General features: G+C 36.7%; 2 protein-coding genes, 1 long non-coding RNA gene and 1 other non-coding gene across 4 annotated transcripts; 3 read left to right on the top strand and 1 right to left on the bottom strand.

The window, feature by feature from the left end:
* The first annotated feature begins 4,141 nt into the window (after positions 1–4,141).
* Positions 4,142–57,399, top strand: HSPA4L (heat shock protein family A (Hsp70) member 4 like). The gene is made up of 19 exons (XM_035023094.1): positions 4,142–4,647; positions 16,820–16,877; positions 18,448–18,588; positions 20,741–20,863; positions 24,807–24,906; positions 25,274–25,407; positions 27,052–27,296; positions 27,434–27,510; positions 28,349–28,500; positions 28,946–29,052; positions 31,546–31,679; positions 33,383–33,582; positions 39,454–39,552; positions 40,941–41,078; positions 44,476–44,601; positions 45,125–45,232; positions 47,887–48,006; positions 49,061–49,222; positions 51,716–57,399. Exons 1-19 carry the CDS (start codon positions 4,541–4,543, stop codon positions 51,905–51,907), a joined length of 2,523 nt encoding a protein of 840 aa, XP_034878985.1. The 5' UTR covers positions 4,142–4,540; the 3' UTR covers positions 51,908–57,399.
* Positions 53,115–95,983, bottom strand: LOC118022340. Its single transcript, XR_004682474.1, has 3 exons — positions 95,869–95,983; positions 60,983–61,060; positions 53,115–53,199 (listed from the first exon to the last, which is right to left on the bottom strand). It is a non-coding gene; the product is annotated as an uncharacterized LOC118022340 (long non-coding RNA).
* LOC118022608 lies at positions 81,585–81,690 on the top strand. Its single transcript, XR_004682524.1, has one exon. It is a non-coding gene; the product is annotated as a U6 spliceosomal RNA (small nuclear RNA).
* Positions 95,984–96,092: 109 nt separating the features above from the next.
* On the top strand, positions 96,093–112,870 carry PLK4 (polo like kinase 4). The gene is made up of 16 exons (XM_035023090.1): positions 96,093–96,310; positions 96,967–97,062; positions 97,852–97,947; positions 98,027–98,141; positions 98,389–99,415; positions 100,381–100,481; positions 103,396–103,763; positions 104,595–104,699; positions 105,269–105,371; positions 106,351–106,500; positions 107,232–107,365; positions 107,457–107,548; positions 107,698–107,842; positions 108,884–109,024; positions 111,995–112,101; positions 112,499–112,870. The coding sequence occupies exons 1-16, from the start codon at positions 96,281–96,283 to the stop codon at positions 112,599–112,601; spliced, it is 2,913 nt and encodes a 970-aa protein (XP_034878981.1). The 5' UTR covers positions 96,093–96,280; the 3' UTR covers positions 112,602–112,870.
* The last annotated feature ends 2,869 nt before the right edge of the window (positions 112,871–115,739 follow it).

Raw genomic sequence — 115,739 nt, 5'->3', positions numbered from 1 at the left:
AGCCCTACATCGGGCTCCCTGCTCTGCTGGAGGCCAGCTTCTCCCTCTCCCACTCCCCCTACTTGTGTTCCCTCTCTCACTGTGTCTCTCTCTGTCAAATGAATAAATAAAATCTTAAAAAAATAAAATTGGTAGAGTGCTTGAGATTAAAAACATGACAAAAAGAGGCTAAGAGTCATAGAGGTTAGAATAAAGAGATCTACACATTCTAATAGGAGATCCAAAAGAAACTGGAAAGAAAGGGTGAGAAGCGATAATCAAGGGAATGTCTGAGACTACTCCAGAACCAAAAGAACACACACACACACACAAAAACCCAAAACCATTCATCCTCAGGTTAACAAAAGTCTCTGAATAAATTTTTAGAAATCCACACCTAGACACATCATAATTAAGCTACCAATATCAAAGGGAAAAAAAAAAAGACAAACTCATGACTTTTAAAGGAACAGTATTTAGTAATGGATGCCCAAAGATAAGGGAAGGTAACTCTCAAGAATTCTACACACAGCTAAATTATTAATCAAAAATTAAGGTAAGAAAAAATTTTTCAGAGAACAAAAAACCAGTTCACCATTCAGAGACCTTTATTTAAAGAATTACTAAGGGGCACCTGGATGGCTCAACTGGTTGAGGGTCTGCCTTCAGCTTGGGTCATGATCCCGGAGTCCCGGGATCAAGCCCCACAAGGGGCACCCTGCTCAGCGGGGACCCTGCTTCTCCCTCTTCCTGTGCTCTCTCTCTCAAATAAGTAAAATCTTAAAAAAAAAAAAAAAAAAAATTACTGAAAGAAAACTGAACCCAGAAAGAAGGAGTGGGATGAAATAAGCAACAAACAAATTGGTAAACCTAAATAAGCACTGGCTAGAAGACTTTGGTGGGGAAAGTGACGTAACTTGGTGAATTTGGGAATAATTTAGCCTTGGTCTCAATTATCTTGGGAGCCTACACACATTCTGGTCCATTCTTTCTTGGATTTTTACAGGGACAGGCCTCAATGTGGAACTAGGTGTTTTTTATAACTAGATAGGTAAGTCTGCCTAATTCTGGGGTTTGATAATTCCAAGCCTGTAAGACACATGCATTTCTATAATACCAGTTTTATCAGTAATAATGCTGATATTTTTATCTCCATTGCCTACTCTTCTCAGTTGTTCAAAAATTGAGATATTCAGCTAAAATGGTATCTAGAAGGAAATTTGTAGCTACAAATATACATATTAGAAAACAAGAAAGACTGAAAACTAATGATCTAAGTGTTAAACTCAGATTAGGAGAAGAACAAAGTAAACATAAAAATATAGAAGGAAATAATAAAGAGCAGATGAAATAGAAAACAAAGACGTAATAAAGAAGGCAAGAAAACCAAAAGCTGGTTCTTCTTACAAAGCAGTAGTAATAAGAACCATGAAAAAAAGGATTAAAATAATACTAAGAATGAAAAAGTGGATATATAACTACAGAAGAGAGTTTCAAAACTCAGAAGTGAATAATCAACTTTATGCCTACACATGTGAAAACTTAGATGGAATGGTAAATTGTCAATAAAAATATAAATCAATATTGATTCAAGAAATAATAGAAAACATAGAATATAACCACTAGCGAAACTTAACCAGTGGTCATCAATCTCCTAAATTCCAGGTCAAGATGTTTACAGACTTACTTTACCAAAACTTTGTCAAAGAAAAGAAAAAAGAGAGGAAACCTCTCACCTTCTATGAGGCCAGTATAATCCTGATATCAACAAGATGAGTAAAGAAAGGAAAATTTAATCTTACATATAAATGCAAACATTCTAAATAAAATAATCACAAGCCAAATCCAATATATCTAAAAATAATCAGAATGTCATGGCCTCACTAGCTTATCCCAGGAACACAAAGATATTAGAAAAATCTATTAATATTCACCTCATTAATAGATTACGGGAGAAAAAAAAGGTCATACCAATAGATAAATAACATTTGTTAAGTTCAAAATGTCCACTTATGAGAAAAATTTAGCAAACTAGGAAAAGAGGATAATTTTAGTTTCTTACATCATAAACACAAGTATTTCACGTTAGGCACAAGACAAAGATGCTCATCATTACTGCTCATATTCAACATCAGAGAGTTTAGGCAACAAAAAACGAGAAGTAGAAGGATTAAAAATGAAGAAAAAATTAGTTATTTCTCAGACCATATTGTTCTATACACAGAAAATTCAAGAAACTCTACAAATACTAGAATTTATGAGAGTACAGCACAGTTGCTGTATACATGGATCAATGTAAGTAAATCAATATAATTCCTATGTTCTAGCAACAGGCATTTTTTAAAGCATATTCAGCTCAAGTCTATGTGACCCCACAGCTTGTCATGCTTTTAGCCACTAGATTCTATGATTTCCTCCCCGTAATTATGTAAAGAATGTGGTGGTAATCCCTTGCTCCTGACCTCAACTGTTTCTTTTTACTCTAATAGTTTAAGTGTTCTTCAATGGAACAATCATTCTCACACCTTCAAATTTTAGACAGAAAGCATGGATAAATAAATGGTCCTAGGAGAGTTTCAGGATAATTCTGGAAAAAAAATCTAGATGGTGGCAGGCTCAAAAGGATGATGGCTAAAGAGGCACCTGAGGAGGAAAGCTGGAGGCCATGAGATGCCCAGTAGGACCGGGGGCCCAGGGTTCTGCTGGGGGCGGCAGTGCCCAATCCCCGCTCTGCTGACGCACTGCCTCTTGGGAGACCCCTCCACCCAGTCTAGCCACATCCAAGAGGACCACAGGGTCAGCCAGGAGCGACCCGGCTTCCTGTGTGCTCGTGGCATGGGAGAGAGATGGGATTCTTTAATATAGAAATGCTGGAGTCAAAACACCACCATACCTTCCAGTTTCCTTAGTATTACCCTTGAAAATGGACTTCATGTTACTCATAGCAACAGCAGCAGGGGCTGTAGTCACACTTGCTGCTGCAGCTGTTGCAGCATTGATAGTAGTAAAAAGTCTAAGTTCTCTTAAGAAGAGAGCAAGTAGGGACGATGAGAGGAGTAAAAAAATCTATTTCAAGACGGAAACAAATAGGAAACAGGAAACACACAAACAATTGGGTAAGAAGAAACAGGAAACACAAGAAGAATTGGGAGAGAAGGAACAGGAATCCCACGAAGAAGTGAACGAGGAGAAACAAGACAGCCAAATTTTGTAAGTGTAAAGTATAATTTGCTTAAATTTCCGCTAGACAGCAGATGACGATCAAATGAAGGCAGACAACTGGACCACACTAGGCTCCATTTCTGCGCATCAAAGGGCACAGTCTGGAAGCAATGCACTGGCTTGCCTGGTGTCATAGTGACAGAAAGACTTAAGATCAGTTTTATGTAAAACTGGTTTTCAGAGGTAAGGGTTAGTGGAGGAGACTGCATCTTTATAACGGTGTAAAGGAAGTTACATGAAGGGAAAGTTGTCAGTGTGCTCTTGTTTCCTGGCAGAAGTTTGTTTTTTGGCATTTCAGGCCCTGGTAAGGAAAAACAAAACCCTTAAATTTGTTCCGTTGGCTTTCACACAAGACTGCCGCGAGCGCAATGAAAAGGATTCCTTTCCCCGGGAGCGGCGGCGCCCCTGCAGGCAGGCGAGGCTGCCGCCATGCGGCACAATGGGCGCCACCTCACAGAGCCGGGCGCGGCGGGCAGGGGCGCGGCGGGCGCGGCGGGCGCGCGGCAGGGGCGCGGCGGGCGCGCGGCAGGACCGCGCGGTCAGACTGCGAGCGCTCCGGCTGGCGGCACATGGGCCCCTCGGGGCGGCGAGGCCGGCGGGTGGGTACTCTGGCTGCGGGCGGCCCTTCGTCGGGAAAGAGTGAGCGGTGGGCGCAGGCCAGCCTCTGCCGGCCTGCGCGTCCCACTTCGGGCAAGCCTCGGCAGTATCCAGCCGCTGTGACAGGCGTGCCTCTCGTTGCCACAAACCACCCAAAAGGGATGCTTCAAAACACGTTGGCTAAGCGCGCGGCCGGCCGGCTGCCTCTCACCTAACCCACTCGCAGTTCTCCCAGCTGCCGCGCGATGGCGAGCAAACTACCTTCGCTTTGCGTCCTCTCCTCCCTGATCCTCCCCGCTCCGCCTTCTCCCTCCCACCCTCAGCTGGCTCAGCCGCCTCCATTTTCCAGATCTTTCTCGAACCCTCAGCTTCTCGGGCAGCCGTTGCCCGAGTACTGACGGAAGGGGCCGAAGTGGAGGCGTGGAGCAGCCTCGGGCGTAGAGCGGCAGCTCGCGCACCTCCCCGGCGGCCGAGCGCGCAGGCGCAGACCTCTGTAACTGCCGGTTGGAGGCGGCCGAACCGCAGTGGCGAGAGACCGAGGCGGCGGAGCCAGCGGTGCTGGAGGCCTCTGTTTCCTCCTCTGGTCCCGGACGCGCTGCCCTAGATTTAATGCGTAGCGACTTCGGGTCATCTCTCCTTTGCTTCTCGTAGGAGTCACAGTTATTCGAGCAACAGCTCGGAAGAGGACGCGGTTCCCGCACAGGAGGCTTCAGCACCAGCGCCCCGACCATTGGGCGGCGGGATGTCCGTGGTTGGCATTGACCTGGGCTTTCTCAACTGCTACATCGCTGTAGCAAGGAGTGGCGGCATCGAGACCATCGCCAATGAGTACAGCGACAGGTGTACCCCGTAAGTGTCTTGGCTCGATCGTAACCCCGACCCTAACGAACGTTTTCTGCCGACCCTGCGTTGGTCCTGCTGGCTGGTTTCTTCTGCGCGCCGAACCTTGTGATGACAGGTGCGGTCCATCAACTGCAGTCTCTGGAGACCGCTGGTCGGCGGGCCCAGGTGGGAGTCGGACTCCGTCTCGCTGCAAAGCTGCTTTTCCTTAAGGGACGAGGGACTTCACTCTAATAGTTGGCGCATCTCCTTTCTGTGCCCACTCACGCCCACATCACCACCCCGGCCTCTGCTCCCCAGCGGGCCTGCTTTGGTTTTCGGGGGGTGGTGCAGAACCACCTCGACATCCCGAACAGATCTCTGAAAAGATGTCTGGTTACCTCTAGCACGGCTTGCGTGGGATTATCGGCCGCGGGCGGGTATCTCCCATTAGCTGAGTAAAGAATTCTTCATTCTGCCCTTCCTTCTTTCCCCCATCTCTGAGTGAGAGCTTTTCAGAAAAGTAAGAGATGAAAGCTTAGACTGCACACACCAGAAGGTGAGTTGCAGGTTCATCTGGCCCAGAAAGCCCCCCCCCTTTTTTTTTTTTGATAAGTTGTTGAGGTGTTCGAGGTTTTACCCCAGTGCCCTTGAAAATTCGAGGTAATCGGGCTGGTTTCTAGTGGCGTATATTAATGATGCATTAATAGGGAGGGAATCGGGGATGGGAGTTGTTGGCCTCCTGTATTGTATTGGTAATATATGTCCATTAATGGAAAGCAGTGCGGCTAGAACCTATCAAAAGCGAATGTCTACAGAATGAACAGAAGAACCAGAGGCGGCTGTCCTGTCTAAACAGGATTGTGGAATGATTCGTTTATGAACACTTAATGAAAGACTTAGGAGTGGCATTATGTCACGGAAACATGTTTCCACACGTTCCATTGTTTCTCTGGTCTGCGAAGTTTGTTGGCAAAGGATAATTAGACAAAGAATAATTAAGAGACAGGTCTATGAAAAACTAGGCTTTTATTGTCAGCTCCTGTTACTGGTAATTTTGTGAACAAACCAACTGTTCCTGTCTTACTTTCTGTGGAAAAGTAGCTAAACATCTTGATTTGACGCTTTAAGATGACCCAAAATATAATTATATAAATATAGATTAATTTTAAGATCAGTGTTAAGCTAAGCCTTTAAATGATAAAATTACTATGATTTTATGAATAATTTAAAAATATGTCGAGGAGATGTTGAAGAGTAGCCTACTTGAGGCAGTCTGTGCTTTGGTTTCTTTCAAAGAATATTCTGGAAGGTTTTATACCACGTTTTTCTAGATATATACATTATATTCTATTGAAATTTTTCATGTTTAAATTCTCAAATATGACCATAGATCAGTTAATCTTCATAGTACTGTTACAAGTTTTGCTTCCTTTTACGGCTTTTTCCAGCCTTTGTGCACAATGAGAGGCTGAAGCAGTAATTGTGAGCTGTTTTATGACTTTATGTCTGCAAGATCTTGTTTTAAGCCACAACAGATACGGGCTGCCAGAAAAGAACCAGTAATTCCATTGTCCTCTTTCAGCAGAATAGAGGTTAATGAGGGCAGTCTCTGGCTTCAGGGACTTAGCTTCATGGAGAAAAAGTGAGGGGTATAGGATGGACATTCCTCTAATCCTTAAAGCCTTATCCTAAAAGATCAGAAACCAAAACTGTAAGACCGATACTACATTTACGGCTCAGAAGTCTTAGTAGTGCCATGACTCTTTAAAGAACCTGGCCAGACTTACAGAGAGTTCTTTAAAAATTAGGCTGCTTATTTTCATGTTCTAGAAGTCTCTTTGCTACTATTCTTAGGCACATTGGCTAATTCTGCATGGCTGAGATTTAATATGATATTTCTGATCAGTGTGTAAGAGTCACTAATACCTAGATTTAATGAACCTAATCCAAACTAGAAAATTGCTAAGGTGGAAGTATTCTTAGCTTGCATCAGCAACTCTGCCCTTCTTTTCATGGCTGTGTACTGTTATTTACCTCAGGATCTTTTATTGTTACTGAACTAATACTTGACTGTAGTCTGTTCTTAACTCTATATTTACTCTGTGGAGCTTAAATTATTGAGTGAAAACCTAGCTTTTCCAGATCCCTGCACCTTTGTTTATTGAATACATATCTTGCAAAAAGCATAACTATTAGAGAACCTGTAAATTTTCTAATACACCACAGTATTTAATGATATAGATAAACTACCTTTCGAAAACTTTTTTCCCCTGTTCCACTCACTGCCACTAAGGTAGTAAGACATAGGTATTTCCAAATACATTGCAAAAGGACCTTGTGGAAAGAGGAAGGAAATGTTCCATTTAGTTGGTTTTGGCATTTATGCTTTTTAACATTTGTTTCATTCTTTAACATACTTGATTATGTATACATGGGAAGGTCCGGTGTATAAACCAAGGGCAGTTTAATGGAAAAGATAATTGCTTAAGTTTTGGCCTACAGTTAAGGGACCAAGAACAAGTAATTTAACTTAGTCTTCAGATTCCCCTTCTGTAAAGTTGGAGGGCTGTACTAGCTGCTCTTCTCTCATGGATAAATTGAAGAGGGAGAAGGAAATTAACATGCATAAGTTGAAGAGGAAAAAATTAATTTCAGAACATTTTCTTATTTAAAACAATTGTCACACAAAGAGTACATGTTCATTGTAGAGATGTAGGCACATTAAAAAGTGAAAGTAAAAATTTAATTCCTCCACCCAGAAATAAAACTTCCAGATGGTTTTCTCTGTGTTTCAAGGATAGATTATACTTTATAGTCTGGTAACCTCTATGTAATACATGCTTCTCTATACCGTTAGTTTCAGTGTTTGTATAATCCTTTCTTTAATCCACCCCTTTTTGGACAGTGAGGTTGTTTATATTTTTTTTATAAGCCATACTGCAATAACTATCTTTGTAACTAAATGTTTGACCCTTATAATTTTTTCAAATAAATTCTTAGAATAACTGAGTATGCACATTTTTGGATAAGTTTGTATTGTTCAATTAAGCATAGATGTGGGGATTGGAATTTCCATCCCAGGCTTAATTATATCAAAGTGATTAGTTTCATACATGGGAAAAGAAAACTGTAGCCAAGGACCTTCATTCAATATTAGACGAAAGCATGTGATCAGCTAAAACATGCTGCTTTTGTTGATAATAATGATTGCTATGTGACAGGCATTGTGCTTCTATTGTTATACATATTACATCAATTTTTTGAGTTTGATAGTACTAGCTTTTTTCATAACCTTAAAGCAAACTTAACTGTTTTGGCCAAGAACTTATAAGCAATGAAACTGATTCAGTTTCAGGCCTCTTTTACCCCCAGAACCTCAGTGTCCTTCCATTATCCATTGGCATAAGGATGGTATATCCAGGTTAATGAGGATATAACAGTCAAAGGAACAAATTATCTGGCTGAGAAGCATCTTTGCTCTAGTATCAATAAATTCATCTGTTTCTGACTAGTTTCTAAGAACTACTGTTTTAAAATGGTTTTAAGTTATTTTAAGAACATGTAGAAGATCTTATTTTGTTTGAAAAATTCATTAAAATGCGTACCAACACAAAATAGGTTGGTATATGGAGGAAAGCAATGTGGAAGACTGTAAACTACAAACTGCTTATTTCTTGTGGGTAGAATTATGGAGGGCGTGCTTTTAATACATAGTCTGTAATGTTTTGAATTTTTCTGAACATATTTTACAATAAGTAAAACTGATTATTTAAGCGAAAGTATTTCAGGAGATCTTTGTTAGGTGTATTTTATCAAAATTCTGTATGATCAGACTTAGTATTCAGTTCTCTGGTTTTCTGTCTTCCTTTTTCCCTATTTCTTTACCAGTGTATGAATAATCTGGAAATACGGGAATATATTATTTATACGTTACTTTGAGAAGTCCTCTTCAGTGCACACAGGTAGAAATCACCACTTTGGGTTATTAAAAATAAACATTTTTATACATAGGAAATGCCAGACTCCAGAGGTTAATAGTAGCTATAGTTGGGAAGGAGGAGGACTTTTCTTGGTGATAGAGTTGGGGAGGTGAGGGGAGGCTTTTACATTTTATTTAAATATTCTTTGTACCATATGAATTGGCTTTGTGTATCTTACTCTGAGCTTATGTTAACTTTGATTTAAAATATTTTAAATACAAACGAGAAAGTAAATCTCCAACCCTTCCCAACCACCCAGTAAACTTTAATATGTATGTTTTTAGTTTTATGCAAGTGTATGTGTACATAATGGGATGTTTTTCTATTTGCTTTTTCACAAAAGTAGAATTACATGGTATGTATTTTGCAACTTTTTCTCAACATATATTGTGAACATCTCAAACTTGTGTGTATAGTGCTAATTTACCTCATTTTTAAATTTATTTATTTTTAAAGATTGTATTTATTTATTCGACAGAGAGAGACACAGCGAGAGAGGGAACACAAGCAGGGGGAGTGGGAGAGGGAGAAGCAGACTTCCTGCGGAGCAGGGAGCCCGATGCGGGGCTCGATCCCAGGACCCTGGGATCATGACCTGAGCCGAAGGCAGACGCTTAACGACTGAGCCACCCAGACACCCTAAATTTTTTATTTTTTTTAAGTTTTTAATTTCGGTTAACACACAGTGTAATATTAGTTTCAGGTGTACAATTTAGTGATTCAACCTTCCATACAACACCCAGTGCTCATCACAACTGCATTCCTTAGTCCCCATCACCTATTTCACCCATCCCCCACCCACCTCCCCTCTGGTAACCATTAGTTCTCTATAGTTCAGAATCTGTTTCTTGGTTTGCCTCGCTCTTCTTTACCCTATGCTCGCTTGTTTTGTTTCTTAAATTCCACGAGTGAAATCATATGGTACATGTCTTTCTCTGACTTATTTTGCTTAGCATAATACTCTCTAGATCCTTTGGGTAAATATCTTGTAGTGCAATTGCTGGATCATAGGGTAGTTCTATTTTTGGCTTTTTGAGGAGCCTCCATACTGTTTTTTGGAGTGGCTGCACCAGTTTGCAATCCCACCAACAGTGCAAGAGGGTTCCCCTTTCCACATCCTTGCCAACATCTGTTTCTTGTGTTGTTGATTCTACCATTTTGACCTAATTTACCTTGTTTATTTAAATGGGCTGTACAGTATTCCATTGATAGATGCACTACTATTAGTGGATGTTTCAAATTATTATTTTGCTATTGACAAAAATTCAATGAGTGCCTTTTTTTTTTTTTTTAATTGTGCTAAGTGGAGTGGAAAGGCAGATGGCTCACACATTAGCATGGCCAAAGCTAGGACTATAAAATCTTTCAATATGAATATTTTCTATGATAAAACAAAATGAATCTTTAGTTACTGCCTTGAATTTGTGGGTGAGAAATTCTGAAAAGTTTCTAGAAGGCAAGGAAGGATAAGTACAAATTATATACTATCTATCGTGAGTTTAAGGTGTTTAACATGCTATGGTAGTCTTTCGTATGTGGTCACTACAATACAAATTAATCAGCATAACTGTGTTCTGATGAAGCTTTATTTACAAAAATAGGTGGCAAATGGTAATTTGCAAACCCCTTGTCTAGTCAGTCATAATCAAAAGAACTTTAAAATTATAGTGCATTGCTATTGAAATTTGACCTGTCAAATTTTAAGATGATCAGTTTTTCAAATAATGTATCTAACAGTTAAATACATCTAATTTAATATAACTAATCAGCTTTTTAAATATGTCTACCTAAGTACAGTTGACCCTTGAACAACATGGGTTTGAACTGTGCAGGTCCACTTATATGTGGACTTTTTTTTTTTTGATAAATACAATACACTACTGTGAATGTATTTTCTCATATAATTTTCTTAACATTTCTTTTTCTCTAGCTTAATATAAGAACACAGTGTATAATATATATAACAAAATATGTGTTAACTTATCAGTAAGGCTTCTGGTCAGCAGTAGGCCATTAGTAGTTATGTGGGAAGTTAAAAATTATACATGGAGGGTGCCTGGGTGGCTCAGTCGTTAAGCGTCTGCCTTTGGCTCAGGTCATGATCCTGGAGTTCCAGGTTTGAGTCCCACATCGGGCTCCCTGCCCAGCCAAGAGCCTGCTTCTCCCTCTCCCACTCCCCCTGCTTGTGTTACCTCTCTTGCTGTGTCTCTCTCTGTCAAATAAATAAAATCTTAAAAAAAAAAAAAAAAAAAGCATTTAGAAACTCTTAAATTTTTATTTTTTATATGTTAAGTTTTATCCATTATCCATACTGAAAGACTGGAAAGTTTTTGTTATTACTAAATCATATATGCCTAAAAGAAATCTTATTTTTGGGGACACCTGGGTGGCTCATTTGGTTAAGCAGCCGACTTGATTTCGGCTCAGGTCATGATCTCAGGGTCCTGGGATGGAGCCCCCTGTTGGACTCCACTCTCAGCTGGGAGTCTGCTTGAGGATTCTCTCTCTGCCCCCCCACCTCCATGCATGCATGCATGCATGCTCACACTCTCTCTCTCTCTCTCAGATCTTTTAAAAAAAAAAAAAAAAGTCATCTTATTTTTCTAAGTAGCAAGCTAGAAAGCAAATGGCAGCCATAAGTCTATTTTTTTTTATTTATTCATTTGAGACAGAGAGATAGAGCATGAGCAGGGGGAGGTGTAGAGGGAGAGGGAGAAGTAGGCTCTCCGCTGAGCAGGGAGCCGGATGTGGGACTCGATCCCAGGACCCTGGGTTCATGACCTGAGCCAAAAAGCAGAGGCTTAACCATCTGAGCAACCCAGGTGCCCCAACCCTAAGTCTTTTTGAGAATATTCCTCCCCCACTTCCTTCTAGGGCAATTTTTTTCCAGATAGTTAACCTTGAGAAGTAATAACCATATATTTTCTTTACTGCAGAACTTCTCAGGTCCGTTAATTTGTTTATAGGCATTGAAACTCCCAGGAAAGAATATTTTCCCCAACTTATTTGAACCTCCAAGGGAATTACATTCCACAGAGCAATATTTGGAAAATGGTGCTATAAGGCAGTGGTTCTCAGTTGGAAATTTTGCCCATTAGGGCACATCTGACAATTATATGAAGATACATTTTTGGTTGACACTCTGGGTGTGAGGCGTTGGGGGGAGTGCTTCTGGCATCTCAGGAGTTGACCCCCTGATTTAAACCAATTGATGGCCCTTTCATATCATCATTCATTCAGTTATTGTTTTCTTAATATGTACTTGATAACAGAAGAGGCTATAAATAGTAATTGTGATCTTATGGAAACTGGCAAGGGAAAGCTGACAATTTTTAAAATAGGGTTATTTTTAAAATGAAAGTGGTAAAATCAAAAGAGTCTTTGAATCCTTAGTGGAGACTGACAAAGTGAGCAAATTTAAAGAGTACTGACCTCGGGCGCCTGGGTGGCTCAGATGGTTAAGCGTCTGTCTTCGGCTCAGGTCATGATCCCAGGGTCCTGGGATCGAGTCCCACATTGGGCTCCTGGCTCAGCGGAGAGCCTGCTTCTCCCTCTGACCCTCTCCCCTCTCATGCTGTTTCTCGCTCGCTCGCTCTCTAAAAAATAAATAAAATCTTTAAAAAAAAAGAGTACTGTCCTCTTAGGTGAGGAATCTCATAGTCTTTGGCAGTACGTGTTTTCTCCAGTCTGGTTGTGCTTGGCCTTAATAGGCTTTATAAGACAGAAAGAAAATTAATTTTAAGTTTTAAGGGAAAATACAAATACAGCTTTTTTTTTTTTTTAAAAGATTTATCTATCTGAGATAGCGTGCATATGGAGGTGGGGGGCGGTCAGAGGTAGAGGGAGAGAGAGAATCTCAAGCAGACAGTCCACTGAGGGTGGAGCCCAACATGGTGCTTGATCTCACAACCCTGAGATTACGACCTGAGCCAAAATCAAGAGTAGGATGTTTAACAGACTGAGCCACCCAGATGCCCCAAAATACAGCTTTCTTAAATTAACACCTGACATTTGATTTTCATGCCCCTCCTCTACCAAAAGTGACATAGGACATTTAGAAGTTTTGTTTGTTTAGAATTTTGTGGCATTCTCTGAGAATCTGGGATTACCACTGTGGTGGCAATATCAGATTGGAAATTATAGATTTAAGCTGCATTGTAAACCCTTTGTTTTGTTTGTTTTTAGGTATAAGATGGAATTTCTAAAGAGCAGTTGAAATAAAGTATAGAAAGTATAATATCAATGGATTATGCAGTATACATTTGGGTAAACTGAATATCCTTTCTATAAAAACTTCTGTGTCAGCCTCTAAAGTATGGTATAATGTGTTTATTTCCCTTGGTGTTAGTAAAGTCAGGTAAAAGTTTTGAGAGATGCTAGGTATTTTGATTTTTCTGAAAATACTTAGCAAGTATTCATTTAATGGTTGTATTCCAGAATCTTTTTGAAAGAAAATTAAAGGAAGGAGTTTGAAGCACTTTTTTAGTTATGTGAGGAAGGTTTTCTGTGTATTGAAACTGGGTATTTCCAAGCTATAACACTAAATTGTGTGCAGCACGTTTCAAAGAATCTAGTACTTAATAATTGATACTTGAATCAATATTATTATTATTATTATTATTTGGCTCCTGTGTTCTAAGAGAAGTGAACTTCTAGAGAATCAACCTAAGAATAAGATTATCTATGTACTGAAGTGATGGTAGCCTAGTATTAAAAAATTAAAAGTATTCTTATGTGTGTCCAAATAATGGAGTTGAGAAAAGGACAGATTATAATAAAGTAGACTAAGAGGTCGCAAATCCATATTTTCTCTGATGAACTTTAGGATGGAATGCCAACCATCCACATAGATAACCATATTAGATATGCAAATACTCTGCTCTGGCAGGGACTATGTTGAATCAAGGAGTTACTTGGAAGAGATCATCTGCTTGGATGTCTCAAACATACCTCAGTCTCAGCATGTCCACGTTAGCACTGCGATGGTCCATCCTCAAACCTGTCCCTCTTACAGTGTTTTGTGTCTCATTAAATGACACCACTCTACCCTCTTATGCAAATGGGAAACCTAGACATTAGTCGTGATACTTGCCTCTTCCTCTTATCTATTCCAGCCCTGTTCAGTAAAAATATGTTAGCAACATGCATAAATGTTCTAGTAGTTACACCAAAAAGATAAGAAACAGGTGAAATTAATTTTATGTATTTGATTTAATTCAACATATCGAAAATCTTATTTCCATTATTTTTAAATCAGTGAGATATTTTATATTCCTTTTTAAATATTAAATTTTCAAAGTCCGGAGTATGTTTCACACTTAAAATGAATACATCTCAATTCATACTAGCCACATTTCATGTGCTTGATCATCACATATGGCTGGTGGCTACCATATTAGACAGTGAAGATCTAGTCTGTCACTAAGTCCTTTGAGTCTTACCTCCTAAATATCTCTTAATTCCTTCTTCCCCTCTCAGCTGCCATCATCCTGGTATAGATTACTGAAAACTTCTAGCCTTCCTCCCATCAGTTCTCACTGGTCAAAATGATCTCTGCCAAATCTCCTTTAATTCCACCCCCATCATCATTTACTCTTCCGTAAAATCTCATCACTTCCTCGGGTGAGCCTTTCCGGATCCTCCTCCTCTAGGTCAATTCTGTTATCTACTCATCTAGCATCAGGTATACTCTCTATTGTAGCACCTAGTTTACTTTCAGGTGTGTGAGCACTGTAAGTTCCAAGAGAGCCAAAACCATGTCTTTTTCCCCTCACTGTATCTCTAGTAACTAACAGAGTGCCAGACATAAATTACTCAACCAAAATCTGTTAACTAAATGAATTTAACTGCTTGCCCTTCCTGAAAATGCTGTGGCCCCCAGTATAAAAGTGTCTTGTTCAACCCTTAAAAAGCACTGTTCTGGGGACAGCGGGGGAGGGCTGGGGGAGGCACCTGGGTTGGCTCAGTCAGTTAAGCGTCAGACTCTTGATCTCAGCTCAGGTCTTGATCTTCAGGTTTTGAGTTCAGACCCCATGTTGGGCTCCACGTTGGGTATGGAGCCTACTAAAAAAAGGCGGGGGGGGGGGGCATTGTTCTGGGATCTTTCCTCTTCAGTTCATCTTCTATATAAGCATGAAATGTTCTCTTCTTTATCCAAAAGCCTTTAATAAGTTCCCTTTACCTACTGAAATAAATGTTAAATTTATAACCTGTCATTTGAGGCCCTGTATAATCTGACCCCAATACTATCAAAATGTCAAATGAAATTAGCCAAGTTGTATTCTTCCTACTCTCCAAATAAGCATTACGCTTAGGAGCCATCTTTCTATTCATTCAATAAGTACCTTTACTATATTACCAGATAATGATCTAGGCCAGTACTGTCCAGTAGAACTTTCTATTCTGTATATCTCTTCTGTTCTATGTATTATCTCTTCTGTTCTGTGTGTGTATATATATATTTTTTTAATTTTATTTATTTATTTGACAGAGGCGGCGAGAGAGGGAACACAAGCAGGGGGAGTGGGAGAGGGAGAAGCAGCCTTCCCGCTGAGCAGGGAGCCCAGTGTGGGCTCGATCCCAGGACCCTGGGATCATGACCTGAGCCGAAAGCAGACACTTAACAGGGACTGAGCCACCTAGGCACCCCTGTTCTGTGTATATTCTGTTCTCTGTATACTCACTGGCCACATACGGCTGTTAAGCCCTTGAAAGTTGGCTGTTGAGCACTTAAAATGTGAATAATTCTGAGGAACTGAATTTTTTATTTTGGCTAAATTTTATTAGCCACGTGTGGCTAGTGGCTACCAGATTGGGTAGTGCAGATCAAGGGAATGGAGCACACGTTATCTGCCCTCATGGAGTTCATGCCCTGGTGTGGAGATACAGTCAGTAAATAAATTGTATCAGATGGTGATACATTATGCAGGAGAATGAAATTAGGTAAACAGTAGGAGATGTATATGTTGGGAAGGAGCAGAAAATGTTTATATAAGATAGAAAAGGTGTTGATGATAAACTGACATTTGAGCAGACATGAAAAAAAAATGAGAGAGGTGTGTAAGCCATGTGGATGGATATATTTAGTAGTGTTCCAGAGATAGAGAATAGCATGTACAAAGGCCCTGAGTAAGAAGTGTGCTTGCATTATTCTAGAAATAGCAAGGAGACCAGTGTGCCTAGATTGAAGTTACAGGGTAGAGCAGCCAAGGACCAGACCACGAAGGGTTTTATTGGCTGTTGGGGAGACTTAAGCTTTTGCTTTGCTTTGTGAGACAAGACACCATTGGAGGGGGAGTTTCATGACCTTAGTCTTGAAGAGGATCACTATGGTTATCATATTGAGAATAGATATATCCCTACATACTGGCAATGTCCTTTTGAACAAAACAGATGTGTATTAAATTTTTTTCTCTTCTTTCAGATCTTAATTCAGAAATCACCTCTTCCGCTTGCTTTTCCTAAGCCTTATATAGAAGTGATTATTCTTTGTCACTAGTATTCATAATCCGTATGGTCATAGTCCTGTATGTTGATTTTTTTCTGTAGACTATAAATTCTCCAACAACAGTGATTGTAGCTAGTATACACACAGTGCTCATAGTTAGTGGTTGATATGAATGATACCTGTAGTTACAACTAAAATCATGGAAACACTTTCTTAAATTATAACATGAAATGATATTTTGATGAAAATGTTGCTCCACACTTGCTTTTATAAGCAGAATTACATCTAAATGCAGAAATTTAAAAAAAGAGCAATCATAGTGTTCAAAGCATTTACCCATATTCACTCATTTAATCCTCACACAAACCTGTGAGTAGGTACTATTATCAGCACTATCTTCCAGATGGGAAACTGAGACAAATAATGGTTAAGTAATTTCTACAAGATTACAGAACCTGGATTTAGATCCATGCAACCTGGCCTTACTGAACACAGTTAGTTTTTTTAGGAGGTCATAGACCAATAGAATTTGAAAAACAGAGCATTGCCAGCTATTAGCAACATTTATTCTAAGAATTCTAACATTCTGACCACTATTCCATTACTTATGAAACCAAAATATGGAAAGTTCTGATGTCCATTAACCTATTTTTAGAATATACCTGATTATGTTAATCCATTTAACTCATTTTTTTCATAAGGAGAGGCAGAATGATGGCATATCAATTTAAACATACCATGGGAACAAACTTTGTGTTTTTCGCTTGTTTAGGGCCTGTATATCTTTGGGATCAAGAACTCGAGCCATTGGAAATGCAGCTAAGAGCCAGGTAAATTGTTAATGTAGATGTTTTGACTTACAGGAAGAATTTAATGGAATCTTGGTAACTAAGCTCCCACTTTACATAGTTAAGAGTGAGAAAAGAGAAGGAAATTTGACAGACCCGAGTATCTTTGTATTTTAATAGATATATTTTGCTTTGGGGGTTGCAAAATATTTCTTATATTTTATTTTTTTTTAAAGTCTTTTTAGTTTTGAAGTTAGGGTGTTGCTACCATATGACACCACTTTTTCCCCTGTATGGTCACTTTTCTAAGAGGTATCCTATCTAGAATATACACTTCAACAAGTAAGCAATGTCTTTGTAAAAGAAGGTGGGAAAGATGGAAGAACTAATTTCCACAGTAACCCAGTGTAGCTACTTTACATGGAATCTGTTTAAGTATTCATATTTCTAGGCTTCTGAAGTGCTTATAAGTAGAACGTTTACTTTTAACATTCTTTGTTAGAAGTTCATTTTCCTCAGACTTTATTTCCCTGAACCAAAAGCCCTTAACAATTACTTCTTACATTTTAATGTGTACCTGAGTCTTCTTTTCCTCATAAAATAACTTTGTTTAATGGGGCTTTATTTCCCTCCTGACTTTATAAGGATAATTGACTCATTTATCTAGGAATTTTTGCTTAAGACTTTATCAAGGTTGTCTTCTAATTGGCCTATATATGAAAATGTGAGAGATCTCCTACACTTTCATATTGTACATAAACAAATGTGTTTGTGCCAAAATGACTTCTTCACTAAAGTTTACATCTCATATTCTGTGTGATCTTCTAAGCATATCATAGATAACAGAGTCTCTGAAGAAAGCAAACTAAAATTACTCCTCTTAAAGAGACCACTGTGGTAATTCAGCATCCCAGTAGCTTTCATCTCGTAATTGAAGAGCAAGATCTATTTGGCTTTAACTAAGAGGGCAGCAACTGGATCTCAGTATTATTCTATAGTGTGAACTACATGTTCTAGTTAAAGAAAAAATTACTTTGCTAAAATACAAGCCATTTGCAAATTAAGACACTTTAATTTTTGCATCATGCTACACAGAAGGAGTTTAAATTTACTAGCCTAGGAGCACTTCTCTACAGTGAGGAATTGCATTCTTGCTGCATGAGAAGTTTCCCAAAGAACTAGATATTAAGAGGAAAAAAAGGGGGGCGCAATATGGAAAAGTGTTTCAGTAAAAACACAGTAATGAATGTGGAAGGAAGAGAACTTCAACCTAATTCACTAAAGCAAAAGGTTGAGGAAAAACAAAGAGATAAGTTATAGATAGATTTTCACTGTATTACTTGAAAAGTTTTACATTTTTGTTCTTTCTTTTTTGAAAACATTAATTTTGAGTCTACATTCTTAGGATAGGAAGAGAATTTGGGGGGCAATAGATATGATGCATACATTCTTATTGTATAATTTTACTGTCAGCTGGAAGCCAGACAAATGATTGTGTCTAATTCTAAATTTAAATGTGTAGGATAAAGAGACTTGGTGGTATTAAGTATTAACATAGTGTTTATTTTGCATTCATTAAATATTGATAAATAAAAGTGTTTACTGCCAACAGATAGTCACGAATGTAAGAAATACAATTCATGGCTTCAAAAAGCTTCACGGGCGATCATTTGATGATCCCATTGTGCAAACCGAGAGGATCAGGCTTCCTTATGAACTGCAGAAGATGCCTAATGGAAGTGCAGGAGTTAAGGTAAGCTTCTCAGAGTACAAACATATTTAAATTCAAGAAACCAAATATAATATTGCCTGTTTGTAATTTAACTTTTTTCCTCTGGACGCAGTACATATGTACCAAGATTCAGTTTTTGTAGTAAGCTTTAGTGAGTGTAAAAAAATTCTAATTAGATAATTTTTAAACTCCAAACAATACTTTTATTGTCAAGGAAAAATTATTTGAAGAACTTTTAGAGGTGAACAGTTTTCAAGCAATAAAGGCAGAGCCATAAGTGATTTAGAAAAATAGACCCCATAAGTATATTAATTGCTATATTAAAGCAAACTCTACTTCCAAGTAAGAGATTGATTCTTGATTTTTAATTCTACATCCTGAGACAGTAAGTTGTAGATTAGTTAACAAAACCATGTTTGTTGATTCTTCAGAAACTAACAGAATACCTCAAAACATAGTTACCTTTTGACCCAGCAGATTCACTCTTATTTATATACACCAGAGAATTGAATGATATATGTACACAAAAACTTGTACATGATTGTTCGTAGTAACATTGTTCATAATAGCCAAAAAGTAGGAACAGTCCAGGTGTTCATTAGCTGTTAAGTGGATAAATGAAATGTGGTACCTATACAATGGAATACTATTTAGCCATAAACTGGAGTGAAGTACTGATATGTACTTCACCCGGATAAGCATGGCCACATAAATATACATATATACACTTACATGCACATATGTTGTGCTGCTTGAGAGAAGCTCTTCCGAAGTTTAGTGTTAGAGAACAAAATTATGTTCACTGAGGACACAGAAGTAAGACATAACTTTTTCTTCAGTAAATTAAATGTAATTATTATATGGGTTCCAAGGTAACTTTGTATTGCTCGTAAATTTATTGGTTATTATAATAGGGTTTGATTACTTAAAGCACACATCTTCCAGTATTCCTTTGTCAAGAAGCATTGTAAAGTTTCCTTTTGTGTGCTTAAATGCAACCTACTCTTAAACCTGTGTATAAGATGAGGTGGTTATTTGGTCTAAAAAACATAATTTTGAAATTTCATATATACATCTCTAATATTTAATTTATGATTATTCCCAGAAACCTTGGAATAATACATACTATACCTCTTTTTTTTTTTTTAAAGATTTTATTTATTTATTTGATAGAGACAGAGAGGGAACACAAGCAGGGGGAGTGGGAGAGGGAGAAGCAGGCTTCCCGCTGAGCAGGGAGCCCGACGTGGGGCTCGATCCCAGGTCCCTGGGATCATGACCTGAGCCGAAGGCAGATGCTTAACACCTGAGCCACCCAGGCGCCCTATACCTCTTTTTTTTTTAATAAGAAATTTTCTTTCCTGATGTTCGCATTTCCTTTTCCTAGAACTGTATGACTAAAGCTTTTATTTTAAACCCAGAAGAGTTCTAACTTTCAAAAGAAAGATTATTTGATCTTTTTCTCCTTCATTATGTGCCTGGAAAGTGAATGATAAAAATTGCTTTTGTGAGAGGCACCTGGGTGGCTCAGTCAGTTAAGCATCTGCCTTCAACTCAGGTCATGATCTCAGGGTCCTAGGATCGAGCCCCCATCGGCCTTCCTGCTCAGCGGGGAGCTTGCTTCTGCCCCTCTCCACCTCCTCTTCCCCCCGTTCATGTGCACGCGTGCACTCTCTCTCTTTCTTAAATAAAAATCTTTTTAAAAAATTATTGTGGGGGTGCCTGGGTGGCTCAGTCGTTAAGCGTCTGCCTTCAGCTCAGGTCGTGATCCCAGGGTCCTGGGATTGAACCCCGCATCGGGCTCCTTGCTCCGCAGGAAGCCTGCTTCTCCCTCTCCCACTCCCCTTGCTTGTGTTCCCTCTCTCACTGTGTCTCTCTCTGTCAAAAAATAAATAAAATCTTTAAAAAAAAAAAAATTACTTTTGTGAAAGGCAGAGAGCTAATGCAGGAAGACATTTTTGAGAACAATTTGGTTATATTACTATGTGTAAGGCACTTGAACTTTAGAAATGAGAGGTTGTAATACTAGAATAATCTTTTCAGAATATAACTTCTCGAGCAAAAACTTGTCTTTTTCACTGTTGTCTATCTACCATGTATAGAGTAGATCCTCACAAAATACATATTGGATGAATAAATGACTCTTAATAAATATCTCAACTTTTGGTTTTAGGTGCGGTACCTAGAAGAAGAGAGACCTTTTGCAATTGAGCAAGTAACTGGAATGCTGTTGGCTAAACTTAAAGAGACTTCAGAAAATGCTTTGAAGAAACCAGTGGCCGACTGTGTGATTTCAGTAAGTTTTACTTCAGTACTTTTAAATCACACCTTCCAGTATATTAATATTCTATTGAAATATATTTCTTCTCTTTATTCTTTCTGATCTAATTTAGTAAATAATCTAAATCCATTTTTATTTTTTTTTATTTATTTTTTTTTAAAAAACCCACCTTATTTGGTAAAGTTTAGGATTAAGTTAGTTTCCCATAAAGTCAGTTGTGATAATCCGTGAATCTTAAAAAACCAATGTATATGATTAGTGACTGCTATATGTTCCAGTTATCTAAGAATCTTTCCTGGTTGCCCTTAACTTCCCACTTATAGGGACCTTAACATTTTATGGCAAAGTTGAAAATTCCCATTTGGGAATTTGAGATTATGTATATTCATATATTCTGTATCAGAAAAAAATCTTTTTTAAAATGAAAAATTGGATATATTTAACATGTTATACTTCCAGAAATTTTGACATGCTTACACACAACTATCAATCATTATCAATATTACATATTTATCACCCTCCCAGAATCCCATTGTGCCTATTTTTTTTTTTTTAAGATTTTATTTATTTGAGAGAGAGAGAGTAAGAAACAGCATGAGAGGGGAGAGGGTCAGAGGGAGAAGCAGGCTCCCCGCTGAGCCGGGAGCCCGATGCGGGACTCGATCCCAGGACTCCAGGATCATGACCTGAGCGGAAGGGAGTCGCTTAACCAACTGAGCCACCCAGGCACCGCCCACCCATTGTGCCTCCTTTAAAGTAAAAATTGTTTACGTATAAGGTGTGCATCATGACACTTTGATATACATAGTGAAATGATAATGATTACTGCAGTTGAGCTAACTAACATATGCATCTCCTCGTGTACTTTTTTTTTTTGGTGGCAAGAACACCTGAGATCTACTTTCTTAGCAAATTTCCAATATCCAATACAGTATTACTAACTTCAGATACCATATGCTATACATTAGATTTCTAGAATTTATTCATCTTACATAACTGAAACTTTGTAATCTTTGGCCAGTATCTCCCCATTTCCCCCACCTCCTTGCCCCTGGTAACCACTACTCTACTCTCTGCTTCTATGAATTCAACTTTTGTAGATTCCACATATAAGTGAGATCATGCAGTATTTTTCAGAAAGAAAAAGTCTGTCTTTAAGGATTCTTAGAACATTCCATCATTTCCTCTATCTCTTGAGATCCCATTATATACTGATAACTTTTTGAAGTTACATGTTGTCCACTTAAATGTGAGTATATTTCTAATACTATTAAACTTCCCTAAGTTCGAGAGTCTCATGTCCTCAGAAAAATAGAATCAGATTATGAACTCCAGTGGAATTTAGTAATTAGATTTTTATAGGTATTTAGAATTTTTTAAATGAGAGAAAAGTAATAGAGCTTTAATATTTTATATTCTGACCATTTAATAATAGCAAATAATAGGGGCGCCTGGGTAGCTCAGTCGTTAAGCATCTGCCTTCGGCTCAGGTCATGATCCCAGGGTCCTGGGATTGAGCCCTGTATGGAGCTCCCTGCTCAGCGGGAAGCCTGCTTCTCCCTCTCCCCCTGCTTGTGTTCCCTCTCTTGCTGTGTCTCTCTCTGTCAAATAAAATCTTTAAAAAAAAAAAAAGCAAATAATAGAGTTTACCTTTGGCCGGGCACTGTTATAGGCATTTGATATGTACTAACTCATTTAATCCTCAGAATCACCCTATGAAGGTAGGATATTTTTAACTCCAGTTTTATAGATTAAAAAACAGACACACAGAAGTTAAATAACTTGCCCAAAATCAACAGAGCTAATAAGTTGTAAGCCAGAAATCACACCCCGTAGTTCATTCCCAAGCCTCTGCTTATAACTCTTCCATTGTACTGCCACTTGAAAGTATACATCAAATAGGGTTTGGTTTTAAAATCCATCTTAAATTCAAATCCATCCCTATTAACCATACTTGATAGTAATTTCACATCAGAAATTGTCAGAAGAGAACATTGTGAACTTCTTGGCCATTATTTACTTTGTGTAGTTAGTGTGATAGACCCATTGTGAGCTATATAGGGGAAGTATTTTCTCTGTTTTATTTTTTATTTTTATTTTTTTAAAAGATTTTAATTATTTTTGACAGCACAAGCAGGGGGAACAGCAGAGAGAGCGGGAGAAGCAGACTCCCTGCTGGAGCAGGGAGCCCGATGCGGGGCTCGATCACAGAATGCTGAGATCATGACCTGAGCCGAAGGCAGACGCTTAACCGTCTGAGCCACCCAGGCGCCCCTCTCTGTTTTATGCACTATTATATCCCTAAGTGGTTAGAAAAGTACCTGGTACATAAGTGCTCAATGAGTACTAAATAAAGTCTATATTATAATTTAGATTTTTGTCAGAAGGATAATACCAAAATCAGGATAAACAGGTTTATCAAAATTCAAGTTCTTTTCCTGTTGTTAATATCTGTTAAATGATGGGGCGCCTGAGTGGGTCGGTCGTTAGGCATCTGCTTTCGGCTCGGGTCATGGTCTCGGTCCTGGGATCGAGCCCCGCATCGGGCTCCCTGCTCCGAGGGAAGCCTGCTTCTCCCTCTCCCACTCCCCCTGCTTGTGTTCCCTCTCTCGCTGTGTCTCTCTCTGTCAAATGGATAAAATCTTAAAAAAAAAAAAAAAAAAATCTGTTAAATGAAATTTCTAGCTTCAGGGCACCTGGGTGGCTCAGTTGGTTGAGCGACTGCCTTTGGCTAGGTCATGATCCTGGAGTCCCGGGATCGAGTCCCGCATCGGGCTCCCTGCTCAGCAGGGAGTCTGCTTCTCCCTCTGACCCTCCCCCCTCTCATGCTCGCTCTCTCTCTCAAATAAATAAAATCTTTAAAAAAAAAAAAAAATTCTAGCTTCAAAAAGCAATAAAATTGGAGACAACTTACTTAAATTGGAAGAGCCCAAGTCATTTTGTACATGAATATACTTAATTAGCTTTTTTTTTAAAGATTTTATTTATTGAGAGAGCACACACGTACACAGCACACAAGGCTCACATGCAGGGGGAGGGGCACGAGTAGGGTGAGAGACAGGGGAAGAAGCTGACTCCCTGCTGAGCACAGAGCCCTCAGCAGGGCTCTATCCCAGGACCCTGAGATCATGACCTGAGCCTAAGTCAGATGCTTAACCGACTGAGCCACCCAGGCGCTCCTACTTAATTCTCTTTTCAGAAATCTGTCTGTAGACACAAATCAAAGTGCTTCTTAGTTTGACAGAATGAAGTGTATGTAAATCTTAACTATAAGTTTAAGTCTCAGTTTATCTTTTGATAAAGTCTTTAATTAACATTAATTAAACATTTAATGTTTTTTTGGTGATTTTAAAAGAAGCACAATGCTCCTCATAAGTCCTCTGCAATATAGTTCCTGCCTCGCTTTGAGATAATAGCCACTGTAAACCTTTGGGTACTATATTCTCCTGGGTAACATATACCTACACAAAAATCATGCTACACATGTCCTTTTTTCTGATGCAATATAGATACTGTTCCATGACCATTCAGATCTGCCTGATTCTAACAGCTACATAAGATTCCATTATACAAATATACCAAGATATATTTAATCTCATTTTAACAGTCTTGGGCTTTCAATTTTTCATTATCAAAGATGAACAAACATTTTTTTTCCATAGAGCAGACCCAACACAAGAAGGATTTAGATGAACATATTTTGGAAATCCTGAAATATTATTCCATCTTATTAATTGCTTTAAATTTGTGTTCATACTTAGGTCAACACTTTATGGTATAGAAATTGCCAGAAAGTAAAAAACTAGTATTTTTTTTCTTGTTTATTTTATTAGAACACCATTCTTTGCCTCAAGCCCTACATAAGTTTTAGAGCAGTTATTTTACATTTTTAATTGATGAAATGTTTAAAATATAGTACATCAAACCAATATATTTAATTACTGTTTTAAAATACCAGATTCCTAGCTTTTTCACTGATGCTGAGAGAAGATCTGTGATGGCTGCAGCCCAGGTTGCAGGTTTAAATTGTTTGAGGTTGATGAATGAAACTACTGCAGGTGAGCACTTTGCAATTTGAAAATCACTGTCAGAAAAACTGTTCTAGATTTTGGGGTTTTTTTTTCCAATTAATATAAAGCATTTATCTTTTTTTAAACTCATTATGTACTGGCTCTTGTAACCTTTGGTTTTTGTAGTACAGTATTTTGCTAGAAGTTAAACATGTCTTACATTTGCTGTAAGAATCATTTATGTTATAGATGGATAGAGAAAAAATTAAAAACAACCAAATTATAAAAAGTTATTTACTTTGAAACTAATAATTTATATTACTCTCTATTAAAGTGCAGTATCAAAATGACTTATCTTTTGTTTTCCACGTGATTGCTATCCTGATAGTAACGTGATTTCTTTGTTCTTACACAGTCGCGCTAGCATATGGAATTTATAAACAGGATCTTCCCCCATTAGATGAGAAACCAAGAAATGTAATATTTATTGATATGGGACATTCTGCTTACCAGGTCTCAGTTTGTGCTTTTAACAAAGGAAAACTTAAAGTAAGTAAATAAATGATTTGCTATATATAAGTTTAATGGTTAAGAGCATGTAAGACAATATAGAGAACTTAAGTGCTCTGCCACTTAAAAACTATGACCTTGAGCAAGTTACATAACCTCCTTAAATCTCAGGCTCCCCACTTGAAGATAATATCAGTAATTACCTCAGAATTTTTGAGGACAAATGAGTTAAGGTATATAAAATGCTTGGAATGCCTTATACTGTAATATGTATTAGCTATTTTTATTATTGTCAAGATGTTAGGTCACCTATCAGGGAACATTAAGTACATTACTATCCATAAATATACTTAGGAAACATTTTGTAAAATGATTCCCTTTGTTTTATAAACTTTCCTTATCCAGGAGTCCTAATCAGAATTTTCTATAATGTGGCATCATTTAGTTCTGTGTGCTCATCTTAATAGTTTGTATTGGATTTTATATTCATTTTTATATTGATCATCATATCCATACTTACGTTCTCTCTCTCTCTCTCTCTCTCTCTCTCTCCCCCTCTCCCCCTCCATTAGTCACATGTGTAGAAGTTACTTAGAAGATGAAATACTTTCGGTTATCCAGTGGACCTTTTAGAGCCTTTTGTCTCACAGTTTATAGTAACATCCTTGTAATCAGAAAACTCAAAGGAAATGACTCATAGTGAATATAGGGTAGTTTTTTGTAAATTGTTTTAATCTTTGCTATTTAGTCTTGAATTTTAACTTAAGAACATTTTCCTTCCTTCCTTTTTAGTAGATACCTTAGAGTAACCATATCTGTGGCCCTTCTGTCCAGAAGGATGCATGTTTGCACTAGTCACATACCAACACAATTTTGCATTTAATTTTGGGTAGTACTGGTCCTAGCAAGAAGTCGATCCATGAATTCTCCATACGAGTCTTGGGATGACATCCCATCACATTAGTTTACAGCTTTCTATAGGGCTTACTATTGTTCCATCACATATCCTTGTGAAAAAAACCTGATGAGCCACACCAACGGTGGGGTTCTATTTTTTAAGTGACTAGTGTAAGTAGTAATTTGTGCTCTCCTTGGAGAGAGACTAGATATCTTGCTCCTGCATTTTCAAGAGGTTTAGTGTTGAAGTTCTATGACTTGTCTACTCCTCTTCCGTCCATCCACTGGCTGGGGCTCATTGCTCAACAAGTTTATTATATTCTTGTCTCTCCTCTTCACTTTTTTTTTTTTAATAGTAGTCAGAAGGCCTAATTTCGGACCTGTAATCTTCGGATTGGCTTTTCTTGGTTGTTTTGTTTTGTTTACATACTTAGGACTTACTCCCTGAACTTGGTTTTTGGCCTACCTCTTCAGTGCTATTGTAGAACCAATGGATATGAGATAGTGAAGTTTTAATTGTTGTAACTCAGTTATTTCAGAAATGAATTAATTTTAATTATATATGGATCTGCATCCCAAAACAGATAATTCAGAATGGGTAAGTATGTTGGCTAAATATAAGTGATAATTGATATCAGCAATAGCAAGCTTTGACACCCCTGTGATTTTTCACAAGTTCTTTGGCTTTGACTTTAATTTTAAAAGGTTTTTTTTTTTTTTTGGTTTTTGTCTTTTTGAAAGCATTTATATTTCTGAAAATTCAGTTCTGGTTTTTTGGTTAAACAGGTCTTGGCTACCACCTTTGATCCATATTTGGGTGGCAGGAACTTTGATGAGGCTTTAGTAGACTACTTCTGTGAGGAGTTCAAGACCAAATACAAGATAAATGTGAAAGAAAATTCTCGGGCCTTGTTGCGTTTATATCAGGAATGTGAAAAACTGAAGAAGCTAATGAGTGCAAATGCATCAGATCTTCCACTGAACATTGAGTGTTTCATGAATGACCTTGATGTTTCTAGTAAAATGAACAGGTACAGTGTATGTTTTCAGTTTAAGAAGTGTTGGCTTATTTTATGTTTAGATCATGTCTGATTTTTTTCATTCTGTTTAGAAGATATACTTGAGTTTTATATCCCAAAATGATGAATTTTATTTCATTTTCCCACAGGGCCCAATTTGAACAATTATGTGCTTCCCTCTTCACCAGGGTTGAGCCACCATTAAAAGCAGTAATGGAACAAGCTAGTAAGTGTAAATTACTAGACTAACCATCAAAATTGTATCATGGCGTTAACTCACTTGAATGGGGTAGGAAATGGTAAAAGCAATAAAAACTTCTATTTGTTTTTTGAAGATTTGTACTTCTCATTTTAGAGAGGGAGATTATAATTTCATTCATAAGAGTAAGGGCACTATGAATCTGGGTTTATGAGAACAACTCCTGGCTCGTGTTATTGTTTACATTGTAAAACTAACACTAGTTATATTTGGAGGTGTTTATATGTAAGTAAAGTCTAAGATGAAAATAAAGTAGAAATGGGACATGATTGCTTTTTGTTAAGATTTTTGGTAATCATTACTTTCTATGGGTATTTGTGAGGTGAAAGTTAGAAAATTGAAGGACTCTGAAGAGCCCATGAGGTACTTGTCTGTTCTTATTGTCACTCTGTCATCTGGTCCAAGTGCAGTGCCTGACACATAGATAGTTAATATTTATTAAGTTTTGCATTTCTCCAAAATTTGTTTTTATCTTCTTTCTATTTAGTCTTGTTTTGAGCAAAAACAAAATCCATTTTTTTAAAAAAGTACTTTCCAAGGTCTTTTGTTCACATTTTTATAAAGACTATCTTATTTTTCTCAATTAAAAATATTTTGGGGGCGCCTGGGTGGCTCAGTTGGTTAAGCGACTGCCTTCGGCTCAGGTCATGATCCTGGAGTCCCGGGATCGAGTCCCACATCGGGCTCCCTGCTCAGCGGGGAGTCTGCTTCTCCCTCTGACCCTCCTCCCTCTCATGTTCTCTGTCTCTCATTCTCTCTCTCGCAAATAAATAAAATTAAAAAAAAAAAATATTTTGTTTTACAGACTTGCAACGTGAAGACATAAGTAGTATAGAAATTGTAGGGGGAGCAACTCGAATTCCTGCAGTGAAAGAACAAATCACTAAATTTTTTCTTAAAGACATAAGTACCACATTAAATGCTGATGAAGCTGTTGCACGAGGATGTGCATTACAGGTATTTTTCCTTTTTTTTTTTTTTTTTTACAGAGTATATTTTGCCAGAAAAATGGTGATAGGCCTAAAGGGACCTTTTAATATTATCTGTTCAAACCACTTGTCAATAGGCTAAAATAAATTAAAATTATTCCTGAAAGATAAGTCTTGTGTCTTTCCAATTTGTTTTTAAACTGTCATGGGACAATATGTGTGTACTGTAGGGAAAGAACATTTACTTTTATGAATTCTTGTAATTATTCCCATTTAAAATTCTTTTTTCAGATTTAAAAATATATTTTTGTAAGGTCATAAAAATACTCTTGACACTTCAGCTGTAACCAAAAACAGTAATTTTTAGGATGTAACAATTTTATTGCAAGGGCTTTATTAAGCAGTTCAATCAGGGTAACCTATAGTATGTTTTGTGTTTGTTGATTTAAATATGGTATACATCTTATTTTCAGTGTGCGATTCTCTCACCAGCATTTAAAGTGCGTGAATTTTCTATAACAGACCTTGTTCCCTATTCAATCACATTAAGATGGAAGACCTCTTTTGAAGATGGAACTGGGTAAGTTACTTTTAAAGCCTTGGTTAGAGAGCTTGTTGTAAATAACCAATTGAACCTACTTTCTGAACTAGAGGAATTTACGCTTCTAAAACTCTCAAATACTTTTAAATAAGATGTTAGAGAAAATGAACTATATTATATAATCTGTAAATCATGATGGCATATTTTTAATTAGTATTTTTTAAAATCATATTTTCAAATAAAATCGCAATATGGCAATATAAAAACTTAAAAAACCTGCATCTGCCATACCCCAACTCCTACTTAGCCCATTTTACAAAGTTAATCATTGTTAACAGGTATGTTTATATCTGTCCATTTTTTTGAATATCCAAAAATAAAAGCTGTTCTTTCTAAATTACCTGAGTGTCTCCAGTGCAACTTGCTTTTTAAAATGTCTGTCATTTTAAATATGTCACAGACAGTGACTATTTTCTCAGCAATTGTGTGTGCCATAATTAATTTAACCAGTACACTCTAAAATCCTATTTTTTTCTGATTCAAGCAGTGCTATTAGGAACATCCTTGTACACATCTTCTTGTTTAGTTGTGTTTAGGATATCTGTAAGTTAACTATATAGGACTGAAATTGACCCAAAGGATATGAGCATTATTATAATCAGTATTGCCACATTATTCACCAAAAGGATTATACTAATTTATATTCCTTTTAACATTGCTGAATTATCTGTTGTAGCTCATTTTCTTCTATGCTTTTAAAGATAACATTCTGAAAGTGCAAATAAGTACTTTGTTATTAGATTTGCATTTCTGACTATTATGAGCCACAGTCTTTTCATGCTTTTATTGACATTTACATTTCCTTTTCCATGAACTACTTAAGATTTAAATAGCTTCGCTTCCCTACCAAAATAAAAACTTGTGTTTCAAATAATGTATTTGACTACTTTTCAGAGCTTATAATTTGTACAATAAGGTAAACCTGTATTTAGGTTTTGACGTTGCTTTTAATATTTTGTTCTGTGCTCTATACATCTACACCCCCAAGAAACTAAAATTTTCGCACAAATTCTGAAAATATGGATTATCAGTCTGATCTGAATGTTTTGCAGAGCATTTAAATGGCATGTCCTAATGTCAATTTTGAGGCAAGAAATGGTGTTCTTTAAAAGAGTTAACTTCAGAGGTTAACTGGCTGGCTCAGTTGGAAGAGCATGCAACTCTTGATCTTGGGGTTGTGAGCTTGAGCCCCATGTTGGGCGTAAGAGATTAAACTTTATTTTTTTTTTAAGATTTTATTTATTAGAGAGAGAATGAGAGTGAGCATGAGCAGGGTGAGGGGCAGAGGGAGAAGCAGACTCCCCACTGAGCAAAGAGCCCAACACAGGACTTGATCCCAGGACCCTGGGATCATGACCTGAGCTGAAGACAGACACTTAACCAACTGAGCCACCCAGGTGGCCCTAAATAAATTTAAAAAGATAATTAAAGTTAATTTCAGTTAAAGATAGTGATGCAGAAAAAAATTATAAGAAGCATATGGGGAGTTACATTGAAAAGTAAACCTATCCTAGTGATTACAATAAGAAAGTAAAAGATAATGTAGGTTCTTGAAAACTAGGATAGAGGGAAAGATCCATGGATATGAGATTTGCAAACCTTGCATAATGAATAGGGTGATGGTATAGTATTATAGAGTGAGTTTCTGGGCCACTATAAACAATAGTTATAAGCCATTTCTGTTAAACTATTTAAGAGTGGGAATTGTTATGTAGGTTTTAAAACTTCCTCTACTGGAGAGGAGGAAATACTAGGACATTATTACATCAGTTGAAAAAATTGGAATATGGATTACATGTTAAAGTATCAGTGTAAATTTATAGTTGACAGCTGTACTGTGGTTATAGTAGAGAATATCGCTGTTAGGAAATACACATTGAAGTACTTAGGGGTAAAGAGCTATAATGTATGTAACAACCTCCACTGGTTCGGAAAAAGATACACATGTACACGGAGTATGCACTTAAGTGATGAAACAAATAGAATAAAATGCTGACAGTAAATCTAGGTAAAAGATATACAGGTGTTCCTTCCTTGTGCTGTTTTTATTTTTGCTCCTTTCTGTAAGTTTGAAATTAGTTTCAAATAAAAGTTTTTTTTAAGGGAGCTAGAATAAAAAGGGTTACATATGACAAGTATTTATTTTGGAAACTAAGGGGTAGGATTTGGTCCACATATGTGAACAAAAAACTAATTCCTGTATATTAGCCTCAAAATATACCTAATTGCAGTTAATTTTTCTTTCTTTCTTAAGATAGAATTGTCTGTTACGATGACAGACTTTCTAAAAACTTTGAGCCATAAACCTATCAAATTGCATGTTCATAGCAAAACCAGTAATTCTTTTTCTTTACATTTGTGGGTAGAGGTTTTTACAGTTGCTGCTTTTGAATTAGGAATGACATGGATTCTTTAATTAGATTCATAGAAAACTTTCTATTTGTTTTGAACTGTTTTCCCACTCCATTTTAGGGAATGTGAAGTATTCTGTAAGAACCATCCTGCCCCATTTTCAAAAGTCATTACTTTCCACAAGAAGGAACCATTTGAACTAGAAGCGTTTTATACTAATTTACATGAAGTGCCTTATCCTGATCCAAGAATTGGTAAGAGAACTCAAGAAAAAAATTTCACAAACTTTTGCCTTTTGTAAATTATTAATATTTGAATCAAGGAAATAAATTGATATTCGAGCTAAGCTAGCACTGAAAGCAATACATTTTTTTCTAAACATGCACTTTTAGTGCTCACAGTTTATCCTGAAGTAACAGGTTTGAGTATTTTTAATTCATTCTGACTTCTCTATTTAAAATGCTCTGTAATTTGCCTGAAAGGTTTGGGTGAGGGTCATTTTTTATGGAAAAACTCCTTAATCAGTAAGTTGAAATTGTGCTGCCAGACTGACCGTATATATCCTGACTTGAAACTTAGGTTCCCTGGCAACAACTAGAATTCATGTCATTGGATTAATACAAAAGTGAGAATTGGGGACTGTAATAACTGTTTTAGCTGAGTAATCTTTTTTAGAGATATAAAACAAAGTACGATTTTTATAACATTTAAGAGAAAGAATAATTTATAATTCTTTAAATTTCTATTTGTATTGCTTTTATTGATAGACTAAAAAGGGAACAATATGAATATCTCAAATACGTTATTTAAAGCAGTAGAAATAAGTTAAGGAAGGTGGAATTAGTTTGCCAGGGCTTCTGTAACAAAGTACCACCAACTGAGTGGCTTAAAGAGAATTTGTTGTCTCCAGTTCTAGAAGCTAAAAGTACGAAATCAAAGTGTTGACAGGATTCCTTCTGAGGGCTTTGAGGAAAGGATCTCTTCCACGCTTCTGTCCTTGGTTGGTAGATGGCCATCTTCATGTTCACATGACATTCTCCCTGTATGTGTATCTGTCTCCAAATAAGGACACCAGTCATTGGATTAGAGCCCACCCTGATAACCTCATCTTAACCTGATTACCTCTGCTAAGACTCTTCAAATAAGGTCACCTTCTGAGGTACTTGAGAGTAAGACTTCATATTAATTTGAGGGTGAGGTCTCAATTCAACCTATAACAAAGGTCAACCAAATTTTTTACTTACCAGTTTTTCTGCCTAGTATCCTCTCTCTACTATGGATATCATTATATATTATGGGTTTTTAAAAATAAAACAGCAGAGGGGCACCTGGCTGGCTCAGTTGGAAGAGTGTGTGAATCTTAATCTAGGGGTTGAGTTCAAACCCCACGTTAGGTGTAGAGATTACCTAAAAATAAGATCTTTAAAAAAAATAATAAAAATAAAATAGTTTCTTAAAGTGAGAAGTTAACATCTCTGTAGGTATTAGTAACTGAGTAACTTAGCAATTTTGTTATAGGGTGAAATTTTTTAAAAATTGCTTTATTCGTGAATTACCAAGATGGTTATGGTTTGCAAGACTTACAGCAAAAGGATAATGTCCATTTTGTTTCCAAACCCAGAAATTGGATTTTGTTATTTTGGTTTTAGGATAGCAGTATTATAAAATACTTAAAAGCTATATTGCCTTGGGTCAAATTGTCCTTTGTTGAAATTCCAATTTACCTTTGTCCTAGTATTGATGATTTGGGGCAGGCTGCTTAACCCTTCTAAATCTTAATATTAGGTTTATTAAGATATAAAAAAAAGGTGATCTAGGGTTAGTGCATTTTCCACAGTAATTATTCTGGATATAATTTATGATTATTTGCCATCATCTGAAAGATAACAGTCAAAATTATTGAATGAATAGGTTAATTGGAGGCCCATGTACTGATGGAAGCTCTTTTTTCCTTAAGGGAGCTTCACTATTCAGAATGTTTTTCCTCAGTCTGATGGTGATAGTTCCAAAGTGAAGGTTAAAGTTCGTGTTAACATCCATGGAATCTTCAGTGTGGCCAGTGCATCGGTAATTGAGAAGCAAAATGTGGAAGGGGATCACAGTGATGCTCCTATGGAGACAGAAACTTCATTCAAGAATGAAAGCAAAGATGATGTGGTATGTAGAAAACCTATTGCAAGGTTCCTTTAATAAATATTTAATTTCTTAATCATAACTGATACCTTAATAGTTGAAAATATTAATCTCTGAGATTTTATTGTAGGAATCAATATAAACTTTTTTATATGAAAGCAAAGAATGATTTTTTTAAGGATAATTTTAAATGCTGTACATCTTTCACATTTTAAACTCTTCAGAGGTTTTGCATCTTTAATAGCCTTATATGAAACTCGTGTGTGTTTGGAGTCATCTTTCCTAAATTCTTCTTTATTTCCATTAAAAACATGTATTATGGCTAGCTTTTTAGCTTACAGATAAAACCATTCAGATTGATACATTTTGAACTATACATGTACCCTTTTTTTAGATAAAGTATGTGCTTAATAAAGAATTTTTCTGGGCTAAGGGGATATCTGTGGCATTTGAACATAAGAGTGTGCTGTACAGGGCGCCTGGGTGGCTCAGTTGGTTAAGCGACTGTCTTCGGCTCAGGTCATGATCCTGGAGTCACAGGATCGAGTCCCGCATCGGGCTCCCTGCTCGGCAGGGAGTCTGCTGCTCCCTCTGACCCTCCCCCCTCTCATGCTCTCTCTCTCTCTCATTCTCTCTCTCAAATAAATAAAATCTTTAAAAAAAAAAAAGTGTGCTGTACGTTCAGTAACGTTAATACAGATTTTAGACAGTTTATTTCCTTAGGAAAGAGTTACATGACTCTAACACTGTGTTTACTCTTGGTATATTATAGATGCAGGAATCACAGGAGAACATGATATATTCCATTCCACAGAGGTTTCATCTTTTTATATGTATACCTTTTATAAGTTATTTTTAATGGCATATTAGGTTATTTTTGTTCCAATCATAATTGGAGATCTGGCCTAGATTTTTTGTGTATTCGTGTATATCAAGAATGGATTTTGGGGGTGCCTGGGTGACATGGTTTGTTGGGCATCCAACTCTTGATTTCAGCTCAGGTTGTGATCTCAGGGTTGTGAGATCAAGCCCTGTGTCGGGGAGTATGCTTGAGATTCTCTCTCTCTCTGCCCCTCCTGCTCATGTGCTCTCTCTCTCTCTCAAATAGAAGAATAAAGCTTTAAAAACAAAATGGATTTTGTTTTGTTAAAGTTCAAGACTGAAAGTTTATCTTTTTGTCTGTTTTTATTAATAATTACTCTAAAATCTTCCACAGTGATCAGAATTCTCCTGCTTTTTAAAGTACCCATTTAATGATCACAGCATTTTCTTTCATTCTTTTTCCCGTGTATTATTTTGCTATTACATCCTTCCTTGAATTGAGAAAAGAAATGTCCTAATCTGTTAGTAAAGAGTAAGAATAATAGGTGAAAAATTTTCCTTTTTTTTTTTTTTTTGAAAAGTTAGTTTTCTTAGTTGGAGTTCACAATAATTTAAGTCAGACATGTAAATTTAATCCATTAAGATTTATTTTTACTAAAATTGAGAGCACTCTGTATGCCTTTAGGATGAATTTTTCATAACCATTTCAGTTTTCTTCACCTCTTTTTCTTAAAAGTCTCTGCTGAGACCTTTAGTTTTCTCTGTATAGCGAATCCTAGGCACTAAAAACAATAATATGGCACCCATTTTTCTCCCACCTCTAGCATTTATTTGCTGCTTTTATTTTGTCTGTGGGCTTGAAAGAATGATCGGGATGTGGACTTAAAGGATTCACCTGTGAATAAAGGGTATGACATAAATAAAAGTTATGACATCTGCTTTGGCCATTCAAGAGACTTACTTGCCTACTAAGAGTGTTTTGGCTTACAGGAACATTTCCAAGTAGTTGATGTTCCCATATGAGGGATTTCTTCTAGATAAGTAAGATGTTACTAAATATTCTTTCTACAACATATATAATCAAGAGAAAAAGAAAAGTTAAAATTATGGATCATATCCTTGGCATTTTTGGCAAGCACATTTTTTTTTTTAAAGATTTTATTTATTTATTTGACAGAGAGCGAGAGCAGGAACACAAGTAGGGGGAGTGGGAGAGGGAGAAGCAGGCTTCCCGCCGAGCAGGGAGCCCGATGCGGGGCTCGATCCCAGGACCCTGGGATCATGACCTGACCCGAAGGCAGACGCTCAATGACTGAGCCACCCAGGCGCCCCATTATCTCCTTTTAAATCCCTACCATAGCTGGATATAATAGGTGTTGAATAAATTGTAGTTTATTTCCAAATCATTGCTAACAAGGGATGATGGTTGAGTATCCTGTGTAGAAAACATCCTGTATGCTGTATTTCTTAATGGTTTTCTCTAGGATTTTTTTCTTTAATTCTGTATCCAGAAGTTTAAAAGCTAAGGCTACGTACCATTATAAAGTCGTTTCTCCCTTCCTCCCAAAAAATGTGAACCAAATCAGAGTAGACTTTGGAATAATTGTTTCAATTTTAGAGGAGAAATTTAGATGGTAATAAGTTCATTTTACTCTTCCCTGCCTGCTGACACTGTTGCCTCTGACATAAACCCAGTAAGTAGCAGGAGTCTTTTTTTTTTTTTGGCTTTTGTGTGAGTCAATTTATGAAAGATTATTTTATTATGGACCTCTTTTTTTTTTTCCCAGTAAAAATTAAGATAGCTTTGATTTTCCTGAGAAAATCATAACAGATTGCTGATTTTTCTTCAATATAAAGATGTCTCAAAATTAAGTTGAATATTTCTAGGTATATATTAATATATGGTGATACTAAGAAGTTATTACAGCTTAGGCTTTATCACAAAACCAGAGGTCAGAAAGACTATATGCTATTTATTGTACTAATTTGATTTTACTGTTCCCCAATTTTTGGCCATTTTTTTCAAAATATCTGATTTCCAGGGTACCTGGGTGGTTCAGATGGTTAGGCGTCTGCCTTCAGCTCAGGTCATGATCTGAAGGTCCTGGGATCGAGCCCCACATCAGGCTCCCGGCTGGCTCAGCGGGGAGCCTGCTTCTCCCTCTGCCTCTGCCTCTCCCCCTGCTTGTGCTCTCTCTCTGTCTCTCTCTCTCAAATGAATAAAATCTTTAAAAAACAAAACAAAAAAAACCCCCCAAAATATCTGATTTCCTGTATGTACCAGGCACTGTTTTAGGCACTGAGGAAACAGTGGTAAGCAAGGAAGAAAAGGTCCCCATCTATCTGTAACTTACATTCTAATGGGAAAGGACAAGCTGAAAGCAACAAGATACCATATAAATATAAAGGAAATTAATGGGAGAGGGAGATGTGTAGTGGAAATTAACTATGTGATAGTGATGAGGAAAGCCACCTGTGAGGAAGGAATAGGTAAGCCAGCCTGAAAGATGAAAAAGCAGTTTGAAGGTAAGGTATGGGTAGGTGTCTGGGCAGAGTGAGTAACAAGTATAGAGCCACTGAGGCAGAAAGCTCTTTTTGTTGTAACAAATGCAAGGGTAGCTAATATATGAGATATAGGAGTGGAGAAGGTGGGGAGAGTGGCAAGAAAAAAAATTAAGGTAGATCAAGGGACAAATCTGGTAAAACCTTTATATAGTTCATGATAATGATTCTAGATTTTTTTTTCTTTTTTTTTTAAGATTTACTTATTTTAGAGAGCACAAGCTAGAGGGGCAGAGGGAGAGAATCTCAAGCAGACTCTGCACTGAGCATGGAGCCTGACGCGGGGTTCGATCTCATGACCCTGAGATCATGACCTGAGCTGAAAACCAAGAGTTGGATGCTTACCCAGCTGCACCACCCAGGCGCCCCAGGATTTTATTCCTAAGTGCTTTTTATTCAGCAAATAACTAGAAGCACTAGAATGTGTGTTTGGATATAGCAGGGAACAGAAAAATGATCTCAACCCTCATGCAATTTAAAATCTATTAGAGGGCGCCTGCGTGGCTCAGTCATTAAGCGTCTGCCTTCGGCTCAGGTCATGGTCCCAGGGTCCTGGGATCGAGTCCCACATCAGGCTCCCTGCTCAGCGAGAAACCTGCTTCTCCTTCTTCCTCTCCCCCTGCTTGTGTTCCCTCTCTTGCTGTGTCTCTGTCAAATAAAATCTTTAAAAAAATAAATAAATAAAATCTATTAGAGAAGCCAGAGTCTAGAAGCACTTCTTTTAATTTCCCCACTATGGATAATATTTGTATGAACTTTCTCAAATCATTTCAAAAGGTTAACATATTACTCTCAAATCAGTTGTAAGCTATACAATTTTCCACTTTTCTATTATATCTGAAATTGGGGTAGGTCTTGCAAATGATCATACTTATTGTTGCCAATGGCAATAATCCTGATACCGTTCTCATCATCTGTACATGTGTGAATTTGGTTGCTATTCCCGGTGGCATGACTAGGCAATTGCATCCCCTTGACATTTCCATCAACAAATTGTTTTAAAGACTATTCATGGAAGGAATTCAAGTCCTGGTTGTCTGAAAACAATCTACTGACTCCTTTGGGTATGATAAAGAAAACACCATCATAACTTTATCAGTGGCTTATAAGAAAATATTGAGACCTATATACTGGAACAATTTTTAAACAAATGCTGGGTTACTGATGCTTTAGATGGCACAGAGGACAATATTGTGTAGAAAACCACTTAGCTGAATTAACTAATTCAGAAGAGTTGGATTCTGAATGTGAAGTTTTAGAACTACCTTAACCACTTTATATGATTTATCTCTTAGAAATATAAATATTATACATGTTAGAAGAGCTCTTTCAGTAAGTATCAAGTAAAAATGCTAACTGATCAAGCATTTGGCCACTTAATTGGCAAGATTTTTTTCTTAGTTTTATATGAAATAGTTACGTGTATTTGTGTCTTCCTACATTACACCAACTCACCACTATATCACTTTTTTCACCTTTTTTCAGTTGGTGGGGGAAATTGTACAGTTGGAAGTTGGCTAGGGGGGTGCGGGATGGAAATATCAGAAATAATTGGCTTTTTAAAAAAATTTTTTTAAAGATTTATTTATTAGAGCACAGGGGGAGGGGCAGAGGGAGAGAGACAGCCAGAATCCGCAAGCAGACTTCCCAAATGGGACTTGATCACCAGGACCCTGAGATCATGACCTGAGCCAAAAGCAAGAGTCAGCCGCTTACTCCACTGTACCACCCAGGCGCCCCAGAGATAATTGACCTTTTAACTACAAAGAACACTGGTGTAAATGATCTTATTTTTCTCTTTGGCACCGATAAGCATTTATTCATGATAGCCTTCTGGGTATTTTACATTTGCTTAACTCCAAATGTATAAGAAGACTTAAATTATACTGATTCCTGAATTCCAAACTTTCTTTTTAGGAGGATGGTCATAAATAAGGTTAAGACCACAAAAATCTATTACTTGTGACTGTTCACCAAGTAGAGTCTATTTTTACAGTCTTATTGGTTAAAAGTTTGTCCTTTAGACATTAAAAAATCTTTGAAGTTTACATTGTAATAATTTGGAGACATCTACTTTGACAGTTTTGATGTGTTGAGTATTTTACTACATTTAAAAAATATAATGAACTTACGTAATACACATATTTTGTATCTTTCTCATTTTCCCACATTAAGTTCTTTATAAACATTTTTCAAGTCAAGTTTAATGTTCTCTTTTTTGTAAGCTTATGTTTGTGGATTTTGATTCGTGAATTTAACTTGAGAACAGTTTTCTATTTCTTTTGCAGTTATTTGACCACAGCGGAATGAAACCGCTTATTCACTGTAGCATCAAATAGAGCTTTTTCTTTTACGTATTAATCTATTTGTAGTTACTCTCATTTGAAAAACAACCTTCTACTTTACAATGTTCACATATTACAAAGCAGTTTTGAACACTAATATGGTGTTTATTAAAAAAAATAGAATAAGGAAGACACTCATGTTACCAATTATATATTTTCTATCCAGGATAAAATGCAAGTTGACCAAGAAGAAGGAGGGCATCAAAAATGTCATGCTGAACACACCCCAGAAGAGGAAATCGATCATACAGGAACCAAAACAAAGGTGTGTTTTACTATTTTTGAGGTTGTGACTCTTTAAGATTGGTATTTTGAGTAATGTACTTACTTTTTATTGCATGCTTTTAATACACTTGATATTTTAAATCTTAGTACTCTGGGAAAGTATGGAAGCATATAACCAGAATAAATACAATTCGATTAGCTATAATAGAGGATTTTTAAAAGAATGAACCCCTAACAATATAAGTAAAATTATTTCTTTGATAGGAAAAAGAAGATGCATTTTTCAGTAATCTTTTGTCTCATTAAAAACCATATAATCCCAGAAAAATAGGAAATGCAATAAGCTAAATGTAGAAAACTTAAATTGGCAGTAACATCACATCTCTGCATATCATAAAATATTTTCCTTTGTGCAAAAGTAAATATTTTTGTGGGTAAAACTTTAAAGGATAACTCTTTTATTGAAAGTCATTATTTTACTGAGACAGTCATTGCCAATAAAAGGGAGAGACCCCAACCCAGTCACCCAGATGAATGTGGCTGAGTTTTAAATACCATCTTCAACAGGTTTTCTAACCTGAACAGAATCTATATTGGTTAGTTGTATAGATTTTTTTTCAGAGGTTATAAAGATTCTGTTTGAAATCATAGGCTCTCCAATAGTTTAAAAACTGAAACCTATTGGGGCGCCTGGGTGGCTCAGTCGTTAAGTGTCTGCCTTTGGCTCAGGTCGTGATCCCAGGGTCCTGGGATCGAGCCCCGCATCGGGCTCCCTGCTCTGAGGGAGGCCTGCTTCTCCCTCTCCCACTTCCCCTGCTTGTGTTCCCTGTCTCGCTGTGTCTCTCTCTGTCAAATAAATAAATAAACCTGAAACCTATTTTTCTAGATTTTTTAATTTTACTTGATATTTTTTGCTTTAATTGTTTAACAGCTTGAGATTACATACCGTATAGTTTACATACCGTATATCCACCCATTTAAGTGTACAATTCATTGGTTTATAATACACTCACAGAGTTTTGCAACTAGTACTACAGTCATTTTTACAGCGTTTTCATCACCCAGGAACTGCCCAACTTTTTCCAGAATGGTTTCAATATTTTATAATCTTGTTAGCAATGTCTGAGGGTTCCAGTTTCTCCACATCCTTACCAATTCTTGTTATTTTCCTTTTTTTCATTATAGTTGTCCCTAGTGAGTGTGAAGTGGCATCTCATTGTGGCTTTAATTTGCATTTCCATCCTGGTATTTTTTATGTAGAAAGATTTATGTACACAGAGTATAAAATATTTTCCATATTAAAGGTAGTATTAAGTATAGTAGATGGTAAAAGTTTTTATTTTTTTTTTGTTTCATCTGAAATCACTTTTAAATCTATATTTAAGCTGGTTTAGGAGATTTATACTTCTCTCGCATTTCTCTTTGCAGTCAGCTCCCTCAGACAAACAAGATCGATTAAACCAGACTATTAAAAAAGGAAAAGTCAAGAGTATTGATCTGCCTATACAGAGTAGCCTGTGTAGACAATTGGGCCAAGATCTTCTCAACAGCTACATTGAAAATGAGGTATATAAATCTTAAGTTGGTGTTGAAATAACTGGTAGTATATGCTGAAATTTTTGTAGAAGTCAGTGATTATTATCTCCCCCCCAATTTGGGGACCTAGTCCATAACTCCTAAGGAATTAGTAAATCATTGAACTACTTTTAGACAAAATACTGAGCTATATTAATGTCATGTACAGTGTAGCTTTCATCAGAGTTATGTGAAAAACATGCCATGCGTTGTCTCCACTATAAAGAAAGACCACTCTAATACTAAGGATTCTTTTTCCACTACTCTGTCTTTAACATTAACACACGGCAGACATCATGTAGGGAAGTATTAGCAGCTCCGCTCTTCTAATGTGTTGTTCTTAAAGATAAGGCGCTTTTCAAAATGTTTTCTGACTTCCCTTTACTACTTCTTAAGATCTATTGTCATTCCTGAAATTTTCTTTACATGTCTTTGTGTCTAATTTTACAGTCTCTTGAGGAAAAGAGTTTTGTTTCTTGACTAGCAGTTGTGTAAGAAGTAATTTTATTTTTAAAACTTTTATTTAAGTAGTGGTAATTTCTACAGGCTTGGCTAGTGTTAGAGAAGGTCAGTTTTCTTTGAAGCGCCCCATACTGCCATTGGTGCACATTATTTTCGGAATTTCTTCAAGAGATTTTGACTTTACAATGCTTGCTCTTTTTAGTTCCTACCTATATTGTCTATTCACTAACTATTAAAAGCTGCATTTTAGGTCAAGCAAGCATTCCTGGAGACCATGAGTAATTCAGAATTTGTTTTGAGACAAATTAGTTTTTGCAAAGGAATAAATTGTAAGCAAGTGCTGCCGTGGCAAATTTTGTGTATACAATTTTTCTTAAAGTTTTAAATGTCTCACTATTTTAAATTCCAAATGTCAGTGCACTGTAGTCTTCTGTTTAAAATACTATATTTCTATTAAAGTGAAAATTTGGTTCAGGTATACAATCCTCAGATTCTTTCTTTGCTTTAATTATAACAGTAATCATATTTGCCTTTAATTATAACAATAATCATATTTGCTAACCTCTTAAAACACGTTGATATCGTATTTAATCCTCAAAACAAACCTGTGAAGTACTGTTAGAGATTTATGTTTTACAGATGAAGAAACAGGAACAGGTAGACTAAATCATACAAGGCCAGAGAGTAACCTTCGAGTTGGATCTGGATAGTCTGTCTCCAGAGCTCAAGATCACAACCACTATACCATATCCCCTTCCAGAGCTAACATTTGAGTTATGTGCTAGGCACTGTTCTAAAATTTTATGTGAATCATGTCAGTCTTACTAACAGCCCTAACAGACAGATAGTTGTATTCTCTCTGTTTTCGGATAAGAAAACTGAGGCTTAGAGAGGTTCAGTGACCTTCCTGTGATCTCAAAGCTAGTAAATGGGGAGCCAAGGAATTGAACCCGAGTATGTACAATGACATAGTCTTTGTGGGGTTTTCTAAATAGCTTTATTGAGATATAATTCACATACCATACAGTTCACCCATTTAAAGTGTACCATTTGGTAGCTTTTGGAATATTACACATTACTAATCTTTTAAACTGTAGTAAAATGTATATCACATAAAATTTGCCATTTTGACTAAATGTACAACTATTCAGTGGCATTGTTACATTCACAATTTTGTCAATTGTCACCACTGCCTATTTCCAAAACTTTTTCATGACCCCAGAAAGTCTGTAATCATTAATAACTCACCATTCCTTTCTTCCCCCAACCCCCAATAAACTCTAGCCACTTTCTGTCTCTGGATTTGTCTATTCTAGATAAATCATACGAATATAGGGACACCTGGGTGGCTCAGTCAGTTAAGCGTCTGCTTTCGGCTCAGGTCATGATCCCAGTGTCCTGGGATTGAGTCCCGCATCGGGCTCCCTGCTCAGCGGGGAGCCTGCTTCTCCTTCTGCCTCCTATGCCGGCTCTGCCTGCCGCTACCCCTGCTTATGCTCTCTCTCTCTGACATAAATAAATAAAATCTTTAAAAAAAAAAAAAAAATCATATGAATATAATCATACAATATTTGTCTTTTTGTGTCTGGTTTAATACACTTAGCATGTTTTCAGAGTTCATCCGTGTTGTAACATGTATCAGAACTTTATACCTTTTTATAATAGAATAATATTTCATTGGAGATATCTGTACATTTTATTTATCCATTCATTTGTTAATGGACAACTGAGTTGTTTCCACCTTTTGGCTATTGTGAATAATGCTGTAGTGGGCATACAAATACCAAATACCTGTTTTGAGTTCCTGTTTTCAGTTCCTTTGGTTCTATACTTAGGAGTGAAATTGCTGTCCTATTGTAATTCTTTGTTTAGCCTTTTGAGGAACCACCAAACTGTTTTACATAACAGCTGCAGCATTTTACATTCCCAGTAGCAATATGCAAGGGTTAAAAATTCTCCACATCCTCACCAACACTGTCCATTTCTTATAATCCATTTCTTTGATTATAGTCATTCTAGTAGGTATGAAAGGGTTTTGATTTGCATTTCCCTGATGCATATTCTTTTTTTTTTTTTAATTGAAGTCTAGTTTGTAAACAGTGTTACTTTAGTTTCAGGTATATAGCATAGTGATAAACCAGTCTATACATCATCTCTCACTATACACTATTATTATACTATTGACTGTATTCCCTGTGTTGTACCATTTAGCCCCATGACTTACTCATTCCATAACTGGAAGCCTGTATCTCCACTCCCTTTCACCCATTTTGCCCATCCCCCCCCCCACCTATCTCCCCTCTGGCAACCATCAGTTCTATTTATGGGACTGTTTCTACTTTGTTATTCATTTGTTTTGTTTTTTAGATTCCACATATAAGTGAAATAATATGGTATTTGGTTTTGTCTGACTTGTTTCACTTAGCATAGGTCCATTTATGTTGTTGCAAATAGCAAGATTTCGTCCTTTTTTAATGGCCGAGTAATACTCTATTACGCACACTCACACACAGAGCCCACACCTTCTTTATCTATTCATCTATCAATGGACACGGGCTGCTTCTGTATCTTTGTATTGTAAATAATGCTGCAATAAACAGAGGGGTGCATACATCTAATTATTTTTGTTTTCTTTGGGTAAATACCCAATAGTGGAATTACTGGATCTTATGGTACTTCTATTTTTAATTTTTTGAGGAACCTCCATACTGTTTTCCACAGTTGCTGCACCAATTTACATTCCCACCAACACTGCATGAGGATTCCTTTTTCTCCATACCTTCAGCGACACTTGTTATTTCTTGTCTTTTTGATTCTAGCCATTCTGACAGGTATTAGATGATAGATTATTGTGGTTTTGATATGCATTTCCCTGATGACTCTCCTGCATATTCTTAATAGCAACTAATCTAAACATTTTGAATAGGGGAAGATGATAATGCAAGATAAATTAGAGAAAGAAAGAAATGATGCTAAGAATGCCGTTGAAGAATATGTATATGATTTTAGAGACAAGCTGGGCACAGTCTATGAAAAATTCATCACTCAAGAAGTAAGTCTATATTTTAAAATTTTTTATTGGAACTATTTGTTTGAGGGGCACCTGGGTGTGTGGCTCAGTTGGTTAAGCATCTGACTCTTGATTTCAGCTCAGGTCATGATCTCAGGGTCGTGAGATTGAGCCTCATGTTGGGCTCCACGCTCAGTGTGGAGTCTGCTCTCTCTCTCCCCCCACCCCTCCCTCCACTTGCGCTCGCATGCGCTCTTGCTCATTCACACTTTCTCCCTAAAATAAATCTTTAAAAAAAATTATTTGTTTGACAGTGTTAATACGAATTTTGTAAATAAACATACCAAATGTGTTACTGTTGTCAATCTCCTTGAGCCATGTTTAGGAATGGTTCATAGTTATTTATCCCAATTGCAGAAGTATGGTGAAAAACATGTTTATGAATAAAAAGCCCGAGAAATCTGAAATTTAATCTTTTATACTTGAAAAACATTCTGTCCTTCTTTGATAACTTTTATTTCTGAGGAATGCATTTTCAGTCAGTGTCTTTTAAATGTATAACTAGGACTTGAATAAACTGTCTGCAATATTGGAAGACACAGAAAATTGGCTTTATGAAGAAGGAGAAGACCAACCTAAACAAATTTATGTGGATAAGCTTCAAGAACTTAAGGTAAATTTTTTAAAGTCCTTGTTAGTTTTGAATAGAACATTAAGTCTTCCTAAAAATTATGCTGTAAAACACCGTCTATTTTTAATAAATATATTAGAAAATACTAAAGCAAGATACATGTAGGAAGAAATGTTGTCTAATCTTAAAAGCATTTTTAGAGGGCAGTAATGCTACATGATAATTGAATTCAAGTAATGTATAATTATATTTGTTATGATTTTCAGGTATAAATATGTAGCAGATGATTGCAGTGTTACCACTTTTATATTAGCCATCTATTTCTGAGATGTCATTAAGATGAGATTTGTGAACCTGCTCCCTTCTTAGCCATTGGAGGATACACCCTTTCTCTGCTTCTCTCCCCCTTCACTGCCATGATTTAGAGCAGTAATATACTGCCCTTTTGTATTTTCACATTGCAACTGATGTGGACACCTGGCCAGTGAAGAAATTCGAAAATAGTGCTCCTGCTCTTGAATGTCATTCCACAAAGAAATAAGGAGATGTGGCCACCAGGTCTCCCTTTTCTAGGTCCAGTGGTATGATTTTAAGAAAAGACCACTATTACTCCTTTCTGCTTGTCTACCCTACCCTGAAAAAAAGAAATAGTTTTAAGTTCAGATTACAAGGATGATAGGAAATTTGTCTTTTCTTCCAAGTGTGGATCATAGCAATACTTTAATGTTCACATAATTACCAGGGGCTCTTACTAAATGCAGACTGTGATTCAGTATATATCTGAGGTGGTGGGCCCATGATTCTCTGTTTTTAACAAACTTCCAAGAAATTATGATGGTGCTGGTCACTGAGCCACTCTGAGTAGCAAGGGAAAAACATAGATGACATTGATAATGATTCCTAGACTATGGGAAAAGGCAGCCCTTTAGGACTGGGGAGGTGGGGAGTGTAAGAGAAGTTACTTAAAAGCAAAAGTTAATATTTTGAAAAAGTTAGAATTGTCTTCATGCCAGTAAATTACTTCCAGATAGAATAATTAGAAAGCAACTAGAAAACCTAAGCTTATGGTAGCAAAACTAGGCTTTATCACATTTTTATCTTGATGGTGGTATTACTCCCCATCTCCCTAAGAGAATGTGTATATTTTGGGTAGTAGGAGCAGCCAGGCATCTGAGGGTAGTAGAAATAACTGAAAGGCCAAGCAGCCCTCAAGAAGAATTATTTTACCCCAAATATATAAGTAACCATAGAAATGAACGTTATAGAAGTTTTCACAGGCCTTAGTATGCTTTTTTTTTTTTTTTTGAGTTGGCTGTTAAAAATACAGTACTTGGTCCTCTTTTCAAAAACATTTACAATAAGGGGCACCTGGGGGGCTCACTTGGTTAACATCTGTCTTTGGCTCAGGTCATGATCCCAGGGGTTCCCTGCTCAGTGGGGTGTCTACTTCTCCCTCTGCTCCTCCTCCTCCCCCTCCATTTGCGCTCTCTCTCTCTGCTTCTCCCCTGCTCATGCACTCTCTCACACTCGTGCATGTCCTCTCTCTCAAATAAATAAAATATTTTTCTTTAATATTTTATTTGTTTGATAGAGACACAGCGAGAAAGGGAACACAAGCAGGGGGAGTGGGAGAGGGAGAAGCAGGCCTCCCGCTGAGCAGGGAGCCTGATGAGGGGCTGGATCCCAGGACCCTGGGATCATGACCTGAGCCGAAGGCAGACGCTTAACGACTGAGCCACCCAGGTGCCCCGCAAATAAATAAAATCTTAAAAAAATTTTTTTCAATAAAAAATGTGATGTAAATAGACTAAATGCAATATGGTATCCTGGAACAGAAAATTATGAAATCCACATGAGGTCTGGAGTTCAGTTAATAGTAATGCACTAGTGTTGGTTTCTTAGTTTTAACAAGTTGTATGTTCTATGGTGGTATAAGATGTTAACATTAGAGGATAGCAATGAGAGATACTTGATGCTCTATTATTTCCTTTATAATTTATCTGAAAATCTAAAATTACTCTAAAATACATTTTAAGTGTATAAAGAATATAAAAGAAAATAGGTATTCATTCTTCTAATGCATCCCCCTTCTCAAAGTTATAAAGGCTATTATTTTAACATTTAGAAAGTCCCCATTCCAGGCACTTAGGGTAAGGGGCCAAAGGTTTGTTTTTTTTTGGTTTTGTTTTGTTTTTTTAAGTGCTATACTCATAGATCCAGAATTTCCATCAAATTAATAAACATAAATAATATTCAATAGATAATGAATATCCAGAAATTCCAGTAATCATGTTGTTTACAGAGTTATACACAGAAATACTTGAAACCAAGTTTCAAATACATGAATTCTGCATGGAGTATTGTCCTTACGGTCTTCTCATTTAACAGTTCTGTAAACTTTTAACACCTAACTTTGAAGGAATTAAAAAGTGTTGCCTTTGGATTTGAGAGGAATCAAGAGGTGATCTTAATAAATGAGAGAAAGACCTCAAACATTAGTCAAGCATGTCTGTGTAGGATTGCATAAGGACGTAGCCGCCGGAATTTACCGTCACGTAGGGAAACAGAGGAGGCATATTTTGATCTGGCCAGCTTTCTTTCCTATTCATCTGCATGTAAAGGCCCATAAAAGTTGTCTTCTGTTAAAAATTGTTTTCTGTTAATAACTTTTTTCTTTTAAAAAAATTTCTTAATAGAAATATGGCCAGCCTATTCAGATGAGGTACATGGAACATGAAGAGAGACCAAAAGCTTTAAACGACTTGGGAAAAAAGATTCAACTTGTTATGAAAGTGATAGAAGCATACAGAAACAAGGTATGAAAGCCACAAAGCCAGCAAATGATGATGCCATGTGGGGGTAGTACATGGTGGCGGTAGGGTAAATCTATTAAGTTCTCAGCTACAAAACAATCTCAATTATTGCCAACAAGTTCTGGAGACCTTGTGCACCAAACTTAAAACTTTTTTTTTTTTTATTGGAGGGGCGCCTGGGTGGCTCGGTCATTTGAGCATCCAACTCTTGATTTTGGCTCAGGTCATGATCTCAGAGTCGTAGGATCGAGCCCTGTGTTGGGCTCCACACTGAACAGGGAGACTGCTTGGGATTCTCTCTCTTTTCCCTTTCCCTCTGTCCCCAACCCCACCCCATGCATGTACTCTCTCTCAAAAAAAAAAAAAAAAAAAAAATTTGTTGGAAAATTATTGGTAAAGGGTACTTACACACTTAAAATACAGGGCAGATATGTGGCTTTAATCTCTTAAAATTCCCTAGGTGTGTATGGTTTTAAAACACAGCATCACCATTCTCCCAGCTCTTTGGCTTTGGAGTACTCTTTCATTCCATTTCCCTTTATTTTCCATGTCCAATCTATAATCCATCAGGAAATCCTCTTTATGTTGCATTGCCATTTCTTTCTGGTCTTGTGACTACCATCCTAAACCGTGATTTCTTAGATTGTTTCCTATATGTGGTTGCCTGCAGTTGTATCTTTCAGACAGAATGTTATGTAATCCTCCTTATCAACAACTTACCATGCTGTTCTGCTATATATTGAGAATTTTCTGTCTAGCTTGCGGTATGCCTTCTTCTCTTATTTCTCTTTATTCCCTAACAAATTCAATTCCGTGCATCTTCTTTCTTGGCTAAGTAGGCATTTTTTGGCAAACCTGACTTCTTCAGAAAGCCTTTCCTTTTAAAACACACTGATTTTTTTTCTTTCTCCCAGTCTCTTCAAGTCTATATAATTTGTATGTGGCTTCTTCACATGGATATGTGTGAGGTATACATTCAATAAGAATCTAAATCTTTTAAATAGAAATTATTAATTGATGCATTACTGACAATTTTACATTAAAATTTTTTTAATAGGATGAAAGATACGATCATTTGGATCCTGCCGATGTGGAAAAAGTTGAAAAATATATCAGTGAAGCCATGAGTTGGCTGAACAGTAAGATGAATGCACAGAACAAACTAAGTCTCACTCAAGATCCTGTGGTGAAAGTTTCAGAAATAGTTGCGAAGTCAAAGGTAAGTAACTATAAAATTCTCTTTTTAATGGGTTCAAGCATTAAACATTTTTTTTAAGACTTCATTTGGGGCACCTGGGTGGCTCAGTCGTTAAGCATCTTTCATGGTCCCAGGGTCCTGGGATCGAGCCCCGCATCGGGCTCCCTGCTCGGCAGGAGACCTGCTTCTCCCTCTCCCACTCCCCCTGCTTGTGTTCCCTCTCTTACTGTGTCTGTCTCTGTCAAATAAATAAATAAAATCTTTAAAAAAAAAAAAAAAGATTTTATTTATTTGACAGAGAGACAGTGAGAACAGGAACACAAGCAGGGGCAGTGGGAGAGGGAGAAGCAGGCTTCCCGCCGAGCAGGGAGCCCGATGCGGGACTCGATCCCAGGACCCTGGGATCATGACCTGAGCCGATGACCTGAGCCGAAGGTAGACAGACACTTAACGACTGAGCCACCCAGGGCACCCAAGCATTAAACATTTTTAATGGGAGCCATACTTTGAGAAATCATCAACTTGCAAAAGAACTTAGAGAAACAAATTTAAGGCTCATTTGTAATTTTGCAAAAAAGATTCTAGGTGGGACATCCCTGTTTCTTGATTTAGTCACATACACAAGGCTGTTTTTTTTTTTACATTTTAAGTGTAGTGCAGAAAGAAAGAAAGCAATATGACAACTTGCTGTTAAATACTTTAGATTTTTCGGGATTAGATAAGACTTCTAAATCTCCATTGTAAAACTTGGCAGTTTGGTCTTTGACATCATTTGAAACCTATAAAATTCTGTCGTAAAAATCTTACTTCTGAGATAAATTTCCCGGTCTAAAAAACATTACCCATGAAAATATCAGAGATTACCATAGAAAAAAACACCATGAAAAACATGGAGACAAATTTTATAATAAAGATCAGCATCGGGGCGCCTGGGTGGCTCAGTCTGCCTTCGGCTCAGGTCATGATCCCAGGGTCCTGGGATCGAGCCCCGCCTCAGGCTCCCTGCTCCACGGGAGGCCTGCTTCTCCCTCTCCCACTCTCCCTGCTTGTGTTCCCCCTCTCACTGTGTTTTTCTCTGTCAAATAAATAAATAAAATCTTAAAAAAATCAGCTAAGTAGAAAAATTAGTAAAGACATAGGATAAGCAATTGACCAAAAAAGGCATATATGTCTGATAAGTATAGGAAAAGGTGTTCATCCTCATCACGTTCTTCTCACCCATCTCTTTTCATCGGATTCATGGTTGTGTGTTTACATTCGTAAGCTTTGTCATAAGTTGTCAAGGGTGCAAAGCAACAGATGCTCTCCCTGAGCAACTTGGTTGAATTCGTTAAAACATTTTTTATCAGTATATGTATAGAAATTTAAAGGAAGTATACATACCCTTTAACCCAGAAATCACAGTTCTAGGAGTTCATCCTAAATTGATCATTGCACAGGTATAGGCACATAAATACCCTTGCTTATTAGTTAGCAAAAAATTGGAAGAAACAAATACCTAGCCGTAAGAAACTAGATAAATTGAAGCATCCACACAACACTTTGCAATCATTACATAATTTTAGATATAGAGAGATATTTAGATAGATAGATGTATACAACATATTGAATGGAAAAGGAAAGATTATAGAATCTAAATGAAGTTATTTAGCAAGCATCTTCATAGATCTGTAGCTTTGCATGTATGTGTATGCATGGACATACATCTAGAAGGATATTCACCAAAATGTTCATGTTAATCTGTAGAAGATGGAATTTCAGGTGCTTTTTTTTTTCTTTTCTAGTTGAGTATGTTTTCAAGGTTTTTGTTTTTCTGGGTTTTTTTAAACAAAAACAGGTATTTAAGCAAAATATTTTCCTTTGGAGAAAGTTTTGCGAAGAAGCCATAATAATTTACGCCTCATCAATTGAGACATAGTGTGATAAGAGCAGTTTCCCCAGGATGTTAACACTCCTTCCTATCTTTCCATCACCATCCCAATCTCTATGACACTGGTCTTGAAAGATTTTAATGGTCTTTTATTTCTGTGTTAAAAAGAAATAAGCAAAGATAGAGAAAATACATTGTACTTAAAGTTATTATATTAAGTTGCATTTACATTCATGACTTATTTTTCCTTCAGCATAGTTCTACAATTCCACTTATTAAAGCTGTTTTCATGTAAATATCAATTTATGAGATAGGTGTTATTTGACATAATTCTCAGAGCATTAGGCATAATTTAAAGGAATGAATTAAAAATTATTTCTGCCCAAGAAAACAAGAAAATTATGAGGAACCAGGTTTTAGGAAAATTAGATACAAAGAATTTATTAAAGATTGAAGAGTTCGTTGTCAACACTAACATGCACTAACCCTGAAGTAAATGCTTCATTGAAGTATTTGAAGAAACTTGGTTTTCTGACTGAGCTAACATAAATTCAGGAATGTCCTATTAATGTGGAAATTTAGAAAGTTAATGATAACTTATTCTGTAGTATTTTTAAAATAATCACTTTTCTTCATGTCTTTAGGAACTGGATAATTTCTGTAACCCCATCATTTACAAGCCCAAACCGAAAGTAGAGGTTGCTGAAGACAAAGCAAAAGCTAATAGTGAACACAATGGACCAATGGATGGACAGAGTGGGACTGAAACTAAACCAGATACAACAAAAGACAGCTCCCAGCATACTAAATCTTCTGGAGAGATGGAAGTGGACTAAGTCTTAAATTTACCTTCACATAATTCAAACAGTGCAAGCAACCACAAGGTCCATTCTTCCTTTTACATGTGGTACACACAACATATGTTCAGTTGTTCTTTAACCACTTTTTGTCATTTGTTTTTTGGAGTAGTTTTGAAAAGTGTTTTATATTGAGTGCACCTCTGTTCATTTCCATTGCTGCTTATGTGAAGCTTTAGCTGAGTATAGATTACAAGTCAGTTTTAGCTTTCCTAATACATGTTATATCAAACATGCGAGACTGATACATATTTGGCAACAATCTACCTTATTTAAAGCTTCTACTTGGATAAACCTCAGCTCCTGTATTCAGGAGAGGATATTGTATTGCACTATTGTTGCAGAAGCATAGATTTAATTGCATCATCATTTTGAAAAACATTGAAATTGATGTGGTTTAAAGCCACTGAGGCACTGACTTTTTTTCTAGTTATTGTAGTTAGAATTTAAATATGAAAACAAATAATCTCATTGGTTGTGCCATGAGAACTCCAAAGTATTGTCATCACATAAATGAAATAAATCACATGTTGAAAGGGAAAACACAATTTTTATGTTACGGTGACACCAGCAGTTTGCATCTTTTATTAGTAATGTGGATTGATGTTTTCTCAGAGTAATTCAGTGTCATTTTCACTTGAAACTTCTGATCCACTTGTCCTGAAGACCAGCTGCTGCTAAAGTAATACTAGCCTAAAGATAAGAAGCATTTTTGATGAAAATACCTTCATGTTAAGGGGGAAATGCTGTTGACCTACTCAGACATGCATCTGTGATGTTGATAGCCTTGTTTCAGTTTTAATGTTTTGGTTTTCTTAATTAATTTTGTTAATAACACAGGGTAGGGAGAAATGGCACAATGTGTATCGCATAATATACATTTATCACTGATTAATGTTAAGAAATAGATAAACACTATTAAATAAGCGGTAATACTTGAAAAGAAGTACTTCTACCGTAAGTCTTAGGAAATAATGCTTGTAATAAACTTAACTATGTTACATATCAACAGGCAAAATATAGAATGTTACATAAGTGTAATATGATATGATGTGATTAAATTATAGTTCCTGCTGTTACATTACCTGTTCAGATCTTGGCTCCAGTTTTGGTGCTTCTTACATCTATTATATGGGACAAAGGACTGTGAAATTAAGATATTTGAAGGACTTAATCTGTGCTTCATCACCAGACTTGTTCACATTGTTCAGTTCCTTCCAGAGGCTTGAAACTATTTAAGTATGGGAGCAGACTGAAATGACTTTCCAAACCTACAAGAAGCATAGACAATGCCATGGGCACTTTGTTTCATGCCAATCAACTAGATTAACCTAAGTTAAAATTTTGAAAGGCTCACTTTTCCCCAAAGCTAAACCTTTAAATTAAGAACAACTAATACTGACTTTTCTTAAGTAGTAAAAATTGAGAGTTGAATATCTTTAGGGATAGTCATTATTACTCACAAATAGTTCTCTTAAGAGAGATTTTGTTTCTACAATGTAGTCTGCCCTGAAGGGGAGAGTATGGAGCAGTGCATTTTGCAGGGATTTTTATTCATCCTTTTTGAGGGAGATGTCCCTTTTTTGCATTAAAAAATCATATAGACCCAATATATTTTTAATGTCTTCTAGTCTTTAAACTTATCCTTGTCTTAATACTCCAGAAGTGAACTAATTATATCCATTAGTAATGAAGTACTTTTTTTTTCTTTAAAGCATCAGTTACTTTTCCTTTATAGGTTGAATATATAGGTTCATTTCAGGAATAGCATCAAAGTTAGGAAGGAATATTTCAACAGTACACATTTAGGGAGTTTATAGCTTTTTCTTGAGTTAACAAGAAAATCTCCACCAACTTCATTAAGAGCTATGTAGCTCCATAACTTCTTGCAAACAGATGAGGAAATAGCCCTTTCTGCATCTGAATTGTCTAATTATACCTGACATTTCCTGTTCTTCTCTTCAGTTTATGTAGCTCTGTTTTAGTCAGATATATAACATTCCACTTCTTGCAGTTATATAACACCTGACTTAATAAGTTAAATACATCCAAAGATAATATGTATACTTTTCCTACTCATTCAACTTAAATGATATTTTCAAAAGCCCTTTAACCTTTATGATGTGGTTATTTATTGAATATGTTAATAAAGGAAAATATGTTCTCCTTAATACAGTTTTGGGTGGAAGGCATGGTTCAGTTTAATTTTAATCTGCACTGAAATATATGCAGTACTAGACAAAAATTTTTTCAAAAAGGCCACTATTTTAGAAGTTATTTTAAAAGACCTAGAAAATTATAATGTTTTCCTATAATAAGCAAATACGAACTAAGTATGTAGAAAATATCTAGGATGGTTAATCTAGATTAGCACGCTTTGGAAAAGTAGAAATTACTTGATTTCAGAATCCAACTCCTGATAGCCAATAATACTGTGATTTTAAAAACAAAGACTGCTTAAATACATAATATAAGAAAGTTTGAGATGTTTCAATTCCTTAGCAGTATACAGAATTCTTAAGTTAACAACTAGAAACAGCACACCAAAGAATTGGGCTTTTGGAATAAGCAGATCATCTCCGTTTAAAAGAATATAATTAATTAAACTTTTATTAAGAAGAAATAAAGATTTCTTAGTTTCTTGGCCAATTTTTAGTATATTTATGATTATTTCCTAGATAGAAGTCTATATTAAAGTGAATTTTGGGGCTCAATATTCAATATAATGAGTGTTAAAGCATTTTATCCAAATTAGCACATCTTGAACTGTTTGTGAGAAATCAGTATTTAAAGACAAGAGGCAAATACAGTAAACCAATTAGCTGACTTCAGTTTGACCCAAAATACATAGAACCATTCCTCCATTTTCATAAATTTGAGTTGTAATAATAAACCTATAAACCTTCCCATTAGGAATTTTTTTTAATAGCTGATATTTGGTAGTTCACAACAACTGAAACCCTGGCTTTGGTCTTACATACCATAGAAGTGAATCTTAAATGGCAAATATAACTTCACCCTTCTCACCTTTTAGAATTTCAACCAAAAACCTCAATTCTAAGGTAAATGTTATTTTGTGGTTAAACTTTGGAAGTTTTAAGTGGAATTTGGCTTTGTGATATTTGATCCTACAAAATTAATGATAGGCATAAAACTTAATTTTATCAGTATTTAAAATCTGTCGGCACTGCTTAAAGGAGCCACTTGATAACTTTTCAAATGACATAGGTAGTAGGGATGCTTATCAAGTGTGGTTCTAATATTTTATTATCCTCTTACTCTACAGTGGTTTGTGACTACCATTTAGCAAACTAATCTTTTTTAAAGCAATTTCAGAAAACAGACTTTCTGATCAAAAAAGAAAAAGCAGGTTTATAATTACCTTTTGTTTTTTGTCAAGGTCTTATTTAATCCAAGGTCTTACCATTTTAAAAGTTCCCAGGAAGCATATAATTTTTTCTTCTGATAAAAAAGTAACAAAAATTAATGCAGATCAAAAAGACCAAAACAAACAAAAAACTTCATCTGTTTTGCTTCCACATCTCTAATTTAAAAATGTACTAAAATTAATGTTCTCCCATATATTCCTGTGTTTCCTAAGAAAAACAGCTTTGGGTTTATAAATCAGATGTCTAAATTTTTTTCTTGCTAAATTCAAGGGTACTTGTTTCACACAAAAAAGGGCACCTGGAATTCTTAGAATATTAAACTGACACTGCTTAAAGGAAGAAAACTTAAATGTCTATGGCAGTGGTCAAGTACCTATTAGGTGGTAATCATTCTTTCATCTTTCAGATCCCTAAGGATACCTCTAGCATATTATTAGAGTAGGTACTAAAAGAAAAAGCACATCTATTAAAATACATTATTAAATGACTTGGAACATTCAAATCAAAGAAAAAAACTAATAATTGAATCATGATTATTTGACTCTGTCAAGCAGGTCAAAATCCATAACCATAATAAAAATCAACAGTATAATCTTTGCTTTGGAATCTATTACTGTCATGTTCTGAGTCACAGGGTGATTTATTAAAGAAGTAAAATGATAACCTAAAAATAACCCATCCTGTACAGAGATAAGTAAAATTCAGTATGTTTTACTTTTATAGTGTATAAACTTGTAGATGGAAATGATCTTATTATTTCTGGTTAATCTTGTTTTATTTATCCTGTCATCCAGTTCTAAGCTCTTAAATAATCCTATTTTTCTCAAGCATATTTTGTTGTTTTTTTTTTTTTTTTAGATTATTCTTTAGGTCTTTTATTTCATGGATTTTTAAAAATAGTTTCACTGCTGTCCTATCACTTTGATAGCTAATTTTATTGCCTTTGTCCCCTTTAAATACCAAATCTTACTGTGAAGAATATTTTGACTCTTAAATTCATACTTGAAAGCCGTGTTGTAAGTTTCCATATATAATATCTCTAAAATTTAATAATGGCTTCTAGATTTTTCATGTTTTGGCCTTTAGAATACTTTCAAGTAGAATTCTTTTAAGTAGTTCTGGACCGAAAGAGGTCAATTTTGTGAATTATTATGTATTAAGAAACCCAGCATTCCTTATTTTTAATACAAATATCAATGTGACAAAATAACAAGGTTCAGAAATTCAAAATAGTTGTTTAAGGGTTAGCCACCTTCCATTGTTTGTTGCTTTCTGATTTACGTACATGTACTGTGCATCTTCCTTGTTTTTTTTACAATTTCCTAAATTTTTTGCTTCCAAAACCTTGAGTAAAATCCTCTTGAAATCATACGGACCCATCCAGAATAAGATGTTAATATGTAATTAGAGATAGGGAAATCAAGGTAATGTTTTAAAGTGTTGTATTTTTGTCCCTGAAATAAAATTTTATGGCTTAGTGTTTTACAAGGAGACTCACGTTAAAAGTGGTTACCTTTTATACTTGGTAGGATGAAGCCATTGTTCAATACTACAGTATACAGAAGCAGTTTTTTAATGAAATTATCAAATTGTTTTAGTTCTAACAATATGGCATCCAAGTCATTTTTTCTTCAACCATTATTAAAATAATTTCTGTACATGGTGACTCTGACTCTAGTCATTAGTGTAAAATAATTTCTGGCAGTTTAGTTCCTACTAGCTAGTTTTTCTTTTTTTAAGAAAACTACATTTGATTTCTTAATTTCCCAGTTTGTTTTCTATACACAGAGTAACCAGTGCAATGCATAAAATCAACCAAGTATGACGTGTCTATGAAAAAAATAACTGATTTTTGCATGTAATAGACCTCAGCTTCAATGAACCAACATGAGAATGGTTTGAGATGTTATATTGATAACATTCTAGGAATACACAACTGGAACACAATTTTGGTTCACTACATCCTTAAAAATGTTTACATATGGCAGGATCAAAGTATATAAAACACTTTATGTATGTAAATTGACATCTTCATACTAGTGAACAAATAGCAATTGGTAATAAATGCAATTAATGTTTGGATGACAGTGCACATTGTCAAGTCATGTAATTAGAATAAATATATATCTGCTTCTTGAACCATGTTTTGTACACCTTAGGTTTAATTTTCACATATTGAACTTCACTGACTTGATGGTAGTTTGTGGACAAGTCATCAGAAACATTTACAAAAGTTTGCTTGTTGATGAGGGTCTTTAATTAAATGGACGAATTTTTCAAACCTTCAGATGCAATTGATTCTGAAAACTAAAATAGTTTGCTCATGTTGGATATGTTGTCAGAGAATAATTTAGCTTTATATACTAGAAGAGAAAATGTAGTAATAAATGAATTTGAAGACTTTAGACATTTTCAGTAGGCATAGAGGAGCTCCATGCCCCGTTAAGTCTCATAATAGCTCTTGCTTGAGAATTGCAATTTTTTTTTTTTAAAGATTTTATTTATTTATTTGACACAGAGATCACAAGGGGGTGGGGGAGAGGGAGAAGCAGGCTCCCGGCCGAGCAGGGAACCCAATGCGGAGCTCCATCCCAGGACCCTGGAATCATGACCTGAGCCAAAGGCAGACGCTTAACCGACTGAGACACCTAGGCGCCCCAGAAAATTGCTATTCTTAACAAAAATGTATCAAGTAGTTTAGGATGTTGGGATAAGAAAATGATTAAGGCCCCTGGTCTAGATTAGAGCATTTGGTGCTTAATCTTATAGGGACAGAAAAACAAAAGAATCAAAGGCTAATGGATCCTCCGTCTAGAAAAATGTTTATACCCCCATGTACTTTAGACTGTCCAATGAAATGCAAATGAATACTTAAGTCTAGAAGGCTTAACAATTGACATTTCATTCCTATTCGTCTTATGCTGAATTGGGGAGAATTGGATAGGATTTAGGTTTGTTTTGCTTGTTTGTTGAAAAACCTAAGTCACTAGTAATTAAATAGGAAAGACAGCCTTCCAGCGGTGAAGAAGGAATGTCTGTTGATTGTAAGTACCTCCCAATATTTTATCCTTAAAAATTCTCCCTTTTTAAGTGTAAAGAAAAAAAGGTGCAAGAGGTTCACATAGCCTGCAAATGCCAGAAGGCAGTGTGAACTAGTGTCCAGCAGCAGCATTGCCAAATGACTACATTTGGTTCCTATTTAAGTTCACTGTGATGGTAAAAAGCAGTGTAAACCTGGAAGGATTTGTGTACTGTTTTACAGTTCGCAAGAGTTAGGTTAAATTAAAAGTAGTATTAAGTAGGAAGGAAATAATTTGTAGTTAAGAAAACCCTGTTGAAGGCGAAGAGAAAGAACAAATCACACAAAATAGTAGAAATCCAAATGTCAGTAGTTACAGTAAATGCAAATACCATAAACTTGCCAGTTTAAAAATTATGTGGTTTTTACAAAGATAACTATTAAACACAATGATGTAATAGTTTAAATTAATGGAATAAGATGCCAATCAAATGAAATTGTGAAAATATTAATCAGATAAAATTGACTTCAAGGTGAAAAAATTAAGTGTTGGAATAAGAAGTGAGCTTTAATAATGATAAATGGAGCAATTCTCACCAGGAATAAAAAAAAAAAACTCAAGCTTTGAAATCTATAAAGCAATTGACAGTTACAAAGAGAAATTTAGGCCTAAGGTATCTGTGATAACTGATAGTAGGTGGTAAGTAATTAAAAGAATTGAATAGAATTTTAAAAGCTAGATCTAATAGACTTACATAAACTATCACTCAATTGTTAGGTAAAACTTTAAGTACACATGGAATATTTATAAAAATATCAGTAAATCACAAAGCAAATCTCAATAAACACCAAAGACCATTATACAGATTTTCAGACAACAGCACAATAAGACTAGAGGTAACCTATGAAGATAGTCCAAAAGAAATTCTTATGCCCATATGCTTGAATTGAAAAAATTAACTTCATGAAACATCAAAGCATGTTAAAAATTAGAAAATACTTCTAATGGAATGACTATAAACTTTTTATATATTAAGATTTTTTTATCTTAAATTGCAATTGCACCTCAGATTTAAGATCTATTTTTCTCATTGCAATACACAAGAATGCATGTAAGTGTTCAGCAATATTTAAATAAATAAAAGCTGCATATAAGACTTGGTAACGGGACGTCTGGGTGGCTCAGTCAGTTAAGCGTCTGCCTTCAGCTTGGATCATGATCCGAGGGTCCTGGGATCGAGCCCCGCATTGGGCTCCCTGCTCAGCGGGGAGACTGCTTCTCTCTCTGCTTACTGCTCCCCCTGCTTGTGCTCACTTGCTCGCTCTTTCTCTGACAAAATCTTAAAAAGAAAAATTGGTAACATGCAGTTAGAGAAGTTCATATGCTTCGGGGCATCTGGGTGGCTCAGTCAGTTGAGCATTTGCATATCAGTTTCAGCTCAGGTCATGATATCAGGGTTGTGAGGTGGAGCCCCAGGTCGGGCTCCACAGGGGGCGTGGAGCCTGCTTGGAATTGTCTCCCTACCCCTTGGCCCACCCCCAATATAAATAAATACAATCTTTTTTAAAAAAGTTTCTATGCTTCAATGCATATACTGGAAATGAAGATTAAAAATGTAATGACCCTAATCATCCTAGTAAAGGAGAAAGACAACAGCAAAATGAACCTAAAGAAATTAGAATGAATAGGGGGCGCCTGCGTGGCTCAGTCGTTAAGCAACTGCCTTCGGCTCAGGTCATGGTTCCAGGGTCCTGGGATCGAGTCCCACATCGGGCTCCCTGCTCCGCGGGAAGCCTGCTTCTCCCTCTCCCACTCCCCCCCGCTTGTGTTCCCTCTCTCACTGTGTCTCTCTCTGTCAAATAAATAAAAATCTTTAAAAAAAAATTAGAATGAATAGAGGAAAAATTAATAGCAAGTAGAATAAAGGATCAACAAAATCAAAACCTCTATCTGAAAATAATTTTTTTTAAAAAGCCTCTAGCAAAACTGATGAAGGAAAAAACATAATCATTAAATCAATTCTGGGTTAAAAATTTACCCATAAAAGATAAACCAAGACCAGAATGTCTTTCAAATATCCTAGAAATGAGACTAAAAGCTTAGGGTTTAAGAAAACATCCTAATTCCTTTTATAAAGCCATTCGCACAGTGTACTCTTGATATACCACACCAGAAAAGGATGGTCTGAGGAACAAAATTACTTTCCTAAACCCAGTCATGCACATAAATGCAACAAATTACAAATTTTCTAAAAACTAGCAAACTAAATTTATAAACATATTAAAAATATGCTATCAGATTAGTTTTATCCCAAGGATGCAAGAGTGGTTTAACGTTAGGAAATCTATCATTCTGCACATTGACTAAGAAAAAAATATTTTAACAGTTGCTTGAGAGTACATTTCATTGTTCGTTTATGATTTAGAAAAATAATCATCCTTCATCTTCATTATTACAGTAGTGTACTAATGGGTCTTCCTGACATTCCCAATGCAATTCAAATTTATCCTTTTAAAACTTGTATATCAGATCATAGGTCACTCTTCTGATTAAAACACTCCATAGATCTCCACAGCATTCAGTGAAACCCAAAGTCCTTACCATATCCTGCAAAGCCCTACATGATCTGTACCATTAACTTTTACCTCATGTTTTACTGCTTTCCTCCTCCATCACAGAGCTCCAACACAATGATCATCTCCTGTTTTAAGAGCACTGTAAAACTGTTGAAAGATAAAGAGAAAAATCTTTTTTTTAAAGAGAGAAATCTTAAAAGTTGCCAGAGAACAAAGACCATTCCCCCTCTAAGGAGCAACAAGACTAGTTGATGACTGACTTTCCAAGAGAAATGATAGAAATCTAGAAGACAAATTTTCAGTACTAACATAATAAAGTGAAACAAAAATCTACCAACCTAGTGAAAATATCCTTCAAAATGAAAACAAAAGATTCTTTAAAGCAAAAGCTCTTAAATCTAGACCAAAAATAATACTAATAGGGAATTCTTCAGATAGAAGGAAAACACAAGGAGAAGAAAGCATCAGAAAATATAAATCTATGGGTAAATCTAAATATTAAATGTATTTTAAAAAATACTGTCTTGGGTGCCTGGCCTGTTCAGTGGGTACAGCATGTGACTCTTGATCTCAGGGTCATGAGTTCAACTCCATATTGGGCACAGAGATTACTTAAAAAAATTCTGTCTTGGGTGTTATACGCAAACAATGAATCATGGAACACTACATTAAAAACTAATGATGTATGGTGATTAACAACATAAAAAAAAATTCTGTCTTGATCACAGTTTAAGTGTGATAATGCATGAAAAAAAATTAGTGCTCTAACACAGAATAAGAACCAGCTTCGGAGTTCTGCAAATTTTGTCTCAGATGCTCTTCTTCCTTAGCAACACAAATGAAATGCAACTGAAATAATTTATATGAGTCAGCTGTTATGTGAACTTACATACACGTGTGTGTATGTATATATATACATATATGTATCAATTCAATACCATTTCTAGATGTCACTGATGCTATATCTCCTGTAGGTACATTTTTAAAAAATCAGGTTTCTAAATTTCTAATACTTTTGTATATTTATCTTTCCTTGGTGCCAAGAGGTTTATAACATCTTTTTAATTTGTTGTGACATTATATACATCTTTCTTTATGCTGTTACTATTTTAACATTAAATTCCACTGGAGTCTAGTTCCAGGCCAAAACGTTATACGTGCTCCTTCAGGTTCAATGACAGGCAATTGCACAGGCTTTACCAAGCTGGCCTCGTGGGGGAAACCTGCCCTCCTCACAACAGACTTGCTGCATGGTCAGTGTATTGCAGTCTCTGGAAGGAGTTGCAATCAAGGACTCAGACCCTCATTCCACCCCTGAGCCAACATTGCTGATACACATTCAGCATTCCTAGCCCAACTGCCTCCATTCAGAGGCCTCCATACAGTGGAGCCTCTACCAAGACTTCTTTATCAGGGGACCTCGACTAAAACTTTTTTCCCTTCTGACTCAGTACTTTTTTACTCCTAGCCATTACCCCTTTTCCTTCTCCCAAGCCCCAAGTCCATAAAATGGTAGGAGTGTTTTGTCCAGCTCTTCAGCAGTGAAACATTTTCCACTGCCAGCACTGCCTATCATCTGACTGGCCCATGCCTGGTACCATTCCATGATAAAAAATGGAACATTGAAGAGCCAGCATTTTTCTTTGCTTCTTACCTGCAGTAGCACAGGAAAGGAATAAAGCCTTCATTATTACTTTCAGTTTGGCTCACTGTTCTATTCGACTACATTGACACTTGAAGGTTTGACAATTTTTCAATTTCCTCTTTTTTGATTTTCACTGGCCTAGTATTTTAATCTTTATTTCTTTGTATCAGTTTTTTATTTATATTGTGGTTTGTTAACATATAGTGTAATATGGTTTCAGGAGTAGAATTCGGTGGTTCATCATTTACCTATAACACCCCGTGCTCATCACAACAAGTGCCCTCCTTAATCCCCATCACCCATTTAGCCCATCCCCCTGCCCACCTTCCTACATCAACCCTCAGTTCACTCTGTATAGTTAAGAATCTCTTATTGTTTGCTTCTCTCTTATTTTTTTTTTAAATAAAGATTTTATTTATTTATTTGACAGAGAGAGACACAGCGAGAGCAGGAACAACAGGGGGAGTGGGAGAGGGAGAAGCAGGCTTCCCGCAGAGCAGGGAGCCCGATACAGGGCTAGATCCCAGGACCCTGCGATCATGACCTGAGCCGAAAGCAGACACTTGACCAACCTAGCCACCCAGAGGCCCCCTTTTTTTCCTCTTCTATATTCATCCGTTTTGTTTCTTAAATTCCATATATGAGTGAAATGATATGGTATTTGTCTTTCTCTGACTTATTTCACTTAGCATAAGGCACTCTAGCTGCATCCACGTCATTGCAAATGGCAAGATTTCATTTTTTTCTTATGGCTGAGTAATATTCCATTTTATGCCACCCCTTCTTTATCCATTCATTAGTCAATGAATATTTGGGCTCTTCCCATAATTTGGCTATTGTTGATAATACTGTTATAAACATCAGGGTGCACACATCCCTTTGAATCAATATGTTTGTACCCTTTGGGTAAATAACTAGTAGTGTAGTTGCTGGATCATAGCTTAGTTCTATTTTTACTTTTTGAGGAACCTCCATACTCTTTTCCAATTTTAGTATATGTGCTACTGAAGTGAGCACGATACTGTTTTCCAGAGTCACTACACCAATTTGCATTCCCACCAACAGTGCAAAAGGGTTCCTCTTTCTTAGCATTCTTGCCAACCTCTGTTATTTTCCTGTGTTGTTAATTTTAGGCACTCTTACAGGTGTGAGGTGGTCTCACTGTGGTTTGATTTGTATTTCCCTGATGATGATGACCTTGAGCATTTTTCATGTGTCTGTTAGCCATCTTAATGTCTTCTTTAGAAAAATGTCTATTCATGTCTTCTGCCCATTTCTTAACTGGATTGTTTTATGGGTGTTTGGTTTGATAAGTTCTTTGTATGTTTTGGACACTAACCCTCCATCAGATATGTCATTTGCAAATATCTTCTCCCATTCCGTAGGTTGCCTTCTAGGTTTGTTGATTGTTTCCTTTGCTCTGAAGCTTTGCATCTTGATGAAATCTCAATAGTTCATTTTTGCTTTTGTTTCCCTTGCTTCTGGTAACATGTCTAGTAAGAAGTTGCTACAGCCAAGGTCAAAGAGGTTACTGCCTGTGTTCTCCCCTAAGATTTTGATGGCTTCCTGTTTCATATTTAGGGCTTTCATCCATTTTGAGTTTATTTTTGTGTATGGTGTAAGAAAGTGGTCTAGGCCGCCTGGGTGGCTCAGTCATTAAGCGTCTGCCTTCCGCTCAGGTCATGATCCCAGGGTCCTGGAATCTAGACCCATGTTGGGAAGTCTGCTTCTCCCTCTCCCACTGCCCCTGCTTGTGTTTTCTTTCTCGTTATGTCTCTCTCTGTCAAATAAATAAATAAAATCTTGAAAGAAAGAAAGAAAGTGGTCTGGTTCATTCTTCTGCATGTTGCTGTCCAGTTTTCCCAACACCATCTGTTGAAGAGACTGTTATTTTCTATTGGATATTTTTTTCCCGCTTTCTTGAAGATTAGTTGACTATATAGTTTTGGGTTCATTTCTGGGTTTTCCATTCTGTTTCATTGATTTTTGTGTCTGTTTTTCTGCCAGTACCATACAGTCTTAATCACTACAGCTTTGTAATATAGCTTGAAGTCTGGAATTGTCATGCCTTCAGCTTTTCTTTTTCCAGATTGCTTTGGCTATTTAGGTTATTTTGTGTTAATGTACAAATTTTAGGATTGTTTTTTCTGGCTGTGTGAAAAATGCTGGTGGCATTTTGATAGGGATTGCATTAAATGTGTAGATTGCTTTGGGTAGTATAGACATTTTAACAATATTTGTTCTTCCAGTCATTGAGCATAGAATGTTTTTCCATTTCTTTTTGTCCTCTTCAATTTCTTTCATAAGCGTTCTATAGTTTTCAGAATTCAGATCCTTTACCTCCTTGGTTAGGTTTATTCCTAGGTATCTTATGGTTTTTGGTGCAATTATAATTGGGATCAATTCCTTGATTTCTCTCTTCTGCTTAATTATGGGTGTAGAGAAATGCAACAGATTTCTATATGTTGATTTTGTATCCTGTGACTTTACTGAATTTATATGTCAGTTCTAGCAATTTTTTGCTTTAGTCTTGGGTTTTCTACAGAGTATCAATGTTGTCTGCAAAGAGTGAAAGTTTACTTCTTTGTAGATTTGGATGCCTTTTATTTCTTTTTGTTGTCTGATTGCTGAGGCTAGGACTTCCAGTACTATGTTAAAATAACAATGATGAGTGGACATTCCTGTCTTGTTCCTGACCATAAAATAAAAGCTCTGTTTTTTACCCATTGAAGATGATATTAGCTGTGGGTATTTCGTACATGGCCTTTATGATGTTGAGTTATGTTCCCTTTATCCCTACTTTGTTGAGGGTTTTTATCAAGAATGGATGCTATACTTAATCAAGTGCTTTTTTCTGCATCTATTGAGAGGATCGTATGGCTCTTACCTTTTTTTTATTAATGTGGTGTATGACCTTGATTGATTTGTGAATATTGAGCCACCCTTGCATCCCAGAAATAAATCCCACTTGATTGTGTTGAATGATTCTTTTAATGTACTGTTGGATACTATTTGCTAGTATCTTGTTGAGAATTTTTGTATCCATGTTCATCAGAGATATTGGCCTGTAATTCCCTCCTTTAGTGGGGTCTTTGTCTGGTTTTGGAATCAAAGTAATACTGGCTTCATAAAAGCAATTTGGAAGTTTTCTTTCCATTTCTGTTCTTTGGAACAGTTTGAGGATAAGTATTAACTCTTCTTTAAATGTTTGGTAGAATTCCCCTGGGAAGCCATCTGGCCCTGGACTTTTGTTTGTTGGGAGATTTTTTATTACTGATTCAATTTCTTTGCTGGTTACGGTCTTTTAAAATTTTCTATTTCTTCCTGTTTGAGTTTTGATAGTTTACATGTTTTTAAGAATTTATCCATTTCTGGGGTGCCTGGGTGGCTCAGATGGTTAAGTGTCTGCCTTCCGGCTCGGGTCATGATCCCAGGGTCCTGGGATCAAGCCCTGCATCGTGCTCCCTGCTTGGTGGGGAGCCTGCTTCTCCCTCACCCTCTACTGTTCCCCCAGCTTGTGCTCTCTTGCTCTCTCTGTCAAACAAATAAATAAAATCTTAAAAAAAAAAAAAAAGAATTTATCCATTTCTTCCAGATTGCCCAATTTGTTGGCATATAATTGTTCATAATATTCTCTTATAATTGTTTGTATTTCTGCGGTGTTGGTTGTGATCTCTCCTCTTTCATTTGTGATTTGATTTATTTGGGTCGTTTCTTGTTTTTGATAAGTCTGGCTAGAGGTTTAACAGTTTCATTCTTTCAAAGAACCAACTCCTAGTTTCATTGGTCTGTTCTGTTTTTTCTGTTTCTGTATCACTTATTTTGGCTCTAATTTTTATTATTTCTTCTGCTGCTGGCTTTAGGCTTTATTTGCTCTTCCTTTTCTAGCTCCTTTAGGTGTAAAGTTAGGTTGTATATTTGAGACTTTTCTTGCTTCTTGAGGTAGGCCTGTATTGCTGTATACTTCCCTCTTAGGACTGCTTTTGCTGCATCCCCAAGGTTTTGGACTATCGTATTTTCATTTTCATATGCTTCTGTGTATTTTTTTAATTCTTCTTTAATTTCTTGGTTAACCCACTCATTCTTTTTTTTTTTTTAAAGATTTTATTTATTTGAAAGAGAGAGAGAGAGAGAGAGAGCACGAGCAGGGGGAGGGTCAGAGAGAGACGGAGAAGCAGACTCCCCAGTTGAGCAAGGAGCCTGACACAAAGCTAGATCCCAGGACCCTGGGATCGTGACCTAAGCTGAAGGCAGAGGCTTAATCGACTGAGTCACCCAGGTTTCCCAAACCATTCATTTTTTAGTAGGATGTTCTTTAACCTGCATGTATTTGTGGTCTTTCCAAATTTTTTCTTGCTATCAACTCCAAGTTTTATAATATTGTGGCCAGAAAATATGCATGGTATAATCTCAATCTTTTTGTATTTGTTGAGGTCTGATTTGTGACCTAGTATGTGATTTATTCTGGAGAGTGTTCCATGTGCACTCAAAAAGAATGTATTCTGCTGCTTTAGGATGAAATGTTCTTAATATATCTGTTAAGTCCTTCTGGTCCAGTGTGTCATTCAAAGCCATTGTTTCCTTGATTTTCTGCTTAGATGATCTTTCCATTGCTGTAAAGTCCCCTACTATTATTGTGTTATCAGTGAACTCCTTTATGTTTGTTATTGTTTTATAGACTTGGGTGCTCCCAAGTTGGGACCATAAATATTTACAATTGTTAGATCTTCTTGTTGGATAGATCCCTTTATTAGCTAGTTTGTCTGTTATAAGTATGGGTATGCCACCTTTTTTTTTTTTTTTAAGATTTTATTTATTTGACAGAGAGAGACACAGTGAGAGAGGCAACACAAGCAGGAGGAGTGGGAGAGGGAGAAGCAGGCTTCCCGCTGAGCAGGGAGCCCGATGCGGGGCTCGATCCCAGGACCCTGGGATCATGACCTGAGCTGAAGGCAGACGTTTAACAACTGAGCCACCCAGGCACCCCTATGCCACCTTTTTTGGTGTCCATTAGCATGATAAATTGTTCTCCATTCCCCCACTTTCAGTCTGTAGGTGTCCTTTGGTCTAAAGTGTTTTTGTTTTTGTTTGTCTGGGAAACTCTTTATCTCTCCTTCTATGCTGAATGACAGCCTTGCTGCATAAAGTATTCTTGGCTGCATGTTTTTCCCATTCAGCACACTGAAAATATATATTATGCTACTTTCTTCTGGCCTGCCAGGTTTCTGTGGACAGGTCTACTTCCAGGCTTATTTGTCTTCCCTTGTAAGTTAGGGATTTCTTTTCCCTTGCTGCTGTCAGGATTTTTTCCTTATCCCTGTATTTTGCAAATTTTACTACAATATGTCTTGGTGTTGGCCTGCTTTTTGTTGATTCTGATGGGAGTTCTCTGTGCCTCCTGGATTGACATCTGTTTTCTTCCCCAGATTAGAGAAATTTTGGCTATAATTTGCTCAAATAAACCTTCTGCCCCTTTCCCATTCTTTTCTTCTTCTGGGACTCCTATGATATGAATGTTATTACGCTTTATGGAATCACTGAGTTCCCTTAGTCTACATTCATGATCCAATATTTTTCTTTCCCTCTTCTTTTCAGCCTCATTATTTTTCCATAATTTTATCTTCTGTATCACATATTCATTTCTCTGTTTCTTCCATTCTCGTGTTTTGTTTTTTTTTTTTAAAGATTTTATTTATTTATTTGAGAGAGAGAGAATGAGAGACAGCACGAGAGGGAAGAGGGTCAGAGGGAGAAGCAGACCCCCCGCTGAGCAGGGAGCCCGATGCAGGACTCGTTGCAGGGACTCCAGGATCATGACATGAGCCGAAGGCAGTCGCTTAACCAACTGAGCCACCCAGGCGCCCCATCCTTGTGTTTTATTACCTCCAGACGGTTCCACATCTCAGTTATAGCATTTTTTATTTCAGCCTGACTAGTTTTAGGTCTTTTATCTCTGTGGTAAGAGACTCCCTGGTGTATTCCATGCCTTTCTCAAGTCCAGCTCGTATACCTATGTTTGTTGTTTTAAATTCTAGTTCAGACATGTTACTTACATCCATTTTGATTAGATCCTTGGCTGTGATATTTTCTTATTCTTTCTTTTGGGATGACTACCTCTGTCTTGGCATTTTGTCTAGATCTCTGTCTTCTGTGTGTTAGGAAAGCCTGCTATGTTTCTTTTTCCTTCTTAATGACTATATTAAGAATAGGTCATATACTGTCCAGGGCCTGACGCTTCAGGAAGTGTCTCTGTTGGATGCTGCATGCACTCTGCTGCTGTGTTTTGGCTGCTCTTTCCCTCAGGTCAGTCCTCTGCAGAGTTTCTCCTTGCCTGCGGTGGGAAGCATTTTGACCTTGGCCAGTGCATGGTGAGTTTTAACTAGGTGTGCTTTGGTCTGCTTGTTAAAAGAGGCTAGATCCTGGGACACCTGGGTGGCTCAGTCAGTTAAGCATCTGTATCTTGATTTTGGCTCAGGTCATGATCTCAGGGTTGTGGGATTGAGCTCCATGATGGGGCTCAGCTCCCTGCTGAGATTCTCTCCCTCCCACTCCCCCTCCCCCTCCCCTTAAAAAAAAGAGCTTAGATCCTGTTTCCACTAGAACTGCAGCTTTGCAGCATTCTATGGTCGGTAGAATTGGTGCATCCAGCGGGGTTTGTGCTAGTCTGCTGGGGGAAGAGCCCATTACTGCTCTGGCTTGCAGACACGCTTGCCCTAGTAAAAAGCACCTGAAGAACACAGCAGGGGCATGGCTTGGTGTAAGCAGCTTGAGCCTCCACTGTGGGTGCTGTGATGCTCACTGAAGTCTGCCCATGCTGATGGGCAGGAGTAAAAATGGCATTAACCAGTTCTCTCATCCCCAGAGAGGGAAGTTCACACCTGCTGCCATTCAGGAAATCCTCACATAAGAGTGACCAATCTCCCCTTGTGAGTGCCAGGCATTCCTCAAATCCCTGTCTTCACCTTTGTCTCTGTCTGAGTCATCTGCCCACCCAACAGCACAGCTCCTGTGTTTTATCTCAGGTGCACCTGCTGGGTTTCAAAACTCCAAATTTTAGGGACCCAGCACACGATGGACCCACGCTGTGGGTCTCGCCCCACCATGACCAGTGCTGGTTTGTCCCAGAAGGGCAGTTGCATGAACACACAGGGGCCTGGAATTTATGGTAAAGCACATCAAAAAGCCAGCATCCAGGTTAGCTGCCTCTCAGCAGGTGTCTCTGCTCCTCTGCTAATGAACAGAGCAGCTCAATGGCACTTACCAGCTCCTTTGTCCCCTAAGAAGCAGTGGACTTCTCCCAAATGCACTCGAAGAAGGGAAACTATCTCTCCCAATGTGTCTCAGGGGACCCTCAGACCACACTGTCCACTCCAGGGCCTCTGCCCTCCTTCTCCACAGCAGCAGCTCCATGCCTGCCAGGCTCTACCCCAGCGATGGCATGGACTTCTAAACCTTCCATCTTTGAGCTCCACTGCTTGTAAAAACTTGTGATAATCAGCCCCTCTCATTTACCTCGTCAGTGGTTTTAGGGAAGTGTTTTTCTTTTCTTTTTTTTAAGATTTTATTTATTTATTTATTTGACAGAGACACAGTGAGAGAGGGAACACAAGCAGGAGGAGTGGGAGAGGGAGAAGCAGGCTTCCTGCTGAGCAGGGAGCCCGATGCGGGGCTCGATCCCAGGACCCCGGGATCATGACCTGAGCTGAAGGCAGACGCTTAACGACTGAGCCACCCAGGTGCCCCTAGGGAAGTGTTTTTCTTGTGCAATCCTCTGCAAGCTGTTCTTACTCTCTCCTTTCTCTGTGATCCCCTCCACAGCACCTGTGATTCTTTTCTGCCAAATCATGTCTCTGTACCAACTACCTTCCACAATATGGCCTCTTTTCTCCCTCTAGTTGTGTAGTTTGTACTCCCAGTCCTCAGATTGATGTCTTGGGTGCTCAGAATGATTTGAAATAAAATAATCAAACAAAAGTCACAGAACTGAAGAATATAATAACCTCACTGAAAAATACACTAGTTCAACAGCAAGTTGCATGAAACAGAGAAAAGGATCAGTCCACTGTAAGGCAAGGCAGTGGAATTCATCCAATCAGAGCAGAAAAAGAAAAAAGAATGGGAAAAGGTAAAAATATCTTGAGGGGTTTATGGGTAACATCAAGTGAGCTAACACTCATAAGGGTCCCAGAAAAAGAAGAAAGGGCCAAAATCTTGTCTTGAGTAATAAAGGCTGAAAACATCCCTAACCTAGGGAAGGAAACAGACATCCAGATCTAAGATGCCCAGAGCATTTCAAAAAAGATGAATACCAAGAGACCCACACTAAGATATAGTATAATTAAAATGTCAAAATTTAAAGGCCAAAAAAATATTAAAAGCAGCAAGAGAAAAACAATTTGTTACATAAACGGGAACCCTTAACTTTTCAATTATGTAATAAATAACTCATGGGGATGAAAGCAACAGAATAAGGCATGTAGTCAATGGCATTTTAATAATGTTGTAAGGTGAGATGGTGGATACACTTGTTGTGAGCATAGCATTATGTACAGAGTTGTCACATCCCTCTGGTGTACACCTGAAACTAATGTAACATTCTATGTCAACTTTACTTCAATTAAAAAAAAAATTAAAGGAACACCAAAAGACTAACTATATTTTTTAGCAGATATTTTGTAGACTATGAGGGAATGGCACAGTATGTTTAAAGTGCTGAAGGAAAAAACCTTGCAATCCTTGGAAGATGCTGGATTAGGAGGATTCTAAATTCAGTATGTTCCATAGACAAACCTGCATAACAGCCACATAGGTACACTGAACACAGAAAACGACCCAAAGATCGGCAGAACAGACTTTCAATGGTTAACCGTAGAGAGGAGGACACATGGGAAAGGATAGGAGGGGTGGGGATGCAGTCTGGAACCAAAGTCTCAGTGAGACTAACTACAGATGGGAGGGACACCACAAGCACAGAGAAAGGAAAGGAGCACACCCCACACCAGACACCACAGACACGGGAACTGCATTGGGAAAACCAGTCCCCATAACATTTGACTTTGAAAACCAGTAGGGCTTGGGGCACCTGGGTGGTTCAGCTGGTCAAGCGACTGCCTTCAGCTCAGGTCGTGATCCTGGAGTCCCAGGATCGAGTCCCGCATCAGGCTCCCTGGTCAGCAGGGAGTCTGCTTCTCCCTCTGGTCCTCCTCCCTCTCATGTTCTCTGTCTCTCATTCTTTCTCTCTCAAATAAATAAATAAAATCTTAAAAAAAAAAAAAAAAGAAAACCAGTAGGGCTTAACATCATGAATTTTTACAATCAGTGGAGCTTAACTCTGGGTAAAATTTAGTAGATTCAGTCCTGGGAGAGCCAAAGGATGATAGGAAAAACTGAGGCCCCACCAAGATACAGCACAGAAGAAGCACTTTGTAAAGCACCTGGGGTATAAGTGAAAATTACTAATCCCTCAATGTGTGCTGAAGAAGCAGGGATCTAGGGCGCCTGGGTGGCTCAGTTGGTTAAGCGACTGCCTTCGGCTCAGGTCATGATCCTGGAGTCCCGGGATCAAGTCCCACATCGGCCTCCCTGCTCGGCAGGGGGTCTGCTTCTCCCTCTGACCTTCCTCCCTCTCATTCTCTCTCTCTCAAATAAATAAATAAAATCTTTAAAAAAAAAAAAAAAAAAGATCAACTTTAGGCAACTCTGTCTGCCCACTGGTCCTGTCCCAGTGCTATAATAAAAACAACTTTTTGCACCGAAAAAAAAAAAAAAAAAAGAAGCAGGGATCTTTAGGAGACTTCAAGAACAAAAAAACTGATGGGCACCATTTCTCCCCCACCTCCAGCCTAAATAGTGGGATGTCTGCATGAAAAAGCATGAACACCCTCCACCTACCTTTCAAATACCACATGCCCCCTCTCCCATTCTTCTGCAGATCCTCTGGATCTAAACTGCCCCACCAAGCAGGAGTCCCTCCAAAGCAACTCCTTCCACTTTCTGTCCTGAATGCAGCCCTGGCAAGGACCAGCACCACCGCAAAGTGATTCCTGCCCTGTGGAGAGGGAAAATGACCACACACACCAGGACATCTGCAGTCCCAGCAGCCACACTGGTGGTGTGGAGAGAGTGATCTCCCGATCAGTGCATGTGCAGCCCTAGCACAGGGTCTGGGGCAAACATATGGACTAACTGCAGGCCACGCCTACCAACAAAAGCCTCTCAGTGGACAAGACAAGGACTGCTGGCTGTAGTTGGTGGGATCACAGCCCAGACAAATGGGCTGAGGACAGTGCCTGGTCTGACTGCTGAGCCTGCCCAGTTACATGCCCACAATATCCCCAGACTAGCTTGTTAACAGCACAGGACCAACCCAGCCCACAAGAGGCAAAATGGGCCACTGATGAAAGCAAATGAGGCTTAGCTATATGAGTGGAGCACACAAAACCCATAGAGGAGACACCTCTGATGTGCCTGGTGAACAGGGAACATTGCACTATAGGGCACCACAGGAAATCTTACTCACAAGGCCACATTTTTCAAGATCAGGAGACATAGCTAAGTTTCCTAACACATAGAAACAAACACAGAGAGATAAAATGAGGAGATGGGAATATGTCACAAATGGAAGAACAAGAACCACAGCAAAAGGACTAAATGAAATGGAGATAAGGAATATGCCTAATAAAAAATTCAAAGTGATGGTCATAAAGATGCCTACGAGACTTGAAAAAAGAGTGGAGAATGTGAGACCTTTGACGAAGAAATAGAAAAAAGAAAAAACCAGAGAAGAAAACTAAAATTAAAAACACACTACAGGAAGTCAATCGTAGTAGATTAAAGGAAAAAGAAAAATGGATTAGAGAACTGGGAGGCAAAGTATTGGGGGGGGGGAACCAAGCTACACAGCAAAAAAAAAAAAAAAAAAAGAATAATAAAAAATGAGAATAGGTTAAGGGAACTCAGTTACATCATCCAGTGTAATAACATTCGCATTATAGGGATCCCAGAAGTAGAAGAGAGAGAACATTTATTTAAGGATATAAGAGCTGAAACTTCTATAACATGGAGGAAGGAAACAGACATCCAGTTCCAGGAAACCCAGAAAGTATCGAACAAAAACACCCAAGGAGATTAACATCAAGACACACAGTAATTAGGGCGCCCGGGTGGCTCAGTCGTTAAGCGTCTGCCTTCGGCTCAGGTCATGATGCCAGGTCCTGGGATCGAGTCCCACATCGGGCTCCCTGCTCAGCAGGAAGCCTGCTTCTCCCTCTCCCACTGCCCCTGTTTGTGTTCCTGCTCTTGCTCTCTCTCTGTCGAATAAATAAATAAAATCTTTAAAAAAAAAAAGACACAGTAATTAAATGGCATAAAAAATAGTGATAAACAGAGATTTTAAAAGCAGCAAGAGAAGTAACTGAATGGATAAAAAAAGCAAGACCCTTCTATATGCTACCTATGAGAGATTTATTTCAGACCTGAAGACATGTAGATTGAAAAGACTGAAAGTGAAGGGGTGGAAAAATGTTTACCATCCAAATGAAAGAGAAAAAAAAACAAAAAACACCTGGGGTAGCAATACGTATATCAGACAAAATAGACTTCAAAACAAAGATTGTAACAAGGGATAAAGAAGGACATATGATAAAGTGATAAAGGGAACTAATCAATAAGAGGATATACAAATGATAAATATGTAAGTACCCAACATGGGAGCACCTAAGTACATAAAACAAATATTAACAGAAATAAAGGAAGAAATTGGCAGTACAATAATAGGAGGGGACTTTAAAACCCCACTTAAATCAATGGATAAATCATCCATACAGAAAATCAACAAGAAAACCATGGCTTTGAATGACACACTGGACCAGATGGAACTAACAGGTATATTGAGACCATTCCATTCAAAAACAGTAGAAAACACAATCTTTTCAAATATACATGGATCATTCTCCAGAATAGATCACATGTAGGGCCACAAAACAAGTCTCAATAAGTTAAAAAAGATGGAAATCACATTAAGCATCTTTTCCAACCACAATGGTATAAAACTGGAAATCAATCACAAGAAAAAAATGACAAATACATGGAGGCTAAATGACATGCTACTAAACAATGGATGAAATAACCAAGAAATCAAAGAGGAAATAAAAAAATTCATGGAGACACATGAAAATGAAAAAACAACAAACCAAAATCTTTGGGAAATATCAAAAACTGTTCTTAGAGGAAAGTTTATGGCAACACAGTCTTAACTCAAGAAGAAAAATCTCAAAAAAATAACCAAACCTTACACCTAAAGGAGGTTGAAAAAGAATAAAAAAACAAAGCCCCAAACCAGTAGAAGGAAGGCAATAAGTGAAATAGAGTAAAAAACAATTGAACAGATCAGTGAAACCAGGACTTGGTTCTTTGAAAAGATTAACAAAATTGATAAACCTTTAGCCAGAATCATCAAGAAAAAGAAGAAGTTTCATTAAACAAAATCAGAAAAGAAGGAGGAGAAATAACTGATGTCATAGAAATACAAAAGATTATAAGAGTATAAAAAATTGTATACCAACACACTGGACAACCTAGAAGAAATAGAAAATTCCTAGAAACGTGTAACATCTGAAAACTGAATTAAAAAGAAATAGAAAATTTGAACAGACCAATTACTAGCAATGAAATTGAATCAGTAATCAAAAAACTCAAAACAACCCAAAAGTCCAGGACCACACAGCTTCACAGGTGAATTCTACCAAACCATCAACTTACTGAATAGGAGAAGATATTTGTAAATGATATATCCAATAAGGGGTTAATACACAAAATATATAAAAAATTTATATAACTCAACACCAAAAAAATAATCCAATTAAAATTGGGCAGAGGAGGAAAAAAATGGGCAGAGGACCGGAATAGACATATTTCCAAGGAAAACATAGATAGCCAACAGATACGTGAAAAGATGCTTAATATCTCTAATCATCAGAGGAATGCAAGTTAAAACCACAGTGAAGTATCACCTTACACCTATCAGAATGGCTAGAATCAAAAAGAGAAGAACAACAGGTGTTGGTGAGGATGTGGAGAAAAAGGAACCCTCATGCACTGTTCTTGAGAATGCAAACTTGTGCAGCCATTAGAGAAAAGAGTATGGAGGTTCCTCAAAAAATTAAAAATAGGGGTGCCTGGGTGGCTCAGATGGTTAAGCATCTGCCTTCAGCTCAGGTCATGATCCTGGAGTCCCAGGATCGAGTCCCACATCAAGTCCCACATCGGGCTCCCTGCTCAGCGGGGGGTCTGCTTCTCCCTCTGACCCTCTTCCCTCTCGTGCTCTCTGTCTCTCATTCTCTCTCTCAAATAAATAAATAAAATCTTTAAAAAAAAATGTCATCTATAGATGAATGGATAAAGAAGATGTGGAATATATATATATACAATGGAACATTACTCAGCCATAAGAAAGAATGAAATGCCATTTCAAAAACATGGGTGGACCTAGAGGGTGTATTCTTAAGTGAAATTTTCAAAATCAGTCAGAGAAAGACAAATACCATATGATTTTACTTATATGTGGAATTTAAGAAAAAAAAACAAAAGAAAGAAAAAAAGACAAAAAAAGAAACTCTTTTTTTAAGATTTTATTTATTTATTCATGAGAGACAGAGAGAGAGGCAGAGGGAGAAGTAGGCTCCCAAGGAGCAGGGAGTCCAATGTGGGACTCGATCCCAGGACTCTGAGATCATGACCTGAGCCGAAGGCAGATGCTTAACCATTTGAGCCACCCAGGCGCCCCCCCCAAAAAAGAAACTCTTAAATCCAGAAAACCAACTGAGGGTCCCCGGCGGGAGCTGGGGGAGGGGTGATAAAGGTTGTAATAAATAAAGGGGATTAAGAGTACATATATCTTTATGAGCATGAAGAAAGTAGAGGACTGTTGAGTCATTATGCTATAGTACCTGAAAATAATATAGCACTGTATGTTAATTATACTGGAATAAAAAATAAAATTAAAAAAAATTTTACCCTACCCAGTTAACAGTCAGAATTGAAGAAGAGATAGTTTTTCCATATAAGCAAAAGCTAAAGGAGTTCATCACCATTAAAACAGTCTTATGAAATGTTAAAGGGACTTCTTTAAGCTGAAAAGAAAGGGCATTAATTAGTAACAAGAAAATGGATGACAGAATAAATCTCACTGGGAAGGTAAATAAATGTCAAAATAGTGGATTAGGGGGGGCGCCTGGGTGGCTCAGTTGGTTAAGCGACTGCCTTCGGCTCAGGTCATGATCCTGGAGTCCCAGGATCGAGTCCCGCATCGGGCTCCCTGCTCAGCAGGGAGTCTGCTTCTCCCTCTGACCCTCCTCCCTCTCATGTTCTCTGTCTCTCATTCTCTCTCTCTCAAATAAATAAATAAAATCTTAAAAAAAAAAAAATAGTGGATTAGGGGTCCTGGGTGGCTCAGTCATTAAGCATCTGCCTTCAGTTCAGGTCATGAATCTAGGGTCCTGGGATCGAGCCCCGCATCAGGCTCCCTGCTCAGAGCCTGCTTCTCCCTCTCCCACTACCCCTGCTTGTGTTCCCTCTCTCACTGTGTCTCTGTCAAATAAATAAAATCTTAAAAAAAAAAAAAATAGTGGATTAATCAGTTATAAAGTGAGCATAAAGGTTAAGAGACAAAACTAGTAAAAAAAAAACACTATGGTTGCAATTAATCAGTTAAGGGATACACAAGATAAAAAGATGTAAAATGTGGGGCACCAGGCTGGCTCAGTCAGTATAGCATGTGACTCTTGATGTTTGGGTTGTGCGTTAAAGCTCCACATTGGGTATAGAGCTTACTTTAAAAAAAAAAAAAAAAAAAGATGTAAAATGTGTTATCAAAAATATAAACTATCAGTGGTAAGAGTAAAGATGGTGAGCTTCAGATGGAATCAAACTTAATTGTTATCAACTTAAAATATACTCTAAGTTTTCATACATAAGCCTCATGGTAATAACAAAGCAAAAACCTGTAACAAATACACAAAAGACAAAGAGAAAGGAATATAAGTAAACTACTAAAGGAAGTCATTAGGCCACAAGGGAAGAGAGCAAAAGAAGAAAGGAAACAGAGAGGAAGTAGAAAACCAGCCAGTAAACAATAATGAAATGGCAATAAGCACATGCTTATCAATAATTACTTTAAATACAAATGGACTAAATTCTTCAATCAAGACATAGACTGGCTGAGTGGATTAAAAAACAAAAACAAAAAACAAGACCCATCTATATGCTCCCCACAAGAATCTCACTTTAGATGTAAAGTGAAAGGATGGAAAAAGATATTCCATGCTAATGGAAACAAACAAACAGCTAGAGTAGCTATACTTATAACAGACAAAAAGACTTTAAAACAAAGTTGTAATAAGAGACAAAGATGGGACTTACATCATGATAAAGAGGTCAATACATCAAGAGGATATAACACATAAATATTTATGTACCCAATAAGAAGCACCTAAGTGGGCACCTGGGTGGCTCAGATGGTTAAGCGTCTGCCTTCGGCTTAGGTCATGATCCCAGGGTCCTGGGATCGAGTCCCACATAGTGCTCCCCGCTCAGCGGGGAGCCTGCTTCTCCCTCTGACCCTCTCCCCTCTCATGCTGTTTCTCTCTCGCTCGCTCTCTAAAAAATAAATAAAATCTTTAAAAAAAAAAAAAAAAGAAGCACCTAAGTATAGAAAGGAAAAATTAATAGGCCTAAAAGGAGAAATAGACTGCAATATAATAATAGTAGGAGGTTTTAACACCCCACTTATAGCAATGGATAGATCAAGCAGATAAAAAATCAATACAGGATCATTGGCGTAAATGATAAATTAGATCAGATGGATTTAACAGATATACATAGAACATTACATCCAAAAATAACAGAGTACATATCCTTCCAAAGCACAGATGAAACATTTTGCAGGATAGATCATATGTTAGAACAGAAAACAAATCATAATAAATTTAGGAGAAGTGAAGTCATGTCAAGCATTTTTTTCCAAGCACAATAGTATAAAATTAGAAATTAATTACAGGAAGACTCAAAAATTCAAAAATATGTGGAGACTAAACAATGTGCTACCAAACAACCAATGAGGCAAAGAAAATATCAAAAGAGAAAGAAAAAAATACCTTGAGACAAATAAAAATGGAAATCTAACATACCAAAATTTGTGTGAGGCACCCAAAGCACTTCTAAGAGCAAAGTTCACAGTGATAAATGCCTACCTCAAGAAACAAGAGATGTTTCAAATAACCTAACTTTACACCTTACAGGACAAAAAAAAAAAAAAAGTTAATAGGAGTAAGGAAATAAAAAAGATTATAGCAGAGATAAATGAAATAGAGACTAAAAAGACAATAGGATCAGTGAAACTAAGAGGTTGTCCTTTGCAAAGATAAACAAAAGTAACAAGACTTTTGCAAGAGTCATCAAGAAAAAAAAGGACTCGAATAAGTCAGAAATGAAAGAGATATTACAACTGGATACCACAGAAATTCAAAGGATCATAAAAGACTACTATGAACAAGTATATGCCAAGCACTTGGACAACCTAAAAGAAATGGATAAATTCCTATAAGCATACATTCTACCATGACTGAATCATGCTGACATAGAAAATCTGAACAAACTGATTACTGGTAAGGAGACTGAATCAGTAACCAAAAACTTCCCAATAAACAAAAGTCCAAGAACATACAGCTTCAGTGATAAATTCTACCAAGCATTCAAAGAATTAACACCAACCCTTCTCAAGCTCTTGTTAAAAACTGAAGTGGAGGGAATTCATCCAAACTCATTTTATGGGACCGGCAGTACTCTGGTATCAAAACCTGACAAAGATGCCACAAAAAAACAATGTTACAGGCCAATACCCCTGATAAACATTAAAAACCTCAACAAAATATAAGCAAGCCAAAGTCAACAATACATAAAAAGGATCATACACCATGATCAAGAGGCATTTATTCTAGGGATGCAAGGATGGTTCAACATCCACAAACCAGTAAATGTGATTCACTACGTTAGCAAAATGAAGTACAAAAATCATATGATCATCTCAATAGATGCAGAAAAGGCATTTGAAAAAAACTAACATCCATTTATGATAAAAATTCTCAACAAAGTGGGTATAGAGGGAATATGCCTCAACATAAGAAAGGCCATATATGATAAGGCCATAGCTAACATCATACTTAATGGTGAAAGACTGAAGGCTTTTCCCCTAAGACCAGGAACAAGATGAGGGTGTCCACTTTCACCACTTCTATTCAACACAATACTTGAAACTCTAACTAGAGCAATCAAGCAAGGAAATAAAAAACATCAGAATTAGAAAAAAACAGAAGTAAAATTGTCTCTATTTGCAGAAGACATGATTTAATATATAGAAAACCCTAAAGGCCCCAACAAAAAAAACTGTTATCACTAATAAACAAATTTAGTAAAGTTGCAAGATACAAAATCAATACTCAAAAATCTATTACTTTTTGGGGTGCCTGGGTGGCTCAGTCTGTTAAGTGTCCGACTATTGATTTCAGCTTTAGGTCATAATCTCAGGGTCATGAGATCGAGCTCGTGTAGAGCCTGCTTAAGATTCTCTCTTTCCATCTCCCTCTGCCCCGTCCTTCACTGCTCATGCTCTAAATAAATAAATAAATAAATATTAAAAATAATAAAAATCTGTTATGCTTCTATACATTAATAATAAACTATCAGAAAGAGAAATAAAACAACCCTGTTTACAACTGCTTCAAAAAAATACACCTGAGGGTGCCTGGGTGGCTCAGTCGTTAAGCTCCTGCCTTCAGCTCAGGTCATAATCCCAGGGTCCTGGGATTGAGTCCCTGCATCGGGCTCCCTGCTCGGTGGGAAGCCTGCTTCTCCCTCACCCACTCCCCCCTGCTGTGTCGCTGTGTCTCTCTCTGTCAAATAAATAAATAAAATCTTAAAAAAAAAAAAAATACACCTAAGAGTAAATTTAACCAAGGAGGTGAAAGACCTGTATACTAATAACTGTAAGACATTAATAAAAGACATTGAAGTCACAAACAAATGGAAAGATATTCTGTGCCAATGGGTTGGAAGACTGATTATTGCTAAAATGTCCTCACTTCCCAAATTAATGTAGAGATTCAGTGCAATTCCTATCAAAGTTCCAGTGGAATTTTTCAAAGAAACAGAACAAACAATCCTAAAATTTGTATGGAACCACAAAAAACCTTGAACAGCCAAAGCAATCTTGAGATAGAAGACCAAAGTTGGAGGCATCACACTCCCTGATTTCAAACTCCATTACAAAGTTATACTAATTAAAACAGTGTGGTAGTGGCATAAAAGCAGACATAGATCAGGGGCACAGAATAGAGAGCCCAGAAATAAACACACATTTACATGGCCAATTAATTTACAACAAAAGAGGAAAGAATATACCATGGGAAAAGGAGACTCTGTTCACTAAATGGTGTTCAGAAATCCTAACATGCAAAAGAATAAAACTAGACCAGTAAATTACACTATACACAAAGACAAATTCAAAATGGATTAAAGATGTTAATGTAAGACCTGAAACCATAAAACTCCTAGAAGAAAACATATGTGGTAAGCTCTTTGGCATAGGTCTTGTTGAGAATTTTAGAATCTGACACCAAAGCAAAAGCAACAAAAGCAAAAATAAGTAAGTGGGACTACGTAATACTAAAAAGCTTCTGCACAACAGAAGAAACCATTCACAAAATGGAAAGGCAACCTAGTGAATGGGAGAAAATACTTGAAAGTCTTATATGTAATAAAGGATTAATATCCAAAATATATGAAAAACACATATAACTCAATAGCAAAAAACAAACAATCCAATTAAAAAATGGGCAGGAGATCTCAACAGACACTTTTCCAAAGAAGACACAGAGATAGTCAAAAGACACAATAAAAGATGCTCAACTTCATTAATCATCAGGGAAATGAAATCAAAACCCCAATGAGATATCACATCACACTGTAAGAATAGCTATTATCAAAAAGCACATATACTAAAATTGGAATGATACAGAGAAGATTAGCATGGCCCCTGCACAAGGATGACACGCAAATTCATGAAGCATTCCATACTAAAAAAAAAAAAAAAAGGCAAGAGATAAGTGATGGCAAGGATATGGAGAAAAGTAAATCCTTGTACGCTGTGAGTTGAAATGTAAATTAGTGAGCCACTATAGAAAACAGTATGGAGGTTCATCAAAAACTTAAAAATAGAACTACTATATGATCCAGTAATTCCAATATTGGATATCTATACAAAGAAAACAAAAACTAATTCTAAAAGATATATACACCCTTATGTTTACTACAACATTATCTACAGTACGCAAGATACAAAACCAAACCAAGTGTCCACTGATAGGTGAAAGAATAAAGAAATTATGGTGTGTATATACAATGGAAAATTATTCACCCATAATAAAGAAGAAATCTTGCCACTTATAGCAACATGGATAGGCCTACAGGGCATTATGCTAAGTGAAATTAGTCAGAGAAATACAAGTACCATATGATCTCTATTATATGTGGAATCCCAAAATACAGAATGAACAAACAAAAACAAAACAAACAAGCTCATAGATACAGAGAACAGATTGGTGGTTGCCAGAGGCAGAGTGTGAGGGGTGGGAGAAATGGATAAAGAGGATAAAAAAGTAAAAAGAAGAAAAGAGCTTGATTTCAATGATGACAAATAAATGCCTTTTACATTTTGATTACTAAATGAACATTGTGAGTTCAAGAGGGTCAACATGTGACTATTTCCTAATATAAGTTTTAAGTGTGCAAAATTAGGTTACCCTAATATGAGGCAAGGCCTATAAAATACATTTCTTATTTCCCAGAAGTTGGATGGGTACATTTAAAATTAAATGAAATTCTATTTACAATGTTCCTTTTTTCCTATCATAAAACTAACTTCTATTTTTCAAAAATAAAACATAAAAAAACTATAGATCAATATCTCTCATGAACATAAATGTAAAAATTCTCAACAAATATTAGCAAATTGAATCAAACAAGATTTATATACCACTACCAAGTGAGATTTATCTCAGGTATGCAAGGCAGGTTCAACATTAAAATATCAATTAATGTAATCCATCACACTGATAGGCTTAAAAAGAGAAAAACCACATGATCATTTCAAAATATGCAGAGAAAGTATTTGACAAAATCCAACACCCATGATGATTAAAATTCTCAATAATCTAGGAATAGAAGGGATCTTCCTCAAATGAATAAAACATCTACAAAAAAAACCCTATACCTAATAATACTTAATGGTGAGAGACTAGTATAAGTTTTCCCACTAAGATCAGTAATAAGGCACTAGTTTTCAACACCACAGTCCAAGTATTAGCTAATGCAATAAGGCAAGGAAAGGAAATAAGAGGTATACAAATTGGAGAGAAAGATAGTAAACTGTCTTTTTTCCCAGATGACATGGTCAGCTATGTAGAAAAACCAAAAGAATTGACAAAAAAATCTCCTGTACCTCCATGATTATAATAGCAAGGCTGCAGGATACAAGGTTAAAATATAAAAGTCAATTGCTTTACTATGTACCAGCAGTGAAGAACTGAAAATAAAATTTAAAATACAGGAGATTCCCATTCAAGATGGCAACATAGGAAGACTCTGAATTCACCTCCTTCACAGAACACACCAACTTACACCTATTAACACAACAATTCCACGTGAGAAAGAACTGAAGTCTGACTGAACAACCAAAGACAAAGAGAATGGCCAGAGAACAAGAGAGACAGAGCTACAGTAACAAAGGGAATCCCCACCCCCAACACTGCAAACAGTAGTGGGGAAGGATAGTATTGAAGGACGAGGAACAGATCCCTCTGTCCTTGGGCATAGGAAAAAACCCAAAGTTTAAAAAAGCAACTAGCATATAAAAGACACACTAGAAACCTGCCAAACATCAGAGGAGCTGTGGGAAAGCTCTCCAAATCAGAGGGACTGGAGAATGACATAGTTTGGGGTTCCCATCCCACCTTAAGAGCCTAGAATGGAGCAGGGTCCAGACTATGTAACATGTGGGTCTGGTCATCTTTATGAGCTTGCAACTTCAGCGAGCCCAGGGTCTACAAGACCACACCAACCCTGCACACACTGGGACACAGGAAAAAAAGCCATGGTTAAAAAGTGCTGAGGAATTGCGGGAACACTCTCTCCCCTTCCACCTTAAAAGTCCAGACCCACTAGGGTTGGCTTACAGTGAGCCTTTGACCCCAGCAAGCCCGGGGACTACAAGCCCACACCAGCTGCCTTGAGGTGCTGAGGCACAGAAAACAAGCTGCAGTTTTTTTTTTTTTTTAAGATTTTATTTATTTATTTGAGACAGAATGAGAGAGAGAGAGAGCACATGAGAGGGGGGAGGGTCAGAGGGAGAAGCAGGCTCCCCACCGAGCAGAGAGCCCGATGCGGGACTCGATCCAGGGACTCCAGGATCATGACCCGAGCCGAAGGCAGTCGCTTAACCAACTGAGCCACCCAGGCGCCCCAACAAGCTGTAGTTTTGTGGTTTGTGTGTTTGTGTGTGTGTGTGTGTGTTTTAAATTTTAATTTAATTTAATTTTACTTTGTAAAATTTGTCTTGTTTTGTTTTTTTTTTTTTTTTGGTTTTCTTTTATTTCTTGTTCTCTTTTTAAAATTCTCTTCTTTTTGTTCTTTCTCTTTTTACTTTTTTCTTTTTGTTTTCTTTTATTTTATTATTTTCTTTTTTCTTTTATTATTCTTTTTATTGGTATTCTTTCTATAAAAAGCCATGGTATAAAAGACTAGCATATACAGCCACAACTCCAGCCTGCCAGAAAAAGTCATTAGGCACACACAGTTTGCATAGGGGATTCCACACACAACTCCTTAAACATTAGGAGAAGTAGTTCTAATCCACGGAAACAAACACAGAAAGTCACATAAATGGAAATAGAGGAATATGCTCCAAAAGAAAGAACAAGAAAAAACCTCAGAAAAAGACCTAAATGAAACAGAGATAAGCAATATGCTTGATAAAGAATTTAAAGTAATGATCATAAGATACTCACTGGGCTGGAGAAAAGATTGGACTAAGTCAATGACACTTTCAATAAAGAGATAGAAGACATTAAAAGAGCCAATCAGAGTTGAAGAATACAATAACTGAAATAAAAAACAAACTAGAGGAAATCAACAGATTAGAGGATGTGGAAGAACGTAGCAGTGATCTGGAAGACAAGGGAATAGAAAGCACACAAGCTGAATAGCAAAAAGAGAAAAGAACTGAAAAAAAATTAGGATAGATTAAGAGATTCCTTAGACAACATCAAGTGAACAAACATTTGCATTATAGGTGTCCCAGAAGAAGAGAGAGAAAGGTGTAGGAAATTTATCTGAAGATATAATAACTGAAAACTTTCCTAACCTAGGGAGGGAAATAAATATTCAAGTCAAAGAAGCAGAGAGAGTTCCAGAAAAGTTGAACCCAAGGAGGTCCACATCGCAACAGATAATAATTAAAATGCCAAGGGTTAAAGACAAAGAAAGCATCTTAAAAGAAGCAAGAGAGAAATAAAAAGTTACCTACAAAGGAAAACCTATAAGGCTCTCAGATGATTTTTCAGCAAAAACTTTGTAAGCCACATGGAGTGGCATGTTATATTCAAAGTACTGAAAGGAAAAAAACCTACAACAAGGACTGCCATACCTGGCAATGTTATCATCCAGATTTGAAAGAGAGACAGAGTCTCCCAGACAAACAAGATAAAGGATAGATAAAGATAAAGGAGTTTATCACCACTATGCCAAGCTTCCAAGAAATGTTAAAGGAACTTCTTTAAATGGAAAACAAATGGCCATAACTGGACATAAGAAATATAGGGAAAAAAAGATGTAAAATATGACAACATATACATAAAATATGGAGAAAGGAGTAGAAAAGGAAGACAAGGGGAAAACAAAAAAGAAAAAATCTTTTTCTTTTTCTGTTTTATTGTTGTTGTTGCTAAAGAATGTTTGAACTTAAATGTCCATCAAATTAATATGGACTGCTATTTACTTATAATGTTATATATGAACCTCATGGTGACCACAAATCGAATAACTATGACAGATACACAAAAAATAAAGAGAAAGCAAGCCAAACAATACTATACTCATCAATCACAAAAAAAGAGAGCAAGAGAAAAGAAAGAACTACAAAAAGAACCAGAAAATAAATTTTTTAAAAGTTTTTATTTAAATTCCAGTTAGTTGGGGCACCTGGGTGGTTCCGTAACTGAAGCATCTGCCTTTGGCTCAGGTCATGATCCTGGGGTCCTGGGATCAAGCCTGCATCAGGCTCCCTGCTCAGCAGGGAGTCTGCTGCTCCCTCTGCCTCTCCCTAGTGCTCTCTTTCTCTTTCTCAAATAAATAAATAAATAAATCTTAAAAAAAATAAAAATAAATTCCAGTTAGTTAACATACAGTGTACTATTAGTTTCAGGTGTATAATATAGTGATTCAACACTTCCACATATCAACCAATGCACATTACAAATGCACTCCTTAATCCCCATCACCTACTTAACCCATTCCCCCACCCACCTCCCTTCTGGAAATGATCAGTATGTTCTCTACAGTTAAGAGTCTGTTTCTTGGTTTGTCTCTCTTTCTTTTTTTTCCTTTGATCATTTGTTTTATTTCTTAAATTCCACACATGAGTGAAATCGTGGTATGTCTTTCTCTGACAATATTATCTACCATGAGGACTATAGTTTTGGTTTTTATTTTTTAGGTTTATGATCCATTTTTTAGTTAAATTTTGTGAAGGTTGGGGCACCTGGGTGGCTCAGTCATTAAGCATCTGCCTTCGGCTCAGGTCATGATCCCAGGACCTGGGATCGAGCCCCTCATCGGGCTCCCTGCTCAGCAGGAAGCCTGCTTCTCCCTCTCCCACTCCCTCTGCTTGTGTTTCCTCTCTTGCTGTGTCTCTCTCTGTCAAATAAATAAATAAAATGTTAAAAAAAATTTTTTGTGAAGGTCATAAGGTCTGTGTCTACTTTTTTTTTTTGCACTTGGATATCCTGCTATTCTAGCACCATTTGTTGAAGACTTATCTTTCTTCCATTGTATTGCCTTTGCTCCTTTGTCAACAATCAGGTGACTATATTTAGGTGGGTCTATTTCTGAGCTCTATATTCTTTTCCATTGACCTACTTGTCTGTTCTTTCACCAATACCTCACTGTATTGATTACTGTATCTTCATAGTAACTCTTGATATTAGGTGGTATCTAACCTCCAAATTTGTTTTTCTCTTTCAATATTGTGTTGGCTATTCTGGGGTTTTTGCCTCTCCATATAAATTTTAGAATTTTTGGTTTTAAATTTTATTTATTTTTTGAGTATAGTTCACACAATATTAGTATATTAGTATCAGGTATATAACATAGTGATTCAACAACTCTATATATTATGCTATGTTCACCAGAAGTGTAGCTGCCTCCTGTCACCATACAATGCTATTATATTATTGACATATTCCCTGTGCTATACCTTTTATTCCATGACTTCCATAATTGGAAGCCTGTATCTTCCATTCCCTTTCACCCATTTTGACATCTCCCAGCCTTCTCCCTTCTAGCTACCATCAGTTTGTTTTCTATATTTATATATCTGATTCTGCTTTTGGTTTGTTTATTCATTTTGCCTTTTAGATTCCACATTTAAGTGAAATCATATGCTATTTATCTTTCTCTGATTTCACTTAGCATAATACTTTCTATGTCTATTTATGTTATTGCAAATGGCAAGATCTCATCCCTTTTTTGACTACATAATATTCCAGTGTGCGTGCATGTGTGTGTGTGTGTGTATTCTTTATTCATCTATCGATGGACATTGGGTTGCTTTCATATCTTGGCTATTGTAAATAATGCTGTAGTAAACATAGGGGTGCATACATCTTTTCAAATTAGTGCTTTGTTTTCTTTAGGTAAATGCCCAGTAGTGGAATTACTGGATCATATACTATATCTTTTTTTTTTTTTAAGATTTATTTATTTATTTGAGAGAGAGAGTGTGCATGTTAGTGGGGGAAGGGGCAGAGGGAGAGAGAGAATCCTAAGCAGGCTCCATGCTGACACACAGCTTGATCTCATGACACTGAGATGATGATCTGAGCTGAAATCAAAAGTTGGATGTTTAATCAACTGAGCCATGCAGGCACCTCTGGATTATATGCTATTTCTATTATTAATTTTTTGAGGACCCTCTATGCTGTTCTCCACAGTTGTTGTACCAATTTACATTCCTACCAACAGGGTGCCAGTGCTTTTTCTCTTGCCAACATTTGTTAATCTTGCCAACATTTGTTATTTCTTGCCTTTTTCATTCTACCATTGTGACAGGTGTCAGTGATATCTCACTGATTTGCATATCCCTGATGATTAGTAATGTTGAGCCTCTTTTCATGTGTCTGTTGGCCATCTGGATGTCTTTTTTTTAAAATGATTTTATTTATTTATTTGAGAAAGAGAGCATGGGGGGCAGAGAGAGAAGCAGACTCCCTGCTGAGCAGGGACCCCGACATGAGGCTCGATCCCAGGACCCTGGGATAATGACCTGAGCAGATGCTTAACTGACTGAGCCACCCAGGCCACCCAGTAGACACCCTGAATGTCTTCTTTATAAAAATGTCTATTCAGGGGCGCCTGGGTGGCTCAGTTGGTTAAGCGACTGCCTTCGGCTCAGGTCATGATCCTGGAGTCCCGGGATCGAGTCCCGCATTGGGCTCCCTGCTCGGCAGGGAGTCTGCTTCTCCCTCTGACCCTCCCCACTCTCATGTGCTCTCTCTCAAATAAATAAATAAAATCTTTAAAAAAAAAAATGTCTATTTAGGTCCTCTGTCCATTTTTAATTGGATTATTTGCTTTTTTTGTGTTGAGTTGTATACGTTCCTCATATATTTTGGATATTAACCCATTATCAGATATATCATTTGCAAATATCTTCTCCCATTCAGTAGGTTCCTTTTTTGTTTTGTTGATAGTTTCCTTTGCTATGCAGAAGCTTTTTAGTTTGGTGTAGTCCCAATAGTTTATTTTTGCTTTTGTTTCCCTCGCCTCAGGAGACATATCCAGAAAAATGTTTCTATGGCTGATGTCAGAAAAATTACTGTCTATATTTTCTTCCAGGAATTTTATGGTTTCATGTCTCACATTTAGGTCTTTAATCCATTTTGAGTTTATTTTTGTGTATGGTTTGAGAAAACAGTCCAGTTTCATTCTTTTGTATGTGGCTGTCCAGTTTCCCAGCACCATTTATTGAAGACACTGTTTTCTCCCCATTGGATATTTTTTGCCTCCTTTGTCATAGATCAATTGATCATATAAATGTGGGGTTATTTCTGGGTTCCCTGTCTCTTTCATTGATGTATGTGTCTATTTTTGTGCCAGTACCATATTGTTTTGATTATGACATCTTTGTAATGTCTCTTAAATCTAGAATTGTGATGTCTGTAGCTTTTTTTTTTTCTTTCTCAGGATTGCTTTGGCTACTTGGGGTCACTGGTGGTTCCACACAAATTTTAGTATTATTTGCTCTAATTCTGTGAAAAATTCTATTGGTATTTTGGTAAGGATTGCATTGATTCTGTAGATTGCTTTGGGTATGTGGACATTTTAACAACATTAGTTTTTCCAATCTATGAGCATAGAATATCTTTCCATTTATTTGTGCCATCTTCAATTTGCTTCATCAATATTTTACAATTTTCAGAGTATAAGTCTTCCACCTCCTCCGTTAAGTTTATTCCTAGGTAATTTATTCTTTTCGGTGCAATTGTAAATGAAACTGTTTTCTTAATTTCTCTCTCTGCTACTCTGTTATTAGTGTATAGAAATGCAACTGATTTCTGGGTATTAATTTTTTACCCTGCAAATTTACTGAATTCACTTATTCTAATAGTTGTTTAGTAGTCTCTAGGGTTTTCTACATAACCTGCCATCTGCAAATAGTGGCAATTTAAATTCTTCCTTACCAATACAAATGTCTCTTCTTTTCCTTGTCTATTGCTATGGCTAGGACTTTCAGTACTATGGAGAATGAAAGTGAAGAGAATGCACATCCTTGTCTTATTCCTGATCTTAGAGGAAAATCTTTCAGTTTTTTACCATTGAGTATGATGTTACCTGTGGGTTTTTCATTTTGCTGAGAATCTTTATAATGTACAGATGTTGAATTTTGGTCAGATGCTTTTCCTGCATCTATTGAGATAACATGATTTTTTTTATCCTTCATTTTGTTAATGTGTATCACATTGATTGATTTGTAAATACTGAACCATCATTATAGCCGAGGAATAAATCCTACATGAACATTGTGACTGATCTTTTTAATGTATTGTTGAATATGGTTTGGTAACATTTTGTTGAGGATTTTTACATCTTTGTTTATCAGGGACATTGGCCTTTGGTTTTCTTTTTTTGTGGTGTTTTGTCTGGTTTTGTTATCAGGGTAATGATAGCCTCACATAATGTATTTGGAAGCTTTTCTTCCTCTTTTATTTTTTGGAATTGTTTGAGGAGAATAGGCATTGAATCTTCTTCTTTTTAAGATTTTATTTATCAGAGAGAGAGAGAGAGCACACAAGCAGAGGGAATGGCAGAGGGAGAGGGAGAAGCAGGCTCCCCACTGAGCAGAAAGCCCCATGCAGGACTCTATCCCAGGAACCTGGGATCATGACCTAAGTCTAAGGCAGACACTTAACCGACTGAACCACCCAGGCATCCTGGCATTGAGTCTTCTTTAAATGTTTGGTAGAATTCATTTGTGAATCCATCTGGTCCTGGACTTTTATTTTTTGGTAGTTTTTGATTACTACTTCAAAGTCGTTACTTGTAATTGGTCTATCCAGATTTTCTATTTCTTCCTGGTTCAGAGTTGGAAGATTGTATGTTTCTAGAAATTTATCCATTTCTCCTAAGTTGTTCAGTTTGTTGGCATATTATTTTTTATAATATTCTCTTATAATCCTTTGTATTCCTGTGGTGTCAGTTATTACTTCTTACCTCCATTTCTGATTTTATTTATTTTTGTCCTTTCTCCTTTTTTCTTGATGAGTCTGGCAATTGGTTTGTCAATTTTGTTTATCTTTTTAAAGAACTATCTTTGAGGGGTGCCTGAGTGGCTCAGTCATTAAGCATCTGCCTTTGGCTCAGGTCATGATCCCCGGTTTCTGGGATCGAGTCCTGCATCAGGCTCCCTGCTTGGCGGGAAGCCTTCTTCTCCCTCTCCCGCCCCCCCCCCCCCCCCCCCCCGCTTGTGTTCCCTCTCTTGCTGTGTCTGTCAAGTAAGTAAATAAAATTTTTTTTGAAAAAAGTTTTAGGGGCAGCTGGGTGGCTCAGTCGTTAAGCGTCTGCCTTCGGCTCAGGTTATGATCCCAGGGTCCCGGGATTGAGCCCCACATTAGGCTCTCTGCTTGGTGGGAAACCTGCTTCTCCCTCTCCCACTCCCCCGCTTGTGTTCCCTCTCTGTCTCTCTGTCAAATAAATAAATAAAATCTTAAAAAAAAAAGTTTTAAAAAAAGAACTATCTTTGGTTTCATTGTTTTTTAGTCTCTATGTAATTTATTTCTGCTCTTAAGTCTTTTTTTTTTTTAAGATTTTATTTATTTATTTGACAGACAGAGACACAGCGAGAGAGGGAACACAAGCAGGGGGAGTGGCAGAGGGAGAAGCAGGCTTCCCACAGAGCAGGGAGCCCGATGAGGGGCTCGATCCCAGAACCCTAGGATCATGACCTGAGCCGAAGGCAGACACTTAACGACTGAGCCACCCAGGCACCCGGAGCTCTGAAGTCTTTATTATTTCCTTTCTTCTACAGACCTTGAGCTTTGTTTGTTCTTTTTCTAGTTCATTTAAGTGTAAGGTTAGATTGTTTGAGTTTTATCTTGTTTCTTCTTTTTTTTTTTTTAAAGATTTTATTTATTTATTTGAGAGAGAGAGAATGAGAGACAAAGAGCATGAGAGGGAGAGGAGGGTCAGAGGGAGAAGCAGACTCCCTGCCGAGCAGGGAGCCCGATGCGGGACTCGATCCCGGGACTCCAGGATCATGACCTGAGCCGAAGGCAGTCGCTTAACCAACTGAGCCACCCAGGCGTCCCTTTTATCTTGTTTCCTGAGTTAGGTTTGTTTGCTATATACTACCCTCTTAGAACTGCTTTCTTAGAACCAGAGATTTTGGACTATTGTGTTTTCATTTTCATATTTATGTATTTTTTTATTTCTTCTTTGATTTCTTCATTGACCCATTGGTTGTTTAGTATCATGTTGTTTAGTCTGCACGTGTTTGTGTTTTTTTCCAGTTTTTTTCTTGATTCATTTTTTGTTTCATACTATTGTGGTTAGAAAAGATGCATGATATGATTTCAGTCTTCTTAAGTTTATTGAGACTTGTTTTGTGGCCTAACATGTGATCTATCCTGGAGAATGTTCCATGTGCACTTGAAAAGAATGAGTTCTTTTTGTATAGAATGTTCTTTATATGTCTGTTATGTCCATCTGGTCCAATGTGTTATTCAAAGACATTGTTTCCTTACTCATTTTCTGCCTGGATGACCTATCCATTGATGTAAATGGATTTTTAAAGTCCCCAACTATTATTGTATTACCATCAATTTCTCCCTTTATGTCATTAATATTTTCTTTATGTACTTATGTACTCCAGTGTTGGGTGCATAGATACTTACAATTGCTATATCCTTTCACTGGAATGATCATTTTAACATTATATAATGCCCTTCTTTGTGTCTTGTTACACTGTATTTTTAAAGTCTATTTTGTCTTAATATAAGTATTGTTACCCTGGCTTTTTTTGCCTTCCATTTGTGTAGTGAATGTATTTCCATCCCTTCACTTTCAGTCTCTGTATTCATCTTTAGGTCTGAGGTGAGTCTCTTGTAGGCAGAATATAGATGGGTGTTCTTTTTTATCCATTCTGCCTCTCTATGTCTTGATTGAAGCACTTTTACATTTATATTTAAAGTAATTATTGATAGTTATGTACTTACTGCCATTTTAAAAATTAATTTTCAGGAAAGAGAAAAGACCCAAATAAATAAAATCACAAATGAGAAAGGAGAAATAACAACCAATAGCACAGAAATACAATTACAAGAGAATATTATAAAAAAACTATGTGCCAAAAAATTGGACAATCTATAAGAAATGGATAAATTCCTAGAAACATGAATTACCAAAACTTACACAGGAAGAAATAGAAAATTTGAATGTGCTGATAATCAGCAAAGAAATTAAATCAGTAATTAAAAAATCCCAACAAACAGAAGTCCAGGACCAGATGGCTTCATAGGTGAATTCTTTCAAATATTTAAAGAAGAGTTAATACCTAATCTTCTCAAACTATTCCAAAAAATAGAAAAGGAAGGAAAACTTCCAAATTTATTCTAGGAGGTTCCCATCGCCCTGATACCAAGACCAGATAAAGACACCACAAAAAAAAAACAGAACTACAGGCCAATATCTCTGATGAACTTAGATGCAAAATCCTCAAGAAAATACTAGCAAACCAAATCCAACAATACATTAAAAAAATCATTCAGCACAATCAAGTGGGATTTATTCCTGGGTGCAAGGGTGGTTCAGTATTCACAAATCAATCAACATGATACATCGAATCAATAAGAGAAAGGAGAAGAGCCATTTAATCTTCTCAGTAGATGCAGAAAAAGCATTTAACAAAGTACAACAGCCATTCATAATAAAAACCCTCAACAAAGTAGGTTTAGAGGGAACATACCTCAACATAATTAACGCCATATATGAAAAACCCACAAGGTAACATCATCCTCAATGGGGAAAAACTGAGAGCCTTTCCCCTAAGGTTAGGAACAAGACAAGGATGTCCACTCTTACCACTTTTATTCAATATAGTACTTGAAGTCCTAGCCACAGCAAACAGACAACACAAAGAAATATAAGGCATCCATATTGGTAAGGAAGAAGTAAAACTTTCACTATTTGCAGATGACATGATACTATATATAGAAAACGAGAAGGACTACACCAAAAAACTGCTAGAACTGATAAAATCAGTGAAGTGTCAGGATACAAAATCAATGTACAGAAATCTGTGGCATTTCCATACACCAATAATGAAGCAGGAGAAAGAGAATTGATCCCATTTACAATTGCACCAAAAATAATAAGACACTTAAGAATGAACCTAATTAAAGAGGTGAAAGACCTGTACTCTAAAAACTATAATACACTGATGAAAGAAATTGAAGATGACACAAAGAAATGGAAAACCATTCTATGCTCATGAGTTGGAAGAACAAATCCTATTAATATGTCTATACTACCCAAACAATCTACATATTTAAAGCAAACCCTATCAAAAGACCACCAGTATTTTTCACAAAGCTAGAATAAAAAATCCTAAAATTTGTAAGGATCTACAGAAGACCCCAAATAGTGAAATGAATCTTGGAAAAAAAAAAAAAGCTAGAGGCATCACAATTCCAGACTTCAATTTATATCACAAAGCTGTAGTGATCAAAACAGTATCATACTGCCACAAATATAGACACATAGATCAATGGAACAGAATAGACAACTCAGAAATAAACGCACAATTTATGGTCAATTAATCTTTGAGAGAGCAGGAAAGAATACCCAATGGGAAAAAGTCTCTTCATCAAACGTTGGGAAAACTGGTCAACTACATGCAAAAGAATGAAACTGGACCACTTTCTTACACCATACACAAAAGTGATTTCAAAATGGATGAAAGATCTAAATATGAGACCTGAAGCCATAAAAATCCTAGAAAAGAACATACCAGTAACTTCTATGACATTGGCTGCAACAACTTCTTTCTAGATATGTTTTCTGAGGCAAGGGAAACAAAAGCAAGAATAAACTACTGGGACTACATCAAAATAAAAAGCTTCTGCACAGCAAAGGAAGCAATCAGCAAAACTAAAAGGCAACCTATGGAATAGGAGAAGGTATTTGTAAATGACATATCTGATAAAGCATTAGTATCCAAAATATATAAAGAACTGATAAATCTCAACAACCCAAAAATGAATAATCCAACTAAAAAATGGACGGAGACACGAACAGACATTTCTCTAAAGAAGCCATACAAATGGCCAACAGACACATAAAAAGGTGCTCAACATCACTTACCATCAGGGAAATGCAAATCAAAACTACAATGAGATACCATCTCACACCTGTCAGAATGGCTAAAATCAACAATATAAGAAACAATGTGTTGGCAAGAATGTGGGGGAAAAGGAACCCCCTTGCACTGTTGATGGGAACACAAGGTGGTGCAGCCAGTCTGGAGAACTGTATGGAGGTTCCTCAAAAAGTTAAAAATAGAACTACCCTATGATCTAGCAATTGCACCCCCCAAAAAAATACAAAGACACTAATTTAAAGTGATACATGCACCAGGATGTTTATAGCAGCATTATCTACAATAGCCAAACTATGGAAGGAGCCCAAGTATCCACTGATTGATGAATGGATAAACAAGCTGTGGTATATGTAGAATGGACTATTATTCAACCATAAAAAAGAATGAAATCTTGCCATTTGCAACAACATGATGGAGCTAGAGAGTATAATGCTGAACGAAGTAAGTTATATGATTTCACTCATATGTGGAGTTTCAGAAACAAAACAAATGATCAAAGGAAAAAAAGAGAGATAAGCCAAGAAACAGACTCTTAACTATAGAGAATAAACTGATGGTTACCAGAAGAGAGGAGGGTAGGGGTTATGGGTGAAATAGGTGTTGTCATGTTGAGCACTGAGCACCACCACTCCCCACTCTCTCTCTCAAATAAATAAATAAAATCTTTAAAAAAAAAAAAAAAACACAATATCTAAGTTTGTGGTGTCATTCGTTTTAAATCCTTAATAAATATCAGTTTTCTCATCTGCAAAAAGTGGATCATTCCAACCTTATAGAAGGCTCCTTTAATCAATACATTGCATAAAGTGTGTGGGATCTCTTAAATGTAAGTTGCTATATTTACCAAAATAAAGAATGGAGTTCAATTTCTTAAAGCACCATACACATTCATTACAGTTAGGAAAATCTATGGAGTAAACGCAGAGGTACAAAGGGTGTTTAAGCTAGGTAATGATTTTTTTTTTTCATTTAAACATTTGAACTTTTAAAAATCGTTTTAAAATCTTTATAGAAATGGAGATAGTTTTCCGGACAGTCAAGTGAGCAGCCTACCGGTCGTCTCATCCTTCAGTCTAGCTCTTTTACCCACAGCAAACCCGGCCGTCTGGAAGCCTGACTGCCAACACTCCCCAGCAAGGCTGCAGGGCGGCCAGAGCCTTTCCGGTTCTAGGCCCCTTCGGCCGGAGAGCCCGCCACGCATGCGCGCCCGGTGTCTTGACGTCACGGCCAGCCTGGCTGGGACGGCAACCGGCGGGAGTTTTTCAAAATGGGAGCGCGGAGGCGGCGCCCAGGTCTCGGAAGGTGCCGGGGAGGCCTTTCGGTGGCTGTGCAGCCGTCGCCCGGAGCGGCGGCCTAGAGAGCCAAGCCTGATGGGCGCCAAGACCGGCTGGCTGCTTGGAGCGCTGCCTCAAGGGGACTGCGTGAAGGAAGCTAACCTGGGGAGCACAGGCCTGAGCCTGGAAATATGGCGACTTGCATCGGGGAGAAGATCGAGGTGAAAAGTCTTGGCAGTCGTCTGCAGGGCAGGGTGGAGGCGGGGCGGGGTAGTCGGAGTGGCAGGACTCGAGACTGCGGCAGAAAGGGGACCAGGCGAATCTAACGGCTGCGGGGCGGGCGCCGAGGTGATTTGGGAGAGTCCCAACCGCCCGCCAGGCTGCCTAGGGCGGAGCGCCCCGCCCCTCCGGCTGGGGTGTTGGGGGAAAGGTGGGTCGCTCGCGGCCCCGCCCGTCCGTCTCCGGACACCAAGGCTATCCCGCCGGGTCTGCCGCGCTAGAACAGGGCAAAACTGCCACCCGCTTCTCCGAGGGGATGGCGGTTACCTCAGGCGGGAGCTGCGGCGGGCTTCCAGCGGAGCCCTCTGCTCCCAGGGGTTGGCTGGAGGTGGGAGCAAGGTGCTGAAGCTGCACTGAGGTGGAGAAAGCGGTTCATTAGCGCGCTGTATCTGAAGCCCAGCCTGGACTTCCAGGGATCCCCGCAAGGCGTCAGCATGCTTCCCACCCCAGACACCTGCTGTATGGAGGTGTAATACCTGCTTGAATTTTGAATTCATATTCCCCTCTTGATCCATTTTATCATCTTTTTCCAGTCTCTTCCTGTCTTCTTTCTTACTCCTGTGAGTCATCACACATATCTTTAATTTTAACTTTAAAGGATTTTAAAGTTGGGAATCTGCTTGGTAAAGGATCGTTTGCTGGTGTCTACAGAGCTGAGTCCATTCACACTGGTTTGGAAGTTGCAATCAAAATGGTAAGAATATATTAATCAACTTTTCACCTCTACTTTGCAAGTAATTAGAGAGGTGACTTAAATTGTAAGAAACTCTTTACCTATGAGGCTTTTTTTTAATTAAGGGTGGCGAGAACCCATTGCTTATGCAGAAGACAATAGTGCCAAGTCCAGCGATTGACCTTACAGATGTGTTAGGAGATCCTTGACTGTGCTTAAATAAGTGTTTTATTTTCATTCATGTTCAGTAGACCTAGTACTTGTTATTATGCAAACTTGTAGTAATTGATAGAAATCAAAGAACAAATAATTTGTTTATAATAATGAGTAGGACTTGTGCTACTTCTATATTACACTTGTAACACTCTAAAATACTATGTTTTGATTGTTAGGGGGTCAGTCTAATAGGGGTATCATAAACAAATTAAGAATCACTTAATCTAAACCAGGAGGGAAAGGGAGGTTTTATTTTAAAAGCTTGTCTAGTAGAAAAAGAGGAACAGATTATTTAAATCTAGCGTGGCTAGATTTTTGTTGCTTGTTATAGATATGATAGTTGTGCTCTTAAATTCTTTAAGTTGGGAAGGGATATTAGAATGCATTGGGTAAACTTTTACTGAATGTCCATTCTGCCAAGCACTCTGTTAGGTGCATGGGGAAAACAGGCAATAGAATAAATTGACCTCATAAAGAAGTAGATAAAAGGACGTAAGAATATTTTAAAGTATACTTTCTCTCCAGAGTTAACTTCTGAAAACTTCACGTTTGGAAGGTCATCATCAACATTTAAATGTCTCATGTTATTTTTAGATAGATAAGAAAGCCATGTACAAAGCTGGAATGGTGCAGAGAGTCCAGAATGAGGTGAAAATACATTGCCAGTTGAAACATCCTTCTATCTTGGAGGTAACACAAATTTTATAAAAATGACCAAGGACATTGAATTTTTGTATATTATCATTTACTATGCCCTTTTACATTTCAGCTGTATAACTATTTTGAAGATAACAATTATGTGTATCTAGTATTAGAAATGTGCCATAATGGAGAAATGAACAGGTATCTAAAGAACAGAATGAAACCATTCTCAGAAAATGAAGGTAGGTGGCTGCTCTTTTTCTTTTGTGTATTTAAATTTTACTCAACGGCCCAGTTGTCTTAAGGGGACTTAAAGGATATTATAAAATTATCATAATAGTACTTTGGTTGGTAAAACTAAGCTGCAAGCTGGTGTTCTAATGTAATACTGTGGCACATGTACTTGGGTTTCTAAAAACTGAATTCTAAGATTCTGAATACTGAATCAGATTTTCTAAATTATAAATTTTATTTTTTGCATTCCAACAGCTCGACACTTTATGCACCAGATCATCACAGGAATGTTGTATCTCCATTCTCATGGTATATTACACCGGGACCTCACACTTTCTAACCTCTTACTTACTCGTAATATGAACATCAAGATTGCTGATTTTGGGCTGGCAACTCAATTGAAAATGCCGCATGAGAAGCACTATACATTATGTGGAACTCCTAATTACATTTCACCAGAAATTGCAACTCGAAGTGCACATGGACTTGAATCTGATGTTTGGTCCTTGGGCTGTATGTTTTATACATTGCTTATTGGGAGACCACCTTTTGACACTGACACAGTCAAGAACACATTAAATAAAGTAGTATTGGCAGATTATGAAATGCCAACTTTTTTGACAAGAGAGGCCAAGGACCTTATTCACCAGTTACTTCGTAGAAATCCAGCAGATCGTTTAAGTCTGTCTTCAGTATTAGACCATCCTTTTATGTCCCGAAATTCTTCAACAAAAAGTAAAGATTTAGGAACTGTAGAAGACTCAATTGATAGTGGACATGCCACAATTTCTACTGCAATTACAGCTTCTTCCAGTACCAGTGTAAGTGGTAGTTTCTTTGACAGAAGAAGACTTTTGATTGGTCAGCCACTCCCAAATAAAGTGACGATATTTCCAAAGAATAAAAATTCAAGTGATTTTTCTTCTTCAGGAGATGGAAGCAGTCTTTATACTCAGTGGCGAAATCAAGAACAAGAAACCAGTAATAGTGGAAGGGGAAGAGTGACCCAGGATATAGAAGAAAGGCCACATTCTCGATACCTTCGTAGAGCCCATTCCTCTGATAGATCTGGCACTTCTAATAGTCAGTCTCGAGCAAAAACATTTACAATGGAACGATGTCGCTCAGCAGAAATGCTTTCAAAATCCAAAAGATCAGGAGTAGATGAAAATGAAGAAAGATACTCACCTATAAACAGCAATACCAATATTTTTCACTTCTTTAAAGAAAAGACATCCAATAGTTCTGGATCTTTTGAAAGACCTGATAATGATCAAGCACGGTAAGAAGAATTCTATCAAAAACATTTTATTTTTCTATAAATGTTATATTAGTACAAATAGGAAGCTGCATCTAACTAAGGAGGGTTAATTTTTTCTAATATTGTCAGATGTTCCTGGGGTACTTCTTAGCTATGATTTCTATTTCTTATTAGAAAGAAAATCAGAAAGAAAATCAGAATGATGATTTTTAATTGTAGTTAAGAAACTCTTTCATAGGGGCGCCTGGGTGGCTCAGTCATTGGGCATCTGCCTTCGGCTCAGGTCATGATCTCAGGGCCCTGGGATCGAGCCCCGCATCGGGCTCCCTGCTCAGCGGGGAGCCTGCTTCTCCCTCTCCCACTACCCCTGCTAGTGTTTCCTCTCCTGCTGTGTCTCTCTCTGTCAAATAAATACAATCTTTAAAAAAAAAACAAAAAACCTCTTTCATAATAAGTGTATGTGCTCATGAATGTGTTTAATACTTGAGAATTTTGTTTCATTTTTTGTTTTATAGGAAGCAGGTCTCCAGTGCAAAGTATCATATTAAACGTGTCTGATCCCTAAAGTACTCTGATAGTAACTGTTCTCTCTCTTTCTCTATCCCTCTCTCACACACACACACACTCACACACACAAGCTGAGCAAGTAATGAGTAATCATATTATTGACTGCTTCTCACATGAAGGCAATTTTTTAATGATTGTAGTGTTTATTTTTTCCTTTTTCTGATCTTTGATTTTTATGCCTAAATTACAAGATGGCAATAGCCGTGTAGAAACATTGTCACAGTACCATTGGCATTTTGATCTGGAAGTTTAGCTTCTTAGAGACCATTGAATTATGCAAATATTGGTTTCTATAGTTACTCTAAAATTTTTAGGTATTCAGATCAAAAGATAACTACCTTTTTAAATATTTTTATCTTCAAAAGTCATTACCTGATAATTTTTTTATTAGTTTATCGGAATTTTTTTTCTCTGTTTAGCTCCAGTCATCTTTGTCCAGGAAAAACTCCTTTTCCATTTCCAGACCAAACGTCTCAGACTGAAATGGTGCAACAGTGGTTTGGGAATCTGCAAATAAAGGGTGAGTTTTCTCTTTGGGTTTTCTAAAGAAAATAATACATTAAAAAATAATAATAATACATTTTCAATAAACTATATTACAATAACAGTAATAATAACTTTACTCATTTTGAGTATTTGCTATATCAGTTACTGTCCTTAATGCTTAACAAATACTAACTTATTAAATTCTCACACACAAAAAATACGAAGCTAGGGGTGCCTGGGTGGCTCAGTCGGTTGAGCGTCTGCCTTCGGCTCAGGTCACGCATGATCTCCGGATGCTGGGATGGAGCCCTGCATCGGGCTTCCTGCTCAGCGGGGAGTCTGCTTTTCTCTCTCTCCCTCTGCCCCACCCCACTGCTTGTTCTCTTTCTCTCAAATAAATAAATAAAATCTTTTAAAGAAAAATATGAAGATAATATCATTAGCCCTATCTTATTTGTGTTGCAGAGAGCTTAATTTTCCAAGCTATACCACTGCCTATAAGCAGAGGAGCCACAATTCCAATACAAGCAGTCTGGCTCATAGACTTTACTCTTTATCTCTCTGTTCTTGCAGCCTATCTGTAAGAAGCACCTCCTATCAGTGCCTATAAAATAATCAAAAGATGATTGGCCTTATTTTTAAGTAGAAGCTGAAGTGGACATCATGGTTTACCAGTGGGACCTTACATACACTAAAGTACACAGCTACTAAAACCTTAATGGGTTTTTTTTGTTTTGTTTTGTTTTGTTTTTTTAAGTGAGCTCCAGGCCAACATGGGCTTGAACTCACAAACTTGAGATCAAGAGTTACATACTTGGGGCGCCTGGGTGGCTCAGTCGGTTAAGCGTCTGCCTTTGGCTCAGGTCATGATCCCGGGGTCCCAGGATCGGGCCCTGCATCGGGCTCTGTGTTCAGCGGGAAGCCTCCTTCTCCCTCCGTCTCCCCCTGCTTGTGCTCTTTCTCTCTCTCTCTCTCTTAAATAAATAAAATCTCTAAACAAACAAACAAACAAACAAAAGTGTTACATACTCTACTGACTGAGCCAGCCAGGCACCCCAAAACCTAAACATTTTTAAACAGCTGTCATCCAGGTCATTATTTTAGATTCAGAGTTTGACAGTTCAACATTTCTTATTAATGAATATGACAGACTCACAGAAGGTGGGTTGGAAATAACCGTGGAAAAAAAGGGAGAATAAAAAAGAAAACATATGGGGAGGAGGAGATCATTTCGTACTAAGTATTATATTACTTCAAAGAGTACATAATATGACTATAATTTAAGCAGAGTTGTTATGTTACCGCAAGCATCTATTCTTTTTTTCTTTTTAAAAAATATATTATTTTCAAGAGCCCAAAAGGGAATTAATCTTTTTATGTGTACTTGATGATGATAATAATTCAAGTTTATGGTTTTTAAAGTATAAGATTGCCATGTACTTAATCTTGCACTTAACCTTCTGTTGTGTTGATAGATATTTCTATTTGGTAATACGGATATATCTGAGATGGAGAAATAAGCTTGTTTATAATCTAGTAGTGCTGCTGCAATTTTAAAGAATATTATTTGGTACAAAATATTTCTATCATATTGGAAGTAGGAGGAAGGAAAGCACTAACAAGTCATTTAGGGAAAAAAATGCAATATATATTTTTACAGTTTAGCATTTGAAAAATTGCCTTAATCAGATCTATATAGTCTAATCATTTGGGGGCTTTAAAAAAATAATATTCCCATGTGAACTCTAAAACCATATAAAATATAAATGGGTAAAATTCAACAAGAACTCTTAAAAAATGTGGGGCAAATACCCTTGTAATATTAAATATTAATCATAATATGAAAACTATTTCATATACTGTTTTTGCTTTTACTTGCATATTTTATAAGTAAAGATGATGACAGTCCTCAGCTTAAAGAGGATACATTTACATATTACATAGAATGATTACCTGGGAGCTCCTCAAATCTGTACTTGTTGGAATACTGGCAGTTACTTATTTTAGAATTAGTAAGTGACCCTGATTTTGCCTTGATTGAAAAATGAATTTCATATTAATATCTTTTTTTTCTTAGTTTGTTTTTTTTTTTTTTAAGATTTTTATTTATTTATTTGAGAGAGAGAGAATGAGAGCACATGAGGGGGGGAGGGTCAGAGGGAGAAGCAGACTCCCTGCCGAGCAGGGAGCCCGATGCGGGACTCGATCCCGGGACTCCAGGATCATGGCCTGAGCCGAAGGCAGTCGCTTAACCAACTGAGCCACCCAGGCGCCCTTTTTTCTTAGTTTTAGGAGTATAAAGGTATATCTTTGCAATCTGGATTAAAATGTTCTTTTAAAGTCATTCTTGGGGAGCCTGAGCGGCTCAGTCGTTTAAGTGTCTACCTTCTGCTCAAATCATGATCCCAGGGTCTGGGATTGAGCCCCACATTGGTCTGCCTGCTCAGTGGGGAGTCTGCTTCTCCCTCTTCCTCTGCCTCCTCCCACCTGCTTATGCTCATGCTCTATCTCTCTCTCTCTCTCAAATAAATAAATAAAATCTTTAAAGTCATTCTTGTATATGTCTTATCTTTTTTTTTTTTAATATTTTTATTTATTTATTTGAGAGAGAGAATGAGAGAGAGAGAGAGCACATGAGAGGGGAGAGGGTCAGAGGGAGAAGCAGACCCCCCGCCGAGCAGGGAGCCTGATGCGGGACTCGATCCCAGGACTCCAGGATCATGACCTGAGCCGAAGGCAGTTGCTTAACCAACTGAGCCACCCAGGCGGCCCATCATTCTTGTATATGTCTTATCTTAAAACTGCTTATTTGTTAGAAATATTATAAGCATTTTTTTTACTAGATTTCTTTTGTACCTCAAAACAAAATTATACTAGCATGACATTGTGTTGTGTAGACTTGTTTTTTTCATTTTTCACTAAATTGCTCCATTCTGTGTATAATGCAGCTCATTTAAGAGAAAATACTGAACACAACAGCATTAGCCCAAACAGAGATTTCCAAGGCCATCCAGATTGGCAGGACACATCAAGAAATGCTTGGACTGAGACGCGAGCCAAAAAGAGCCCTGATGCTTCTGATAATGTGCATCCTGCAAAACAGCTGAATACCATGAAATATATGACTGCATTTCAAAGTAAACCGGAGATAATTCAACAAGAATCTATTTTTGGCTCAGATCCTCTTTCTGAACAAAGCAAGACTAGGGGTATGGAGCCACCATTGGGTTATCAGAAACGTACACTACGAGGCATTACATCTCCTTTGACTGCTTACAGGTTAAAACCGATTAGACAGAAAACCAAAAAGGCTGTGGTATGTCTATCATTTTTCTAAATTACTATGTGGTATTTTCCTTGAGTATGTGGCTTCTTGTATCTAATATGTTTCTTTTAGTTCCTGTACTTTTGATATTTACATGAGAAACTCATTTAAAAGTAAAGAGACCGGGAGTTTATGGAAAAATAGCTAGTGTTTTCTTCTGACTACTTTAAGAATGGTGAATTGGTACTGGTAAGTTTTGAATTTTAAATTATTGATAATGGGAAACATTTAAAAATAACAGGGGCTAAATACTGTGTTAAATATTATTTTATTTACAATTGCAATTACTAAATTAATATTTAATACTGCTTTTTGCTTTTGTCTTGTTTTGGTATTTAGTCTCAAATGAAAAAGGTAAACTAAAAAACAAAAATTTTTTTTAACACCTGGAATTATTTAAAGAAAAAGTATACACAAAATCAAGTTTAAAGTTTAAATTGATGTATGAATTGGGAATAGCGATTTTAATTTTTTAATTCCATCTTCCTCCTGTTTGTACCTTGCTTTCTGTTTCACCCAATCTGCCTTTGTTTGCCTTGCTTTTGTCTTCTCAAAGTCCTTATTCTCCACCCCTACCTTCTGCTTTCGTTCTGCTCTCTGGTTATCATTTCACACTTAATTATGCCTTCTTACCTTTGCTCCTTATGTTTCACAATTGTGCTCAAATACACCTGTGGTGTAGACTGTTGCAGAGAAGCAGCCATTTGATTTTGACTTGAATTTTTGTTTCTGCTATGGTTAAGTACTTTTAAGTGTTATATATGTCAGAGCTATTATAGTAAACAAGAGAATTGTTACTAATGTTAGTTTTTTGTTTTTTAGGTCAGCATACTTGATTCAGAGGAGGTATGTGTGGAGCTTCTAAAGGAGCATACATCTCAAGAATATGTGAAAGAAGTTCTTCAGATATCTAGTGATGGAAATATGGTAATGTGGCTTTACTTTATTTTGCAACTTTAAATCATCATTAAGCATTTAGCATTCCAATTCGTTCTACAAGGATATCGTTAAAATATTTAAAAATTGGTTTTCTTAATGTGATAGTATCTCTGAAATTCAAAAACTAAAATAGCATATTACATATATTTAATTAATGTGGTTTTAAAAATAATTATAGCTTGTAGCAAATCTAAACTTTAAGCTTAAGTTTGAAAAGCAAAATAACTGGGGCGCCTGGGTGGCTCAGTCGTTAAGCGTCTCCCTTCAGCTCAGGTCGTGATGCCAGGGTTCTGGGATCTGGGAAGCTCAGGCTTCTCCCTCTCCCACTCCCCCTGCTTGTGCTCCCTCTCTCACTGTGTCTCTTTCTCTGTCAAATAAATAAATAAAATCTTAAAAAAAAAAAAAAGGCAAAATAATTACTTCTAGGGAATATTTAACATTTTCAATAAAATAATATTTAATTTTACATGTGAGCTCTTTTCATAATTTTATTAACAAAATATAGCACTTTAACTTAATGGCATATAATTAGAATTCTTAAAAAAACTTTTTGGCAGATCACTGTTTATTATCCCAATGATGGAAGAGGTTTTCCTCTTGCTGATAGACCACCACCCCCTACTGACAACATCAGTAGGTACAGCTTTGACAATTTACCAGGTATGTAAATTTACCAGGGAATAAATTTAGATAATGGATTTATACATACGTAAACTCCGTATGTGTGGATATCATCGATTGTAAATGTCTTGCTTCAGCCAGGCTGCAGCTCATGTTCTCATACTTTATATATGGTGAGATGTGGTGTAATTTACTAATCCAATGTTTATTCATAATCTGTGTTATCACGTATTTAAGTAACAACTATGGAATATTAGTCATATATCACACAAATATACGTACACTTGTTTAGTTACTAATTTGTCTAGAATCTTGTTCAAAATTCAACATAAAGTATCAATTTTTGACTTTTGAAAGCATTATTATGCTCCATAAATGATAATCTATAATTATGGCTAACCAAATTTGACTCCTTGTTCAGCTTCTGGATATTATGGATGGGGGAATTAAATATTGAATAGTAAGACTTCACTGAAGTGACTTTTAGAATCAAACAAGAAAACCTATCTAACCTAACCCTATTAGAAATCAAAACAGATAGACCAGACTAAATACTGTAAGTGACTATAGTTACAGGGAATTGTAAAAACTAATTTTGAATAGTAGGACCACAAAACTCTATGCCTTACTAACATAAAAAGAACTACATCTTTTCCTGATAGTCTGATTCTGATTTCTCAGGTAGAAATTTTTTCATTTCAATTTTTAAAACTTTTCTGGAATCGTTACTTATAATAAGGAGTCAATGGGTCAAAGAAAGAGATTTTTTAAATAATCATGGTACTATTCATCAGATTTTGTTATATACTTCTTGGGAATTGTATTATATTGTCTTTAGTTTTCATTACAATAATAGACTTGCATGACTAAAATATCTTTATTTTGGTAATGAGGTTTCTAACCTATCAACTTGAATTTTTGAGGAAGAGTAGAGATCAATATTAAACTTAGGGAATTTATATGTCACATCAACACTTTATTTCCTACTATTAGGTAATTTTTTTCTTTTCTTCCCTAGAGAAGTACTGGCGAAAATATCAATATGCTTCCAGATTTGTACACCTTGTAAGATCTAAATCACCCAAAATCACTTATTTTACAAGATATGCTAAATGCATTTTGATGGAGAATTCCCCTGATGCTGATTTTGAGGTTTGGTTTTATGATGGTAAGTACCATTTAGAAATGGTAATTTTTTTCCCTTTAGTTTATAATTTAGTAGTTGTGTTTTTTTTTTTTAAATTCAGCACCACAAGTTTATAAACTATATATTCATACAAATTAATTACACAGCACAGTGTACTATATGCTAAATATGTTAACCAAATTTATTTATATATACTTTCATGTAAACAGCTTATTCTCCAATACGTATATTAGTCCTCTTTCCCTAAATAGCTTAGATTTAACAACATTCAGGTTGGTAGTACAGAATCACCTGAAATAAATATCCTGTTTCTTAATAGAAACTCAAATGGACATATACCAAATGATGAAAATTAGAAATGTGGCAAAAGGATAGGGTTGAACTAGAGAATATTATTTTCTAAATCTATTCTATAAAGATGGTTTACTTTTTAATCGGTAAAACTCCCTTTAAGGGACACCTAGCACATACACTCACACGGTACATATATAATTATAGCTATCCTTCAGTTATGTTTTTGTATGAGATCAGTGATTTTTTAAGATATCATAGGAGTATCAGACTTAAGCCAGATATATGCAGAAAAAAATGGATGGCCTATATTTACTGAATACATTCAGAGCCTCATTTTATTAATGTTCAGTGAGTGAATATAAATAATACCTTGATCTTTATGCACTAGTATGATAATGAATATAAACAGGAATATTTAAAGAAATGATAAAAGAGTAGTTTTCTTCTTATTCTTTAAGGAGCAAAGATACACAAAACCGAAGATTTAATTCAGGTGATTGAAAAGACTGGGAAGTCTTATACCTTAAAAGGTGAAAGTGAAATTAATAGCTTGAAAGGGGAAATACAAATGTATATGGATCATGCAAATGAGGTATGTACCTAGTTGTGGTAGGTTTTCATACCAATTAATAGTGATTCCAAGTGACAGATGAAATAATGACAGCACTATTCTTTTGAAATAGGGCCATCGTATTTGCTTAGCACTGGAATCCATAATTTCAGAAGAGGAAAAGAAAAGTGGAAGTGCTCCCTTTTTCCCAATAATTGTAGGAAGGTAAGTGTTTGAAAAAATTTTAAATATGTCTAAGATGTATCGGAAATGTTAAAAAAAAGTAGTTTGGTGTTTACATTATGGACATTTTTTAGTTTTCTATAATTTGAAAGCTTTAAGGGAATATATTCAGACATTTCTTTCCTCTTCAGAAAACCTGGTAATACTAGTTCACCTAAGGCCTTATCACCTCCTCCTCCTGTGGATTCAAACTACCTGATAAGTGATAGAGCATCTTTGAATAAAATGATGAATAGTGCTGCTTATCCAAAAACGGCACCAATACTTAATCCTTCTGTAAGTAAATATATGTCACTTCTATACTTTAAACTCTTCAGTGATTGCCTCATGCCCTTCATATAAAATTTAAATTCCTTACTATGGCCTTACTATCATCTGTCTACTTCTCCCCTGCCTACTTACCCTGTACTGTCTATGCCTTCTTTAGTTCTTCAAGTAAATCAAACTTTCAGGGCCTTTTCACCTGCTATTCACTTGACCTGGAACTTTTCTCTAACCTCTTAATGGCTAATTCTTTCTCATCCTTTAGGTCTCAGTTTATTTTTTTTATTTTTATTTTTTTAAAGATTTTATTTATTTGACAGAGAGAGAGTACAAGTAGGCAGAGCGGCAGGCAGAGGGAGAGAGAGAAGCAGGCTCTCCACTGAGCAGGGAGCCCGACATGGGGCTCGATCCCAGGACCCTGAGATCATGACCTGAGCTGAAGGCAGATGCTTAACGACTGAGCCACCCAGGGGCCCCCAGGTCTCAGTTTAAATGTTACCCCTGTGAGGCCTAACCTGTCCCCTCTGGGAAAAAGCAAAATATGTTACTATATGTATCATTTTATTTTTACTAATAAAATATCATTGACTGCCTTAATATCCATGATAGATCATTGGTTACATAAACTTATTAAATTTTTATTCAGTGAACTGTCATGCCTATAAATACTATATAGCAATACAGAAAAATTCAACATTAAAGAAATAGATCTGTGTATACTCATACACATATACGTATATACTGTAATTGCAGTTATGAAAAATTGTACCTTGGGGGAAAAAAAGGCAAAAGAAATCTACCTAAATGAAAACAGCAACTGATTTTTCTTTTCTGTATTTCTCTAATTTTCCGTAATGCGGTTATATACTTGCATTTTTTTGTTAATATTTTAATTTAAATCTGAAGTTTATTATGTGATTATATCTTAATTTTTTAACTTTGTTATTGAAAATTATTTTCAGCTAATGAAAATCTAGTCATTTTTCAGTTTTGCTGAAGTTGGCTTATAAAAATGCTAAGGAATAATATCTTTTTGTCTTTTACTGTTTGTAGATGGTTACAAATGAAGGACGTGGCTTTACGGCTGCAGCTTCTGGAACAAACATCTCTTCTAGTAGTCTAAAAGAATGTCTTCCTAAATCAGCACAACTTTTGAAATCTGTTTTTGTGAAAAATGTTGGTTGGGCTACACAGGTGAGAAGTTTTTATAGTAAAGTGAATTTTCTCAGTATGAATTTCTTTAGTTTTCACAGTCATTACACAATTATCAAAAAAAAATAAATAATTTTAAAGATTTCTCTTTGCGAGAAAGATTTTACACCTTTTTTTACATTAGTTATGTTAAAATTTTAGACATTTTTTATTTGTACACACTTGGAGAACTCTAGGTATTGTTAATAGATTGGTAAGACGTAAGTGATTTGTTTTTGACATTTGTTTTTACAGTTTTAAAAACAAGTGTTTTAAACCCAAATGTCCACTGATAGATGGATGAAGAAGATGTATGTGTAGGGGCGCCTGGCTGACTCAGTCCATAGAGCATGCAACTCGATCTCAGGGCTGTGAGTTCAAGCCCCACATTGGGCATAGAGCCCACTTAAAATTAATTAATAAATAACTATACATACATACATACATTAAAAAAAAGTATGTGTATATAAACAATGGAATATTACTCAGCCATAAGAATAAAGAATAAAATCTTGCCATTTTTGACAACATGGGTGGGCCTAGAGGGTATTATGCCAAGTGAAATAAGTCAGAGAAAAACAAATATATGATTTCACTTACATGTGGAAGCTAAAAAACAAGACAGAAAGAAGCTCATCCATACAGAAAACAAACTGGTCATTGCCAGAGGGGAGGAGGATTGGCAAACTAGGTGAAGGGGATTAAGAGGTACACACTTCCAGCTGTAAAATAAATAAGTCACAGAAATGAAAAGTACAGCATAGGGAATATATAGTCAATAATACTGTGATAGTGTTGTGACAGATTGTGAGCATTGAGTGCTGTACAGAACTGTTGAATCACTATGTTGTATACCTGAAACTAACATAACATTGTATGTCAGCTGTGCTTCAATTTAAAAAATAAATTAAGAAAAACAGAATAGAGGGGCGCCTGGGTGGCTCAGTTAGTTAAGTGTCTGCCTTCGGCTCAGGTTATGATCTCAGGTCCTGGGGTCATCCCCATGTCGGGCTCCCTGCTCGGTGGGAAGCCTGCTTCTCCCTCTCCCTCTGCCCTTCCATCCTGCTCATGCTCTCTCTCTCTGTCTCTCTCAAATAAATAAAATCGTAAAAAACAAACAAACAGAATAGAGGTGTCTCATAATGGCTACTTATTGGGAATTGAGAATGATGTTCATGACATTTAGTTTTACAAACTATTTTTAATCTATTACTAGAGTAACTCATTTGGCAGAAAAGGATTTTTGCATTTAAAAATTAAGTCCAGGGGATCCTGGGTGGCTCAGTCATTAAGTGTCTTCCTTTGGCTCAGTTCATGATGCCAGGGTCCTGGGATCGAGCCCCGCATTGGGCTCCTTGCTCAGCGGGAAGCCTGCTTCTCCCTCTCCCACTCGCCTTGCTTGTGTTCCCTCTCTCACTCTCTCTCTCTCTGTCGAATAAATAAATAAAATCTTTAAAAAAGAAATTAAATAAATAAATAAAAATTAAGTCCACATTGAGTTTCATACTTACAGAATTATATGTAGGTGTGAGCCTATATGTATATATTATCTGAAAGCTTGAAGATTGGAGACTTGAACATAGTACATGTAATTTTTACTTACCAGTGAAGAAAAATGCATCTTAGACCTTTATGAGGGTAGGAAATAAATGAAGGGAACTCAGCATTTGTTGAGTACCTGCTATGTGGTACCATGTTTCTCACATATATTGTCATATATAAAGTTGGTGTTACCTCCTTTTATAGATAGTAAAATTATGGCTTATAACTGTTGACTGACTTGCACAGTCTTACTTGGTAGTTGGCAGTCTGGTTGTAAACTCAGGTCTGTTTGATTCCAGTGACCATGTGTTCTCTCTGCTGTTTGGAGTGTCACATTGTATATTAGTGACTATATCAAATATCAGTGACTAAAGGAATAAGTTGCAAAGGCTAAGGTGTAATGTTCTCAGGCAGAAGAGAGATTCTGTAGCCCAAGAACAAAGAATAGAGGGAAATCCTAATTTAAGAAAATGTTACTTTTGTTATTTCCTAAATCTCTTCTTGGTTAGAAATGCTATTGGAGGGGCTCAGTCATTAAGTGTCTGCCTTCAACTCAGGTCATGATCCCAGGGTCCTGGGATCGAGCCCCACATCGGGCTCCCTGCTCAGCGGGAAGCCTGCTTTTCCCTCTCCCACTCCCCCTGCTTGTGCTCCCTCTCTCACTGTGTCTCTCTCTGTCAAATAAATAAAATCTTTAAAAAAAAAAAAGAAAGAAAGAAATGCTATTGGAGTGGGGGGGGAGGACACAAAACTACTCAGACATCATAGTAGAAATGAATGGGAAACAGGATTCATTTAGAATAATTTTAATATTTTAATGCCATAGCTATTAAAGGAATAATCAGAAAAGATGTGAATATTCTCAGTGCTACTACCATCACAATCCCATATTTGTAGTTTTCTGAGAGGGTTGCTTTTTTTTTTTTTAAGATTTATTTAATTTGGGACGCCTGGGTGGCTCAGACGTTAAGCGTCTGCCTTCGGCTCAGGTCATGATCCCAGGGTCCTTATATCGAGCCCTGCATTGGGCTCCCTGCTCCTCCCTCTCCCACTCCCCCTGCTCGTGTTCCTGCTCTCACTATCTCTCTCTCTCTCTTTCTCTGTGTCAAATAAAATCTTTAAAAAAAAAAAGATTAATTTAATTTATTTAAGAGAGAGCGAGCGCACGCTCGTTCAAGCACGAGCAGTGGGGGTGCAGAGGGAGGCAAGCAGACTCCCTGCTTAGTGGGGAGCCCTATACGGGGCTTGATACTAGGACCCTGAGATCATGACCCGACCCAGAATCAAGAGTCAGATGCTTAACTGACTGAGCCACCCAAGAGCTCTGAGCATTGGTTTTTTTAACTGTATGAAAGTCCTATTAAACATGAATACCTTTTAAGAACTTTAAATCTTCTACTGTATAGTAATTTTGCACACTTATTTTTCTAGTTAACTAGTGGAGCTGTGTGGGTTCAGTTCAATGATGGGTCCCAGTTGGTCGTGCAGGCAGGAGTGTCTTCTATCAGTTATACATCACCAAATGGTCAAACAACTAGGTAAGTTCTTAATATAATGGTTGAGATTTAGCCCTTTGCTATATAATTTTGTTTTCTTTGTATGTTGAAATAAATGATTTAATAAAGTTTTGTATGTTCTTTAGATTAGGGCCTTCAATTTAATGAAGAATCCAATTTTCAAGTCAGCTCAAGTTTTTGACCTAATTTTCTTTTTATTATTTAAATACATTTAGAAAGTGGCCTATTTTAAAAGGAAACAAACTGGATATGCTTAACTTGATTTAGGTATCTACTTAAATAATTTTGTGTAATTTTTCTGAGGTGCCTCTTTCATTGAAGAATTACTGAGAAATAGCATATGCCTTTTGGTAGTCTCATACAAACCAATTAATTAAGTTATGTTTTTGTCTTTTTTTTTTTCTTTCGCTTCACTTAGGTATGGAGAAAATGACAAATTGCCAGATAACATCAAACAGAAATTACAGTGTCTTTCTTCCATCCTTTTGATGTTTTCTAATCCAGCTCCGAGTTTTGAATAATTAAAGCTCCTTTTAGATGCATAAGTCTAATAAATAACTTTGTTGGCTTTCAAGTAAAGTGACTTTTTTTATTTAATCTAACTTCCTCAGAAAGCCTTTCTATAAAAGACAGTTTTAATCTATACCATAATGGATGTATTCTAATGAGAGGACAAAACAGAATGAAAGTTCTAAAATGTACTGGTCATAGATTAAAATAGTACACCGGACTTTGCTCTTAGAACATATACCCCCAAACTTTGTGTTCATATATTTGTATTGAACAGTCTTTTAAAAGCAAAAATATAAATGGTGTGTGGTATATTTATGCTTTTTTTATTGTTTTCCCTACTTCTCAGACATGTTGAGAATCATGGAAAAAACATGCTGGAGTCTTTGAGGTTTTGACCATGTAAATAATGTGTATTTATGTTGTAAGTAACATATGTAAACATGTATATTTGTTTTATATTTATTTTTGTAGCACCAGTTTCTAATGAAACATTTTTGAAAATGCATTTTATAAAAAAAATAAATACAGAGATAAGTTGCTTTATCTTTTGATTTATTTAATTAAATATTTTAAAGTAAGTTACTAGTAAGCTCATTTTTAAATTATGTTGCCTGTTTAGGAGCCAGTTAAATTTTTTAAATTAATTTTGCAAATGGTAAATACATTGTTTCTCTACCTTTATTTGAAAATATCTGTATATTTTAATGATAAACATTTTAACACTGTAGAACTTAATATAATAGTTAAAATGAAGAAAAAGAATATTTGATAGTGGCCAGCCATTACCTTTTACTCAAGGTAAAATAGGAATGAAATAAAACTATATAAATATGATACAGTCTTTTTAACCTAATGTTTCCTGCTGTTTATTAGAATTAGAAATATTTGAGCTAATTTCATTTAGTAGACAGGAATACCTAATGCCACAATTATTCAACATTGTTTTGGACATTTTTGCCTAAGGCAATGACAAGAATATTAATTTGCAACATAATTTGCAGAGTTAATAAAAAAAAGACAACCCGATAGAAGTATGGACAAGAGATGAGCAGATAATTCACAAAGACAGAAAAGAGGAAATATATGCTCACCATATTTATAGTTGGAGAAATGCAAAATTAAAACAAAATCATTTCCTTTTATCAAAGAGATTGGTAAAAAATAATAAAATAGTGCTTGCTAAGAGAAACAGGGCATTCTCATGTGTTGATTAATTAGTGTAAAAGGTAATTTGGCAATATCTGTTAGAATTAACACATTTTAGTACATTGGTAATCAATTTTCAGGAGGAGAATTATGTAAGCCCATCCTTAGGGAAAAAGTAAGATGAGAAATAAGAGTTACCCTCTAAAAATGGAAGTAGTTAAGGAATTTCTAGCTTAATTTTGAAGGCTATTAAATACATTTTGCTTTGACAGACTTTAACTAGGTGTATTTTTTGTCATCTCTTTCATTCTTAATATGTCTCTGTTTCAGGTACTTCTCTTATACATATCATATACCTGAATTTTGTTTTTTATATTTTTTATTTATTTTTATTTATTTATTTGACAGAGAGAGACACAGCGAGAGAGGAGAGCAGGGGGAGTGGGAGAGGGAGAAGCAGGCTTCCCGCTGAGCCGGGAGCCTGATGCGGGGCTCGATCTCAGGATGCTGGGATCATGACCTGAGCCGAAGGCAGACGCTTAACGACTGAGCCACCCAGGCGCCCCTGAATTTTGTTTTTTAATCCAATCTGATAACCTCTGTAGTCTACTGTGTTCACGTTTATTATCATTTCTGATATGTTTACTGTTTGTCATTACAGTTCTATTGTATTTATGTCTACCAGTTTCTTTTGTGTTTTGTATCTGCATACTTCTTTGCTTTTCTTTTTTTCCTTTCCTGCCTTCTTCGAGGCTGAATTTCCTGTAATCTCTTTTACTTTTTGTACTGATTTTCTTTGAGAGGGTACAGCAGTGGTTTATTAATATTCACTTTACATTATCATGACTATGAAAATATTCATAGCTGAGCTATGTATCACACTAGAATTACATTTCTTGAACAACTTTGTGTTTTTCCGGAGTTACTTTGCTTGCTCAAACACATCTGATAATCTGTCTGTAAATTTTTTTTGGTTCCTTTTTCTCTCCTTTTGAAGACAGCTCTCTTGAGCCCTCTGATTTCCTTTTTCTATCTGGACTGGTTGCTATGTATATAGCATTTCCAGTGTATAAATAAAATACATTGTAATTTGTTTTTACATTATGCTGATGAACATTTGGGTTGTTTCCAGATTTTGGCTTTGAAAACCATACTGCTGTGACAGTGTTTTGGTGAATATGCACGCAGGTTTCTCTGGAGTTTTACTTAGACTGCATTTGCTGGATCTTAATATTGGTGTATCTCATGTTAGGAGATAATGCCTAATTTTTTTACATTTCCACCTGCAACATATAAGAGTTTATATTGTTCCACACCCCCATCAGTACTTGGTGTTGTGATCTATTAAAATTTTTGCCAGATTGACAAGTGTAGAATAGTGTATCATTGTGGTTTTAATTTGCATTTCCCTAATTACTGAAGAGGTTGAAATCTTATTTATTAGATAGTCATCTTTGCTCTTGTGAAGTGCCTTCTTCTGCCTATTTTTTCTCTTGGGTTGTCTGGCTTTTTCTTGGTGATTATGAAGAGTTCTGAATATCCTTTGTCTATTGACATATGTGGCAAACGTCTTCTCCCAGTCTAGGTTCCCACTCTCTTAGTAATGTCTTGATAAACAGAAATTCTTAACTTTAATGTAGTCTAATTTTACAGACTTTCTTTACGAATACTGCTCTTTTTTTTAAATTCTGGATAGTATTTAAAAAAAATTCTTTATTTAAATTCAATTTAGTTAACATATACTGTATTATTAGTTACCGGGGTAGAATTTAGTGATTCATCAGTTGCATATAACACCCAGTGTTCATGGCATCAAGTGCCCTCCTTAATGCCCATTACCCAGTTACCCCTTCCCTCCACCCACTTTCCATCCAGCAACCCTCAGTTTCTTTCCTAGAGTTCAGCATCTCTTATGGTTTGCCTCCATCTCTTATTTTTCCTTCCCTTCCCCTATGTTCATCTGTTGTTTTTTTTTTAAGATTTTTATTTATTTATTTGAG

Source organism: Mirounga leonina, unplaced genomic scaffold (assembly GCF_011800145.1).
Source record: "Mirounga leonina isolate KUSES-001 unplaced genomic scaffold, KU_Mleo_1.0 Mir_176, whole genome shotgun sequence".
NCBI lineage: Eukaryota > Metazoa > Chordata > Mammalia > Carnivora > Phocidae > Mirounga > Mirounga leonina.
The sequence above is the reverse complement of the archived record's forward strand: the minus strand, read 5'-3'. Positions and strand labels throughout refer to the sequence as shown.

Bases quoted from the DNA above. Each gene is read 5' to 3' on its own strand.
- HSPA4L (XM_035023094.1), top strand. From the start codon at position 4,541: ATGTCCGTGGTTGGCATTGACCTGGGCTTTCTCAACTGCTACATCGCT. The intron at 28,501-28,945 runs GTATTTTTCCTT...TCTTATTTTCAG, and splicing joins CACGAGGATGTGCATTACAG to TGTGCGATTCTCTCACCAGC. The intron at 33,583-39,453 runs GTATGTAGAAAA...TTTTCTATCCAG, and splicing joins ATGAAAGCAAAGATGATGTG to GATAAAATGCAAGTTGACCA.
- PLK4 (XM_035023090.1), top strand. From the start codon at position 96,281: ATGGCGACTTGCATCGGGGAGAAGATCGAG. The intron at 98,142-98,388 runs GTAGGTGGCTGC...GCATTCCAACAG, and splicing joins ACCATTCTCAGAAAATGAAG to CTCGACACTTTATGCACCAG. The intron at 107,366-107,456 runs GTATGTACCTAG...CTTTTGAAATAG, and splicing joins ATATGGATCATGCAAATGAG to GGCCATCGTATTTGCTTAGC.